The sequence below is a fragment of the Lissotriton vulgaris genome, chromosome 12 (genome assembly GCF_964263255.1).
Source record: "Lissotriton vulgaris chromosome 12, aLisVul1.2, whole genome shotgun sequence".
In the NCBI taxonomy this organism is placed as follows: Eukaryota; Metazoa; Chordata; class Amphibia; order Caudata; family Salamandridae; genus Lissotriton; species Lissotriton vulgaris.
Window position 1 is genome coordinate 42,529,533 of NC_141700.1, and position 118,011 is coordinate 42,647,543.

The window sequence follows — 118,011 nt, forward strand, 5'->3', positions numbered from 1 at the left end:
AAGGGAATTCCAGTAATCTAGTCCAGATCAAGAGGTAGCCATTCCTTTTAAGTGGAGTTATGTGGTATTCTCGATGGGTGTATTTTGATAATGGGCCTTTCTCCGAATCTCCAGAAATTATCTCGAGGTCTGATTCACAAAGACCCTCTGCATTGCAGTTTCTCATTGCGGAGCTCCCGCTATGACTGCGGAGGCTGTTTGTGAATCGGACCCTCCGTTTGCAAACACAATCTAATAAACGACCTGCCCCGATGAACAATATGAATGACAAACCATATCACCACAAACATGCAGGAATATTTCAAACTTTCTGTACACCATTTCAGCATTCCATTATTGAGATTTAGTTGAAGGTTCACAAACCTCATTCGCGACATACCACTCCCCACCAACTCATTAAGTTTGGATTACAAATATTGGGACTATTAAACTTTCAGGCAACATACTTGAATTTTTGAAAAATGTTTCATTAGTCTTAGTAAAGTGAACATCAGCAAAAGAACAGGAATAGATTGTCGAAAGGAGGTAGAATGAGTAGGCTAGGAAAGTAACCGGGGTCTTCCCATGTTGTCTTGAAATGTTAAAATAGATTTTAATTAAAAAAAATTAAATAATTTAAAACAGTAAATCAAAATAATTTAACTATTAATGCAAAAAATGTAAATGATTCATAACCAAAATTACTTTAAATGTTAGTCATTCAAACTAAATTTGAATGAAAATAATGATAAATTAGTTATGCACATTCTTGCACTGTTGTGAGGTGGCACTGGGGGCTGCCTCACAGCCACTTGCCTTTATGTGTACCTGAGTTTTACAAAAACCCTGCAAAGAACCAGCTGTTTCCCCGTTGCAACCAAGGGCGCTGTGTGTTCTGCCACTGCAGGTGGAGCAACAGTACCTTGTACTTTCACAAGTGTCAAAGATCACACATATCTTAAACAAATGGGGCATCCTGTGATCATATCTCAGATCACACATGCACCACACAGCCCTGGAAGGCAGGCAGGCAATATATCTCAATTTCCTTTCTGAAGAGATAAGATAGAGCATTATCTGTTTTGGAAGACGATGCTGAGCACAGAACCAAAAAAAAAAAACTGCACTGTAAGTTCTTCTTTTCTGCTCAGACTGGAAGTACATACTGATGCGAAGTCTGTGATGCTTGAATACACGTAGTGCAGGCTCTGACACTGCGAAGGGAGTAAAAAAAAAGAGAAAAGTTAATAAAACTTTACAGAGCTTTCATACATGGTTAGGGTGACCAAACGTCCCGGATTTTCACCAGCTGCCCCAACAGATTTCAGGAAATTAAACTCATGTCCTGGTTTTTAGAGGGTGTTGACTGAAAACAGTGGGAGGTGCCTTTTTATTTTTTCCCAAGCAGGGATAGTCGTCAGCTGTTATAAGAAAGAAATTTAATTAGCAGGCATGAGACTGGCTGAAAAAATTGCATTTTATGTTCTCCCTGCCTCTTCTATATTTGTCTGCTGAGGAGCGCTGCCTTCCAGTGCGCTCAGTTGAAGTAAAATTGTAGTCCTATTTATTTCGTGAAACGTCCCGGTTTTTGCCCTTAATGGCTCCTCGTTTGGACGGGACTCCTTTCTAGCGCGGAGGATCTTCCCGTGAAGAGGTCACAGACAGCTGATGCAGGGGCGGCTGCGTCAGCAGATTGGCTGAACTTGACCTTACGTCGTCCCCATCGAAACAAGTTTCCGCCTGACCTGAACTCGCAGAGCGTGGAGGCGGGAGGGGTGAAGTCAGCAGCTCGAGAGGAGAGCTGTACTCGGGCGGGAAGGGATCGAGGAAGGGGTTTCCACAGTGAGCCGAGTCCAGCACCATGAAGGCGGTTCTCCCACTCCTCCTCCTTGGGGTGGTAAGTGCTGCCACCCTGCCAGGGTGCCCCTACCCCCCCAGCCTGTGGTGCAGTTCTCTGGACATCGCCGTTGCTTGCAAGGTAAGGAGAAACCCAGGAGTGGAGTCGTTTCTAAGTTTCACTTGTAGTTTCGTCTGCTTTGACCTTTTCAGGGAGTGGTTGAAGAGTTTCCTAGAAGAAATCAAAACTTTGTTTCCCTGAAGAGGTTAAAATAGACACATTCGGCTCGTGCTGACTCAAGTTTAGAGCGGGGATGTTAAAATCCTGATACCAGTAGCACCCTGTAACTAAAATGTGATTTTTGTGCTGGGTTCTGGCAATATGTTTTGCATTCATAAAGCTTCATGGTGGCAACAAAGTGGTTTGTAAGTGGTTTGCATACAAAGCCGTGTTATAGTGAGGTGCAGCCTGGAAGGCTACTATGTTAGTAGTTGCAAAGGTTTAGCAACTAGTGTGTTGCAGTTTCACAAAGGACAATGGTACTAGGGGTGCAGCCGGTGGCTGTGATGTCGCGTGAGCGTTATACCTAAATTAAGCGTACAAAGAAGCACAAACATTGGAAATAGGTTTGGGTCTTGGAGGATTTCGTGTTTCAGAGTTGGGGGCGCTTGATTTTGGAATATTGGGTCTTCTCCAAAGACGGCTTTGTTGTGCTGACTCATTGCTAAATCTCTTAGTTCCAAAGAGCTTTGAAATTTCCATGTTGGGTGAGTTTCCACACCAAAGAATATTGGAATATTTCACAAAGCTTCTCTGACCAATAGCATGGAAAGCCTGTGGTATTTGTTGTCGATACATATTTAGCAAATAGTGCTGTTATTTTTTTTTTAATGAGTTCTAAAGGCCTGTTGGCGGGGGATGTGGACATTGCACAGCAACATTCAGGGAGCAGGCTAGGCTTGTTTGCTGTGCATGTCTGATATATTATGAGTCTGTCTCTATGTGGTGCTCACAAGGCACCTGGGTCTCTAGGACATAAACAACTCTCGCAGGCTATTTTGGGCGCTCTGCACTTGTTCGTGGAGCTCCTGTTTGTGCAGGGTGAGGCGGTCTGTCTAGTTCACACATCTGCAAGGCGTCTTAGTGAGGGCATGCATACTTCTGCTTTCTTCGCTGCGTGTGGGTATCGCAGAGACCGTTCCAGCATCTCTACAATTTTGTAAACGTTTGTTTTCCACATTGACCAAGAGGTTGAAACATTCTGAGAAGTGCATTAAATACCCTCGTAATTTTTTGTCCAGGGACAGTGCAGAACTGACTTAACAGAAAGCCATCAAATTGCACAGCTTTGCATTTGCTTAACCTAGGCCATTGAAGCCTAGACAGCCCATTCACGGGTGTTGCAACGGGTGCAGTCTGCAGCAGCTGAGGTGGCTCTGAATAGGTCATGGAGCTCCTCCACAACTATGGCACTGAGGGATCTCCATTGGTTGTCAATAAAAGAGCGGATAAGCTTCAAGTCATTATGCATTGTTTTCAGAGCGGTTCATGGATATGGACCATTACCCCTGCAGGATAAATTCAACTGGTATGAGCCTTCCAGACACTTACGGTCTGCTAACACAGGCTTAATATCGGTTCCCAGATTTAAACGATCCAGAATGGGGGGTAGAGCCTTCAGTGTAGCAGCGGCACAACTATGGAATGGGCTGCCCCTGAATCTTAAAATTAGCTGATTCCTTGATGGATTTTAGAAAGGGTTTGAAAACCCTATTGTTTCCTAGAAGTTAGTCAATCTGTTATCATCACTTGAGCCGCAGGTACAGTTGGTCCCGGTTTGTCTGATCGCCAGGATACCCGTAGGGTGATAGTAGCGCTATACAAAAACCTATTACATTACGTTACGGAGGAAACGTACAGTAGGAACATTATAGATTGGTAAATAACCTCCAGATTGGCCAGTTTACTGGACAGGTGGGTTAGTGGCACACAAGAGACCATAACCACATTAGAGCAGTTTCAAAGGTCTTTAATTCAGAGATTTACCCACATTATTCTTTCGAGTCATGTTTGTCATTCAGTGAGGATGGACAGAGGACGTGGAGTGTCCAGGTTGGTGGGGGTCTTGTCTCTCAGCACTGGAGCTGGGTCACTGGCTGTATCTAGAGACCTTCTCCTGCCTTATGAGAATCTCTTCACCGAAAGGACATTGGCTGGTGTGGCAGATACACTTTGGGCAAAGCTGAATTTCGAACAGGCCACCATGATGGTAGAATCAGTTTTTTGTTTTTTAAACACAAAAAATAAAGTGAGCATCTGGAGAGCAAAATAATTGTTCTGACATGCAGAAGGGACATTGTTTCTTTTCCACGCCCGTATCACACTTGGTGGAACCATGCATGAGAGATATGCATGTGGACATCTCACTTCATGGAGGTTAGTGGCGGACAGGCCTACCACCTATGATTGACTTCTGGTTGAGCCAATAGAGGCTCTCCATTTGCTCATCAGCAGACCACTTGTTGTAAAAGGGTGCGGGCATGGGTTAGGCAAGTTTATGGCTGGGCCCCGGCTACACTACACCATAAATGACTACCTTGGTAATGGCAGACTTTGTAACCTGGAGATCTATGTCCAATTTAAGCCCAGGAGGGCCGAATCCATAGTAGATTTTTGAAGTAATCCGATGACTATGAGAATTGTTCTTATTTAGATACTTTGCATGTAAATCTATCTCATAAATATACCATAAGTTAGATATCCTAAAAGGGTGTATCTAGGCCTATGGTGGACACCACTGCCCAGAGTTAGCACCCATGCGTGGAACGGACAGGTGTGCCTTTCAGAAATCTTTTTCACCTGGGATTGGGAGTTTGGAGGTGGAAATGGGCACATAGCATAGATTGGTGTCCTGCACATGTAGTATCGAACTGCGATCTGTATTTAGCCAGTGGCACACAGGCTTCAGGGCTGCAGACTCTATGGTGCTCGGGGACAGTCTTGCTCTTAAGACCATTGAGACATTTCTGTGGAACCTGAACCAGGTCATTACTACCCTGTGAATCAGAGTGACCGAGGGAGGGGAGGGAGGTCGCACCACATCAGACCAAGAGGATGGAATCCTTCTATGTTGGTCGCATTGACTTCCGTAATGCAAATGAGCTAGCACCGGAAGTGTGAACCCATGACACATACTTTCCGGGTCAGTATGGGAGAGGCAGTGTGTCCAGGAGTGCGAGCTTTCAGGCCGTTTGGATACATCAGCAAAGTTTCCGTTTGTCTACCAAATTAGCAGGAGGCTTTCATGTTGCACGTATTTTAGAGAAACCACTGCCCGTGACCTAGACATTATTCATGTTCTTGTGACCTGCCTAGAATGTGCTGTGAGGTCATATTGAAACCGAACAGGAAAGGCTGCGAAAATTGCATTAAAAAAATCAGCACAGCGGTCCTCAGTTGGCACGCCTCAAACACGCACAATTAGCACATGACCGAAAGGCGTGGTGCGTCATTCTATTTAAAAAAAAAAAAAAACAATTACTGAACAAGAAGACAAGTAAATACTCTAATTTAATGGCGTTGGTATAATACTGCAACTTGAAGAGTTAACTATTTTGATCTCTGTTTTAATTTTTTTATTCGAAATTAAATACTACCTCAACAGTAGACCTACTTGGAATAAATCTCTTACAGTCAAGTAGTGAAGAGATGATTTTCGTCAGGTAAACCCACCTCAAGCAACAGGGTTGAGTTGTAAGAAATAGCAGCATTTTGAGCTTTACAAATACTGATATCTGTCTCGAAGGCTACTAGTCCAGGTGTTCTGTAAATATTACTTCTGGTTTTTTTACTGCCTACTTCAGAGCAGTGAATTTGACAATTTAGCATAGGGGACCACTCATGTCCCCCCCCCCCCCAACTGCTCCAGCCAGGACCCCCTGCAGCCTCCTCTTATGTGGAAGGAATGTGCATTCATTCTGTGTCTCTCTCTCTGGAAATGATGTTTTAGATCAGGCTCCTCCCAGCATGCCTAGTGCTTCCGCCCGCTCGCCATTGGCTGCGCGATGGAGCTCAAGGTGCTTTATTATAGTCACACACCTGTGAAAGTGCCTGAACTGTCAGACTCTACCGAATGAAGACCGTAAGTACGCTCTGGTTTTCTTCCACATCTTGTTCAGTTATGAGCTGGGTAGTAGTACATCCGTCAACATCATTGGCCAAACCAGTGACCCTGTATGCCAGGGTCATCTCCCAGCATTCATCTGTCCCTGAATTTAGAATGAGACTCTGGTCATTGTTCCAGGAAGCAATTGCCGCAGACGTGTTTTCTGTAAAACAGGTTGTCCAGCATATATATGTCAAGTAAAGCTGGACCCATGCCAGATTTACTGGGTAGCAGGGTAAAGCTAATCTAATTTAGAACAAATCACATAGTCAGTGAAAGACTTGAAAACTGGTGTAGATCTGACAATCTGAACCTATGTTCCACATCTTCGTAGTGAACATCAGTAAAGGGCGTAAATACCCATATTTAATTTTTTTAACTACCCCTCCCCTGCTCTTCTTCTTGGCCCTTAGGATCAGTGCTTAATTTGAACCAGTAGTTTCTGGTGCTCAGCACCTGCACTTAATTGTCAACACCAGCACTTATGACAGTCTGCCACATGATGGTGCTGTTTATTTAAGTTCAAGATGAGCACAATAGTTATTTATTAATTCAATACACATTAAAAATGATTATCTGCCATCCAAGCCATTCTTAGCTTTGGGGGCCAGGAATAGTCTGAATTGTCACACTTGAATGAGTGTGATGGTTGGTTAGTTGTGTTGGTTCTGTAACTGGCAGCGCTGGAAGGGGCAATGGGTGGTGCAAGCTGCGGTGGCCTCCAGATGAGGGCCCGGCATTTATGTTTTTTAACAAATTAAGCACTGCTTAGATTAATATACGAGGGTGTTGAGTCCACTCTTTGATGTCCTATTTTACAGATTTTCTCCTTGATCGAATCAATATTTTTAGGTCTCGCGTTAGGTATTACTTTTTCTACGGTGCTTCTTTTAGGTGGAAAAGCAATGCGTGGAGTTTTACAGCCGCTCGGAGTCCTACTCGGATGACCTGGTACGGATCGAATTGTACTTTGAAAGTCTCTGCGGCGGTTGCCGAAATTTCTTCACCAGCCAACTATTCCCCACTTGGAAGATGCTGAGCGCCATCGTGAACATCACATTGGTCCCATATGGAAACGCGCAGGTAATGTCTCGACCAAATGTCACTTCCCTCTGCCAGTTAGACCACTATATACTGCCTACAATGATTGTCACAGAATGGTTGTCATGTTTCTCTGTAAATTCTTGTCACAATCTTAGCATTGGCACTGAATGTATTTATAGCCATGACAGTAAAGAGATCAGAAGGAGTCTTGTACATTACCCTTACTGGGGTCAGACTCATTTCTAAACAAGATTTGTGTTGCTTTTTTTTGGATTTTTTAAAAAATAAATGTTCCATGTTTTACATTGATGTAAAAATAAACTAGAAAATCAACACCTGTGTGTTCTTACTACAGTACATTCTTGAGATTTTTCTAGGCAAAACAACACAATGTTATTGCAAGATATGATTCTACAAATCGACACGGGCGTACAATTACAATACATTTTATGCACCAGCCAAGGAATAAAACCATAATTAATATTCCCAAATGAAAATGTTTGCAGGATTTTAGTATTTGCAGTTTGTATAATTGTTATTTTATGTTCTTCTATACATTCTACTTTCATGCTTAGCTAAGTGACGGTTTAAAGTGAAATAAGTAACTGGACTTGACAGCTTATCTTTACATGTCAAACATAAATCTTAAACTAGACAAAGAGGAAGATTTGAAAAAAAAAAACTGAAGATCTGTACATTTTCACCTGCTACGTAATATAAAAGAAATTGGCTCCAAAATCTATATTAAAGTACACAGCTCAAAAATCGAATTTTAGGTGGTTTTTAAAATGTTGTTAGTGCGGATACAGCTTCCTGGTGCGTCAGTGTGCTAAACAAGATGGTAAAGGAGTGACCTTAACACAGTCTGAAGAGAATATATCATAATCATCATAAACATCTTTAGTTAAGTTCATATTCTGAGACATTATTTTTGGGAGATGTACCATTAAGTCCCATTATCAATATGGTGTCTTCTAATGTAATGGAGCATAAAATAAGAAACATACGGGCAAGGAGGTATAGTCCCAGGACAACCAAAGAAAGGTGCAGTATTCTGCAGCATTGTTAACAAGTAGGTTCACATACTAATTACAACAGAAAGCACAGTTCACGTGCAAAAAATATGTATGTTGAGGCAGAGAAAGAATGAACACGGAAGTGCTGGCCCCAGAGCAGGGGGTTGAACGAATGCTCCCTTCAACAAGCAATGCTGCATGAGTTATGTCAAGCTGCTTGTTTTCCCTTTCAAGATATAGACCAAACCCAAAATACATTTGTGCAGCAGGGTTGTTAACTGCGAGAAGGGAGGGAGCGAGCGGCTGAGCCATAATAAATCAAGCGCCCGGTGGGAGACGCCATGCGCGTGCACATCACCTGTCCGGCGGCAAGCGCGCACATGGTTTGTCTCCCGTTGGGAACGAAAGCGAAGACAATAGAGTCTCGCCAGCGAAGCAGAGCAAGCTCTGCGTTCGCACGCGAGACCTGAAAAGGGGGCTGGAAGTAGAGAGTGAAGATGAGACAGGAAGTTAGGAGGCGGTGCAGATGCACTTGTCCAGTTGAGCCACCATAAGAGGTTGGAGGGTTCGTAAATCAAACCCATCCATGAAACAACTTGCGACTCGAGTAAGAATTTAGAGCATGCAGATACGGGGCAGGGAAGCCTGTGCATGAAGAGCTCACTAAAACAAAGTAAACAGTTGAGCCATAAGCGAGTGTGAGCATAGTGAGAGGAGATATCGAAGTCCGGACACTAACTCTTTCTGTCAATTAAGAGCTAGTTTGCAATTCCAGCAGTTGGGCATGTCTCTGAGCTAGAGAGGATTTCTTGCAATCGATGTAGGCGCTTGTAAACTCACAGGAAAACCATTGCCAGCATGGAAAGGTTAGAAGACGCTGGGGGGAGAGATAGCCAATCATATGCAAGAGTTAGTCTTCTACGTCATTGGGGTTTATATAACAAGTGAGAGTGGGGAAATAAATTCAAATTGAGGATATGGTGGCTCCAGGTCCAAGGTAATCCACAGGGCCCACCAAGAAGAAATTCAACTAGGAGGGACCTGCAGGACAATCTGGAGTAAGTCTGAGGGATCTCAGACAGAACTGAAAACTGGTGTAGAGAGAATTGTTTCTAGCTTATTATAATTTACACTCTTCCTATGTTGAGGCGCTATAAGTGGTCCTTTTCCAAGCTGCCAGCCAAAAATGAAGGCCCAGATATATTGGGGAAGCCAAAGTAAGGTCTTTCTAATATTTATTATAAAGCGCTGGCAAAGTTACTAGAGCCCCCGTAGGCCGCAGCCTGTGGCTCAGATTTGTTTCTAACATCTAATCAGAAGCCACAACTCATTGGTGTGTCTCATTCTTTGGTTTGAACGTGTTTTTCTTACAGGAAAGGAATGAAAGCGGCAAGTGGGTCTTCAACTGTCAGCACGGACCCAATGAGTGTCTTGGAAATATGATTGAGGTTAGTTTACGGGTCGGTGGAGGATGGGGGTGGGTGTCGTTGGTATTGACCGGTTCGGGTTATCCACAGGACATCTAGATGGAGATATTAATTTCCTCCTTTAAAGAATGGAATGCCTTCATTAATCTACAATTTCTATAATACACTATGGAGAACATCACCTTGTGTTTAATTGGTTTGTATAGCGCCAACATGTTGTTGTGAAAGCAGCCACATCAAAGCACTAGTATGACAAAGAGAGAGCAAAAGGCATGAGAGAGAGTTGGATCAGGGAGCAGAGGAAGATGTTCATTATAGGGCGTGCAAATCAGCAATGGTAGACACATCTAAGTCTGACATTTTGAGTCTTGTCTTCAAGCTGAGGATTTAAGAATGCACTACAGTGTTTTACATCTGAACACCACCATTCTCATGGAAAATGTCTAGAATGGGCTCATATCTTTGAAGTTGTGGGCCAGGAGCTGACACTAAAGTAAGATTTTCGAAAATACTATATTTTTAACATGCCAATTCAGCCTTTGTTTCTCCACTTAACGATTAGTAATTGTTCATAGAGCTCAAAAACTATTTGACATTTTTTTTATCCTGTTGAAAGGTTTTTTTCTGGCATTCTATATTTCAAGTTTCTATTTCAAATAGGAAGAAATACGTTTTGCTACTTTTTTCGTATTTGTTGACCGGTCATGATGTACAATTTATAGCCTTATCAGTAATAAAAACACTGGATAGTTGGCAACCTTGATCATTAATTATCCTGAAGTGATCATCTGTGCTAGACACAGTGACTCATAGCCAGATCCAAGGATCTCAACACACTGCCAATGGTCCCACCCTTCAAAGTTCAAAAGCTTCCTCTCTGGTCCTTTTCTCTCCTGCTTTCTAATATTTGTATAATCCAAAAACATGCACCCACCCAAAGTCTTTGACTAACCCGTCCGGTCATTCAACACATGGTACCCAATTGTACCCTAGTGGCAGGGGTTATCTAGACCAATGCGGTCTGCATCCAGCTGCCAGGACTCCCAAACGACTGATACGCTGAAGCGACTGCATTGAACCGGGCAAACCAAGATATCACTCTCCTGAGTCCCTCTTCCCAGACTTTCTCTTTCCACTGCTCAGCCCTGCAACTTCTATAGTCCGCTCATAACCTTCAACCAATCCGTTACAAACCTGGGCGTTCACCTTGGCTGCGCCCCAAGCATTTCCTGTTAATGCAGTCCAAGTGATGTTCACTTCATGCTCAAGAGTCTCATGGAAAGAGCTCCACTCACTTCTCTTCCTCCTTATAACTCCCAACAGTTCACACACTGATGAACCCCAAACTGGACAAGCCAACCCTCTCTGTGTAGTTGTCCCTCAAACATACCTGTGTCTCTGCTAAATATATGTGATCACTAGACCTTAGTGCCAAGAAGTCACCAGAGCTTGAAATACTCTAAACTACAAGCCTCTGCCCATCCCTTCCAGAGCATAAAATACTCTCCTTTTTGGTACAACTTGGGCAGTGTGAATACCCAAAGAGTATATTCTGAAAGTAGACCTCAGTTTATTATGTGTTAAGGCAATGACTGTGACCAGACAGATAATATCCAAGTGCTACAAAGTTAATTTAGGATGCTGTGAAGCACTTCGCCTATGACATAACATAAAAGCGCTTTGTAGCAGACATATGACTGTGTTTCGTGTCCTTTCTAGACCTGCCTGATGAATATTTTGGAAAGCGCGGACCTGTATCTCCCCGTCATCTACTGCATTGAATCAGCAGAAAGTGTGATCAAAGCTGTGCAGCCAGTAAGTGGTAATATTTAAGATGTTTTGCCTACCACCTACACAGCTCTGTACCACGAACACCTCGATTGTATAGAGTGCATGAGAACATTCTGTGTACAGAACCGTGAACTCTCTTGAATACTTGTACTACCCACAAGGTTGAGTAGCTATATGAATAGAGAACCGAGCTGAAAAAGGCTTTAGGCCCTATTCACAAAAGTAAATTTGTCCACAAATATAACTTTACAACTGAATTTTCCTTGTGTACCTCTGCCAGGAATTCGCAGTGGCTTTCCTAGCAGACGTTAGCACAGTTACGTTTTTCAGATCTCTACCAGAAGTGTGCAGTTATCTGGAGAAGTGGTGCTCAATGGTTAGAGCGGCAGACCCTGATGCAGAGGTCTAGCCCGGGACCAGGGTTCAATTCCCCGCCTTGGCGGGTCTTGGGCTCAAAAATTCCACGGACCTGATAATTCTCGCCTCGGTGCCTATTCCAATCATGGAGTCCCACTCTGCAACTCTGGGCAATAGCTTGCTTAATCTCCACAACGGCCCCCACAACGCTAAGGATGCCTGGCCCCCACCTTGGGGGTGCCTAGAAGTGGACGCCTCACAGGGAAAGCCAGGATGGGTTCCACAGCGGTATTCGTACAAGCGCCTTGAGACCCTTGCGGGTGAGTAGTGCGCTATACAAGTATCAATTTACACTCAAGGGGTTGGTAAGTGGACGTGCCAAGGCATGGTGTGCATTGGTAGTTTGGAAATGCCCACATACATGTTCATTTCTCAGCATTGACCAACTCCTCTGCTTTCCCATTCATCCTGGGAAGGGTCGGATATGTACTCCAGGCAAGGGATGGAATAAGTCCCCCTTCCAGATTCTGTACTGTGCTGGGGGTATAGGGGAAGGGTTTTCTCCAAAAGGAAAACAAATTTCTCAATAGAGAAAACCAGAAAATGTACATTTGGACAAGGGTCCCCCAGGAAATGTCACCTGACATTCCCTTTGCCCCTGGCACTGCATTGTATACATATTACTGGGAATGTTAATGATTCCAGATAGTAGAAAATCTACACTCACATTTAGGATTGAATCTACGAGTGCAAATTTACAGCTTTACTTATGAAATTGGACCGAAGAAAAATGAGCTTTCAGTAGGCATGTAATAGAAGAGACCTACCTGTGATAAGTGCTTTGTGAGTTGAACAGAAAACATGTATTGCTTATAGTGTTTCCAACCACTTTTCTTACTTGTTCTAGTGCCTCGAGGTCTATCAGCCGGAGCTGAGCCTGGATAAAGTCATGGAGTGCGCAAAAGGCGACCTTGGAAACAAGCTGATGCATGAAAATGCTCTACGGACGCAGCAGCTGGATCCGCCCCATAAGTTTGTCCCGTGGATTGTCGTAAATGGGGTACGACTTCAAGTGTGTGTGTGTGTGTGCATGCATACCTGTATGTCAGTGTGTGTGTTTGAATAGTAAAGTTTGTGTGTGCAAACATGTAAGCATGTGTTCGTGCATGACTATGTGCGAGTGTAAATTATAGTAATGGTGGGTTGACTTTGACGTTTTAGGGTATCACCTTTTGTCTGTTGCCAAACTATTGAAACTCTTGTATACCATCAGGGCTGTACCTCACGTCCAAAATAGCACTGTTATGTTAAATAGATGTGTATGGTGCAGCTTATCCCCCGTGAGGGTATTCATGGGCGGGAGCAGAAGCATAGGCCTGCTGGTGCATTTAATGCTGTTAACACAAATTGTAATGGGTTCTGAGGAAGGGGCGCCTTACTCCCAAAATCCACACTTTATTCTCAGACTCTACGTTTCTCGGCTCAGGAGTGGTGGCTTATACCAGCGTCAGCTAGGACTATGCAAGCAGCACTGCCCATGCCTTCTAATTCTAAAAGTGCCTCAAAATGCAGCCATGGATACAATATTTTGTATAGTTTGACTATATACATACTGAACTAGACTCCTCTTTATCACTGAGTTGACTTAAAAAACAAAAAACAGTCAAAATAAGGGTATAGATATTCTTCTCTTGTTTATAAGGTCTTGTAGTAATCCATTAGACCAGAAGTGTTCAAAGTAGGTCCCCAGGGGAGGGACCCATAAGAAAATTTTCAAGATACTCAAATAGGATACATTTATTTCCAGTTAATCTGACTGGAAATTACTTACATAGTCAGTGTATTAATCACTTATAGAGCGCTGCAGATCACCTGTAAGGGGCTCGAGGCTGTTGTCACGAAGTGGCATAGACCCAGCGTTCCTGTGCCAACGCTGGACACCCTACTTTAAACCATATGTCACAACTCGCAGCCTGGTGGCTCTCTTCAAAATACAAAGTATCTCACAGTGACCTCTACAATGTATAAAAAGCCTGGGACTATAACGATGCTCAGACAAATATTTAGGGGTTATTCCATCTCATGGAGTTGCGCCAAACTACAACCTACCTGGTCAATATGCCTGACCAAATATGAGAATAAGACAGCCTCCAGCTAGACACATGGATATGTTCAGAGCGCCTGCAATCGACTGCGTAAAGTTAGATTCCCCACCACCAAATTGATGATTCATCCCTGGTGACGTTGAGTCATGACCACTAGTCATAAACCGAGTCTATATTTAAAACACATCACATTCTCCTGGTGCAGCCTTTAAGTAACTCCAACATTTTGATTTATTCCACCCAGAAACACACAGATGAACTTCAGAGCAAAGCCCAGACTGCGCTGTTCAACCTTATTTGTGAAACATACACGGTAAGTAATGTTTTACGGTTCAGATGCCTTAATACGCCAAAGCCCGTATGATATGATACGGGTTGTATTAAATGATGGGGGTTTCGAGGCAATGTAATGACATTTAAAAACTTCCGGGATCTTAGACCTTGGGACACACTTTTTTAACCTTTAAACCTTAGAGATACCCCAAGTTGGTTCTAAAGCCTTTCGGTGTCTCCTTTCTTTAAAGCGATGGAGGCATGAAGTGCAGGTCCAGTTCTCTATCCTAATCCAATCTTTGCTCATCCTCCAGTTTACATAAGACAGAAGTCAAGGGATTAGCAGAAGCCTTAGAAGGTGCAATCAGTGCATAAGCATCAGCATACTATAGGAACATGTGTTGTAAGAATATCCAATGAAGACAATTCTGGATGGCCCGTTTATCAGTTTTCGCCCTCGGAAACTCTTCAGTGTTGGATTTTACTTTCATTGCTGTCGATTTATGTTCTCTCCTCGTTGTCACTGATCCTCCGTTATGTTGATGTTTCCTTTCGTCCCTAGCACTCAGAGACGACTACTTATGCCTTGTAGTCCTTAACAAAACAAAAACAAAATGAATGAAAAGAAAATCTCTTGAAATGCTCCATCGCTTTCCTTAAGTTAGGTTAACTAAAAGAAAGTGAGACCAATAGCCTACTTTCTTAGAGTAAAGTATTAATTTGGTGATGATAATAAAGGAGGTACATCTCCTGGATTCTGTTCATCAACATTTTTTTCATTACTACTCTGACATGTAACTAATAAACCTCTTTTGTCTCCATGCAGGGACCAAAACCAATCGCCTGTCAGGCTACAAAAGGCCAAATTCCAATAAAGATAGACCATTTATGTATGAATTAACACTTCTGTCTAGAAGCCTGAAGCACTTTTATCTGTATTTGCACAAAATACCAATGAAGTGGGTCCCACCAAACCTTTTTAGCGTTATGACGAAGAGAGAAAAGGCTCCGTGCTGGCACTGACCGACGCACTTCCTGTGGTGTGCTACCTGTGGTATCCTGTCCTGGTTAAAGTCTAATTGATCAGTCTTTATTGGATCTGGAATCAATTTCCCCACAAAATGTTGATGACCAGTCTGGGCAGGTGTGTTGTATCCCAGACACAATATATATTGCTGGATTAAATGGAATGTTATGGTATAGCATTGGAACTACCCAGGTGGTGGGATCCAAGAGTGAAGATTGGAGGCTCACCATGACGTGAGAAGGCTTTGTAGCCGTGGGTTCTGATAATAAAGCTTATTGTACAATTATGCCGATCTCATGTCTTCATTTGGTGAGGATCCGGTTATGGAGGGCTCAGTACGCCGAGTCATTGATTATCTTCCATATGCTGAGTCAACTTTACGGTGAACCCCGCTGTTTCCCGATCCTATCCAGTTTGTTTGTGTTTTGGTATGCCCATAGGTTACCTACAATATGTATAATTTAATATGCAGTTATGGGTTACCTAAAGAATTTCAGGCGCTGAATGTGGTATATATCTCATATGTGAACCTGCAGGGTGTGCCCCGTACTAAGAAACTATTTTGTGTTGAATCTGACCGGTCATGCACCCTCGTCAGGATGAATATGTTCTATTTCTCACCGGACTAGCAGTGGCAAACAACAATTCTTATGTCATATCTATTTAAAGAGATTCAAACCCTATTTTGTGCAATGGATCAAACATTTTCTATTGATCTTAACTTTTAAATGTTGTATTGTATCGTTTGTAGGAGAGTAGGATCTGCTTCTTATAGTTACCCTCCCTTTTTGCTGATGTTTCACTGTTTTCGACTTAGTCTGGCTGGGATCCTACTATTCAGGACCCGAGCCTAGCTTTTTTCTCCTCTAAACTGATTGCATGTACTTTAGGTACACTCCAGATTGGATTATGGGGTACCCTTATAAGTCCCTAGTATATGGTATACTATATACCCAGGGCATAGGTACCCCAGAGGCCTCCCAGGGGCTGCCGCATGTATTATGCCACCCCTGAGAGGCCACTCAAATTGACACCACAGGTCTGATACTGCAACCTGTGTAAGGTGGTGCATGCACCCCTAACTTAGATATAGGTTCACTATATCTACCTTATCACTGCACATATAAACCGATCAGTCACCCCTATGGCAGGCCTTATCAATCCTGAAGGCAGGGTGCTGGGTTTTATGTGAGAGGGTGCCCATGCATGAGCAGAGCCCCTCTGCAGCATTCGGAATCAATTTTCCGGGGTTGTTCTGTGATGCAGCCATACCATATACTCTTAAGTGCATTGTAACCTCGCTGTAAATGCTAACTTTAAAATGGATGCACAGAAACCTGACGTGTTTGGTGTCAAACACCTTTGAATCATACCTCCACACCAGTAACTGGTGTGAGAGGTATAATTCCTCCCTCCTAAAGGGAGAAATATCAATCAATCATTCCATTTGTAGCTCGCTACATACCCGTGAGGGCCTCAAGGCGCTGGGGGTGTGTTGCTACTGATCGAAAAGCCAGGTCTTGAGAAGCCTTCTGAAGGTCAGCAGGTCCTGGGTCTGTCGTATGCCAGTAGGGAGAGTGTTCCAGGTCTTGGCAGCGAGGTAGGAGAAGGATCTGCCGCAGGCGGTGGTTTTCCGGAAGCATGGAACTGGGGCGAGGTTGGTGGAGCGGAGGCTGCGGGTGGGGGGGGTAGAAGCTGAGTCGGTCGTTGAGGTATGCTGGTCTGGCGTTGTGAGTTTGAAGGTGATCCTGTTGTTGACAGGGAGCCAATGCAGGCCTCTCAGGTGGGGTGTGATGTGGCTGCGTCGGGTGACATCGAGGATCAGTCGTGCCGAGGCGTTCTGGATGCGTTGCAGCCATCTCAGGAGCTTCGTTGTTCCTGCGTAGAGGGCGTTCCCGTAGTCCAGTATGCTGGTGACGAGGGCCTGGGTGGCGGTTTCCCTTGTGTCGGAGGGGATCCATTTGATGATCCTGCGGAGCATTCGGAGGGTGTGGAAGCAGGAAGCGGAGACGGCGTTAACCTGCTTGGTCATGGAGAGGGCGGAGTCGAGGATGACCCCCAAGTTAAGTGCGTGGTCGGTGGGCTCTGGGGCTGTCCCCAGCGATGTTGGCCACCAGGAGTCGTCCCAGACTGAGGGGTGGGGTCGAGGATGAGGACCTCCGTCTTGTCTGAGTTCAGCTTCAGCCTGCTGTCTTGCATCCATTTGGCGACGGTCTTCGTTCCTCTGTGGAGGTTGGCTTTAGCGGTGTGGGGGTCTTCGATGAGGAATATGATCAGCTGGGTGTTGGCGTAGGAGATGTTATTGAGGCTGTGTTGTCGAGCGACGTGGGCGAGTGGTGCCATGTAGATATTGAACAGCGTCGGGCTGAGGGATGATCCCTGTGGAACGCTGCATATGATATCGGTTGTCTTGGAGCGGAAGGGTGGGAGGCGGACGCTCTGAGTTCTGTCGGAGAGGAAGGATGTGGTCTGGGCCAGGGCTTTCTCTTGGATTCCGGCGTCATGGAGGCGTGCTGTTAGGGTGCAGTGGCAGACCGTGTCGAAGGCTACCTATAGGTGCAGAAGGATGAGGGCGGCTGCTTCTCCTTTGTCCATAAGGATCCAGATTTTTTTTTTTTTTTGGGTTGAATATCTTTTATTTTTCAGTGCATAATCACAATACATGCCAAAGCAATAATCAGTAAATGCAACAAACCATCCCTTAATTTCACATTGATAATCATAAGCAATAATAGTATACTTTGGGATATTGGTCACACATCGCTTCCTGCAAGGCAAAAGGAGGAAAGAAAGAATAGGTAAGTCCACATTCTCAAAGGACATATTATGTCCGAGAGCGAGCCTCCTCTCCGTGAAGCAATAGGCCCGTGACGGGAAGGAACAATGCGTCAGGTAATGAGTAAACATTTTAGTCCTCGAGGCGTAGCCTGAACAAGTGTAGTAAGTGTATAAAGAGAGAGGTTTTAGAGAGTGGACAGCCACGTAGTTCAAATGTGAAAATTGCTTGGAGCGCATGGGCGTGGCACGATATGACATTGACTTGTGTACGTATACTTCCCTCGGCCCTCGCCTAACATGTACGAAGTGTGTCGTCTAAGGTGATCTCGTAAGCAGATGCTGTGAGTCAAAGAGTGGTGTAATTATCCATAAGGATCCTGATGTCGGTGGCGGCAATGAGGGTGGTCTCAGTGCTGTGATTGCTGCGAAAGCCGGACTGGGATGGGTCGAGGAGGTTGTTGTTTTCGAGGTAGTGGGTCAGCTGTCTGTTGACCATCTTCTCCGTTACTTTCGCCGGGAAAGGGAGCAGGGAGATGGGCCAGACGTTCTTGAGGTCGTTAGGGTCTGCCTTGGGTTTCTTTAGTAGGGCGTTGATCTCGGCGTGCTTCCAGCTCTCTGGGAAGGTTGCTGTCTCGATGGAGATGTTGATTGTTTTCCGGAGATGGGGTGCGATGGAGGTGCTGGCTTTGTTGAAAACGTAGTGAGGGCATGGGTCGGATGGGGATCCGGAGTGTATGGAGTTCATGGTCTTGATGGTGTCTTCGTCACTGACGTTGGACCAGGCGGTCAGGAGACTTGTGCGGGTGGTGGTCGCAGGGGTGGTGGTCTCGGCGGTGGATGTAGGGGTGGCGGTGTTGAAGCTGTAGTATTTACTTCCTGCATATTAACTCTCCCTCTCCCGCCCCGGTCCGCCGCGTCCAATCATGGACGATTGATGCGGAGGGCGAGGAGGAGCCTGTACATCCGGGCTCTGGGAGCTGAGCTCAGCGCTCTAGCGACGCTGAAACTAACAAGGGTATTTAAACAGCTGGGATACCGCGCTCGCTGTGGAGCAGTGTGTTGCCGGTGGCAGAGGCAGCCCCCTTCACTTGGCGATATTAATTGCAGTTTCTGTGGGACACTGTGCGCGCTGTTATAACGGCGAATGTTTTTAAATAGCAATTAGGCTTTAGTTTTAAAACGCTCAGTGTGGTGAATTCTTGTGTATTTACTTCCTGCATATTAACTCTCCCTCTCCCGCCCCGGTCCGCCGCATCCAATCATGGATGATTGATGCGGAGGGCGAGGAGGAGCCTGTACATCCGGGCTCTGGGAGCTGAGCTCAGCGCTCTAGCGACGCTGAAACTAACAAGGGTATTTAAACAGCTGGGATACCGCGCTCGCTGTGGAGCAGTGTGTTGCCGGTGGCAGAGGCAGCCCCCTTCACTTGGCGATATTAATTGCAGTTTCTGTGGGACACTGTGCGCGCTGTTATAACGGCGAATGTTTTTAAATAGCAATTAGGCTTTAGTTTTAAAACGCTCAGTGTGGTGAATTCTTGTGTATTTACTTCCTGCATATTAACTCTCCCTCTCCCGCCCCGGTCCGCCGCGTCCAATCATGGACGATTGATGCGGAGGGCGAGGAGGAGCCTGTACATCCGGGCTCTGGGAGCTGAGCTCAGCGCTCTAGCGACCCCTCCCCCCTTTAGGATAAATGTGCTTCGGACAGCGTCCGCGCAGCGGACGCGTGCAGCGGGCGCGCCGGAAGCGCGCCGAAGTCGAGCCAAAGTCCAGCCCGTCTGCGCCCGTCCGCGGCCGGACGGGGCGCGGGGCTACGGACCCTGGCAGTCTGACACTAACCTCCATAAGGTATGATAGACATGCTTTACTAGCACTACAACCCGATACGTATGCTACCTGCAAGCACACCATGAGGGCCCAGTCACTCACAAAATGCGGGAGGTGTAGCTTCGATCCCCGCCCCCAAGTCCCAGATACTAGCTCCGGCCCTATCATTAAAGCAGCTCTACTGAATTGTAGATCGCTGCGTAAGCATGCGCTGGAAATCTACCACTTGATTGACGACCTGAAACTTGACATCCTTTTCTTAACGGAAACCTGGCTGGATGAATATTCGGATCCGGATATCATTCAGGCGTTACCTAACGGATATTCTATAGCCAGGTTAGATAGAAAGGACGGTAGAGGTGGTGGCATCGCCATTATTACTAAAGCACCTCTCGTCTGCTCCCTTGCACACACACAGGTTGATCATAGTGAAGCTGGCATCTTCAGTATCAACACTGGTCCTAATTACTCGATATCAGGTATTCTGATATATCGCCCACTGGGCAGATTATATGATTTCACTTCCACCCTCATGGAGGTGGTCACCCATCTTGCTTTAAGGAAATCAAAACTGTTAGTTCTGGGTGACCTTAATGTTCACTTTGATGATCCTTTAGACAAAGATGCAGCTGACATATGTATGGAACTGCAATCGGTTCAAGTTGACCTCAAAAATAAAGAACCCTCACACCAACTAGGGCATCTATTAGACCCCGTCTTCGGTAACTGGCTGGGAGTGTATACTACTGATCCCATACCCATACCCTGGTCGGATCATTATATCATTCCCATTTCAATCCAACTGGAAAAAACTGAGCTCTTTCGGCAGCAGTCTCTGCGGTATAAACGCAGGAAATGGAAAAGTTTTTCCTTAGACTCCTTCACTCAAATTGTCAAGGATGAAGGTCTTCCGAAAGGAGCTAACTGTGAGGCTGCCAATGAAAGCTTAAACAATATTGTCACAAAGGCTCTGGACATTACAGCCCCTAGCCGCACTATGTCCAATGCTAGAAGGTCTCAGAAAAGTGCTCCTTGGTTCGGACAAGATCTACAGACCATGAAAACGGCCTGCAAGAAACTTGAGAGAGCCTGGCGTTACAAATTCTGTGCAGACATAAAAACACAGTACAAAACTGCACAGAAAGAATATTACAAAGCCGTCCGCCTGGCAAAAGCTGAGCACTATCACACTCGGATTACGGAAGCTGGCAACTCCTCTAGGGAATTATTCCAAATATATAAGGAGATATCCATAGTGGAGATGTCCTCCTCTATCCAAAATGACTCAGTGGAATCATGTAATAACATAGCTCAGTACTTTGCTGGTAAAATAAGTAAGATCTATACCAGTTTCTCTAAACAGGGAGCCCCGGCCGCAGATTTCGTTGAAAATGAGCAAAATGTAAACACACCGGTCTGTCTCAAATCTTTTGAAGTCCCTCCCTATGAGATGCTGTCTAAGATGTGTAACAAGATCAAGTCGGGATCGCCCAGAGATCCGGCTCCTCCTAAAATATTGGCTGAAGCTTTCTCAGTTCTGGAACCTCACTTGAGACACTTGCTACTAACATCCTTTTCAACCGCTTGTCTCCCAGAGGAATGGAAACAGGCTATAGTGCTACCTATTAAGAAAAAGCCCAACATCAGTGTGGACGTAATGGATAATCTACGACCCATATCCCTTTTACCGTATGTCGCCAAGTTGGCAGAAAAAATCGCTAACACCCAACTGATGGAACATCTGGAGACCCATAATGTCTTCCATAAATCCCAGTCGGGTTTTAGATCAGGGTTCTCAACGGAGACAGCCCTCCTAAGGGCCACCGAAACCCTACGTGAGGGAGCAGATGAGGGAAAGACAATGGCCCTCATCATGCTTGATCTCAGTGCCGCTTTTGACACTGTAGCACATTCCATCCTGTTACAGTGTCTAAATAAAGCTGGAATCACCAAAAAGGCACTGGGATGGCTGAAGGCTTTTTTGCTTGACAGAAGCTTTCAAGTCCAAAGGGGGAGCTTTCTCTCCGATAGGGTGAGGCTAGAGCAGGGGGTGCCTCAGGGCTCTGCCCTGAGCCCTACCCTGTTTAATCTATATATGGCCCCTCTGGCAGAGGTAGTGCAATCGTTCGGCGTGGAGCTTGTCTCCTACGCCGACGACACGCAGCTCCTTATTTCTCTGACCCAAGCCCCTTCCAAGGAAGCTGATAATTTCAATGTCTGCATGACTAAACTTGCCACTTGGATGAACGACCACTGTCTGAAACTGAACGGGACTAAGACGGAGGTCCTCATCATGGGAGGCAATGAGGCTAAATGGACGAAGGAGTGGTGGCCCAGCTGCCTTGGTCCTTTGCCCTCCCCATCCCGAGAGGCGAAGAACTTGGGTGTGTGGGTGGACAATAAACTGTCCTTTGACAGCCACATAAGAAAAACGGTGGGCAAATGCTTTGGGGTAATGAAAACTCTGAACCGTACCCTTGACCTGTTACCTATTAATTCCAGGCGTACCATGACGCAAGCACTGATAACGTCCCGTATTGATTACGGAAACGTGCTGCTCATGGGCACATCTGAGAAAAATATTAAAAAGCTTCAGGTGCTACAAATTTCGGCAGCTCGCCTGGTCTTAAGGCTCCCTCGGCGAGCTCCATCTCGCCCCTCTCTTGTAGCCCTCCACTGGCTGCCCATCAGGAAGAGGATTGATTTTAAAGCTATGCTGTGGTGCCATAAAATAATTCATCACAGAGCACCGGCCTACATGTCGGATTTGGCTACTGTCTATGAACCGAGCAGGTCGCTTAGGTCTAAAGGTATGGGTCTGCTCAGAACCACACGCCCCAAAAAGGCCAGAATGGGAGGCAAATCCTTCCGGACTTTGGCGGCCAGGAAATGGAACCTTCTTCCTGCGGATATCAGGATGGAGAATAATGAAATCCTGTTTAGGAAGAAACTAAAAACCTGCCTCTTCACTTGGTGATGGGTTTTCCTCTACTCCTTCTCACACCCTCTCCACAGCGCGGGGACACGCCGGGAGGCGTCACCAGGCGCTCTACAAGCTCCTTTAAATTAAAAATTAAAATTAAATGTAGTGGATGTCTGTGATCTTGCGGTGAAAGAAGGTGGCCAGTGAGTTGCACAGGTCTTGTGATGATTGAATGTCGTTGGTGTTGGAGCTGGGTTTGGAGAGTTCTTTCACGATGTTGAAGAGTTCTTTGCTGTTGTGTGCGTTGCTGTCTAGGCGGTCCTCTTGGAGGTCCTGATGAGTTGGTGGTGTCTGCGGGTGGCGGTCTTGTGGGCTGTGTAGCTGTCTAGTGTTTGGACACCCAGTACCAGCTTTCTCGACCCTGGCATCACACAATGGATGCTGCCAGCCACAGACACGCGTCTGCCCTCCTGCTGCTGGATGAAACTCTGGCAGGGAGGCTGGACAATAGGTTTCCTGTCACAGGGAGGTGTGACCACCTCCCAGACAGTATTTAGTGTATTGGGGCTGGGTGGGTGCACTCCAAGAGTGCTTTAATGTCTGCACTGGGGGCACATTTGTATGTCCCTGTGCATAATCCAGCTCAAACCGGTTGCAGGGGCTATCAGCCCCTGCTCTGGCACGAAACTGGACAAAGGATATGTGTGTAGCCACCCCGCTGTCCTGACCCTCCCATAGGTGGGTCCCCAGAGGTTGTCCCACACCTTCCTTGGGTATAAAGTAGGAACCCTTGACTACAGGACTTTAGATTTTACCTGGACGAAACTCTGCTACAGAAACCAAGTGCTTTGAAGATCTACACCACGCTAGATGACTGAAAAGTCTCCATTGGAGTAAAGGAGTTACTCCCCTGCTAAGCAGGCACCAAGACGCATCTGACCGGTTTGCAACTCGGAAGCTCCTGAGGACTCCGAAGACTTTTGCAACACAGGAGGTGGATCCTAGAGGTCGACTAGTGTGCTCAGCAAACCTGAGACCCGTATCCCTCATGGGGACCATACAACCCGAACCCCTGGGCACCGTGTCCATTTGCAGAAGCATCTGCTTTCCGGCGACTTATGAAGCTGTGCTTTGGGCTACTTGTAGTCCAGACCCTGAGCAGTGATTCTACCGAAGATTACCGGCCTACACTCCACGAGTGTTCCGTGGGCTGGTATTTTGTGATTCCTCTCGAGATCCCTTCGTGATCCCTTGTCTGTTGGCCTGTGGGTCCCTGTGATGGCAACTTTAACTTTCAGTGGGCTTACCTGGTTGCTCCATACGTGCCCTGACTCTCCATCGCTTGGGGAGTCCCCAGGACCTTGCTGGTCCTCACCAAAGCATCTTTTTTCTGACTGCTTGGGTTGCAGTTGCCAAGGCTTGTTGGTGTTCAATCAGGACACTGACCCCCAGCACTCGACATCCTTCGTGGGACAGCTCACCTGCGGACTTTGGTCGTTGTTGACGTCTCCTGGTCCCCGTGGCTGCAGTGTCAAGCTTCACCTCTTCTCACCTGAAACACCAGACATCGGTGGGCATTCGGCTACCAAGCCCCTAGTCACTGGCAAGTGACCCCGGACTCTGTCCCCCCTGCTTTCAGGTTCTTCTCAGCTTCGATCCAGGCTTGGATCACCGCGGACACTTTTCCTCTTCACTGCAGCAGCACTTTGCAGCATCACGCCATTGAAAACAATGAAGATTCCCGCCACCATTTGACACCTATGCACCCGGATTCCCTGGGTTAGGTAACACAAGTACTCCGGTGCTCACATGGGTGCTGGCCTTAGAACCTTCTAAGTCTGAAAGGGTTTGCTCAAAGTCCTCTCCTAAGTGTCCTTAAACTTTAATATTCCAACTGTGATTTTCCCATAAGAATGTATGAAGCTTGCGGCTGTGTTCTCACACTGCATGTGTTCCCCGTGGGTCCCCTGTGTCACTACCTTGGGTGGTTCCTTGGGGTCCCAGCGATTCTATGTGCTCTAGGCACTGTGCCTAGTCAAGTCGTGGTTGTTATACCACTTTCTTAGTATATGGTTCGGTCTCCCCCTGGAGCCCGCTGTGTATTGTGCTATTTACTGTAGTTGTTGTACTGTAATATTGTTTGCTTCGTTCTCCAATCTCATAAAGAGGTTAGTAGAGAGTGTTTAGTAATAAATACATATATTTTATTTATACCTTGTGTGGTTCTCATTTCATTTGGTCATTCAGGAGGTTATAGACTGGTAAAACAAGCTGCTTTACATTCCTTCGAGACTTAGCCTGAAGGCTGCTCTCCAGAGCTATTGCTAGGATAGCTTTCAATGAAGGTTGTCTTTAACCTAAGAAGGGTTGTTTGGACTGGTACAAGGTGCTCAATTTAAATAGGGGACAGCATATACCAGGCCATCTTCTCACATTGTTTACACAACCTTGCAGCATTTAGGATGCACAATAATACACGTTTCCGTAGTACACTAACCATAACTTATACATGCATTCAATTACATCTCATCAAGACTTCTCTTACAACTTTAAAAAATATCTTTTGTCACGTGACAATTAAAATCACATCAGGGTGATCCGAAGTCAATACCAAATAATTTACATATTTCAATTTTAAAGCTGAAACCATAAAGCAGACTAAGCTGATGTACACCAAAATGCTACTGTCTCGTGACCCTATATTGGAAGACCATCTTCTTGCGCTACCATTATGCAAATCCCCTTGATATGGGATGGTACCAAACTGTCCTAACCTCGAACTTAAGAATAACTTTCTTGTTCCCACATTCAGATGTACGAACAGTTAAGGCTGAGCTCCCTCCACCAAATCGATTTTCGTAAAATGGAACTTATGTGGCAATGTTGTAAACAGTTGAGTTGATAAAAAGTCTTGTTTAGAGAACCAAAAGGGGAGAGGAGTTGGCCTAACGGCTAGGGCGGTCGACCTCGAATCTGGGGAACTGGGTACAAGTCTCGGCAATGACACTGAACATCCTGTGATTCTGGGCAAATCACTTAATCTCCCCATGCCTAACAAAAATTAATGTGTCCTCGTGTAATGCAACTGGTGCTATGTAAGGCGCTCTGATACCCGATTCGGGTCAAGTTTGCGCTATATAAAAGTCTTCAAAATATATATATATATTTTTTTAATTGGTGGTTCATCGCATCTTTTACACTGAGTAAAGAATAACCTTCTCGTGAAGTTTTGGCTGCTTTAGAGAGACATTTTCAGCAAGGTCTTCAGTTAATGCTGCTGTGTAACACATCTAGATACCTACTTGCAACTTGAGCTTCTCCGACACTAAATCATTTTGTCCAGCCAAGTTAAACTATTGTGAAATATGTTGTTATATACACTTGCATGACCCCGTAGTGTGTCGGAATCTGGGTTCCCCTTTATTGTGCTGGTATGCTTATCAACTAGAGACCAAGTGCTCTTTGATACCATTTACCCGGCTGTTCAGGTATGCTGGTTGGGTGTCGTGGAGGGCCGCGTGAGTTAGCATATTGAAGGTGACTCTAGCTTCGATGGGGAGCCAGTGGAGTGTGCGCAGGTGCTGGAAGATGTGGCAGTGTCTTGGCAGGTTGAGGACTAGTCTTGCGGCGGCCTTTTGGATGTTCTGTAGCTTGCGGGTGAGGTTTTTGTTTATTCCGGCATAGAGTGCATTGCTGTAGTCGAGCTGCTAGTGACCAGGGCGTGAGCGACAGTCTTTCTGTGTTTGAGGGGGGTACATTTGAAGGTCTTACGTAGGAGGCAGAGGGTGTGGAAGCAGGAGAACGAGACAGAGTTGATCTGGTGGTCCATTTTGAGTTCTGAGTCCAGGATGATTCCCAGGTTGCGTGCGTGGTCCGTGGGGGTGGGCGGGCTTCTGAGGGCGGGAGGCCACCAGGTGTCGTTCCAGGCATCTGGGTTTGGGCCCATGATGAGAACTTCTGTTTTGTTGGTGTTTAGTTGTAGGCAGCTGTTTTTCATTCATTTGGCGACGGCTTCCATGCCTTCTCGAAAGTTGTCTGCCGTTGTTGGGTTCGTAGGATAGGGAGAGGATGAGTTGGGTGTCGTCTGCGTATGACACAATGTTGAGTACGTAGGTTCTGACAATGGGGGCGAGCGGAACCATGTAGACGTTGAAGAGCATAGGGCTGAGGGAGGACCCCTGGGGGACTCTGCAGGTGGTAGGTGTGGGGTCCGAGAGGAAAGAGGGGGGAGTCTGACCCACTGCGTTCTGCGGAGAGGAAGAAGCGAATCCAGCCGAGGGCCTTATCTTGGATCCCTGCGTCATGGAGTCTGTATATATGGGTGCGGTGAGAGACTGTGTTGAACGCCGCTGAGAGGTCGAGGAGGATGAGGGCTGCTGTTTCTCCTTTGTCCAGTAAGGTACGGATGTTGTCTGTTGCGGCGAGGAGGGCGGTTTCCGTACTGTGGTTCTTTAGTTAGTACCTCACTGGAATCTTTAGTATTCACAAACTGACCTACTAGGGTGATGCTGATGAGTCAGTGAGTTAAATCATAAGCTGCTGATATCTGTGTGTGACCTTCGGGTACCAAGATAGAATCCAGGCTGGGTCAACTCTGCCCTTCATCATTCTGAGGTCCATGCATTATGTACCATGCAATTGATTAATAGTATCTCCTCAATTGTACAGCACAACAAAACATGTACAAAGTGTAACAATTAGTGTCAGGAAAGCTGTAAAAAAAAAATCATTATTAAAAATATTTTCACAGAGGTAGTAGTGTAGTATTTATTATGGAGAACGTTAACGCTATGCCCAGGCTCAAAATGTCAGACATCAATATGAAAGGAAATTATTAATCAATTTTTTTTAATTATTAAAGAAACACTCTCAAAAAGTCAGACATAAAACTGTTTCTTTGGGGTAGTCATCTTAAACTCCTGTACCCTAGCTTGATCCTAAGGAATACAGTACTCAACTCACTAAAACGTATGTTTTGCAGCTATCATGTCTAGTGCTCTCAACATTTCCTTATTACCAGCATTAGGAGTTTTCTTTTCCGAATAGGCTTTTTATTTGCATTATAGTACTTGCAGTTTTCTATCTGCCGTAAATTCAGGGCTACAAGTAACATAATGCAATGGAAAAAATATGAGCTACTCGCGCATGAACTTGTGAAACTTGAAGGCTCCGCATTTCAGATGTTTCCAGTCGCAACAAACCATCATAAAAAAGTTTACTAGTGTCTCTAGCAGACTGGAGCATTGATTTCGCCAACAACCTCGGTTGATCTTTTTTTGCTGCATGTTGAATATTTTACAAGTTCAGTGCTGGAAACCTAAAATATGAGTTTTTGTCAAATTAATCCATTTCAGGAGGGTGACTTTCAAATAGCCATGTTTTTTCATAAAACAGCAATAAACTTTCTGGAAGCCGTAGGACAATACTTGTAATTGTAAAGAGTAAAACTACATGCATGATATGTTACATCCATTTTAATTGAAGTTTTAATAACCAACTTAAGCTACTCCGTAGTGTGTTTTAACTATGTGATGGTGGTGACTTCGCACAGTCATTCGGTTCACTTTGGCTCTGTATGTCAATTCAAGCTCCAGTAATTCTGAAATTGAAAAGAGAATGTCCCAGTGTATTTTCACAATTCATGGTGGGGGACACTTGCACCCAGATCTGGCTTTAATCACGAAAAATCACCCATTTGAGGATTCACTAATTCGGTTGGAACAGAATCGAAGGCGGTGGGAGGGGCTGGAATTATATATGATGGGACTTTCACAGTATTTGATTTTTGGTTTTACGTCTGTGTTTATGCACCCTAATGTTTGCAAGTCATAAGGAAATATACTGAGGATTATATATTTTTATAGCTATCAAACTATGTTTTGTATTGACGTGAGACAACTAAGTTCACATCAGATTCCCTAGTTCTTCAATTGACTCGCACACTAAATCATAACTCTGGCACTTATAGTTCAGGACCTCCTCTGCCTAATATACACTAGAGTTCATTTTGCAATATGAGGAAATTAAGGACCCGTCAATGAGCACACTATAAGGAATTAGTCCTCGTTCTTAAGGCTGCGTGATCTGTTTATAATGAGAATTAGCAGTTGTCTCAATTGTTACAGCTTTACAAGTTATAGCACTTTTTTAGACTTTGATTTTTGATCCATATCATGTTAAAGTGGAACTATAAGTCCTCTTAGCCAGTTTGCTGTTGTTCAAATAGCCAATATTGGATGAAGGTGTTGCCCATTACAAGGAGCCACCTGGAAGCCATTTGTTCCACTGGTCACCAGATTACTCATTTGCAGTTTAGCTATTACTACTTTATAACCATGACATTCAGACAAATTGGTGGGCTGTACAATCAAACATAGAACAAATAAACAAGTTCATTAAACCACCATTATCCATGTGTGACTTTAGAACTAGAGCTTGTCAACTCCTTCAAGGCCATTTGCTAGAGCTATGCTGTTGACACCCAGACCATCTTAAAACATGAGACACATCTTGTTGAATGCCTCTGGCAGTGGCACAGTGAATCATGAAGCATCATCTTTAAGTTAACTACTCCTTCAAAACAGAAATACTCACTTGTGCGTCATGGCAAAATTATGAGCCTTTATCAGTCAAGCCTCTGGAGATGGAGTGCCTGCCAATCATATCAATTGAGGAGAAAAATCCTAAGTGTGGCTATGGATTTCAACCACTCACTTCAAGCCCAAATTGACAACGGGACCAAAGAAACATTCCACAGAGTTAGAACAGTACAACAAATCTTCCCATAATTAGGTCTTTCTCACTGGATACAGACATTAGTAACTTAGTGTTGTAAATTCGTTAATACTTTATTGACAAGCAACAGCAAATCCAGAACCCTCAACCAGGTAGATCCTAAAATTTAGTCCAAAGGATCACATAATATCTGCATTAAAGGCGCTGTTATGATAACCAGCCGGAAGGAGATTTCCCTTCAAGGCCGTCTGCTCTGTACACTGGAATGGACAATCTAAACTCAAACATTTCATTCAAAAGAGAAACCTTAAATCAAAAATGGTTCCCTTACTAATAAGTAATCCTTTTCAAACAACTCTCACAGGCTGAATCTCTTATTCCATATATCTATGCAAGCTATATGGAGTCATCAACGCCACTAGAATTCAGGAAAGTGTTAACAATCTGGCTATTCACAAAATCATGACTGTGGTGACTCTTAGATTGTGAGTCAAACTGGTTTGTATATACAGCATGCTAAACTATCCTTCACCTGCCTTTACTTGTGTAAAGATGTCATATATGACAACACTCCCTAATTAAGGAGGAAAACACTTTTTTTATTTTTACCTAAATCTTTATTGGGACAAATGTTGCCTGATTTCTGCAAGCTGCTGTGCAGTCTGGAGCACACTCTCCAGGCTTCATGTACAACACCAATGCACACTAAGAGAAGACACCCCAAGACTTTTCTCAAAGCATGCACCAAGAATGGTGTATCTACTAAGTCCCTCATTATGAATGACCCGGTGCATGAACTGCATTTTCCCCATCCTTGGACTTACTGATCTTGGGGTTTGTCGAGTCCCTCGGCATGCTGCGCAGCGCCCCAGCCACTGCGCACAACAAAGGACTCGGGACACGCTTTTACTCTCCGCGTGGTCTGGACTAGTTCCGTGACCACGCCCTCTTTTATTTATAGCTTGCGCGTCCGTGACGTATCACGGTCGCGCTAACGCACTGCTAAGTGCGTAACAACTAGACCGCACGCATGCGGTCTCCAAACATTACACTCCTTTCAACCTTTATTAAATCAAAAAAAGAAAAAGGTGAACTACAACAATAGTCTGTCTCAAAGTCATTTGGTTAAACGGGGCATGAAATAAATCAAAATGGCCGGCAGGCCTGTTACCAGTTTGATGAGCAGGTACCACAGTCTCAGCCCACAGCAAAGTCCACCAGCTGCGAAGAGGGCGCAGGGTTTCTTCTCAACCCATAGCCTGCAGCTTCCCCTCGGAACAGGACTCTCCGAGTAGTGTCTTGTCGGGCTGGGATAGGTGATAGCCCGTCGCCGGAGGATTGGAGGCTATCTGCATCTGACCTCCCGGAATCCGGAGGGTTCGCCTCTGCTCTTTCCTCGGGGCTCCCTTGCACACTCACTGGGGAAGTGGTGCGGGATGTCGTGGGGCTTGAGATGGCTCTGTCCTCGTCTTGATCCGGGTGATCTCCTGACTGGGTGAACGCTCGCTTGAAGAAGGATACATTTCGGGTGACGCTCTCGCCGTCGCGCTGGGCAGTCACCATCGTGCCAGACTGGCGAGTGACAGTCCACGGACGGGGCTCAAACGGGAGCCTGAACTTGCTTCCAGGAAAACGGTCTCTCACGTAGACCCAGTCTCTTTCCTCTATGGGCGAGTTCCTTCTCCGGCGCCTGAAACTGGCATACTCATTCGAGTGTCTTCGGTTGCGCAGGGTTTGCTGAGGGTCTGCCTCCTTTGGGGTCCAGGTGCGATGATGAGGAATGGTGTCTCGGACAATCCTGCCCCTAGCGGAGGGTCCCGGGGCGGCAGTAGTTGTGCGATGGGGCGTTAGCCTGTATTCCCTCAGGAATGTGTACAGGGCCCTCTCGACTGGTGTCCCTTCTGCCTGAGCGATCCTGATGACTTTGTTGAGGGTCCTCATGAACCGCTCAACCTCACCGTTGGCTTGGGGCCGTCTGGGGGTGATCTTCCTGTGTTGAATCCCCCATTCCTGGAGGTAGTCGGCAAACTGTTGGCTTTGAAACGGTGGTCCGTTGTCCTTCTTTATTTGTTCAAAAATGCCATGGGTGTCGATCATCTTTTCCAGTTTGGCAGTCACTTCCTTGGCAGTCAAAGATGTTATTATTTCTACTTCGGGATATCTCGTCAAATCGTCGTTGACGACGAGCATGTAGCGGCTGTCCGGAAGGTGTCCAAAGTCGGCACTTACTCGTTCCCATGGCCTCGCTGAGTCGTCCTCAGTGATTACCGGGGCCGGAGGCTCGAGTGCACCTGCCGCTTGGCACCAGTGGCATCCTTTGACCAGCTGTTCGACCTTGTCGTCCATCTCTGGGAACCAAACCTTTGCTCTGAGCCTGCTTTTTGTTTTTACGATCCCTTGGTGGCCGCGATGAGCCAGCTCGACGGCCTGTTGTGTTAGACTCGCGGGCATTACAATTCGGGGTCCTCTGAGAAGACACCCTTGAGTGTCCACCGACAGTTCATCCTTCACTCTGAGGATCGCTTCTAGGGCCCTCTTTGCCTCGGGAGTTCTCTGACCCAGGGAATTCTGGAGTGACTTCCAGTCGCTGTTTCGTGATGCATCTATTGCAAGCTGGAGGACCTCGTCACCACGGGTCGCTTCCACGATCAGGTCGATGCCCATAGGTAGGGGTCGTGAGCGCTCCAGGATGATCCTTACATACTCCTCCGTTTCTTCCGCATCTTCCTGTTCCTGCGTGGTTGCCGCTCGGGGATGCCGGGAGAGGTAGTTGGCCGGGTTATTTGCGTCGGGCTTGAACTCCAGCTTGTAGTCTTTCTCTTGGAGCTGTAAGATGCACTTTTCGATCCTGGGGGGAGGTTTGGAGACTGATTCACGGAATAGGGGAAGTAGAGGCTTATGATCGGTGGATACAGTGAAGGGATGTCCATAGACGTACACATGGAAATGCCTGCAGGCCCAGTGGATTGTGATGGCCTCCCTTTCGATTTGAGAGTAGCGCTGTTCGGTTTCCGTTAGGGAGCGGCTCGCATAGGCTATTGGCACCCAGTCCTCTCCATTTTGGCTCTGTGTCAGTACCGCCCCTAGTCCATAAGGGCTGGCATCAACAGCGATGTTGGTTGCTTTGGTGGGGTCGAAGTACAACAGAGTGGTGTTGGCGGACAGGGCGGCTTTAGTGTTCTGGAACGCTAGCTCTTGCTTTTTTCTCCAGTGCCATGGGGTGGTGGATTTCGTAAGTTCCCTTAGTGGTCTCGTGAGGTTGGAGAGGTCAGGGATGAACCGCCCGCAGAAATTCAACATTCCGAGGAAACTCCGCACTTCTGATGTGTTGGTCGGGGCGGGGGCTCTCACTTCTCTCACTTTTTCCCAGTCAGGCACTACTCCTGTGTCGGAGAAAGTGTATCCGAAGAAGCTGATGGTGTTCTGTAGGAATTGACACTTCTCTCTGTGTAACGTAAGGCCTGAGTCTCTGATCCTTTGCAGCACGCTCCTGAGCCTCCGGTGGTGTTCTTCCACAGTGTCAGCGTATATCAGCAGGTCGTCGCTGACATTGAGGACTCCTGTTATTCCGCTCAGTACCTCTCGGATTGTATCTTGGAATACTTCTGCTGCGCTCGATATCCTAAAGTTGAGCCTTCGATAGCATCGGAGTCCGACATGAGTGGAGAAAGTGGTGATATATCTGGAGTCCGGGTGCAGGGACAGTTGGTGATATCCTGACCTCCGGTCCACTTTGGAAAACCACTTCGCTCCATTTAACTCTCCCAGGATGTCGTCTATCGTGGGCGTCCGGTGTCTTTCTCTTTTGACTGCGGCGTTGGGCAGGACATGTCGACGCAGATACGCACTTGCCCTGGCTGTTTGGGTTTTCGCGCCACCACGATTGGCGATACCCAGGGGGTGGATCCACTGACCTTCTCAATTATTCCCTGCTTTTCGAGGGTCTCCAGCTCCTGTTCCACCTTCTTTCTCAGGTGGAATGCTATCCGTCGATGACGCAGGGCCACCGGCTGAATGGACCGGTCGATGTGTAAGGATACTTCCTTTCCACGGAGACATCCGATGCCTTTGAAGACGTCTTCGAATTCTTCAATGATCGTTTCGAGTTCTTCCTCCAGTACTGCCATTGCGAAAGATATCAGATGAAGTTCTTCAGCTGTTTGGCCGCTGAGTAGCATTCCACTACCTTCTTTGGTGACGTAGATTGTAGATGGTGCTCTCTTGTCCTGGTGTTGTATTTCCGTTTGGAAGCACCCGATTAGCGGTATGGGTGTCTTTTGGCCGTAAGCAAAAACTCTGATCTTCGCTGGTTTCAGACTCTGCTTGTCTCGCAGTTGAGCATAAACGTTTGCCGCCATAAGTTCGATGGATGCACCTGTGTCGATGGTTGCTCTCACCTCTTGATTCTGTATCATTATCCTGCACTTCGGGAGTCGCCGTTTTTTCCTCAGCGGCTGGTCTATGGCAAACACATAGTGTACCGGGTAGCTGTGTGCATCGTCGTCCATGTCTTCGCTCTCGGGGTCTTCCCGTATGGCGTGAGCAGCTTTGGGTTTGGGCCTGGACGACCTGCATACATATGCGAAGTGATTCATGCGCCCGCATGACCCACACTTTCTTCCTCGGGCTGGGCAGTCTTGCGCTCTGTGTGGCGCACCGCCGCAGTGTCCACATTCTTTGCGGCGTTCTATCGGCCTCCCTCTCCCTGCCGGGCGTTGTTTGGGCCGCACCACGTTGACGTGTTCCGCTACGTGCACCTGTTCCGTTTTAAACGGTCTGTGGAGTGCTGCTTCCATATGAGACGCCCTTGCCTGGGATAATTCTTTAGAGCGGCCCAGCTTTAGGATTTCCACTAATGGTTTGCCATCCTCTTGGAGGATTTTCACCCCCAGGTCGGAGGAGTAACAGCCTTGGATGATTTGTCCGCGAATTTCTTCTTGCTCGTCACGGAATCCGCACGTGCTCGCGAGCTCCTTCAGGCGGCCGTGGAAAGCATCGAGGGATTCTTCCACTTCCTGTCGCGCTTGCCGGAATATGAACCGCTCGTAGTCCTTACTTTGCATCGGCTCAAAATGGGCGTTGAGCGCGTTAAGGAGCGTGACATATGTGTGAGGAGTAGCTTCCGTCAGGGTCTTGTAGATCCGATAAATGTCCTTCCCACCAAGATGTAGGAGGAGCGCCCTGCGTCTCTCCCTCGCCGTACCTGCACCTTCGAAGTAGAATTGTAGCCTTTCAACCCAGTCCTTCCATCTTGGGGCAAGGGCTGCTGGCGCGCCGTCGACGGAGAAGGGTTCAATGGGCGGAATGGACGCCATGGTGGGAGGAGGTGTTGCCTCTCACCGCTTCGGGCACACCGGGCGAGTAGCCGCAGGGCCGATGCTCCACACTGTCCGGGCCGCCGGGACGCTTCTGCAGGGAGCTCTGTACCAGGCCGTCTCCGGCGGGGCCTCTACGGGACACTGGACAGGATTGCACTTGCGCCGTCCCTCTGTACCACTGGGAGCGCGGGGAGCACGCAGGTCGGTAGTGCCTGGATTCTCTGCTCGGGCCGGGGCTGTGGAGAGGGCAGAGCTCACCTCTGACCTGCTGGCAGCTGGTATCGCTGTGCGCTCTGTCAGCCGTGTGACCTGGGGCACCTTACACCACGTGGAAGCGCCAGCGGGGGCCCAGCCGGGCAAGGAACATCATCAATCAGCTGAGGGGGGGCGGGGCAAGGAGTGCATCAGGGCACCTCGCGGGCTCGTCAGGCCCTCGTCGCCATTGTCGAGTCCCTCGGCATGCTGCGCAGCTCCCCAGCCCCTGCGCACAACAAAGGACTCGGGACACGCTTTTACTCTCCGCGTGGTCCGGACTAGTTCCGTGACCACGCCCTCTTTTATTTATAGCTTGCGCGGCCGTGACGTATCACGGTCGCGCTAACGGACTGCTAAGTGCGTAACAACTAGACCGCACGCATGCGGTCTCCAAACATTACAGGGTTAATAGTAACTCATATCATATGGTTGGAAAAATCTGGCCCATGGAGAGTTGGACCCTGCTTGGTCAGCCTTTGTTGTGGGAAGTTGAGAGTCTAATGCTATTTTGCCGAGCAGTGATAACCGCGTTACATGGGAAAATATACAATTCTGAAGCTGCTGTGTGCCGAAGAATTCCCCTTTCTGCATGGTAAGATAATGACTCGAGTTATTTTATAACAACATCATGTGACTGGGGCTAAGGGTCAGTTCTTTAGCTTAAAAAAACAGACACGGTTCAGGAAGTAGACTCCCTATTTTTAACCCAAAAATGCATTCATTTTAGCTGTCTCCCTTCTGAAATTGTCTAACTTCAATCATGGGGAAAATGATTTCCCCGGATTAAAACACTCCTTTTATGTTTTATAATCTTATTATGTGTTGTAGCCATTTATAGAGAGGTTCATTTCAATGTGGAAGCAGTAGAATGGGACTGGAGCGCCTAGCACACAGTCAGCCCTACTTCTAGGCGCTCTGAGATGGAGGGAATGGGTAACTTTATATTAATACCCCGGGGGTGCCGTTGGGTTGGCACTGCGTTTCCTAATGTCCCCCGGGGGCACCAGCGGCACTCATTAATAGCCACAGAGGTTATTTCCGGGATAACTCCTCCTACTGTTCCGGGGCGGGCTTTTCTCTTTCCTTACTGTACGCAGGCTGACAGTAGGGGCGGAACACATCCTGGTTTCGCCCCTCCCCTTGTCAGTCACTCATAGCAGGTTAGCTCTCCTATTGGTTCCCGCTGCTTTCAGTTGTTGCTGGTGCTTTACAGTCGGAAGCTGTCACGGGGAGCCGGCACGAGTTTTAAGAGAGTTCATCGGAGGACGGAGGTGAGTTATATGACCGGCTAAAGTCACCCACAGGTGGGGCACTGCACTGTCGACCTTGTGGTACATGACATGACACTTTATAGCATTTTTAGTGTTCGATTTCTTTTATTTTCTGTGTTTGTTTCTTATCTTTTTTACATGCTCGCCCTTCCCTCCATTATATACATGTTTTAGCTCTGGTCTTGATGTATTACATCATTTATTGCCCTGCTGCTCAAAGCGTTGCTATAGCTACCAGTGGAGCCTTGTCTTTGAAGGGTTCCACCTGGGGTGAGATGACAGTTGAGCATGAGCCTTGATGGGGGTCTCATGATTGTGGTTGGAGCTCTGTTGTATCGTAGCAATTATACACGAACAGAGGAAGTGATTTTTATATAAATATTTATTTAAAAGTATAAGTAATGAGCTTGCGGGGAAGAAAGCAGATGTCGTGAGGAAAGTCACAGCATTCTCTCGTACAGTGCCACTGACGTCATTTAAGTAGGGAACCAACATTCTAAATGACGTGTGAATATTACTACAGTACACTTCTATTGCTTTGTTTCTGGGTTTGCAGGTGGTAAAGGTAAGTTATTCGCTAGTGTATAGCGCCACCAATATTGTTGCATCGCAGCGCATTCTGCATCTGACCGTCCATGTGTGCGAATCTGGGAAGACTGAAGGAAGCCAAGCTCTCAAGTTTCTCTGGTCCATGTGTGGGTAGCTCACCCAGTAGACGCTTTTTGCTTTACATTCAGGGATCTGTAGTTCTATTTATCCTACTGAGTTGTACACGCATCAAAATGCAAATACTAAAACCTTGAATTGGATCAACCATGGACCTGGAAAACTCAAAAGCTCTGGAACCCTTGTTCGATAGTGTATTTTTGCTTGTCTTTCATTCATGGAGAGGCATAGCATAATTAACATTACCAGACAGCCTGATCCTATAGCAATCTTATGGTTAGGCTTTAAGTACTGTCCTGATGAATAAGTAATAACTAAAGAATTCACTAGTGACTTCTACTTGCGTCCGTCGTCTGTTGCTTACTAAAGGGCAGATTCATAAGGAACTGACGCATCTTCATTTATGTGTCAGTTTCCTTGCTCCAGTGGCAACTGTCCTTGCGCCACATTGGAGGCGATGTTTTTACAATACAATGCTCCATGGTGCACAAATTTCTGACGCATCGTTTGACACAAAAGTGACGCATTGCTGGAGTTGCTTAGCAAGTGACGCAACTCCAGCAATGCGCCACAACAGATAGTTGAGTCCCATACTGAAAGCCCTGCGTCATTCCTTTTTGCCTGGTCTGAGCAGGCGTAGGGATTTTGATGCAGTGACTCAGTGAATCGTAAATTTCACTGCGTCAGTTCTACATGGCTTTTTACTTGGGAACGCCTAGCTTGCAATCAGTCATTTGTTATGCGCACTACATACCCGCGAGGGTCTCAAGGCACTGGGGGTGGGGGGGCGGGGTGAGGTGGGGACTGCTACTGATCGATCTGCCAGGTCTTTAGTATCCTCCTGAAGGTCAGCCGGTCTTGGGTCTGTCGTAGGCTCAGTGGGAGGGTGTTCCTGCATACATTATACCTGATGCAGGTGTAATGTGACTCAGGGATTTACAATGTGATGCATCTCCCTAGATGTGTCACGTTGTAAATTGGCCACATTGTTTGCGCCGCTGTTGCGTCCAAAATAAATGGTGCAAAGGAGAGGCAAGGGGCTTGTAAATCTGCCCCATAATTCTCAAGTGGCCCTGTGTCATGTGGGATACCCCTGTCAGTGATGGCCTTTACGCAACAGCACGTTGCAGTCTAGAACTTGTAGTTCACCTTTAACACAACACATATGCCCCAACGAAGCAGCCAGCAACCTCACACAGTGGCTCACCAACTGCGCAGATGACCTTCCCACCGCTGAAGAACCCTCCCAGCAGACCCGGCAGCAAGAAAGCCTCTTGGTTCACCAACGAACTCAAGAACTCCAAGAAGAACTGCCGCACCCTCGAGAAAGCCTGGCGCCACGACCAGACCATGGAAAACATGACTGCCCTCAAGCACGCCACCCGCAAACACCACCAGCTGATCCGCACCACCAAAAGGATAACATTCAAAGAACGACTGGACAACAACGCCCACAACAGCAAGGAACTCTTCAGCATCGTTAAAGAGTTCTCCAACCCCAGCGCCGGAAACAACGACATCGCTCCCTCGCAAGACCTCTGCGACTCACTTGCCTCGTTCTTCCACCGCAAGATCGCCGACATACACAACAGCTTTGGTAGACCAACCACGCACCCTACCACCGAACCAACGCACCCAACCACTGAACAAATGCCCCCCACCACCACCCTCGACGCCTGGATCCCGGTCAGCACCGAAGACACCGCCCGCACGATGAACACCATCCACTCCGGATCACCAACCGACCCCTGCCCCCACCACGTCTTCAACAAGGCCGACTCCATCATCGCACCCCAACACCGGGACATCATCAACGCCTCCTTCAACACCGCCACCTTCCCGGAGAGCTGGAAGCACGCCGAGCTCAGCGCCCTCCTGAAGAAACCAACAGCGGACCCCACCGACCTCAAGAACTTCTGCACCATCTCGCTCCTCCCCTTTCCCGCTAAAGTCATTGAGAAGACCGTCAACAGACAGCTTGCCGCCTTCCTCGAGACGAACGGATCCCTCGACCCCTCACAGTCCGGTTTCCGAGCCAACCACAGCACCGAAACCGCCCTCATCGCAGCCACTGACATCAGATCCCTGCTCGACAACGGGGACACAGCGGCCCTCATCCTCCTGGACCTCTCTGCATCATTCGACACTGTCTGCCACCGCACCCTAGTGCAGCGCCTCAGCAACATCGGAATCCAAGAGAAGGCACTGGAGTGGTTCATCTCGTTCCTCGCCGGAAGAACCCAGAGAGTCCGCCTCCCCCGTTCAGATCCAAGGCCACCAAAGTCATCTGCGGCGTACCACAAGGATCATCACTCAGCCCAACCCTCTTCAACGTCTACATGAGCTCTCTCGCAGCCATCGCACGCAAACACAACCTCAACATCATCTCCTACGCAGACGACACCCAGCTGATCCTCTCCCTCACAAACGACCCCTCCACCGCCAAAACCAGCCTACACGAAGGGATGAAAGACGTCGCCGAGTGGATGAAGAACAGCCGCCTGAAACTGAACTCGGACAAGACGGAAGTCCTCATCCTGGGATCATCGCCCTCCGCCTGGGACGACTCCTGGCGGCCCCCTGCCCTGGGCACCACTCCCAAGCCAACGGACCACGCACGCAACCTAGGCTTCATCCTAGACTCCACCCTCTCGATGACCATACAAGTCAACGCCGTCTCGTCATCATGCTTGAACACCCTGCGCATGCTCCGTAAGATCTTCCGATGATCCCCCCCCGGAACCAGAAAGACAGTCACCCAGGCACTCGTCACCAGCCGACTGGACTACGGAAACACCTTCTACGTTGGAACCACAGCCAAACTACAGAAAAGACTCCAGCGCATCCAGAACACCTCCGCACAACTCGTCCTGGACATCCCCCGACACTGCCACATCTCGGCCACCTGAGAGACCTGCACTGGCTCCCCGTCAGCATGAGGATCACGTTCAGGCGCCTCACCCACGCACACAAGGCTCTCCATGACCTGGGCCCCAAGTACCTCAACAACCGACTGACTTTCTACACGCCCACCCACCAGCTACGATCGACCAGCCTTGCCCTCGCCGCTATACCACGCATCCGCAGAGCCACCGCCGGAAAAAGATCCTTCTCCTACCTGGCAGCCAAGACATGGAACTTCCTCCCCATCCACCTCCGACTGACCCAGTACCACATCTCCTTCAGGAAGCAACTCAAGACCTGGCTTTTCGAGCAGTAACGGACCCCCCCTGCCACCCTCAGCGCCTTGAGACCCACCGGGTGAGTAGCGCGCTATACAAATTATGTGATTGATTGATATGCAACTCAAAACACCAGAAAGCACTGTTGCCTACATAAACAGAAATTATAGAAGTTGTCACACGTTATATGGAACTGATCGCCAGCCGTGGTTTCACTGCTCCGATATTCTCATTTCCTTTCATGACTCACACTCTCACTTCTATTTTTTCCGTCTTACTTTATATTATTAGACTCATTATAATCTTCTGTTGCATACATTTGCTTTTATTCTGATGCTTTTTTCCATCCTGTTAACTTTTCATCCAGTCTTTCTTTTCTTCATTAACACCTTCTTTGAGTTTCTCTTTTTCAATAATTGTTCTTGGGTTATAAAATATATTCAACCATATCATCGGGGAAATCTACCAAACAAGAACAAATCTGAATTGAAAAGAGAATAATAATTTATCTTGAACATGCATGCCATAATCAGTATTCTCTTTTTTTCTCTTTATTCATTTCTGCTCTTTCCAAATGCATAGTCAGTGTCATTGTCTAATGCTGCCCAGTTCTCCTTGAATACATCAATTTGCTTTCTCTTTCAGTTGTGTTGCTTTATCTCTTGTGCCTCCTTGTGTGGCTTTCGCTCTTAACTTGCTGTTTCTCTTGTTTTGGTTTCTCTCTCGCTCATGTTGCTCTTTCTTGCAAGTTGTTTTCTCTTCTTTATATTATTCTTTCTTTCTCGTGTGTTGCTTTCCTTTTTCACTTAGGCCAGGGGTCTTGTTTGGGTGTGTTTAACCTACTCTGGAGTGTGTTTTAACTATGTGATGGTGGTGACTTCGCACAGTCATTCTGTTTACTTTGCCTCTGTATGTCAATTTAAGCTCCAGTCATTCTGAAATTGAAAAGAGGGTCCTAGTTTATTTTGACAATTCATGGCGGGGGACACTTGCACCCAGATATAGTTTTAACACAAAAAATCACCCATTTAAAGATTCACTCATTCGGTTGGAACAGAATGGAAGGTGTGGGGAGGGGCTGGAATTGTATGTGATGGGACCTTCACAGTATTTGATTTTTAGTTGTAAGTCTGTGTTTAAGCACCCTAATGTTTGCAAGTCATAATGAAATACTGAGGATGATATTGTTTTATAGCTATCAAACTTTTTGTATTGAGGGGGGCGTGGTTTGGACGCCGAGGAAGATGGCAGCCTAGCGCGTATCTCCTCCCGTGGCGAAACACCAAACAAGGGACTGGAACCCCTTAAACCGATCAGTAGCTCCTTTTGACAAAAATAAGTGGATCGGAAGGTGAGGGGCATTCATGGAGGCTACTTGAAGGCGTGAAGACGCCCTAGAAGTGCCCTAAATATGAATTCTACGCCGTGACCACAGCCGGCGCAGGATAAGGGCGGAGACTCGGTGGCTCCGACGGCTTTCGGCGGCTCTGGCGGCTCCGACGGAGAAACAGACGGAGTAGCAGACCAATTTGCCGGTACGAATCGACACCAGACAGTGCCTCGCAATCTGACCCCAGCACAGTGAGTACAGCCTGTCCCTGTTGCACATTGGCATCCCGAAATCGGGACGAGGAGCAAAAACAAAATGGCGGGCGCTACTCCTTCGAATCTGTAAACAGCGTGCGAGATACATCGTGCAAATAATGAACAGTCAGTCTCTTACAAGCAGGGCAGTGGCAATGAGTTTAAGCGGTGTACAGTCGGCCATGTTTCATTCAAGCTGACTTATGCGGGGAGCTTACAATCGAACCACTTCTCAGGGGAAAGACACACTCACCTAAAATGGCGGGCGCACCCTCCACATAGCGTAGGACTGATCTTGGAGTGCAGGGAAAACCGTTTATGCAATGGTCGCATTATGCATTTTGGCACTAAGGAGCAGTAAGAAGCACAGTAAGAAACACAGCTAATACATACAAGCTGCATGTATCAAACCGATCACAACTACATCAATACAGCCAGTGCAACCAGCAGTGTGTAGATAAAAGAGGGACTGAGCACACAGTGGAGCCTGATTCGAAGAAGGGTATCGGGTCGGAGCCAGCAGCGATCGCAACAGCCTAGTGCAGTCTAAAAGGGCGACTAAGTGAGTACACAGTCCTGCTATTGCACTACAGATCAAGCGCACACTAACTGTGGGAAGCATACTAACTGCAACCGACGGTGCTATCTTCTAATCAGACGACCCCGTCTCCAGCTGCACCATGGGGGACAAGGAGCATTCGAAGAGTCTCAAGAGACTCAAGGCTGAACAATCAAGTCCTCTTAAAGGTAGACAGGAAAAAGGTGATGCCATTGACATGATACTGAGCAGATTAGACGAAGTAAGAGACCTAGCAAAATCAACCAGAGACGAGGTCGTAGCCATCAGACAGGACATAAGGGATACGAATATACGGCTTACAGAAGCTGAGTCAAGGATAAGCCAAATAGAGGATGCACAAACCACAACATGCGGAGCTCTCAAACGATTGTCTATAGCCTCAGATCAAACCACGAGAAGACTTGTCCGAGTTGGAGGATAGGAACCGGAGGGGGAACCTTCGAATTTTTGGAATTCCGGAGGGATCTGAGGAATCTCGCAGCTCCTGCGTACAGTTTTTAGAAACGTGGTTCACACAGGCCACCAATATTACCTTTTATCAGCCGCTTGAGTTTGATAGAGCCCATCGTGCAGGATAATGAAAAACCAGAGAGGCCCCAGGCCTATTGTCTGTAAACCGCTGAGATACCAGCACATGGAACAGATCCTGGCATTCATTCGGAAGTGCAACCACATCCTATGGAGGAATATGAAAGTCTATATCTCACAGGATTTTAGCAAGGAAACAGTTGAGTTACGGAAGGCGTTCCTGGCCCTCCGTCCACAACTTCAAGCGGGAGGTTACCAATATGGATTTGTTGGCCCTTCCAAATATAAAGTGACATTGCATGGAACTATACAGGTATTCACGGACCCACTAAAACTTAAGAGGCTTCTGGGTAACCAAGATATCCAGGACATGGACACTAACGGACCAACCAATGGGGATGCCCCGACTCCCTCCTCAGCCTCCGCTTCAGCTACGGCTTCAGCGACTACTCCTGCGACGGCATCTGCCTCTGCCTCGGCTTCGGCCTCTGCTTCAGCTCCTGTCTCTCACTGAGTATCCTTTACGTTACTATGCACCATGTACACTCATTTTTTACTATATCTTTGCCTAAAGTCCTGCACGCCAGGATGTATGGATGTCAGTCAATAGAATGATTGATTGAGCCCTATGCTCCACAAACTTTTGCATTAAGGTAGCGGTTGCTATGCGATGGAGAGGATATATATTGCTGTTGTTGTTTCCACGTTTTCAAGTCCGTCTAAATAGTGCTGCGTCAATCACAACGAATCGCATACAGAAATGGTATGATGGCAACCATTGCCTACTATTAAACACAGTCTATTGCAAGATTCTGCTGTAGTATGTTACATTATGTACTCTGCTGTACTATGTTAACCTGTTACTAAATTGGCCTCCCATGATCACTGCCCAGAATACTAGTATTAGTTTGCTCAAGTTATGGTCACTCATGTTGTGATAATCTGTTGATAATCTACTATGATAATCTGTTATGTTTGGTACAGAAATCCAGTTCCAACATTTGTAAGTGCATTATTACCCATGGGAGGATAATGCTGTTGTTATTTTTCTCAAGTCAGCATGCCTACTAGATACTTTTGGGGAGGGGGGGTGGAGGGTTCAGGGGTCGGGGTTGGGGTATATGTGGGGTGGTTTATCTTTTTCTTTTAATTAATGTTCTAATTTTGTGTAGTGGTTGCATTTCCTCGTCAATTTATGCGCACTTTCCACACACTGTCAAAAGGAAGGGTTGTCTAATTGCACATGTTTCGCTGAAGATCATGCTTCCAACCAGCATAGTCACTATCTTAGTGTCCACACAAACAGGGGAAGTCCACTCCATTATGAGATACTTCAGCGAAACAGGAACACTGATCGAAAAGGGAACAAGCATTTACAATGCAATGGTCTCGGCATTATTAAAGGTAGAGCTATTGGCATTGCTCATGACTTTTTTAAAATCATAAACAAATGGCATTGTCATTTACAATGCCAATAGCTTAATCGCTCGCAAATGCATGACCTATTGCCTTTACACCCACACAGAGCCACACATATACAGAGCCACCCACACAGAGCCACCCACACAGAGCCACCCAGAGTCATTATCACAGAGCCACCCACACACAAACAGAGCCACCCACATATAGAGCCACCTACAAAAAAAGCTATCCACACATAGAGCCACCTACAAAAAATAAATGGCATTGTCATTTACATTGCCAATAGCTTAATCGTTAAATAAATGGCATTGTCATTTACAATGCCAATAGCGTAATCGCTCGCAAATGCAGGACCTATTGCATTTACACCCACACAGAGCCACACACACAAAGCCACCCACACACACATACAGAGCCGCACACACAGAGCCTCCACACACACCCAACGCCCCCCCACACACACAACCAACGCCCCACACACACAACCAACGCCCCACACACACCCAGAGCCCCACACACACACCCAGAGACCACCACACACACACCCAGAGACCACCACACACACACCCAGAGCCCCACACACACCCCCAGAGCCCCACACACACACCCAGAGCCCCACACACACACCCACACACCCAGAGCCACACACACACCCACACACCAAGAGCCACACACACACCCACACACCCAGAGTAACACACACCCACACACCCAGAGACACACACCCACACCCAGAGACACACACCCAGAGCCACACACACCCACCCAGAGCCACACACACCCAGAGACCACCACACACACCCAGAGACCCCCCACACACACACCCAGAGCCCCACACACACACCCAGAGCCCCACACACACACACCCAGAGCCCCACACACACACACCCAGAGCCCCACACACACACACCCAGAGCCCCACACACACACACCCAGAGCCCCCCGCACACACCCAGAGCCCCCCGCACACACCCAGAGCCCACACACACACACCCAGAGCCCACACACACACACACCCAGAGCCCACACACACACCCAGAGCCCACACACACACCCAGAGCCCACACAAACACCCAGAGCCACACACACAGGAGAGCAAGCAGAGCGAGGGGGCAGGGGAGCAAGCACAGCCAGTGTGCAGGGGAGCAAGCTCAGCCAGGGGGCAGGGGAGCAAGCACAGCCAGGGGGCAGGAGAGCCAGCACAGCGAACTTAAAGGAAGGCACGGATACACACACTTGATTACAGGTATTATCATTCTTTTAGCACAAAAAAGGTGGAGGTAAAGGGATCAGAAGGAAAAAGCGAAGGAAGAAGAGAAAAAATGGAGAGAGAGGAGGAGAGCGACAATGGGAGCAGGGAGAGTGGAGGAGGTAGACAAAAGGAGGTGAGAGGGAAAGAGATAATAAAAAGAATGGGTATGGTTGAGATTGGAGGAGAGAGATGGCCAAAAGCCGAAATGGAAGGGAAAATGCTACGTTCTAATCGAAAGAGGCCCACTTCACCTTTCACCCCAATTAGGCAGACAAGAACAGTTTCAAACATGGTAAATAATAAATTAGCAATAGAGCAACATGCAGGCATGCCAGGACACTACAAAACTTCTGTGAATTACAGTGATTTTTGTACCCGACCGGCACCCACTGTGACATCTGCCGATAGTGCGCTCTCTTTTGGAATTACATAATCACACACGCACAGGCTTCATTGCAGCACCCCACGACTCCCACTTACTTCTCAAAGCTGCAGGAGCTCGAGCCACCGCAGCATCACACAGCCTCCTCAGAGAGTCTTCTGGGCCAGGCCTAGACTCGGGTCACATGACTATAGTCATAGTGTCAAGAAGGGCGGTATTTCAGCGCTGGTTTTTAATTTTTAACAGGTCTGAGAATGGCGAGCCCCGCACCTCTTGAAGCCCTGTATAAACTACTACTGCAGCAGCCGTGCTTAGAAGCTTGTTTACACAGTCCCATTAGAAGACTAGCAGCCCTGCTTATGAGCTTGTTTACACAGTCCCGATAGAAGAGTAGCAGCCCTGCTTAGAATTATGTTTACACTGTCCCATTAGAAGAGAAGCAACCCTGCTTAGAATGTACTTTACATCGTCCATTAGAAGAGCAGCAGCCCTGTTTTGAGAAGTGCTTACGTGCGAAAGAGGGAAAGCAAATGCAATGAGAAGTGCGGCTGCTAGTATGCGAGGTCTGCTGAGAAGTGCTCGTGACAGTACACAGATCTGCTGAGAAATGCAGGAGCTAGCATACCAATGAAGCTGAGAAGTGCAGGTACTAGTATGCAAGACCTGCTGAGAAGTGATGGGTCTAGTGCAGCAGATCTGCTTAGAAGTGCAGGTGCGAAGCCTTTGACCGGAAGTGCCGGGCACTGAAAGCTTGGCAGTATCGGCCCTGCCACTCCCCCTCGATGGAATGAAGGGAACTGCGGGGGGTGAGCTGTAAAAGCTTCGCAACAAAAATTGTTTTTGTTCTTTTTTTCAAGACACAAGTTTGAGCGCAGAGATGGCCAGCAAGGCAACATCTAAAGTTGGAATGGAGAGCAGCTCTCCTTGCAGTTTGCCTTCCTTTGTGGGCTCAGCACAGCTTGCTTTCTGCTGTTCAGCCTGCATCAGGTTGCCCACATCTAGGGGTAAGTTTGGCACTGAGTGATGTCTTCTCCAGAGATGTCTGCGGGTGTAGCTGGGCATCAGTGTTTTAGGTGTGGGCAAGAAAACAGGGAAGACGACAAAGGTCATGTGCATTATTACTAACTGTAAAACAGCCATGGCCCGCTACCACAGAAAAGAGGTTCTAGGTGCACCCTACTAGAGCCACTGGGCACATGGAGTGGCAGCTGGATATTCTGGTTGGCACAACGACTGATGGGCACTGGGTGGGTCATTTATCACCTCTAGCACCACTTTCCGTGAATTCTTCATTGATAAACGATGCAATTTCTGCCCAGTCATGCTTCATATGGGTAGACATCAAACAGGTTGGGCAGAGGGTGATCAGTGCCAAATGCCAGGGCAGAGGAACAGGGAACCAGCATGCCCACATAACCAGGGGTCTATGAGGGGCAACCTCTCACCAGTGACTTCATGGGGCACATACGCCATTACACACACTCACTCTTCATGTTATCTATCCCCAACACGCCTATCCTATCTCACAACACTTTGTTTTTGGTTTTTGCAGTTTTATATAACGCGAACTCGACACGAAATTATTGGAGCGCTTTACACGAGCACCAGTTAAATTACAGAAGGACACATTCAGCTTTTTGGTAGGCACGAGGAGATTAAGTGATTTGCTCAGAATCACAGAATGTTGAGCCGACGCCAAGACCTGAACCTGATTCCCCTGTCACAAAGTACTACAAACACCGAGTACAGGTTCAACAAATACAAATTCAAACTGAAAGTCAGCAAACTAATGACAATGTATTCTGAAGAGACATTGTCTTATTGGTTGTTGGGGCGGGGGGAGGGGGCGGGAAAAGCTGTGCAGCAGAAAATATACAAACAGGGATAGAATCACGCCTGCTTGTGTATGCGATTCCTTATATCGGGGGCTTCAAACAAACGGGCAGAATAGGGGCGCGAGGAGTCTGCTGAGGAGTCGTCGACGCTGTACATGGTGAAAGGAAATGCATACACGTATGTCGGTGTGTGCATAGTTCAGCCCTCCAGGGGCTGGAAATGGGACCCCGGCCTGTCACTCAACATCAATCATTCACCGAGCACTGCACAGGTGTGATGGGACCGCGGCCTCTTTCATACAACATCCGTTAATTCACTGAACACGGTACACGTCTGACGGAGTACAGCCTTTTACCTCCACGCCATCCATGTAGTCACTTAACACCGCAATCCACTCAGACATATACATGTGAGCATGTTCCACCTTTGCAGCGTACTTGAAGTAAACGTTGTGTCAGTGAATACGAATATCTACACTTCCATTAGCCCACACTGCACCATATGCATAAAAACATCTACAGATTACACGCCCTGTGCTGTTTCACACACTACACCTTTATACATTTACACCTAGAATGCTGATACGCACTGCAGCACTTGCACACATAGTACACGCTTAAACACAATGCACCCCCTCTTAGAAGCGCACATACCTCTGTTACTCAACCTGCACCCCTCGCATGTGCAGACCTACAGTGCCCGTGCACACAATATACCCCAGGACAGCTCGATCCCCATTACATAATCGTACTTGCACACTCCTTCACACCTGCACAATCCCTTACACAGTCACACCTATTCCATGCCCACACACCTTCGGACACATAGCAACCCCTTCACAATCACACACACAACTCCCTTAGACCAGGCACACAAATATGACACTTTTGCACACATGCGCTTCTTAAACGTGCATAGCAGCGCCCCACACACACTGGCCTCTCATGGCGCATAGCACGACACAATACACAACACAACCCTCTTACACATTAACATAGTAAACAGTCTACACACATATTTATAAATAACTATACAATACAGTAGAGTACAGTACAACAGGACACAGCGGGAGGACAACGGTGCTGTGTATACAATAAACTGCAAATCAGCCACGACCAGAGATGATGGACATGTTTGGGTACTCTCCACACCACCCGTGCATCACGCCACATAACATGCCGTATAATCGAGACTATAAACGTGTAATGTTACTGGCCGCAAACCCCCGCTCCCCACCACTGTAATGTCCACCGTACCTGGATGTGTGAGGGGACCTGCACACCTCCAGTCCTCTCTGACATGTCTACCATTTTGTCTCAAATACCCCGACCGAGGGGTTCCTAGCTTAACTAGGTGTAGCTGATGTGTCCATAGGAATAAATGTCCCACCGGCCTCAGGTTCCCTCCAAAGCAACCTTTCCCGAGCGGCCGCGCTTCCGAGGCACTGAACTAGCTGCCGCCTGTGTGCACGGGCACTAACGTGGCACGGGGGTGTCTATGAGGGCGGGGGGATTCAGGGGAAGAGCGGGACCAGGGCTCGGGACTCTTAGGATATTAGGTGGGTAGGTGGGTAGCTGGACAAGACGGAAAAGCAGGGTTTGAGAGTGAGTTACAGAGGCAGGGCACGGCAGGTGGGGACGGTGACAGGGGGGCACCGAGGGTCACACCGTGCTTGTGCGCAGAGGAATCCCTCCCGGTGCCTGCCAGTCCCCGCGCTCTTCCTGGTTGCACCGCCAGTGCCACAGCCGCCCCAGAGACTCGTACCTGCTTACCTGGAGGTCACCGCGCAGAGCAGGGGCAGAGCCCGGGGTGGGCGGCAGGGGCGCGGGCTGTCAGCACACACTCGATGCCGTGCGAGGGGAGCTTGCACCTCGGCCTTGAGCTCCTCTGGTCCTCCTCTTTCTCCTCAGCCGTGTGCGGTGCCGGAGCTCCGGGTGCACTCGCCAGGCTGTGGGCAGAGCTCCTCGGGCCCAGCGCAGGCTCTCGGCCGCCACCCAGCAGAGCGAGGGGTGACTGCAAGCCCTCAACCCAAATGCCTCCCACAGCAACAGCGCTAGATATGGAGCGTGTAACAAACAAGGAGAAGGAGGCAACAAAGAGAAAAACCGCACGCAGCAACAAAAAAAAAAAAAGGGCCGGGAACAGCTACCGAATCCCACAGCGGCCGACCTAATCAGCGGGAGGAGGGTGGGAACAAACACGGACAGTGGGAGGGGGGCGGGAAAAAGACCACGGCAGGGAAAGAATACAACGGCCGACCGATTCAGCGGGAGGAGGGCGGAAACAGAGACGGACAGCGGGAGGGGGGGCGGGAAAAAGACAGCGGGAAACGAGGACAGCAGCCTACCTCATCACAAGAAGACTTAAAATGGCGGCCACAAGCTTTTGAAATTTTTTCGGAATTGGGGGCGTATTTTGCTGTTCTGAGTGACGGACGACGTCACTGTCTAAAGAACAGCAAAAATGACGCCCCCAAATCCGAAAAAGACGGGGCTTCTTTGGAGGGATGGCTCTCTCCTCCAATGGCTGGCCTCCATTTAGGAAGCCAGCCAATGGAGAAAGAGCAAAAAGAGGGAGGGATAAATGCAGCACTCTAAGAATCATTAAATCTCCGACTTCCGGTTTCTGCCTTACGGCAGAACCGATAGTCCTCGACCTAAAAAGCAAAACGCAGGGTTTTGACCCACATCAATGGTCTACTGACAGTCATACACTCTAAATATGTCTATACCATTGCCCATGGTTAGCACACCTATGGGGGCTACTCAGATGGGGAAGCTAAAGGTGCTTTCCCTCAATGTCAAAGGCCTTAACAATCCAGTAAAACGCCAGAAAATCTTAGATTATCTGCGCAGGCAGAAAGCCGTCATCGCACTGCTTCAAGAAACTAAACTGGAGGCTAAGCAGCTATATACACGTAGAAATAAATTCTTCAGGGATGTCAGGGGCTCAGATCCGGTAGGGAAAAAGAATGGGGTAGTCACTCTGATCTCCAAAAAATCTAACATTGACCTCCTCTCATCTACGACTGACACCAAGGGGAGATGGGTCACAACCAAACTACTAAAGGATGGGACGGAATTCTACGTTACAAACATATACGCCCCTAACACATGCGACTTGAAGTTCTGGTCGGACATTGCGAAACAAATTGGAAAGATCCCGGATTTGGCAGTCCACATTCTCGCAGAGGATTTTAATCTCCCAATTGACCCGACCCTGGACAGAGACTCTCGTTGTCCCTTTCGTAGTAATAGGTCTCATAGAGCCTTCAAAAACCTTTGTGACCAATTCCACCTGGTAGACTCTTGGCGCCTGCAAAACCCGGCTGGCAGGGACTACTCATTCTACTCCTCGCCTCACGTAATTATCAAGATTAAATCTGCCATGAACAAGAACCATAATGGGAAATTAGAGGATCTAGAGAAAGAAATAGCAATCCTGGAGGCTAAGCACTTGCAGGACAGGAAAACCGAGACACTAAATAAGTTAGCTAATAAGAAATACGAATATAATAAAATTGTAAGTGAAAGGACAGGGGTATGGCTGGATAGGAGGAAAAGGTTCAAACTGTGTGAATCAAACAAAGCAGGTAAAAGCCTAGCAGCGTACCTCAAATTTAGATTGCAAAAGAACACGATAAATTCTATAGTTGACCACTTGGGAGTTACCCATTCCGACCCTAATAAAATAACGGACCTCTTTAAAGAATTTTACGAGAAACTCTACTCCAAGAATGTAGACGTGGAAAACCAAAAGATAAATGAGTATTTGAGTAATTGCAATCTCCCTTCCTTGTCTGAGGAAGAGCAAACAGACATAAATGGCCCGATCTCGTTACTGGAAGTCCAGACTGCCATTAAATCTTTGAACTGTGGTAAAGCCCCCGGCCCGGACGGCTTCTCTTCGAAATTTTACAAATGTTTTTCCATGTCAATCACACATCCTCTGCTTAACATGTTTAAGGAAATAAGTGAAACCGGGGAAGTTAAGGGTACACTAGCAAAGGCCACTATAGCGGTTATTCCGAAAGAAGGAAAAGACCCCACCTTAACTAAGAACTATAGGCCCATTTCCCTTATAAACCTTGATTGTAAGCTCTTTGCCTCCATTTTAGCGGCATGTCTCCAGAAAATACTACCAAAACTCATACATTCTTCCCAAGCGGGATTCATGAAAAATAGGTTGTCTAGTGACAACACCAGGACTCTGGCGCATGTGTTAGAAAAAGCTAAACTCCTATCCACTCCTACAGGAGCAATAACATTAGACGCTGAAAAATCATTCGATAAAGCAGATTGGAGGTATTTGGAGGCCGTGCTCCGTAAATTTAACCTAGGCCCCTCAATCATAAAGATGATCATGTCCCTTTATTTCTGTCCTATAGCGAGGGTCAGGGCGGGTGGGTCACTCTCGTCACCTTTTCGACTACACCAAGGCACGAGACAAGGATGCCCCCTCTCCCCGTCACTATTTGTGTTGGCTATAGAACCATTCCTTTATCAAATAAGACACAACAAAAACATAGCAGGTATCCCCTTCAACGACTGTGTCATAAAATTAACAGAGTATGCTGATGATGTCTTAGTAATTTCAGAGAAAGCAGATGAAGCAATACCGGCCCTACTCACGACGATTGACGAATTTTCTAAGGTATCCGGCTATAAATTAAACAAAGACAAGACAGAAGTCAAGTCGCTCAATAATTTTGGGACTAAAGACATGATAGGAGACTCGGGGCTAACATGGCAGCCGGGCTGCTTTAGATACCTAGGATTAGACTTTGATAGCGATCTAATCTCTACAATTCGCACTAATGAGAGCATCGTTCTGAACAAAATAAACAAGCTCCTAGATGGTTGGACGCCTAAATACTTATCCTGGTGGGGCAGGGCAGAAACCCTGAAGATGATGGTAACACCTTTAGTTAATCACATAGCATGTATGCTCCCAATGACTTTCTCCGATGACTTCATTCACAGGATAGAGAAGCTGTTTGGTACGTTTCTGTGGCAAGGGAGGAAGCCAAGGATATCATTGAAAAAGCTACAACTAGCTAAAGATAAAGGCGGCCTGGGCCTTCCGAACTTCAGACACTACCAAACAGCGTTCTTATGTAAACAAGGAGCTTTATGGCTAATCAAAGATCCAGACTATACCCCGCTATGGATAGACATCGAAAAAGCGATATTGGGAGATATCCCACTCGTGGCCTTATTCACCATGGAGCTTACACATATACCCCACTCTAAATATATTTTTCAAAATACAAGAAGGGCTCTTCTGAAACTCGATCAAGTAAACCACAAAGGCCTAAAGATCAAAAAATCCACTTCAATTGCTCTTTGGTACAATCCATTACTGAAACTCAACGGAGCACCGCTCCGGTGGGTTCACTGGGCCGAGAAAGGTATTAATTTAGCAAGTGATCTTTTTAAAGGGACTGACCCCCTACCATTCTCATCCCTACAAGCCACACATGCCCTCACGTCACTAGATTTCTATGATTTCCTGAAGTTAAAAACACTCCTTTCTACACGCTCCTTGTCCGCATCTGAACCATGGCTATGGAGCACTGTTGCACGCATCTACAAGTCTGGGCATTTCGTTTCAAAGATCTATAAAATGCTCCTTCCCTTCCCTCAGAAAGTGAGCAGGAAAAATGAGACGAGATGGGAAACAGAACCTAACACGACAGGTATGATCTTTGACTGGGATATAATACATACCACTGCATTTAGAAATAAGGTTTCCCCTATTCTGTCACAGACTAAATTCATGTTAATCAACAGAACGTATTGGACACCTGAAAGACTTTATAAAACTAAGCTAAGGGACACCCCAACTTGCTGGAATTGTGAAGCAGAAGTGGGAGATTTGGCACACATGTTATTTAATTGCCCTTTACTGAAGGGCTACTGGAACAGAATATTTGACTGTATTAAGCACATCTTTGGTTTCAATCCACCTAGAGAGTTTGTGTATGTTCTACTGGGGGTACAAGAGCCACATCTGGCAAATCCGGCCGATCGACAACTTCTTGACCTCCTTCTAACCTTGGCATTCAAGGTTATTCTGTGTAAGTGGAAGAATCCTTCTGAGGTATCATTCAAAATGTGGCAAGACTGGCTGTCCTTTCTAAGGGGTGCCGACAATCCATCACTACACTCTTCACCAGGACGCATCTCTCATAAAAAACTTTGGAAGGCCCTGGACGCTTCCTCCTTCTCGTTCAATCCCCCTTAGGCCAATGACCTACTCTCAAATCAACCTGCTCTAATCAGCAACCCTTCAAGTCAAGACTTGACCATAAGCGCATCACGTGATGGCTTCACGATTACGAATGTACTCATATATATGTAACTGCATGACCACTGCTGATGTCTTTTTTTTTTTCTTTTTTGTTTACTTAGGTTTGTCCGCTACACTAATAAGTCAATGATTCACTCACCATTTTCTCCTCTTGATTGCCTGACCAGGCTTGTGCAAGACACGAATAACATCTGTGTCACTCAAACCTTAGAATCAGCCTTTTTGTTGGGATTGGAATAAATGTGGAAAATGTATGAATGTGTCAGTGTGATTGTTGGTTGATGTGTGGATGGCAGGGTTGTATTGTTTTTGCTTTATATTAAGGATTGAATTCTAATAACACTGTGAAGATCTAGGCACTTTGCATTATAATTGTAATTGAATTGAATTTAAAATGATATTTATGAACTTGATGTATATACAAAAAAATGATTCAAAAAAGTAAAAAAATATATATATCTTTTGATACACTTTTTAAAAAAAGAAAATAAACAAAATATATAAAATGAAACTCTTGTTGTTGCCTCACCTATGCTATTAAGAAGGTAAATAAACTTACTTGATGAAACTAGCTATGTAAGTAGGAACTGGCCGAGGGGGGATTTTTTTGTATGCTCATATTGCTGTTTCTCTCTCTTTCCCCTGGTCATTAATCTAAACATAGAGAGGGTCCCATTTTTCATGTTACTTCACTCACCATTTTCTCCTCTTGATTGCCTGACCAGGCTTGTGCATATGATGAATCATTTGTAATATCTTTTATGCTTCTTTGATCCTTATTGTATTGTCTTGTACTTTTTATTTCTGATTTGAAAATAAAAATGATTTGAAATTAAAAAACAAAAACTTTTTGTATTGACGTGAGACAACTAGGTTCACATCAGATTCCCTAGTTCTTCAATTGACTTGTACACTAAATCATAACTCGGGCACTTATAGATCAGGACCTCCTCTGCCTAATATATACTAGAGTTTATTTTGCAATATGAGGAAATTAAGAACCCGTCAATGAGCATACTACAAGGAATTAGTCCTCATTCTTAAGGCTGCGTGATCAGTTTATACTGAGAATCAATGTTGATATAGATAGGGCACATACCTTACTGTTACACTTTTCTTAGTGTAGTATATATGTATCACAATCCTGTAGAATAGGCAGTGGAGCACTGCGAACTGTGGTTAGCATTTACTCTGAATATAATCCAGTTGACCATTTACAGAAAAAGGCTGGAGTCTCCAAATATAGTCTTCATTTCCAGTTTATAGGACTTTGCTCTAGCATGCGCTGTCTTGAAGAGAGACATGCTGTATCTACTGTTGTGGGCTTCAGCCCGCCCATAGGCCCACCATTTGCTTGCTCTCACTTCAATCCATGATTCCTTCTCCCATTTGGTCCATGGCATGCATGCATCATGCTTCTTCCTGACTTTAGCCCTCCCCTAGCGCAGCAACTAAGTACTGCTAAAAATACGCCGCAATCAATTTATCGCATTGTTTCGGGACTACTTTTTTTTCTGTACGACTTCCCTGCTCAGCTCCAGCACGCAGCTTTACTTCTGTCATCGCTTCTTCATGTCATAACGTTTGTGGCTTGTTTCATTTAGCAAAGTCATAAGGTCCATCACCCACTGTCGCCACACCTTTCCTCTCGTCCCCCGAACTCTGCCCTCCATCTGAGCCTTAACCTGGAACACTTTGCCCAACTTTCGCCTGACCATCGCTTTTTTTGTCCCATTTACAATGTCTTGCCTTTTCTTTAATCATTCTCTTTTTTATTCTAATATCCTGTCGCTCATTAACAGCCCACTAACTGACAGCAGCCTGAATCAAAGTACACCCTCAGTGCTAAATTAGTTTCAGGAAGCTTGGAAATCATCTTCCGCAATGGACCTCTCCTTGAGCCCTTGCCAAGTGATAGAGAACTTCAGGACTCCAGTCCCTCTCCGAAGCTACTCGAACAACTGAGGACACAGGCTACACTGGGTAGAGGTGTCAGTTCTAGGTTGTTACATCGCCACCCACAGAGCGGGGGGAGAAACTGCAAGGTGGGCGGAAACAGTAGTTTACAAAAGAACTCAAAGCTCCCCCAACAAGCATTTCCATGAAGGACCTCCAACACCATGTTACTTCCCCCCAGGCATTATTCATCCACTCTAGCTGAAGAGCCAAGCCCGGTACACATTATTTAATTTTGTTACCATTATGTAGTGTAAACAGTACAGACACAGTTGCATCCTGGTTTTCCTTCATTAGCATGGCTTATTTGCAAATATGACCAACGGCTGCCGGTGCTAGTGGATGAGCCAAAGCTTCCAGATCCAGCTCCTGGATTCCTCATTTTCCTGCTTGTCAGTCGAGGTAAATGCCTTGCATCGACTGACCGCTAACCGTATGGGGGAGCAGGTGTATGACAGTAACCTGCTTAGGAGCCGCACCTAGGAACCTATCAGACAGGTCAGCCCACATAGAGTGAGCGCTGCCTACTACTCCCATCCCTGCTAGCCCCTTGCTGTAAATGTCCACCAGCTGTGAAAAGCAAGGGCCTCCCTTGTCCCACACCTCACTGCGCCATGGTATACTTCGCATACTTGCACCCTGCCAGAAGTCGCTTTCCCTTCTCCCCACGAGCTGTAGGTTTCCTGTCTCTTCTGTAGTTGTATGTCATGTACCACCTGTGTCGAGGATCGCCCTTCTACTATCGGGGGTGGCACTGTGCTATCCGATTCCTGCCTCTTGCTAGCGGTGGCATTTTTGCCCCACCCTCTCACCTCCTTAATGGTTTCTCTTCCCTCTTCCCTGGCCGATGTGACCTTTCCGCCTCTACGTTGGGTTGCTTTGATGTCCCAGGTTTGTCAGGGGTCTCGCCCACATCACATGCTGGTTTTTTCTTTACTTTCTACTCCATGGCAGATGTGGGCATATTGCCTTTTGATTATTTAGAATTTTTCACTGCATGACGGAAATAGGTACACCACTTTCCCTCATACTCTTTACCAGGTGTGACCCTCCGATCCAAACCATGGTTTCTGTCTTTTTAATCCCCTGCCATGGGCTTCTTTCCTGCACTTTGCCACTCCCACTTGCCACCCTCGGGTAGTCTAGCCCATCCACTTACCGTTATTAACTTGTCTGCACCCTCTCACTACCTGTGACCCACTAGAGTGGTAGTCCAGCCGAAACTGCCAGGATGGTGCTCCATACAGTGCCTTATACTTCATTCAGGGGTGCCTTCCATAGAATCCGGTCTTCTGATCCCCCTTATTTACCTGAAGTGGTAAGGAACTGACGCATCTGCATTGATGTGTCAGTTTCCTTGCTCCAGTGCCAACTCTCCTTGCGCCAACATGGATGCACTGCTTTTACAATACATTGCTCCACGGCGCAAAGATTTCTGACGCATCTTTTGGCACAAAAGTGACGCAATGCTGGAGTTGCTCATGCAAGTGATGCAACTCCAGCAATGGGCCACAACAGATAGGTGAGTCCCATACTGAAAGCCCTGCGTCATTCCTTACGCTTGGTCTGAGCAGGCATAGGGATTTTGAGGCAATGACTGCGTAGAGTGACGCAGTGAGTCGTAAATTTCACGGCGTCAGTTCTACATGGCTTTTTATGTGGGAACGCCTAGCCTGCATACATTATACCTGGCGCAGGTGTAATGTGACGCAGGGATTTACCACGTGAATCATCTCCCTAGATGTGTTGCGTTGTAAATTGGCCACATTGTTTGTGCCGCTGTTGCGTCAAAAAAAGTGGCGCAAAGGAGGTGCAAGGTGCTTGTAAATCTGCCCCATAGTTCTCAAGTGGCCCTGTGTCATGTGGGATACCCCTCTCAGTGATGGCCTTTACGCAACAGCATGTTGCAGTCTAGAACTTGTAGTTCACCTCTAACACAACAAACATGCAACTCAAAACACCAGAATCAATCATTCAATCAATCAGGGGATTTGTAAAGTGCGCAACTTACCCGTGAGGGTCTCATGGCGCTGAGGGGAGGGAGGGGGGGGGGGGGGCGACGCTACTGTTCGAAGAGCCAGGTCTTGAGGAGTTTTCTGAAGGCGAGTAGGTCTTCGGTCTGACGTAGGTGGGTAGGAAGGGTGTTCCAGGTCTTGGCGGCGAGGTAGGAGAAGGATCTGCCGCCGGAGGTAGTTCGTTGGATGCGGGGGACGGTGGCGAGGCTGGCAGAGTGGAGCTGGCGGGTGGGGGTGTGGAAGTTGAGTCTACTATTCAGGTAGGCTGGTCTGGCGTTGTGGAGTGCTTTGTGTGTGTGGGTAAGAAGTTTGAAGGAGATCCTCTTGTCGATGGGGAGCCAGTGTAGGTTCCTCAGGTGGGGGGTGATGTGGCAGTGGTGGGGTGCGTTGACGATCAGTCGGGCGGAGGCATTTTGGATGCGCTAGAGTTGCCGTAGGTGTTTGAAAGCACTGTTGCCTTCAGAAACAGAAATTATAGAAGTTGTCACACGTGATATGGAACTGCTTGCCAGCCATGGTTTCACTGCTCAGATATTGCAGACTCCAAAAAGTTCGAATGAGAAATGTCTTTTTGATTTCAAATATTCAATCTTTGATTCATTTCTTTTCAATTCAACTCTTAAATTAAAGTTCATCATATATCGTTGATTTCATTAACTTTTTAACATTATTAAACAAGGCGTTAACCAAGAAATGCTCCAATGCATTTCCGACCTAAGAGGTCCTTTTTCAAGGAGCGCTGCAGAAAGAAACAGAATAATGCTCTAATCAATGTGTATCTAATGCTCATAACACACAATAAACTTAACATACATGCAATAATATGTGCACTGTGTATAGGTTACACCCAAGCAGTGTGACAAGTCTTGTATTCGGGATGTGAACGTAGTGGGTGATCAAAATGGGGGTGACGGGATAGTGAGGGGTCAATGTACCAGGGTGGTGCTCAACGCGGCGAGGTGGTGAAAGGTAGTGCGGAGAATGAATAAACGCCGGTACGCGTTTACATGAAACTAAACGAACGTGGAGAGGTGCCGAAAACAGGTAAACGGGCAGCTCGTCGGAGACGAGACTTACGTGAAAGGCTTTGATCACGCTTCTCAAAACCTGGGGACAATAGAGCGGAGAATGGAGTCAGTACGGGAACGCTATCAATCATGCGTTCTCGGAGTTGTCTGTAGCGGATTTAACACTTACTTGAAAATATGGCACGCAGCGAGCATGTCTGAGGCAATGTGGTCTGGAGTTTCAAGGGCGAAGTTCGCGGACTCCGCGGAGTGAAAGCGGAGTTCTGAAGGGGTCCTAAAGTGGTACATGGGTTTACCGAAAATGAAAGAGGGACTAATGACAGCGAAAGTGAAAGCGTCGGCCATCTTGGAAGGGAGAAGTACGAGGAAATCTCCAAGTCAACTGAAGCCCGAGCTAGACCTTACACAGACCACCTCAAGCAGGACAAAGGAACAATGTGTAAAACAACTCCTTTATCTTTCCAAACGCAGGATAAACCAAAGCTACACGCAAATACACTAGTCAAGTGCCATAAAGCGCTGCGCATACCCCGAGGCCTACGAATTGCCTGAAACCCTCATTGTGTAAAAACTCAAAGGCATTCCAAGAGAGGTGGAATGCCATTCTAAACAAATGTAGCCTGGACCTTATTCTCTTGATCGTTGAAGAGCTGTTAGAGATATTATCTGAACTCTCAAAAGAAATCACGGCCATTGAACTTGAATTGAAAGAAACGGTCACCCCCGAAGAACTTACATCTACCTTGGATGACATTAACAAACAGCTCGACAAACACGCAAAAGAAATCAATGAGCGAAAGATCCGAAAATTTCGCCGAGATACTTTGGACTACAAATTAGGGGAGGTTTACACCTGGGCGGATGTTTACGCTCTGCGTCGACGAAACAAACCGTACAACCAAAATACCGATACTTCCTCTTCAGGGAGTGATAGTACAAGCCGCCCACCTAGGAGAACTACAACGGAACCTTCCACGTCCGGAGATCCACGTGGCCAAAAATCCGCACAAGCACCAATTAATACAAATCTCACTACAACTGAGCCTTTTTTAGAGGTAAGCCCAGACAGAACCGACGACCCAGGCGGGGAAAAAGGGCAGGAAAAAGAAACAGAAGGCACTCAGCAACCTTCGAAGGCCAAAACGAAAACGAGGAAGAATCGTTAGTGATCAATATTTCGGATACACAACTCACCGAGCACGAAGTAAAAACACTTCAAAAGGGAATGTCATTCATCCCCACAAGCAACACCAATCTATTGGAGCTGGAAGTGAGCACTTTTAAACTCACTCGCAAACTACGTTTAAGACACTTTTTTGAAAAAGTACTAGAACCTCCCACTGAAACCCAACCGGACTTGCTACTAGGCTTAAGACCATCTAGCACCTACATGCCTCCTTGTAGCCACAAGAGTATAGACACTTTTGAGACTTTGGTAAGATTAGACATCTCCAAAATCAACTTTAGGAAGAAAACTAGCCATAACGTCATTAACAAGGATAAGGACGCCTTAATAAAAATTGCTAAAAACACATCCATCAAATGCCTGAAAGCCGATGAGGGAGGCGCCTTAGTAATCCTCAATACCAGCTTATATAATGAAAGGATCATGGAACACGTCTTGGATCCAAACACCTATATGCCACTAAGTGGGAACCCCACTAGTCAATACAAAGCGGAATTAACTGAACTAATCACCAAAGCCTTTGAGGACGAAATCATCGATGAAAGAACCAAAAGGTACCTCATAGTGGAACACCCTAGGAGTCCCACTATCACCATGTTACCCAAGATACACAAAGACGTAACAAATCCACCTTTCCGCTCAATTGTCTCCACCAGAGGGTCATTACATGAACCCATCGGGAAATTCATCGATCGATACTTACAACCCATTGTCACCAACCTCAAAAGTCACATCAAAGACACTACAGAATTTCTTAATAAATTTTCCCAAATGACCATCAATGAAGGTGAACAGTTGATACTATGCACCGCAGACATCAAGAGTTTGTACACCTCCATCCCTCATGACGGTGTAATCGAGGCAGTAGAAAAAGCACTGCTCCATAGCAATATTGCGGATTCTCTCCAAACATTCATCTTGGAACTTATGATATTTACCCTGTACCATAGTTACTTTTCCTTTGATCACAAATGGTACCTACAGATGTCCGGCATGGCCATTTGCAATTGCGCAGCGCCGGCCTACGCAAATATCTACATGGGTGAATTTGAATCGAACCACATCTATACGAACAATAATTGGACTGACAACCATAAACTATACGTACGTTACATAGACAACTTGTTTTTCGTCTGGAAAGACTCCCGAGAAAAGTTGGAAATTGCTCTTACAGACCTGAATTCTAGAGACAACCGGATTGAATTCACTTGGAACATCAACAATCAGGAAATAACCTTTTTAGACGTCCTCATAAAATTGACTGCAAACGGATTACAGACAGACCTCTACCGGAAACCTACAGACCGTAACAATACTTTGCACCACACCAGTTTTCACCAAATCTCTTTAAAAAAACATCTACCATTTAGCCAGATGTTAAGGATCAAACGAATCGTCTCCGACCCAGAAACTAGGACCTCTCAAACGCAAACCATGGCATTAAGATTCTTGAATAGAGGATACCCCAAAGAAACCGTCAATGAAGCCATCAAAAGAGCATCTGCCATCCCTCGCTCAGAAGCCCTCAAAGGCTCAATCAAGAAAGACAGTAAAAGAATGGTACTAGTCTCCAGATATTCCACATCCAGTAGAACTTTCAAAAACATAATTATGAAACACTGGCGGATTCTATCTTCTGAACCAGATTTTGGCGACCTATTCCAGGAACCGCCCATCTTTGCTTACACTCGCTCTGAGAACCTAAAAGAGATCCTATCAAAAACTACCACTGAACCTCAAATACATACTGGCACACGTCCGTGCCATCACTGTAACAACTGCAATAACATAATCAAAGGGAACATCATCAATCATCCCATGAGAGGATTTAAGATTAAACTGAACGTTGATGCAACGTGCGATTCGTCGAATCTTATCTACTTATTAAAATGCCCGTGTGGCATGATATATATTGGAAAAACCACCAGGAAGATTAAAACTCGTCTGAACGAGCATAAATCCAATATCCGTACTAAAAACACAAAGTCCAATGTGGCCATCCACTTCAACGAAGCCAACCACAGCGTAGCTCAACTCAAATTTCTTGTACTTGAAACTGTGCCCAAAGTGGAAGGAAGAGACATCAACAAAACTCTATTACAGAGAGAAACTTCATGGATATATAGACTGCAAGCTATGAAGCCACACGGCCTCAATGACCGTCTTGAACTCAGTTGCTTTCTGTAGTACCCCACGGGTACACCTTGTACACATTGCAACCTGTTTTTTGTCCAATATGCTTGTTGTGTAAGATTGCTTTCTCCTCCCATTACACTCACTACACTTTCCATTGAACCCCCTTCCAAGATGGCCGACCCTTTCACTATCGCTGTCACTAGTCCCTCTTTCATTTTCGGTAAACCCATGTACCACTTTAGGATCCCTTCAGAACTCCGCGGAGTCCGCAAACTCCGCCCTTGAAACTCCAGACCACATTGCCTCAGACATGCTCGCTGCATGTCATATTTTCAAGTAAGTGTTAAATCCGCTACAGACAATTCCGAGAACGCATGATTGATAGCGTTCCCGTACTGACTCCATTCTCCGCTCTATTGTCCCCAGGTTTTGAGAAGCGTGATCAAAGCCTTTCACGTAAGTCTCGTCTCTGACGAGCTGCCCGTTTACTGGTTAACTTTTTTTCTGCACCTCTCCACCTTCGTTTAGTTTCATGTAAACGCGTACCGGCGTTTATTCATTCTCCGCACTACCTTTCACCACCTGCCGCGTTGAGCACCACCCTGGTACATTGACCCCTCATTATCCCGTCACCCCCATTTTGATCACCCACTACGTTCACATCCCGAATACAAGACTTGTCACACTGCTTGGGTGTAACCTATACACAGTGCACATATTATTGCATGTATGTTAAGTTTATTGTGTGTTATGAGCATTTGATACACATTGAACCTGCTGAGGCGGAAGCCGGGAGAGTCGCCCTAGCGAATTTTTAAAATACTTGTGTAATTGATGTGATTTTAAAACTGATTTTACCATTTGTTGAGTGTACTGTTGTGAAATAATACAATCCTACCTCGATCCCCTGGGCTGTCCCGTGCAGCTGCAGGAACGCTGCCACGGGATACTTCCTGGTGTAGACGCCCTCCCCTGGGACACGCAGGCCACGCCCACCACCTGTCAGGCCACGCCCCTTTTTCGGCGAGCACTTAAATAGCGCGCCAAACCGAGCGCGAGGCAGAACCTACTGACCTCCTGAGGCGGAAGCCGGGAGAGTCGCCCTAGCGAATTTTTTAAATACTTGTGTAATTGATGTGATTTTAAAACTGATTTTAGCATTTGTTGAGTGTACTGTTGTGAAATAATACAATCCTACCTCGATCCCCTGGGCTCTCCCGTGCAGCTGCAGGAACGCTGCACGGGATACTTCCTGGTGTGGACGCCCTCCCCTGGGCTACGCAGGCCACGCCCACCACCTGTCAGGCCACGCCCCTTCCTCCACCCCTACTTAACATGTGCTTTCACCGGAAGCGCAGCGGACGAGCGCAGCGGGAGCGCCTAAGGCAAGCCCGTCTGCGCCCGTCCGCGACCAGACCGCGGCCGGGGCCAGTTATGCTGCCGGTAATGGAACACAAGGTGGAAGGATAGTGTGGTCAGGTGAGGACTTAAGGGCTCTTGATCCCCCATCTGAATGTTGCTCTCATACTATAGATCCTCTGACTTTCAACCCCCCTCAGATCTGTGGCAATTGTGAGATAGTTTTTGGCAGTGAAGACTCTGTGAGGCTCCCCAATCCCAAACCTCCAACTCAGATAGGCCTTAGAGCTGGCCTACTGAATTGCAGATCCCTAGCCAAACATGCAGACGATGTTTGGTTATTACTAGAAGAGCAGGAGTGGGATGTCCTGTTTTTAACAGAAACTTGGATCAAGGAGGACAACTTGACCTCGATTGCACTAGCAGTCCCTCTGGGATTTAAAATATGTCTCGCCAACCGCCCTGGCACAAAAAGAGGCGGAGGTGTAGCTATTATCTTTAAAGAGCAGTTAATATTAACATCCTCGGCCCCCACGACTATTCAGGGAATCGAAGGCCTTCACTTCTGCTTTCAGGTTAGCCCTCAGCTATCGTTAGCAGGATTGGTGATATATCGCCCTCCGGGCAGCGTAGACCCCAACCTACTCACCCTACTAGACACGATTGTTCAGAGCTCTCTCCTCCACCCCCAATTCATTGTGGTAGGAGACTTCAACATCCACATGGATAAACCCGACTGTGCCATGGCTGAGCTGCTTAGAGCAACGTTAAATACGGTTATTCAAAGGGGAATCCCTGGAGTCCGCTCAGTAAGCGTTGACTCCTAACTTATCTTATTAGGAAAGAAAGTCGCACAGTGCAATATGTATTAAAGAATATAAAAAAAGGGTTTCCACAGAGAAATAGAATCGTTAACAATCTATTATTTATTAAAAGCCAAAATCAAGCAAAATAGGAAAACAATAAAAAGGCAAAGCAATTACATACAATTTTAACAATACAGTTTAAAAACCAAGGAAAAAATACCTTGAAAAGATAAAAGTTAAATAAGGACAGTGTTATACAAGCATAATCATATTATACAGACACAATAATAAAATACACGACCAATAGAGACATACCTAAAACATATTGACAATGGATAGACAGAAAACGGAACTACATATAATCACAAAAACCCCTTGTATCGATGTGGCTCCCAGATATCTCTGCCACTGAATATAACCAGATCCAATGGCCTGAACCACTTTAACTAATGTAATGCTTTAGTGAAGAGGTTGAATGTCCATCTAAAGTTTTACCCGGCCCTGACTGGATTCTTTTAAACAAAGAAACAATGCGTCGACGCGTTTCGGTGCAGTACAATTGATTCTGTGGCACCTTCCTCAGGACTTCTCTTGCTGGGGTTTCAAGAAGTGGATAGTTACACCGTATCCCCAAATGATGTTGGAGACGTTCCAAAATAGGGTCTGCTTTGCGTCACACTTTGGTTCTGCAAGCTCTACTGTGGATATTTTCTCTCTCCTGATCTAGGAGCTCCTTCTCTTGGGGTGTCTTCTTTAAGTATTGTCAGGCTATTTCACTGTTTTTCCATATATCTCTTGGTATATTAAAACATTCCTTGAACGGGCATAAAATGTCGCCGGTACTTCCAAGAACTGGATGTGTTCCGGAATATGCCGTAACCGCGCTTCTGCCTCGTTCCTTCACTCGTTCAGTCTTAGATTGATCAATGAGGGCCCTACACATACAGGGGGCCACACGATCGATCTCATTTTCTCTAATATCAAGAATGTGCTGCCTGAGGCACCACTCCCTCTGACATGGTCAGACCACTCATTGGTCCCATTTAAACTGAACATGGTTTATGACATTCCAGCTTCAAGTAAATGTTATTTCCTGAAGAGACAATGGAAAAGGCTGACCCCCGATACTATGGGCCCTGTCTTGGCACAAACTACCCCATCTTTGACCGACAATGCCAATATAGATGCACAGTTGCTCAATGAGTGGGTCGGAAAGATGGTCTCTTCCATTGCTCCGGCCTCACGAGCATTATCAAAGAGAGACTCCCCCTCAGCTCCCTGGTTTTCCCAGGACCTGAGGAAAGAGAAAGCAGCCTGCAAAAAGCTGGAAAGACTATGGAGAGTAAACTACGGACTGGAAGAAAGAACTATATTTAAGGAAGCTTCCAAAAAACTACGGAAAGCAATTAGAAAAAGTAAAAAACAATTTTATGCAGACTCTATTCTACAGGCTGAACAGTCAAGCAAACAGATTTTCAAGGTGGTACAGTCGTTTTTTAAACCCAAGTGCATTGAGAGGGAGGTGTATGAATCTTTTGGGTCAGAAATAAAAACGTTGAAACAGGACTTCGCGATTAAAGACGAGCCAGGTGAGACCTTCACCCGGTTCATGAATATTTCCCTGAGTGAGGTAAGACAAGAACTTATCCGATGCAAATCCGGATCCCCAGACGACCCGTGCCCAGCTAAATTATGGAGCTCTCTAGCTGAGTTTGTAGCCCCCACACTACAACACATTTGGAACTCATCCATCGCTTCGGGTATATTCCCGGACGTCTGGAAACATGCTACTCTCCTCCCACTAAAGAAAAAACCTAATGGCGATCCAGAAGACCTTAGTAATCTCCGCCCAATATCACTGTTAGCCGCCCCGGGGAAAATGCTGGAGAAAGTCATACAGCGCCAACTGAGCAAATTTGTAGAAGTAAATAAGGTACTACATGAGACACAGTCAGGCTTCCGACCCGGCTTTAGTACGGAAACAGCGCTTATTGAGGTGCCGAGTCAGTAAGGTGGTCGATGGATGCAGGTAACTCAGCAATGCTGGTACTCCTGGATCTGTCGGCCGCCTTCGACACGGTGGACCATGCCAGACTACTCAGCCCCCTGGCCGAGATAGGTATCCAGGATAAGGCACTGGGATGGATACACTCCTATCTGTCCCAGAGAACTCAAAAGGTGGCACTAGGGACGGTCTCTTCAGCACCCAAGGTCCTCAGCTGCGGAGTTCCGCAAGGGTCGGCTCTCAGCCCCCTTTTGTTCAACATCTACCTCGCTCCTCTCTTTACGTTGATTGCCAACTGGGGTGTCAAGGCAACTTCCTATGCCGACGACACCCAGTTGGTATTTCCGTACTCAGAGATGACGCAGGAGTCCTTTTCGAACTTCAAAGGCTGTCTCCAAGACATAGCCCATTGGATGAACACGAATAAATTAAAATTAAACGCCAATAAGACCGAGGTAATCTTTGGCAGAGGCCCCACCCCTGCCTCAGAACTTTGGTGGCCGACGGAGATGGGCCTAGCCCCCTCACCCAGCCGCACGGCAAAAAATCTTGGAGTGAGGTGGGACGATAGCATGTCCTTCACCTCCCACATCCAACAAGTCGCCGGCTGCTGCTTGAGCAAACTGAGAAATCTCCGTAAAATCCTGAGACTCCTCCCGGAGAGCTGCCGGAAAACGGTTATCCATGCCACTGTCACATCACGGCTGGATTACGCCAACGGACTCTACCTAGGCCTACCAAAGTACCTGACGCAAAAACTCCAGGTAGTTCAAAATGCGGCTGCGAGACTGCTACTGCGAATCCCTCTCAAGCAGTCAGTCTCTCCGCATCTTCGATCACTGCACTGGCTGCCAGTTGCCAGCAGAATAAAATTTAAAGCACTTACGCTGGCGTTCAGATCTCTGCATGGCTCCTGCCCAGAGTACTTGAAAAACCGCCTCCCGAGATACTCCCAAACCCGCGCACTGCGGTCCAATTGCCGCGTTCAAGTGGCCGTCCCGCGTACGAAAAAGGCTCGACTAGGCGGTCGGACTTTTTCGGCAAACGTTACCTCTCTATGGAACACTTTACCACAAGAAATCCAGCAGGCCCCTTCTGAACCTTGCTTTAAGAAGCTGCTGAAAACGTGGCTCTTCACCCAACCCCGCTAGCTCTCCTATTCTAGCCTCCAGGTCAACTGTGTTCTCCTAGCGCCGGGACACCTCCTAGCGAGGTAGCTGTTCGCGCTTTATAAAATGCAGTATTATTATTATTATTATTGATTAGTGCATTATTCTGTTTCTTTCTGCAGCGCTCCTTGAAAAAGGACCTCTTAGGTCCGAAATGCATTGGAGCATTTCTTGGTTAACGCCTTGTTTAATAATGTTGAAAAGTTAATGAAATCAACGATATATGATGAACTTTAATTTACGAGTTGAATTGAAAAGAAATGAATCAAAGATTGAATATTTGAAATAAAAAAGACATTTCTCATTCGAACTTTTTGGAGTCTGTTGTATCCATACAACGAACCACGCAAGTGTGCCCAACCGCAGGGATGCGTCTACGCCTCCAGTAGCACACTCAACCTATCAACAGTTTTCCGACGTACCAGGACAGTTACGTCACCTGCCGGTGCACCTTTACACTTTATGAACTTCTCATAGCCATTAAACTAAACCTCTTTACGAAACTACGCAGTGCGCCGTGCCAACGCCTTTTTGACTGCTCAGATATTCTCATTTCCTTCCATGACTCCCACTCTCACTTCTATTTTTTCCGTCTTACTTGATAATATTAGACTCATTATAATCTTCTGTTGTGTATATTTGCTTTTATTCTAATGCTTTTTTCCATGCTGTTCACTTTTCATCCAGTCTTTCCTTTCTTCATTAACACCTTCTTTGAGTTTTTCTTTTTCAATAATTGTTATTGGGTTATAAAATATAGTCAAATATATAATCGGGGAAATCTACCAAATAGGAACAAATCTGAATTGAAAAGAGAATAATAATTTATCTTGAACATGCATGCCATAATCAGTATTCTCTTATTTTCTCCTTATTCATTTCTGCTCTTTCCAAATGCATAGTCGGTGTCATTGTCTAATGTTGCCCAGTTCTCCTAGAATACATCAATTTGCTTTCGCTTTCAGTTGTGTTGCTTTATCTCTTGTGCTTCCTTGTGTGACTTTCGCTCTTAACTTACTGTTTCTCTTGTTTTGGTTTCTCTCTCGCTCATGTTGCTCTTTCTTGCAATTTGTTTACTCTTCTTTATATTACTCTTTCTTTCTCGTGTGTTGCTTTCTTTTTCAGTTAGGCCAGGGGTCTTGTTTGGGTGTGTTTAACCTACTCCGGAGTGTGTTTTAACTATGTGATGGTGGTGACTTCGCACAGTCATTCTGTTTACTTTGGCTCTGTATGTCAATTCAAGCTCCAGTCATTCTGAAATTGAAAAGAGGGTCCTAGTTTATTTTCACAATTCATGGCGGGGGACACTTGCACCCAGATCTGGTTTTAACACAAAAAATCACCCATTTAACGATTCACACATTTGGTTGGAACAGAGTGGAAGGTGTGGGGATGGGCTGGAATTGTATATGACGGGACTTCACAGTATTTGATTTTTGGTTTTACGTCTGTGTTTAAGCACCTTAATGTTTGCAAGTCATAATGAAATACTGAGGATGATATATTTTTATAGCTATCGAACTATGTTTTTTTATTGATCTGAGACAACTAGGTTCACATTAGATTCCCTAGTTTTTCAATTGACTCGCACACTAAATCATAATTCGGGTACTTACAGATCAGGACCTCCTCTGCCTAATATATACTAGAGTGTATTTTGCAATATGAGGAGATTAAGAACCCGTCAATGAGCATACTACAAGGAATTCGTCCTCATTCTTAAGGCTGCGTGATCAGTTTATAGTGAGAATCAATGTTGATATAGATTGAGCATATACCTTACCATTACACTTTTCTTAGTGTAGTATATATGTATCACAATCCTGTAGAATAGGCAGCGGAGCACTGCAAACTGTGGTTAGCATTTACTCTGAATATAATCCAGTTGACCATTTACAGAAGAAGGCTGGAGTCTCTAAATATAGTCTTCATTTCCAGTTTTTAGGACTTCGCTCTAGCCTGCGCGCATGCGCTGTCTTGAAGAGAGACATGCTGTATCTACTGTTGTGGGCTTCAGCCCACCATTTGCTTACTCCCACGTCGATCCGTGATTCCTTCTCCCGTTTGGTCCATGACATGCATGCGTCATGCTTCTTCTTGACTTTAGCCCCCCCCCTAGCGCAGCAACTAAATACTGCTAAACATATGCCGCAATCATTTTATCGCATTGTTTCGGGACTACTTTTTTTCTGTACGACGTCCCAGCTCAGCCCCAGCACGCTGCTTTATTTCTTTCACTGCTTCTTCCTGTCATTTCGTTTGTGGCTTGTTTCATTTAGCAAAGTCATAAGGCCCATCACCCACAGTCGCAACACCTCTCCTCTCGTCCCCCGAACTCTGCCCTCCACCTGTGCCTTAACCTGGAACACTTTGCCTGACTTTCGCCTGCCCATCGCTTTTTCTGTCCCATTTCCAATGTCTTGCCTTTTCTTTAATCTTTCCCTTTTTTATTCCAACATCCTGTCGCTCATTAACAGCACACTAACAACTGACAGCAGCCTGAATCAAAGTACACCCTAGTGCTAAATTAGTTTCAGGAAGCTTAGAAATCGTCTTCCACATGGATCCCACCTTGAGCCCTTGCAAGCCCCGTGGGAGAGATCCCTCTGTGTACGCCACTCTGCAACCTCTGTATCAATTTCTTACTCTGTTACAGAGCTCTCACTTGCCAAGTGAAAGATAACTTCAGGACTCTGGTCCCTCTCCGAATCTACTCGAACAGCTGAGGACACAGGCTTCTCGGGGTAGAGGTGTCAGCTCTAGGTTGTTACATCGCCACCCACAGAGCGAGAGAAGAAACTGCAAGATGGGGGGAAACAGTACTTTACAAAAGAACTCTCAAAGCTCCCCAAACAAGCATTTCCATGAAGGACCTCAGACACCACGTGACTTCCCGCCAGGCATTATTCATCCACTCTAGCTGAAGCGAAAATGCAGGATACACATTATTTAATTTTGTTAGCATTATGTAGTGTAAACAGTACAGACACAGTTGCATCCTGGTTTTACTTCAATATCATCGCTTATTTGCAAATATGACCAACGGCTGCTGCCGCCAGTGGATGAGCCAAACCAGCTCCAGGATTCCTCACTTTCCTGCTTGTCAGTCGAGGTAAATTCCATGCATCGACTGAGCGCAAACTGTGTGGGGAGCAGGTGTATGACAGTAACCTGCTTAGGAGCCGCCGCTAGAAACCTATCAGACAGGTCAGCCCGCAAGGAGTGAGCGCTGCCTACTACTCATATCCCTACTAGCCCCTTGCTTTCAATGTCCCTGTTAGAACTGGGGGTCTCAAGTTGGCAGAGGTAGGTACCACTGTCCAAATAGGGACCCTTGCTTCTAGTCAGAGTAAGGAGGAAACTCTCTTTAGATAACCTCTGCTCACCCCCTTGGTAGCTTGGCACAAGCAGTCCGGCTTATCCAAAAGCAATGTATAAAATATTTGTACCAACACTCACAGTAACACAGTGAAAACACCACAAACTTACTCAAAAACAGTTTAGAAAAATAAAGGTATTTAATCTAAAGTACACAAGACCAAAACAACAACAAATCCAACATACACAGTTCAAGAATATGGTTGCAAAAGAATTCTTAAGGTTGCAATAAAAATAGTCCACAGTTGCGTGAAAAGTTCACAGTTGCGTCACGTTTAGCCAACAGTACCTTTTAAATGCGACAAAGTTCCAAAGCAGAAACTGGTGCAGTGGAAAACAAGCGATGCGTTGCTCCTGAGACCCTGGGGAGGCGATGCGATAACCCCGCTGCAGCAGCGGGCGTGTTGCGACGAATCCGGTCTGTGTGGGGAGGAAGGCGGACTTGTATGGATTCCGGTGCGTATGTTCCGTAGGAAGTTTTTCTCTTCCAAAGGCACGATGCGATGATCTTTGGAGTTTGGACGATCTCCGGGGCGACGATGCGCGGACCAGCGGTGAGCTCTCTCGCTGCTCCTCGATGCGATGGCTTCTGCGATGACACTCGCAGCGACGTGATGTGGTCTGCAAGCAAGGGGTGCGGCGATCTCACCCAGTGACGACAGGCTCTGCGACGACACTCGCAGTGATGGTAATCTTCCCGCACCAGTCTGGTGCGTCCCGTAAACGAAGCATGCGACGGCTCTGGCAGCGGCAACAGGCGCTGCAACGATCTCGGCCTTTGTAGCGGCAGGAATTTCCTCGCACTGTCAGGGATGCGCTCCGCAAGCGAGCGATGAGACAAAACTTGCAGAAAGTCTTTAAAAGCTTGGTTTCCAGCTCCCTAACACAGGTACAACTTCCAGAGGCACCACACATGGGCCACACACTCCAAGAAGGACAGAACTCTCTCAGTAGAGTTCAGGGAAGCTGGGGGTGAAGTCCTTTTGTTCCTGGGACTTCAAAAACTGGGATCCAGCTCTTCTCAGGCCCTTGGAGATTCCTTCAAGCAAGGGGACACAGCACAAAGCAAAGTCCTTCCCCTCTCCTTGGCAGCAAAGCAACAGCAGGTCAGTCCAGCAGAGCAACAGCAGGACAGTCTTCCTTCTTCAGTTTCAGCTTTCTCCTTGGCAGAGGTTCCTTCTTGATTCCAGGATGATCTAATTTTCTGGTGTCAGGGGTCCTGTACTTATACCCCTTAAAGTCTTTGTTCTCTTTGTGCAAGTGGGCCCTGAGCCCGGTCTGAACCAGTTCTGGGTGTTCCTTCAGCACTTTGTTTTCCTGGCTTCTCCTTTCCTTTCAGAGTGAGGGGCTGCCCAACAGGAGGTGGAGCAGCATTGTGGAAGGCAGGCACAGCCCTATTCAGGCCCAGGTGCTATCTCCTCCCACCACTCAAGTTGCAAATGCAGTCTTTCAGCCTAGGGCTGACTCAGCCAGCCTCCTGGGGAATCCCCAGCCCCTGTCACTCTCAAACCAGACAGTCAATTCACAAACAGGCCAAGGCACACAGAAAGGTCAAACAAGAATCAATCAATCAATCAATCAATCAAAGCATTTATATAGCGCACTACTCACCCGTAGGGTCTCAAGGCGCTTGGGGAAGGGTGGTCCGCTACTGCTCGAACAGCCAGGTCTTGAGCTGCTTCCTGAAGGCGAGGTGGTCTTGGGTCTGGCGGAGTTGGGTCGGGAGGGAGTTCCAAGTCTTGGCGGCCAGGTAGGAGAAGGACCTTCCTCCTGTGGTGGCTCTTCGGATGCGTGGGACGGCGGCAAGGGCGTGGCTGGTCGATCGAAGCTGGCGGGTGGGAGTGTAGAAGTTGAGGCGGTCGTTGAGGTATCTTGGGCCTTGGTTGTGTAGGGCTTTGTGTGCGTGGGTGAGGAGACGGAAGGTGATTCTCTTGTTGACCGGGAGCCAGTGCAGGTCTCTCAGGTGTCCGGAGATGACGCTGTGTCGAGGATGTCTTGCTGAGGCGTTCTGGATCCGCTGGAGTGTCTTCTGGAGTTTGGCAGTGGTTCCGGCGTAGAGGGAGTTGCCGTAGTCCAGTCGGCTGGTGACGAGGGCCTGGGTGACCGTCTTCCTGGTCTCGGTGGGGATCCACCGGAAGATCTTGCGTAGCATGCGCAGGATGTTGAAGCACGATGAGGAGACGGCGTTGACTTATTTTATTTATTTAAAATTTTATATAGCGCGCAGTTACCCTCGGGCATCCCAGCGCTTATCCGGACACCAACAGATATTAAAACGGCCAGTTAGGTGCAATCAGGCAGGAAACAGATGTGTTTTAAGACATTTACGAAAACGCAGAGTGCAAGTCTCAGCACGCAATTTTAAAGGTAGAGAGTTCCACAGCATCGCTGTGTTGACCGAAAATCTTCTCCCCCAGTACATGCCCTCTTTACTCTGGGGACTAGGAGAAGGTGTTTCTGATCGGAACGCAGTGCTCTATTCGCTTTATATGGCACCGCTAGATTCCTCAGTATTGGGGGTCATGTCCCCTGAAGAATTTTATGGGCTGTACAGAGTGCCTTAAATTTGACCCTTTCCCGCACTGGGAGCCAGTGCAGTGCCTTTAAGGCAGGTCTGGCTGACTGAGTTCTGGGGATGCCCATGAGCAGCCTTGCCGCCGCATTTTGAACCTGCTGAAGTTTGTTGAAGGTGGATTCAGGAGCGCCCAAAAAGATGGCGTTACTATAGTCAAGTCTCGATGTAATCAGCCCCTGAATCAACAACTTCCTAGATGTTAAAGGTAGAAGAGGGAAAATTTTGCGGGCTGACCGGAACAGGGCAAAGCAAACTCCTGCAGTTTTTTTAGCTTGGGTCCTGAACGACAGGTCTTGTTCTAGCCAGACCCCCAAGCTCTTGATCTCCTCTATCGAGCTTGGGAGATCACCCATACAGCTAGGCCAGCTGGTCGGTGGGGATAACAGCATTATCTCTGTCTTCGAACCATTCAGCTTGAGAGCTGATTCATCCATCCAGGTGTGGACATCCGACAGGCAGGAGTGCAGCAAATCTGAATTCTCTACCAGTTGTGATAAGGCGACCACCAACTGCGTATCATCCGCATAACTGACGATCTTGATGTCATAAGGGGCTACCATATCCTCCAGGGGGGCCATATATACATTGAACAATGTAGGGCTAAGAGAGGAGCCCTGTGGCACCCCACACTGGAGGGGGATATATGTAGTCCGATTGCTGCCTTCCCAGACCTGGTATGAGCGGCCGTTGAGAAATGACCTAAGCCACTTCAGAGCGGCCCCTGACACACCCACCTCTGACAGTCGCTGAATCAACACCTGATGATTAACGGTGTCAAACGCCGCACTAAGGTCCAGGAGGATCACTGCCACTGATCCTCCTGAATCCAGAATGTGTCTGGTTTCTTCCACGACTGCCAGGAGAAGGCCTGGACAGAATCCGGTTTGCGAGTCTCGGAGCAATCCATTAGACTCCAAGAAGCCTGACAGTTGATAATTCGCTAGCCTTTCAGCAATTTTGCCGAGTCCCGGCAACAGGGATATAGGCCTAAAATTTGCCAAGTCCGAAGGATCCAGGTTTGGCTTTTTTAAGAGTGCCTTAACCACTGCTGTTTTCCAGCTTGGTGGCACCAAGCCCTGGGAAAAAGAAGCATTCATCAAATCGGTGATAGGAGCCACAATGGAATCTGCTACCTGCTTTAGAAACTTCATAGGGACCGGATCCATGGGGGAGCCACTTTTCATAGATCCTAAGGCCTTCAATACTTCGGCCACTGAGACTGGGCCAAAAGTGTCTAGATAAGTAGATACATCTCTAGGCTGTGTTATAGACTTCTTATCCTGATTAGACTGAGATCGTATAGACTGAGGCAGGGTATTAAGTATCGTCTCGATTTTCGTGTGGAAGAAGTCTGCGAGCTCCTTACACTTCTGTTTATCATGTGTGGCCACAGGCTCGGGAACTTTAAGGAGTTCTTGCACCACTTTGAAAGTTTCCCTAGAAGAGCTTGAGACAGATCTTATGCGCTCCTCAAAAAATTGGGCTTTTGCCTGCCGAAGAGCAGATTTATAACCCCTCATAGCTACGCGGTATTCCTCTCGCCTAGTTATCTCCAATTTCTTTCTCCATAACCTCTCCAACTTTTTACATCCTTTCCTAAGTATGCGGAGCTCGGCAGTGTACCAAGGAGCGGATCCAATTCTTTTCTCCCTCTTTTGCACTCTCTTTTTCGGGATAAGGGTGTCAAGAGAGGCGGTCAGCCATTGGTTGAGATTAGCATCTCCCTTTATCGGGTCTGATTCGGGAGGAGGGAGCGAGTCTTCCAGTTTAGAGGTCCAGTCATTGATCGATAATCTGGACCAGGCTCTGTCCACCAAAAAAGCCTGATGGGCAGATGTAGGGGGTAAGTCGACTTGCCAGTCTGCCGAAACCAAAAAATGGTCAGACCACGGGAGAGGATATGCTGGCCTGGCCATAAGGCGGGGAATATTAGAAAACATTGAGTCAAGTAAGTGACCCTTATCGTGCGTAGCTCCTGCATTAATTAAGGACAGCTCACATGCTTTAAGATCGCCCTGAAGGTCTCGGGCTATTAAGTCTGCAGTTGTCATGGTTTGCCTATTTGCGCCTGCCGAACTACAAATCCCATAATGCTAAGGTGGGGGCAGAACTGAATCTATATATTCCTGGTGTCCACTAGGGGGCTTTGTAAGTGATTACTCTTTGGAACCTGTGAGTGTTGGTGTCGAGTTCTATGTTTGGGAACTACTATCCAGGATCAAAGACTTTGGAACATTGAGATTGTTGTTATCTTTCCGCGTGCGGCTGCCGCGGAAGGAGAAACGCGAGTATCGGCGGAGAATCTGGGTTTTAGGAGCACGGACTACAGAGGGCGTTTCCGTGTCCTAAAGACTTACCCGTTCGCGTGCGGCTGCCGCGAGGGAAGGTCTACAGTGATTGGCGTCCTGTTTCCAGGAACAGTTTGGATTTAATTCTCTTGGGGTTCGAGCAAAGGAAACCTGCTTCGTGTTTGGTTCTTTCCGCGAGCGGACGCCGCGAGGAAGAAAGGCCGCTGGAGTAGTACCAGGAAGGCGAGAAAACGCTCGCAACCCAAAACACTCTGACTGGTGTAAATATAGTCTATTAAACTGGTAAGCCTCGAAGGAGGTTGCATTCCGTTCGTTTCTATTTTTGTTAGTGTTCCCTAATTAGTTGGGCCCAGCTAGGAATACTATTTTGTGTGCTATTTTTTGTCCTTGGTGAACTTGGCATTGTTTGCAAGACTATCCTGAATCCATTATACTTCAGTGTTTGGAACTGAGGTTGCATTATCAAAACATTATTCCGCTGGGTTACTGGAGAGAACTTTTATCGTTTCAAGGGAAGCATAATCTGGGTATGTGTCTGGTATGATTATTCATTGATGTATTTTGAGGTGTTGTTGAACAATCAGTAATCAGTGGTTTTCTTACAGGCGGCACTTGTGTATAGAGAAGTATCTATGGTATAGAGAGGCCGAGGTCCCCTCCTGATTTATGTGGTATGTATCGTTTCATTAGCGAGAATTGAAAGAGAGTAGTTAGAACTGATGTGATAATTCTTTCTTCTTGTCGTTTCAGCTGTCCCTTCCGTTCCTGTCCCTTCCCTTACCTTCCCTGATTTATCCCTCGCTTGATTACCTCTACGCTCTGTGTTTTCTGTACAGTCAGAGTGTGGGGAAATCAGGAGGTGGACCCCTTTCAGCATCACCCTGATCCTGAGGAGACGAGAATCGTGACAGCAGTATCATTAAAATGGAGAGTAAGGTCTCCCATCACTATAAAATTAGTCGTAGACGAGGCCAACGTCGTCACAGTTTGCATTAAGGAGCTGACGAAATTGCCCAGGCAGCCCGGAGGCCGGTAAATCAGTATACCTGACAGTGATACTGTAGGGGATATCCGCAAGGAGAAATGGCAGCTCTCACAGTCAGCAACTAAGCCATTCTGGGCCCTACATACGTATGTGTCCCTATATAAAATGGCGATGCCACCCCCTCGCCCCTCAGGTCTGTCAAGATGAAACAGAAGAAAGCCTGGCGGGAGGGCTTGCACGATGTCAGCATCGGAACTGGCAGTTATCCATGTTTCCGTCAAGAACAAGATGTCTAAGTCCTGATCTTGTATGAGGAGGTTAACTTCAACTGAGTGCCTTGGGAGAGATCTGCAATTCAGCAGACCTAGCAGCAAGGTATTCTTACCTTTATCCGGAAGAATCATCTGGCTCGTCCTGCCGACTGATGGCAGACACAGTCCTTTATCGACCGGGTTGCGTTCCGCAATATGTAGGTAACGCAATGCAGTAAGCTCGGCCCTGGAATATGTCAGTCTGGGTGCCGAACTTTTGAGCAGAGTACCAGGCCCGTCTGGGCCCGGACGGGCACAGAAGGGCTGGACTCTGGCGTGACTCCGGCGCTGAGACGGCGCTTCCGCTGCGCGTTACCGCTGCGCGTCTCCATTGTAGCTTTAAATAGGGGCCGCGCCTCCTGAGAAGAAGACTGAAGCACTAACCAATATGGCGCCTGCAGAACTTCCCTAAACTCCCCCCAAGATGGCGGCGATCGTGAAAATCTACCTGAAGACCAGCGAAAACCAGGGTGAGGGTCACGATTTATGTGCAAGTGAGTGCTACTCTGGGGTTATGCTTATTAAAAACAGGGTACAATATCAGAAGAAAAACTAAAGATTTTGACAGAAAAAGGGTACTAGATCAAAAAAACGCGCGACTAAGTAGCCGTTTAAATGCTAACTTAGTAGGTAGCTCTTTCGCCAAATATCGCAACACAAAAGCGCTGTCTGCCTAATGCGCACAAACCTTTGTCTGGTCATGGAGAGGGAGGAGTCCAGGTTGCGTGCGTGGTCTGTTGGTTTGGTGCGCTGCCCAGGGCGGGGGGCCACCAGGAGTCGTCCCAAGCGGAGGGCGAGGAGCCCAGGATGAGTACTTCCGTCTTGTCTGAGTTCAGTTTCAGGCGGCTGTTCTTCATCCACTCGGCTACTTCTTTTATCCCTTCGTGTAGGTTGGCTCTGGCGGTGGCGGGGTCGTTGGTGAGGGAGAGGATCAGCTGGGTGTCGTCGGCGTAGGAGATGATATTGAGGTTGTGCTGGCGTGCGATGGCCGCAAGGGCGCTTGTGTAGACATTGAAGAGGGTGGGGCTGAGCGAGGAGCCTTGAGGAACGCCGCAGATGACTTCAGTGGCTTCTGATCTGAACGGGGGGAGGCGGACTCTCTGTGTCCTCCCGGCGAGGAAGGAGATGGTCCATTCCAGTGCCTTCTCCTGGATTCCGACGTTGCTGAGGCGCTGCACTAGGGTGCGGTGGCAGACAGTGTCGAATGCAGCGGAGAGGTCCAGGAGGATGAGGGCCGCTGTTTCCCCGTTGTCGAGCAGGGCTCGGATGTCGTCAGTGGCTGCGATGAGCGCGGTCTCGGTGCTGTGGTTGGCCCGGAAGCCAGACTGCGAGAGGTCGAGGGATCCGTTCGTCTCGAGGAAGGCGGCCAGCTGCTTGTTGACGGTCTTCTTGATGACTTTGGCCGGAAACGGGAGGAGCGAGATGTGTATGTATGTAATGTAAATGTAAATGTATTTGAGCTTATATAGCGCACAGCTACCCACAAAGGGTTTCCCGGCGCTTGCTTAGGGAACCCGTCCTGGTATTCCCCTGTGAGATAACCCCGGCAGGGTATCCACAAGGTGAAAGCCAGGCATCCTGCCGCGAGGGGCCGTTGTGGAGATTAAGCAAGCTATTGCCCAGAGTCGCAGAGTGTGAACCCGTGAGTCGAGAAGGCACCGGAGCGAGAATTATCGAGTCCGTGGAATTTTTGAGCCCAAGACCCGCCGAGGCGGGGAATTGAACCCTGGTCCAGGGCCGATCTCAGCTTCCGGGTCTGCCGCCTCTAACCCCTGAGCCACACTTCTCCAGATGGGGCGATAGTTTTTGAGATCGGTGGGGTCCCCTGATGGTTTTTTCAGTAGAGCGCTGAGTTTGTTATGTTATGTTATGTTATGTTATGTTATGCAGGGGTTTTGTATAGCGTACGGCTACTCAGAAGAGTGTCCCGACGCTTTGGATTGCACACTAATCTCATAACACAACAGGGAAAATAAGAAACAGAAATAGAAGGAAGCTAAAAGGGACCTAAACTAAGAGGAAAAGAGCCAGGTTTTAAGCCCTTTCCGGAAGGCCAACAGATTAGGCCTTCCGGAAAGGGCTTGGCTTGGCGTGCTTCCAGCTCTCCGGGAAGGTAGCGGTGTCCAAGGAGGTGTTGATGATGTCCCGCAGGTGGGGTGCGATGACAGCGTCGGCCTTGTTGAAGACGTGGTGAGGGCAGGGGTCGGTTGGAGATCCGGAGTGGATGGAGTTCATCGTGCGGATGGTGTCTTCGGTTCTGATCGTGGTCCAGGCGCGGAGGGTGGTGGTGGGGGGCGTTGGTGCGGTCCTGGGGTGCGTCGGTTGTGGGCTGAAGCTGTTGTGTATGTCCGCGATCTTGTTGTGGAAGTAGGAGGCGAGGGAGTTGCAGAGGTCAACAAGAGAACAACAACTTTCTAAAAGTGCTGTTCTCAAACACAGGACTTAAAAACAACCTTTCCTAAAAGATGTGTTATTAAATTCTGAGTTCAGGGATACCAGACGTTTATGTCCTATCTTGTTCCTTGGGAAGATATGCTGGTAGCCACTGTAGCCAGCATCCCCCATGATAGCCTATGGAGCAAGATAGCCTTGCAGCAGTGAAAAACGAAAATGGCTGTAATTCACTACCAGAGCATGTCACCTGCACAAGTACATGCTCTACCTTTCACATACACTGCACCCTGCCCAAGGGGGTACCTTGGGCCTTCCATAGGGGTGACCAATGTGCACAGAAAGGGAAGGGTTAGGCCTGCTCAGTGGGGACACTCACCAGGAGGACATGGCAGTTCACAGACTGCACACAGGCACTACGGTGGCAGGCCTAAGACACCATTTTAGGGCTACTCATGTGGGTGGCACAATCAGTGCTGCAGGCCCACTAGAAGCATTTGTCATCACCAGCCCTGGCACACCCAGTGCACTTTACTAGGGACTTCTTGGTGATACAAATATGCCAATCATGTATATTCAATCGTAATTATAATTTACACAGGGAGCACTTACACTCTGACACTGATCAGCAGTGGCAGAGTGTCTAAAGCATCTAAACCAGCATAAAAAATATAGGGGGGGAGGAGCTACGGGGGCATCCAAGATGGTCGCGTAAGCAGAGGGCTCCCGGGACCCGCGCCGCCCTCCTGCAACTATCCTTGAAATATCCTGGTTTTTATTATGGGCTTTTGAAGATCTACTCTTGCTGACTTCAATATTCTTTCAAGAATTGAAATCAGAGGTCGGGAACCAATTTTGCATCAACTCCAACTTTCTGGCCTGCCCCCGATCGGGACCGGGGACTCTGCTGCTCTGGTGGGCCGAGGAGTACGTCAACAACAACGGCTTTACGGACATCCTCCCGGCTGGCCGCATTGTCGCTTTCAGTTTCGATTTCTCCTCAACCCCTCGATTGACTTTTCTAAGAGCGATTCGGCTCTCAAGTTGGTGTGGCTTCGACCCGCTGTGTTGTCCTGCCATATCCCTCGTCTCGCATTCTACAGTATTGGCCTGAAATTCTGCTTTGGTATCTCAATAACATCGGCCATTTTCACCAGGTCCAGAGGGCCCCTTCGGGGCGCGGCTTCCAATATGGCTTCCAAACCTGAGTTCGAGAGGCGCAAGATGAAGACGCCAAATCGTGGGGGACCTATCCAGACTAATGTTATGGATCGTTACACGCAACCGAAGGGTTCCCCCGGCGGTGCCGGCCGTACTCTTGCGGACCCCAGGACGGACTCTACAGCGCCATCGGAGGTTTCGCTCCAGGACCTAAAGAGTGCCATCACTGGGATGAAGGCTGATATGGGGCTACAGTATGAGGCTATTGTCTCCAAGATTGATACTGTGGCTGTTGATGTCACACTTATTAGAGCGGACCTGGCCAAGACTAATGAGAGGGTCAAGGCTCTGGATTTGAAGGCCTCCAGTCTCGTCACTGATATGGCGGACGCACAGTCGGAGATCGGTAACCTGCGATCATCACACAACATGATGGCCAGTGTAGGAAGGTACATCCTGACTATGGTTGCCCCCAACTTTTTGCCCTGTGTTTTAGCTGGTTTTGGACATAGTCGACCTGGGATCCTGCCAATCAGGACCCCAGGCCTACTGCTCTCTCTTTAAAATGGATTCCATGTACCCTAGGTACATTTCCAATTGGTACTGGGCCACCCTATCAGACCCTGTAACTCAGGGCATGGGTGTACCCAGGGCTACCAGGGGCTGCAGCATGTATTATGCCACCCCTGGCTGGCCTCCTAAATTCGACACAACTGGCTGCATGACAGCTGGGGCAAAGTCGTGTAATCACCCTTTGCTGTAGGTGTAGTATACCTAACCCTAAAATGGACACACAGATTCCTATCAGTCACTCCTATGGCAGGCCTTGACAATCCTGAAGGCAGAGTGCTTGGAATCGGGTGAGATGGTGCTCTGGCATGAGCTGAGCCTGTCTGCAGCTTGCGGAACCAAGTCCTAATAGCTGTTCCATGATATCGCATACCATATACTCTTAAGTGCATTATAATCCTCGCGGTTAAATGCTATCTTTGGTATTGCTTTATCAAAACATGTCGAGTAAGGTGTCATACGAATTGGAATACTAACCCCTCGCCAATTCTGGCGACGGGGTTAGCATTCCACCCTTCTAGAGGGACACGACATGTATGTAACTGTGAACCCCGGTTAAAGTTAACTGAAGCCTCAGCTCCACAAAATGGATGCTGCCACCACAGACACGAGTCTGACCTCCTGCTGCTGGGAGTCCTTCCAGCAAGGGAGGCCTGGACAAAGGGTTTCCTGTCCGGGGCGGTGCTAGCACCGTCCCAGACATGGTTTTGTGTATCCTGGGTAGGCAGGGCTTTTCAGGAAGGTGACTGCTGAGTGGCACCCCGGTGCTCACTACGCATAGGCCAGTCAGAACCAGTTCCAGGGGCACACCAGCCCCTGGCCTGGGGAAGTCCGGCAGGGGAGAGGGGTGTAACCACCCCCCTCCTGGTCCCACCCATAGGCAGGACCTAGTCACCGGGTCAGCCCCCTTTTTTAGTATAAAGATAGGAGCGGGCCCCCTGTTCAAATTAGATCATCTTTGGAATCAAGATACCACTTTCTTCGAAAGGACTTCACGATTTCTTCTTCAAGATTCTCCCTTGTGGCTAAGGAGTAGTCACCCTGCATCAAGCGGGCACCATCCTAAAGAACACTGCGGTCTGCTGCAAGTCCTTCATCACGAATCCGACGACCCAGCTCGACGAGACCCGGCTTCCCTGGCACCTCTGACCTCTACTCACCTCTACAGCCAAGCTGAGAACCGTGAGTGCGACGAGACCTCGAGGGACCGACGATCGCCAAGACTGCACGACATCTTTACTGCAAGCCCACCGTGTCCTCCACTGGTGAGTGCTTTGGGGTCCGAGAAGCCCCGACCCTGCGCAGCTCCAGCACCCAAGGTCAGCCTCCCTGCATCTCCACGATCTGCGGGGGGCCCTTCTGCTGTTTGCTGTGCACCGCGTTGTTTGGCTACTAGCCGGCTGGCTTGTGGCCTTCTGAACGACGCCCAACGACTTCACGACTGCTGGTCTGGTTGCTCCAGACTGGCCCTTGCTTCCTTCTTCAAGAGAGGCACCCCGGACCCTCCTGGTCCACTCCAGACGCCATTTTAGGTCCACCGCGTGGGCTTGAATTTGCCAAGGCTTTGTTGCCCAATCCTGGGTCCAGCGACGCCGACAGCTTCTATCTTCGTGGGACAGCTCGATCCTCCATCCTGGTCGCCGACAACGCCTCCTGGTCCGTGAGATCTTCGAGCTCAAGCGTCACCCACTCACCTTGTCGAGGTGGCTACCATCCGGTGCCCTCCTGGTGCCCACTGACTACTGGCTAGTAGTCTCGAACTTGGTCCCCTCTGCTTTCAGGTGTCATCCATCTTCGAGATCCAGGCTTGGATCCAACTGAACTTTCTTCACTGGTCACCGGCCAGCATCTTTTCTTCCGGCTCCTGGTCCGTCTACGAGGATTCCCGACGTCTTTTCAGACCTATGCAGCTGCAGCCCCTGGGCTAGGTAACTTCGGCATTTCGGTGCCCCAGCATAGCCTCACTATCCAAGGGTCAGAATCTACTTTCGTTTTCTCCCTACCAGGTCGGGTTCGCCCGAGAACACTAACTTTTCATTTCCTAGCTACCATAGACTTTTGTCCGCATCTCGCGTGAGAGTGCACACACTGCACCCGAGTCCCCTAGGCCTCCTAGAAGTAATCTAACGATTCCCTAGTCAAGTCCTAGCGATTCCAAAAGCTATTAGTACTGTACTTACCTGCTAGGAATTTCACATTCCACTTTCAGAGTATATGGTTTTCCGTGCCCCTCGGGCATTTGTATATACTGTGCTAACAAGTATTTTTGTAAGAGTTTTGGTTTGTGCTTAGTACCCTGTCCTCATAAAGAGTACAGGGCTGTTGTGATCTTTAATAAATAACTGTTTATTTTCATAACACTTGTGTGGTGTCCTTTCACTGGGTGTTCAAGGGGTATATGTGTGGTAAACAGCTGGCTTAACACGCCCTCTCGAGTCTTTAGCCTTAGACTGCTCGTATCCATGCTACTAGGATAGCTGGTCTATAAGGTTGACTTACAACCAATCATCAATAAGGGTTGCTGGACTGATACATAGTGTTCACTAGAATAGTGAGCACTGCATATCAGGCCACCTTCCCACAGCCAGACGACTGGACGACTATGAAAATAGGGCCCGGCGGAACAACATTCGCTTGGTGGGAGTTCCCGAAAACCAAGATGCCACCACTGTCGACCTTCTTGTGGAGGATCTGATCCTCAACCATCTTTTTCCCGCCGGACTCAGCAAATTCTTTGCGGTTGAGCGTGCGTATCGTTTCCCAGGTGGGAAGACTAAACCGGACTGCCGCCGCCCCGAGAGGTCTATTATTGCAAGGTTTTTCTATTTTCGGGACCGGGACGCTATCCTCCAGGCCTCTCGTGGTCATGGCCCATTGAAGTTCAAAAACAGTACTGCTACCATCTACCCGGATTTTACTCCTCAAGTCCAGCGACAAAGGATGGGGTTCCAGGGAGTGAAAAGGCGCTTGCGGGACTTGGGACTCAAGTATGCGATGTTGTTCCCAGCTCGACTGCGCATCGAATATCAGGAACGAACATTTTTCTTTGACCGACCAGACTGTGCCAGTGACTGGCTTGATTTGTTGCCGAAAAGAGACGATCTGAGCAGAAGCCCCGGTAGAGCGGAGGGGGGTGCATCGGCACAGGAGTGACATTGTGGTTCTCGACGCCTGGTTTCTTGTTATTATTTGTCAGCTGAGTTATGCCACTTGCTTCCTTTATTGGTGGGGTTGGGCCCGAGGGTGGTTCGGGTGTCGGTAGACTCTTTTCCTCCTCCGGGGTTCTTTGTGTAGTGTAGGTATGAGAGGGCGACAGGCACACTGCAGATTGGGGTGGCTTTTTAGTCGTACGCAGGGGTGGGGGGTGTTGTAACGGGAGGTTGTTGGGGGTGGGGGGAGGGTTTGTTTGTGTTATTGCATTTGTTTTTTCTACATGGCACTGTATGCTTTGCTTTTATCCTACTGTGGTTGGGCTCCGGGGAGAGAGGGTTGCGGTCCTTTACCTGGATGGGGGGTGGTGAGTTGAAGTTGCTGTCCTGGAACGTTAATGGTCTGGGGGATAAGATAAAACGTGGCGTTGTTTTCCAGTTTCTCCGAGGCCAGTCCCCTGATATTGTTTTGTTACAAGAGACCCATCTGATAGGGAATGCGTGCAGGGCCCTGGATAGACGTGGTTACAGATTGGTCGCTCATTCTGGATTTACATCCGGTTCCAGAGGAGTGGGCATACTGCTTAGATCCTCTCTGCCCCTTGAAATAGATGATGTTATACTTGATGATAGGGGTCGAAATGCTGCTATTTCGGGGAGGTGGGAGGGAAAGGTGCTCTCAATAGTTAATGTGTACGTCCCCCCGGGTCTCCAGGCCACTACCTATGCTGACCTCGGACGGATTTTGCTGGGGCTCCCCGATGGTCTCCTTATTCTTGGAGGGGATTTTAACTCTGTGGTCTCTGGTGACTCTGATCGATTACCCCCCCCCAGAGTCTTACCGAATTCCCAGATGTGGCTTTCTGAATTGTTGGAGACCTTTGGATTGGTGGATGTTTGGAGGCTGCTGCACCCCTCGCACTTGCAATATACGTTCCATTCTGGAACCCACAGCAGCCTTTCTAGAATCGATTATTTCCTAATGCTGTCTGCCCACTCTCCTTCTGTGCGGGAGGTCCGTCACCTCCCTAGGGGCATTTCTGATCACTCTCCCTTGTTGCTCAGGGTCACGGTGGGTATAGGTAGTGAGGGCAGAATCGCCCCTATTAATCCTTGGCACTTGTGAAATCCCAAGACGCGCTCTGAGCTTATCAAGGCCATTGATTGCTATTTTGATGAAAATGGGGGGTCTGTTTCCTCTTCTGTTTCCTTATGGGAGGCTTTTAAAACTGTTATACGTTGTTATGCATTGTCGTTGATTGCTGCTACTAAGAAGACTAAGCAGGAGGAATTATTGCGCCTCGAGGATGAAATAACTGTACTTGAAAGTGAATGGGGTGGTAATGATACTCCTGCTATTTTACATTCCCTGACTTTGAAGCAGGCAGACTATAGAGCCCTGGTGACCGACGCGGCCAAAGTTATGAATCGAAACCATCTGGGCCGACTCTATGATGTGGGTGATAAGGCGAGTAAGCTCATTGCGTGGCTGGACAAGTCTGAGAGAGCGAATCGAGTTGTACCAGTGATTGAAACGTTGAATGGGGATTATGTGTCTGACCCGATTGGGATCGTAGATTGCTTTGTGGACCACTTTCAGACGGTCTATCGATCGGTGAGTGATAGAGATGAGTGCTTAACGCTGAACCCAAGATACTGGCCAAATTGCTTGCTACTCGTCTGCTTGCGGTTATCGGCGACCTGATCCATCCGGATCAATCCGGTTTTATCCCGCATCGGAACACCGCCCTTAACCGTCAGAGACTTCATGGAGTTCTCGCGAGAGCTGGAACTCAGACTGAACCGGCCATTTTGGCTTCCCTTGACGCCACTATGGCTTTTGATACCATCGAATGGCCTTATCTCTGGGCAGCTCTCTCGAAGTTCGGTTTCGGCTCTAATTTTATTGCCTGGGTCAAACTCCTTTACGAACAATCACTGGCCCTGATGGTGGTGAATGGCAGGGTGTCTGGTTCGTTTGCACTTGGGCGTGGCACCCGACAGGGTTGTCCGCTGTCTCCATTGCTTTTTGCCCTCGCACTGGAGCCGTTAGCCGAGTGGCTTCGCTGGGAGCCCTCGATCAGGGGCATCCAGTGGGCCCCAGATTTTGAAGATCGTGTCTCGCTGTTTGCAGATGACATTCTTCTTTATCTCACCTCACCCCGGAAGTCTCTTAATGTGCTTTTTGATGTCCTCACCTCCTTCGGAAAGAACTCGGGTCTCGTTATTAACTGGACCAAATCCTGTGTTTATGTTCTGGCTGGGGATCTCCCTCTTTTGCCTCGTAGATTCCCGATTCAGGTGGTCGAAACTGGTTTTAAGTACCTGAGGATTCATGTCTCCTTGGATTCCACCGTCCGTTATGACCGTAATCTGCATGCTCCTCTCCGGCGACTTAAACTTGATGTCTTGCGATGGCGTCGCTTGCCCCTATCCCCATTGGGGCGTGCGACTCTTCTTAAGATTATGTCGCTCCCTAGGTTCCTGTATGCACTTCAAAATTTTTTTGATCCCATACCCTCCGGGTATTTTCGTGAGGTAGAGAGCCTTCAGAGACAATTGATTTGGGACCGGCGGGCTCGTATCTCCTTACCCAAACTCACTTTGCCGTGGTACGACGGTGGCATTGCCCTCCCCGATATCAGGCACTACTACTGAGCCTCGCAGTTGTGCGCGGTTAATCATGTAACCTACACCCATGGTCCTGCTCCCGCTTTTGCGATGGACAAACTTCTCCTGCCGGGTGGGAACTTTAACAGGGCACTGTATTCTAAGGAGCCATTTTGCGCCCTGACTGGTCCTACGAAAAGTGCTGTACGAGTGTGGCGTGACGCGAGTGCTGCTATGGGATGGAGCGACAGGTTGACACGAATGACGCCGTTATATGATTCTGATAGATTGGGCAATTTGTGGAGAACGAAAGGATTCGATAAATGGGATACGATTGGTATTAGCAAGGTGGAGGATCTCTGGTCCAAAGGTAATGTTAAGACTATTGAGGCTCTTAAAGTAGAATATGAGCTTGGTGACAGGGAGCACTTTAGGTACCTTCAAGTGCGGCATGCCTTGACCTCCGTTTTCCCCCCGGGGACGGAGAATCCCCAGTCCTCGCCACTAGAGGATCGTATTCTCGATGGCCATGTGCCGGACAGTACTATATCCCTGATTTACAAAAAACTGATCAATAACAGGGCTGATCTTCTTGTGCGACTCAAGGCTTCGTGGACCGCTGACGGCTTGGAACTCTATGACGAGGATTGGCAAATGGCCGTTTCCTCCCCTAACTCCCGGTTGTGGTATGAGTGGTACCTTCTTGCATATCATTTGGGAGTGTCCTGAGGTGTCTGCCTTCTGGTCTAGAGTGCATGCGACTATGGAAAGGGTCACCAGGGTCTCTCTATTGTCTGAGGCCCGACGATGCCTTCTTAATGTTTGGGAACCGACGGATTATACTTCGGCTCAGACTTTTTGGACGACTCTTGGTAACATGGTTGCCAAGAGGGATATTGCACAACTCTGGGGTTCCCATAGGCCACCCACGATAACTGCTTGCAAGGAGAACATGGACTGGTGTCTGTTCAGGGAAAAGACGGTCTATGTGGCTCGGGCCGATCTAAGAAATGAGGCAGGATTTGGTCCCAATGGAATGCCCCCCACTGGACTACACCCTAGACGTGTGCCCTTGTGGTTTCCACGCGCCTATACTTTCACTTTCACCGTCTTGCATCAAAACCCCCTCTTCAACCCTTAGACTAGGTCTTTTGAATGTCAGGTCCCTTCCAAAACACCATCTAGAAATCTTCGAGTTGCTATCCAACCAAACCTGTGACGTTCTATTTGTTACAGAAACTTGGTTGAAGGATGATATGGACTCCATCATAAACTTAGCAACCCCTAAGGGATACACCGCGTACACCTTAAATAGACATTCCAGAGGAGGTGGGATAGCGATGATTGCTAAAAGCCATCTTACCTGCACCTTCACTAACTTAGTGATAGAGGACTGCGAAAGTGCTCGGTTTCACATTAAAGTTGACCCCCAACTCACTCTTACGGGTCTTCTGATCTACAGACCCCCGGGCGCGGACGCTAACTTTATAAAGTCTCTCCTGGAGAATGTCTGTTCCTTAGTCATTAAAACCGCCAATTTCTCCATCATTGGAGACCTAAACATCCATTTTGACTCTACTACAGACAATAAGATCAACTCCCTGATTGCTTACCTCGCTGCCTTACAGCTCTACCAACTCGTGAGGGGCCCCACACACAGCGGTCTGCACCTTCTCGACCCAGTTTTCTCTAACTTGGATAACTTGAAAGTCCACTCTCCCATCCCCATGACCTGGACAGATCACTACCTAGTAACCATGGACTTACCCGCTAATAGTGACCTTTTCATCAACCCCACCCACCAGGTCTTGAAAAGACCATGGAAAAAACTTCGCATGGAAGATCTTCACACCCTCCTTACTGCAGACCCCTCCATCTCCAGCGACGATCCACACCTAGACTATGATTGTCTCTGTAACCGGATAACAAAAGCTCTAGACTCATTAATTCCAGCTAAACTAACTAAACCACGAACTCATGAATCTAGCCCCTGGTTTAATAATGAGCTCACTTTGCTTAGAAAAGAGCTAAAAAAAGCAGAACGCAAATGGAGAAAGGACTATGACCCCACGTTAAAAAGCATATATTCTCAGCTTCAAAAAAGCTATCATCGTAATATATGTAGGACTAGGGCGGCATACTATGCATCGGAAATTCAGAACAGCCACAACTCCTCTAAAACTATCTTTCGCATTCTGAAAGAACTCAGTGCTAAAAAAACTGTAAAAGACCCCAATACCTCCCCTGACCTCTGCGAAAACCTGGCCACCTTCTTTATGGACAAAATTTAAAAAAATCTACAATACGTTCACAACAGTGCCCCATCATTTACCCATAGCCGACTCTCATGGACCTAAACTTTCCGTTATTCCACTCATTGGCCATGACAACTATCTGAAAATCTGTGCCAAAATTAAATCCGGCTCTCCCGCCGATCCTTTAAAACCTGAACTCTTCAGAGAAGCCGGTGAGCTCGTTCTGGGCCCACTCAGAGACATTACCAACTCGTCCTTCCTTACGGCCAACATCCCCACCACCTGGAAACAAGCATGGGTCTCACCTATTATAAAAAAACCCTCACTTGACCCCAGCCTCCCGGAGAATTTCAGGCCCATTTCCCTGCTCCCCTGGCCTGCCAAGGTGGCAGAAGCCCATGTCAATTCCATCCTGACCAACTTCCTAGTGTCTAATTCCATTCTAGACAGGTCTCAACATGGATTCCGAGCTGGGCACAGTACCGAGACTGCACTCCTAAGCGTCATTGAACATCTTCGGACCATACTGGACGCAGGAGGAAAGGCAGCACTGATTCTTTTAGATCTCAGTGCTGCCTTCGATACAGTTTCACACAAGGTACTGCTGTCCAGACTTGAGGAAGTAGGAGTTGTTGACCAGGCCCTTAACTGGTTTAAGGCTTTCCTTGCCGACAGATCCTTCAGGGTCTCCACCCCACCCTTCATTTCGAAGGAATGTCCCGTTGAACAAGGAGTTCCTCAAGGGTCGGCTCTTAGCCCGACCCTGTTCAATGTTTATGTCCTCCCACTGGCAGAGGTAGCTAGGAAACATGGACTCACATTGGTGTCCTACGCTGACGACACCCAGCTGGTGGTGTCTCTAAAAGACGATAATGCCCTGAGTGCCATGAACTTCAGACAAACCCTCAGTGACATCACCAGCTGGATATCAGTAAACTACCTCCAATTAAACACCGGCAAAACGGAGGTTCTGCTTCTAAGCAAAGACACAACAGCCTGGGGCAATAATTGGTGGCCTGAAACCCTAGACCAACCGCCTGTCCCCAAGAATGTGGTAAAAAACCTAGGAGTCTGGGTGGACTCTGCTTTGAACTTTACCCACCACACAAAAAAAGTTGCTGCCACATGTTTCGGGATCCTTCGAAACCTTCGGCCCATTCTAAAATTCTTCGACCACCAAACCTGCCAAGTGATAATACAGTCGGCTATTTTATCACGGCTGGACTACGCTAGCTCACTACTGCTGGGAACTAACGTAGCCGAGAAAGTGAGACTACAAAGATTCCAAAACGCCGCTGCAAGAGCTCTTACAGGCCTACCCCGGCACAAAGCGGTTTCCTCTACCCTCAGGAACCTACACTGGCTACCTGTTGAAAAGAGGATTCATTTTAAAGCTCTTTGTCTTGCTTTTAAAATTCTGAAACTCTCTTCCCCACCAATGTTATGTCCACTGCTCTCACCCTACGTCCCTCGGCGCTCCCTTCGGTCAGAAGGTCAGAACTTGGTCATTATCCCCCGCATCAAGTTAAGCAGAATGGGCGGCCGCTCATTTGGATACTTAGCTGCCAAACTTTGGAATGGACTTCCAGCTCAAATCCGCGCAATGAACGACCTTTTATCATTTCGTAAAGCCATAAAAACCCACCTTTTAAACTAGTTATGTTATGTACACTTCTGGACCTCCCATAATTCCAGCTCGCTGTCCCCTGGACATGGGCAGCTAGCGCCGGGACGCCCCTTGGCTGGGGCAGCCGTGCGCTATAAAAACACCTCTAACATAACATAACATAACATAACATGTTTCACTGTCCCCTTAGTTGACATTCTGGACGTTTGTCTGTCATAATCTGCATTTATCGAGCTGCTCGCCACCCTTCAACCCTAGCCATATGTCTCATTATTGTATGAAAATTGGATCCTTGCCCTCTCCTCTAGAGTCCCTGCAATTGCCTTTTGCCATGTGTTTGTGTGGTTTGTTTGTTGTACGTTCATTCATCAAAATTTTAAAATGAAACCTATTCCATCCTTTTTTTGATTCTGCGTTGTGCGCACAGATACACTGAGAATTGGTTAACCTGCATACAAGTTGGAAGCTCCGATGTGCACCGTTATATTGCTGACTGTCATAGCAGCCGGCCCGATGGTTTGTAGGCAGACGCTGTGTATCGCGCATAAAAGAAATAAAGGTTTAAAAAAAAATACTGGAGGTAGAGGCAAAAAGATAGGGGGAAAGCATGCCAAAAATGCCAGGTCTAACATCCACCTACTGTAAAAAGCATGTGCCTCCCGTGTTCCACACCTTACTGCGCCATGGTACACTTTGCATACTTCCACCCTGCCAGAAGTCGCTTTCCCTTCTCCTCCCCACGAGCTGTAGGTTTTCTGTTTCTTCTGTGGATGTCTGTCATATCCCACCTGTGTCAAGAATCGCCCTTCTACTCTCAGGGGTGGTTCTGTGCTATCAGATTCTTGCCTCTTGCTAGCGGTGGCATTTTCGCTCCACCATCTCGCTTCCTTAAAGGTTTCTCTTCCCTGTGCCCTGGCAGATGTGACCTTCCCGCCTCTACAATGGGTAGCTTTAATGTCCCAGGTTTGTCGGGGGTCTCACCCGCGCCACATGCTGATTTTTGCTTTACTTTTTGCTCCATGGCAGGTGTGGGCATATTGACTTTTTATTATTTAGAATTTTTCACTGCATGATGGAAATAAACACCACTTTGCCTCATACTCTCTACCAGGTGTGACCCTCCGATCCAAACCATATTTTCTGTGTTTTTAATCTCCTTCCATGGGTTTCTTCCCTGTATTTCGTCACTCCCACTGGCCACCCTTTGGTAGTGCAGCCCATCCACTTACCGTTACTAACTTGTCTGCACCCTGTTACTAATTTTGACCCACTAGAGTGGTGGTCCAGCCGACAGTGCCCTCTACTTAATTTAGGGATGCTCTCCATAGAATCCGGTCTTCTGAGCTCCCTTGTTTACCTGAAGTGGTAGACCTCCATGCAGTGATGACTGCTCATCACAGCCACCTCTTCAAGGGATGCCCACCCAGTCACATGCTGCTGGGTGGCTCTTGTTTACCACCCACGCCCCCAACCCCGTCATCGTTGGCGCCCTGCACTGCCTCGCCCATCAGATTTGCGTTTTCTGTCCACCTGCACCTCCAGTTGTTTGTGGAGGCTATGTGTTGGGTGCACTACCACACCCCTTTGCTGTTGTGTGCATGTGTGTGTTTTTATAAAGCTATAATGGCTGGACATGGTTCATTGTTCTTTCCTGCCTATCTTTTCATTCCTACTGTTGACAACACCGTTTCATGAGACATACAGACTTCCGCTTACCAGCACTGTAAATTCACAGTCTCCTGCGCATTGTCTGTCCAGTGAAACACATGCATTTTATGTATGCCCTTTGTGTGGCTATGTGGCATGACAGTCATGGTTAATAGCTTGAACTTCTTCATGAACCTTGCACCCAACAAAATATTTGAAAGAAGTTGTGGTCAGTTCCTTCAGAATGCCATACAGTGCAATTCTCATAGCTTCGTTGGTACTGTCACTGGCGGGGTTGGCAGGGGCTATGGGTGATGCAAGCTGCAGTGGCCTCCGGATGAAGGCCCTGGCACTTCTTTTTGTTTGCAAATCACCTCAAACGCTGCAGTATTTAACACAGGCAAAACTGGTATTTCCTAAAAAGTAGTTTAAGATTTGATTTAAGAAAAATTGTATACAGGATATTGCTAATTTAAAATTTAAATTAATGTCATTTTTGAACACCTTGTGCGCCCTGTTAAGTAAGTTAATGTCTTGATTGTTAACTTTGTTCTTTCTCTTTTTTTTTCTTCATTGCAGGGTACAAGGAACATTGGCTTCTTTTCCTGGTCAATGTGGTTTCGTCATTTGACGACATTAAATTCTGGGAGCAATGCTTCCCCAGGGTAAGCTCTTCTTTGCACGTTTGTCAGTACTCTGGAAGCCTTTCTTTAAAGGAAGATTACTCATAGTAACCAACACAGTAAGCTGTGGGGCGTTCTTGGCCACTGGAGATATCATTCAGCAAACTCGTGAACTTCGGAAGAACTCTGAACAGAAGCGAAACTGGACACGAACAGGTAACGGGAATATTTCTCTTTTACTTGGCCAAAGTTCATTTAATTCCATAAAATTATTCATAATGGAGCCTGTGTTTTTGCTTTAACATTGTACTTTCAAGCTGATGGCGTTCTTAAGCTTCCCCCATGCCTTCTTAAGAACACCGTGCTGGAATCTTCTCTGTCGTACTTCCATGTGGGTCTGCAAAATACTTAACATACCCATCTTTAAATGGAAGTGAAAAGCTAGTTACAAAACAAAACCAACAGTGGCTAATGCAAAGTTATGTTGTAACTGTATTAGCCCAAACTAAAACAAAAAAAATCCCAATTTCATGTTTACTCAATATTTGTGTTTTCAAAAATAGGTATACTGGCGGATATCAACCGAAAACTTGTGTGTACCAAAAAAATACATAAATAAGCATCTCCAACCCTCTATTTTCTAACAAATTATATTAAAGCCAGAATACATTTTTAATGACCATTGCTCACATATGAGGGGAAGGCACTGAAGGATAGCATGCAGGCAGGCAAATTCACTTCTCTTACATTATAGAAGAACATTTGGTTTCTTATTGCAATTTCCATTCTGTATGTATTTAGCATTTTAAGGTCTAAATTTGTGATTCCTTAGAAGAACGGCTACATGCCATAACGCATGGAATTTTTTTTTTCCACTCCTGCAGGAAGAATGTTTGCAATCGGTTGCAGTATGGGGCCGTTAATGCATTTTTGGTACCTGTGGTTGGATCGATCCTTTCCAGGGAAAGGAATTAAACTAGTTGCAAAGAAGGTGCTGGTTGATCAGCTCATATGTTCACCCTTTTTGGGAGCATGGTATTTCTTAGGTAAGATTTAATAACATTTCATTTATACACATAATAGGCCCCTCATTCACAGTGGCCTTCATGTGAATAGCATCCCTCCCTGCTTTATTACCCTCCTTTGTAAGAAGCCTATTAATGAATAAAAGTAATAATGTTATCAATTATTTTAATATTAGGGATTGGATCAATGGAGGGCCAAACCTTGCAAGAAAGCACCCAGGAATTCAAGGAAAAATTCTGGGAATTTTACAAGGTAAAGACAAATATTCTATGTTTACTTGATTACTTTGTAGGAAGTTGTGGTGTGGGGGCAGGGAGATTAGCCGGTAGTTCTTGTGTTCACTGGGGTAGGCAGAGGTTTTTTTGAGTAGTGGTCTGACTTCAGCATATTTCCAGGTGTCAGGAAATGTTGCTGTGGTAAGTTCCTGGCCGATCCTTTGGCTTCCGAGGTTGAAGATGTGGTGTGGGAATGGGTCTGTGGGAGCTACAGAGTGGATGGATTTCATGGTGCTGGTGGTGTCCTGGGTGAAAAAGATGTTCCAGGTGGTCAGTGTGTGGTTCGTGTCGGTTACGAACGCGGCGTATCTGTTGAGGAAGTCCGTAGGTGTGGGTTGGAGTTCGAAGTTTCTGTATATGGTGGCGACGACGTCGCACAGTTCTGTGAGGGGTTGATGTTTTCAGAGGCAGCTGGGTTGGAGGATTCCTTAATGATGTCGAAAAGTTCCTTGGTGGTGTTGGTGCTGGTTTCGATGCATGCGACTAGGGCTGTATTCTTTGTTGTCCTTGCAGGTGCGTCATCTCCTCTCTAACTGTTTGCTAACTCATTTCACTGCTCTGAGTTCTTGGGTGTACCAGCTAACCTTTTTGGAGGCTTTTTTTTCTAAATGTTGCTCTTGATGGGAACAATGTTGTCTGCGCAATTGGTGATCCAGGTGTTGAAGTTTTTCACTCCCTGTTCGAGATTGGTGGCAGTCGCAGTGTTGGAGGTGTTGAGGGCATTCACCCAGCTGGTCTCTGAGATTTTGTTTCACCTCTAGTGGGGGACATTGGTCATCTTGGGGGTGGTGGAGCGAGGCTAGAGATGCTGAAGTTGACGATGGAGTGATAGGTCCATGTGAGTTCTGTGACATTGCTATATTTGACACAGTTTCTGGAGGTGAAAATGTGGTCCGGTGTGTGTAGGATTGTGGACAATCTGGGTCAATCCAAGACTGCTCATACTGTTGTGGAGGTGTGTGGTGTTTTTGTTGTTTGGGTCATCTGTGGAAATCTAGGTCGCAGAGGAAGATGTTGTCTTTGTAGTCTAAGGCTGAGGGCGCTATAAAGTCTGCGATGGTGATGGTGTTGCTGGAGTGTGGGGCTGGGGGTCAGTATGCAAGGGTGCCTCTGATGGTTGTCTCGTGGAGCTTGAAGTTGAGATGTTCTGGGGGAAGGGGGTTGGAATTGTCTGTGGTGGTGGTGATGGTACACTGTATGGTCTGTTTGTGGATGATGGCTATTCCTCCTCCCGGCTTGTTGGTGTGGTCATGGTGAGTGGTTTTATATCTCTCTGGGATCACTGTGGCAATGTCTGGGGCGGATGTGGGTTTGAGCCAAGTCTCAGTGAGGAAGTCTATGTCGGTTGTGAGGGTGGCGATGAGGTCCCATTATTCAGTGGAATGCCTGCATAGTGAGCGTGTGTAGCGAAGGGCACATGCAAGTGGGTGTCTTGGTTCAGGTAATGTCTGTGGTGGGTTCGGGGTAGGGCTGGTCTGTGGGCTGTTGTGTGTGAGTGGCAGTGGGTGCAGGTGAAAGGTCCTACTGTGAAGTATGGGTTGGCGCAATGGCAGTGTTTGTTGCGGCTTTCGCTGTAGAGGGTGTAGAGCTCCGTGATGGTGTATCTTTGGGGGGCTGGAGAGCCAGGGTTCATGGCACTGGGTGTGGATGGACGGGCTTGCTTTTGGCGTACCTAAGGCATGCCAATGGTGCACCCGCTGTGCGGTTGCACCTCAGCCTGCCTTATGTAGGTCCTGAGGTGGCCAGGGTTTTTGTTGGTGGGAAGAAAGGTATGTCAGAAAAACCTGGTTGGAAAGACCCCAGCGTGAAAACCCGGGCAGCTGCAGTGTCACTGGATTAGTCTGGAACAAGCAGGAACTGGAGACCACAGGCAAGTGGCAAGCTAGGTGTCCAGCGCCCTACTGATGTGGGCGCGCTGCTACCTGCATAGTAGATCCTGGTGTGTCACTGGATCAGTCTGGAACAAGCAGGCTAAGATGGCTGACTCAGCAGGAGGTGGAGGTGTTAATTCAAATAAAAAGTGCAAAAAAGAAACATGGAGAATTACAGACAGAAATGCTTAAAAAATTAGTATCCTAAAAGTGGGAGCCCTTGTTGTTATTGAGCAGAATTTCTAAAATGGGTTATTTTGCAGTACCTCAAGATATTCAAGGTCTAGTTGTCTTGGTCTGGGACTGCATGATTGAGGACAGACCTAAAGGGTCTATGTTTTTGGGGTTTTGTAGATCATTTAATTTACTGTGGCCAAACCTCTCTGCACAATCACTGTAGAATGGTATTCATTTGTTTTCTGTGATCTTTGAGTTATCAGAATTAATAGTGTCTATTTTGCGTTGTGAAATGGATTGTTATGTTTAGCATCTTATTCTTCTCTGTAGGCGGACTGGTGTGTTTGGCCACCTGCTCAGATGATTAATTTCTACTTCCTGGCTCCGAAGTATCGTGTCATCTACGTGAATGTGATCACTCTGGGATGGGACACGTACCTGTCTTACATAAAACACAGGGTAAGTGAAGAAGCTTCTCTGTGATGCAAGGTGCTCTTATTCCAGTTATTGTTGTTGTAGACCCTGCCAGGAACAGGTTGCCATTGACTCCCATCCTGGAACTCTTCCCTGCCATTGCTGGCGCTCCACAACCATGCAATGCTTGAGCTGGAAGTGTGGAACATTTTCAAAACGATAGCATACTTAGATTTTTTATTGATTTATATTGGCCATTTATGTGACTTGAGCTACAGCCCAAATTGGCTCTTAATGCTGAAGTGTCCGGTGTTTTCATTGCCCAACTCGTTTATTCTCAAGCTCAAATGGTAAGAGACTGAGTGGACGCATCGGCGATTGTGCAAATGTCAGATATTCCATTTTTCTCAATCTGGAAATATTGGATAACATTCCTAGCACAATGCATCTTGGTGATATCATGATGGCTAACCATTGCATAGGAGGATACTAAAAGAAGCGCCTGCTAATTTCCATACCTTCTCTGCCGGGCACAGCCTTTATCCCATTTACGTAATATGTCTTTCTTTGTGGTAAGCATTCATATTTGGTGGAGCAGTGCATGCATTGTCCTTGAACGAGTAGTGTAGATATAACTAGGAATATGCATGTTGTAACCTTGTAATGCACCTCTGATATTGAGCACACTTCTCTGACATCTCTTAAGGGTTCACCCTGTAATTAATATGTAGTGGGTCTGCCCGTTAAGCACCTAGGACTGTATTATATAATGTTCTAGAAACCAGTTTGCAATAGGCACGTGCACCCACTTTTTGTTTCCGAAGGGGATGCAAATGCTTCAGGGGCCCTTCTGTAAGTGAATCACGTAGGTGCTAAATCAGCACCGGTGCAATCACATGAAGGTCTGCCCTCGCTTGCACGGAGAAGTGGCTTCATGCTAACGAGGGATTATTTTGCCTTTGCGTCCATGCCGTATTACAGTCAAGGTGCACAGCCAAAGAGGCTGGCAGGAGGAGCACTGACTGTAAGACACATATAGGTGGAGCGCGGTCAGTGCAGGACTATCTTTTGGGACCTTCAGGGTTAGAGATGTTTCAGTGCCATCACATGATGAGTAAAGGTAGTGGTGGAGTTTTAATACACAAAAGTTTCTTTATGGTGCTAATATACATGCTCTGGATGCACTTCCAAACAGCAATGCCTCTTTTTGTCCTCCAGTGAACAAAACATTTTTGTGCTCCTAACAATACATTTCAGATGAGACGTATGTCATGTGATGTTTTGAAGTTTCAATAATATTAATCTGGCCTAAATAATAATAATTAAAAAAAGATGAGCAAGCAAACTCTGTTCTCTCAGAGCAGGTCTTTTTGTAGCTGGGCGTAAAGCAAAGTTTTTACTGAAAGCGATTTCTTTCTCTTTTCTCCTTTGGTTTCAGACCAAGACTAAGCCAGAGGACTTGGGTACAGACCTCCAAAATCAAATTGCTCCTGAAGAAAACACAGTCCCTTCCCCACCCTCCGTACCACAAGCACTTGATGAAAAAGTGTGATCCATTAAAAGGGAACCAAATCATACGCTGTACTACATGAGAAACAGACACTGCTGAAGAGACCTCGACCAATCAGACTTCTCATATACTGTTGCTTACAAAACTCTTTTGTGTTTTGAGAAGAACGTACTGAAATAACAGCGCCCGGTAAATAAAAACCCAAGGAGAAATAAAGGTATGCTGAAAGCTAAATCCTGCCTTTGTTTCTGGGTCATCAGGGCCCCTGACTCTGATGCTTATAAGAAAGTCGTGAAGAGATTTCAAGCAGCCAGAATCCTTCATAAAGTATTCCCCGCAATCGCAGAGCTCCATTGGATGAGGCTTTTTGGAACCTGCCTCTAGATTGGACATTTGTCCAAAACCAAAAAGCACATCCGAGAGCTTTAGAGATCCTGAAATGATTGTCAGCAGTGATCTACTCAGCCATTGCATGTGTCAACATTCTTATTGCCTTCCTTTTTTAATGTCATTTTATTCAAGCTCAGTAATGCTGGGTCATTGTGTTTCACTTAGAAACTATTATTTGCACTCAAAAAAGTGATTTATCCCCTCGATAGGTGTGAAGGGTATAGCTGGTCCCACACCGCAGGGCATATCACTGCCAAATGCTCAGTGTTTTTGTTAAAGTTCCTTATTGTTCATTGGCAGAACTGTTTAAGTCCATTTGTCCTTGTGGGCTTTAGAAGGTGTTACACAGATACCGCTGAAACATGATGCACTACCTTATCCGCTTCGTCTTCGGACTTAGTTAACGTGTTCACTGTTGATGTGTGAGTGACTTAGGCATGGTTGATTCTATCCCTTGTTTCACCAGGAATTTTGTATCTTAAAAGGGAGGCACTGGAAACTGGTGAAATTTCAGAGATTGAATTTCTTTTCATGCTGTAAGTGGAAGGCAGAAGAAACACTGGATGGAATATAGCCTCTTTTCACTGGTACCGTCTTTCCTCTCACATTCCGACAAATACAGTCACACTGAGCTCCTTGTTGTTTTTTCTTTAGATGAGCAATAACAAAATTGCAAGCAAATTATTGAGACCAAAGTGCTGTATGCTCCCATATTAATGCTTTGCAGCTAGACCTTGAACCGTCCAGTTACATAAAATGGAAAAATGCTTCTGGTATTGACTTGAACCGTACCAGAAAGGCATAGAATGAACAAGAGTTACATCTTCAGTGTTTCTTCTGGTCCGGCCTTGTACTGCGCCATCTTATCAAAGTTATACTGTCCACATGTAGTCCGCAAAGATGGAATAGCGGCTGCAAGCTGCAGTACCCGCTATCTCAAAAGATTTCACCCACTGAATAGCCCTGTTGGCAAGGAGCACTTTACCAGCTATTGTACAAAGCATTTTTAATCGTCTTTTGATATTGATGGAATTAAATTATCCTAGCGCAGTTATGGGAACACTAACTAGTAATGGGGATGCGCCCAAGTATTGTGCACGGTTAAAACTAAAAGGGCAAAAATTACATATCCTTAAAAATTGCTGGACCAATCCAATTTTGACTGCAGCTCATTCTTCGGCTTAGCAGATTTTTCTCAATTTCTTGATGTAAATTTGAATCCAGCGTGCAGGGATTTATTAATGTGCCTTGCTGTAATGTGCACACTATCTTAGATTTTGTCTTTCTCACTTGATGTGTTACTGTGTTGTGTAAAATAAAACTGAAAATCCCTGTGGGAGTTATGCAGCAGAGAAAAATATTTCTAATAAAAGTTAATTTATCATCCATTACGCATTTTCACTGTGCATGGGGTTGTCCATTTTGTTTCGTCTTATTTGAAACTGCTGTTTTGCAACTTAACAAAAACAGACTGATAATTATTGAGTTCTGAGTTGTATTGTTTGTCTGTGAAGTATGCAAATTCAACACCAACCTCTTGCACTTGACTGCAGCAGTGGCTTATGTTGGTCGACTTCAGGCCCAGAAGCTCCGGTCAACGCCTTTGGAATATGCGCTCCCTTGGTGGATTGCCTAAAGTTGTTTTTGTGATCACTGCAAAATAACTGCTTGGAGGAATATGAAGTGGTTCATCTACTAGAGTTGATTTGTGTGGGCTTTGGGGTGTTTGTGGAGCTGACTGAAAACAAGTTCACAGAAAAACTACTGTACAGATTGCCTTATGCGTGTATCTTTAGTTTCTTCAAGTTGGGAACAAAGTGAAGATGCTGAAGGATGGGAAAGTGAGCACTGTGGTATGTTGGGGGGCGGGTGTTATGAAGTTCTTTTTCTCGTCTGGTTTCCTGAATTTGATTAGGGAAAAAAGCATTCCTGTTTAACTGTGGTCTTCCCTTTCTGCATCCTCTTACATTACTGCACTTAAAATGCTTTCTCTGATGCCAGAAAGTCAAGTCAAGTCAAGTCATAAAATTTGTATAGCGCACTACATACCCAGAGGGTTTCAAGGCGCTTAGGAAGGGGGGGAGGATTATTTGTCAAATATCCACGTTTTAAGCTGCTTTCTGAACGCTACGTGATTCTGGGTGAGGCGAAGGTAAGCGGGGAGTGAGTTCCATGTTTTGGCAGCCAGGTATGAAAAGGATCTGCCTCCCATGGTGGTCTTGTTGATGCGAGGTACATTGGCGAAGGCTTGGCTGGAAGAGCGAAGTTGGCGGGAGGGGGTGTAGAAGGACAGTCGAGAGTTGAGGCAATCTGGTCCGATGTCGTAGAGTGATTTGTGTGCGTGGGTAAGCAGTCGGAAAGTGATCCTCTTATTGACGGGTAGCCAGTGGAGGTCTTTCAGGTGGCCAGAGATGTGTTCGTTGCGCGGGATGTCTAATATGATCCTGGCTGAGGCGTTTTGGATTCGTTGTAGTTTCTTCTGGAGTTTAGCGGTGGTACCTGCGTAGAGGGTGTTTCCGTAGTCCAGTCGGCTCGTGACTAGAGCGTGGGTGACTGTTTTCCTTGTTTCGGAGGGGATCCAGCGAAATGTTTTTCCGAGCATGCGAAGAATGTTAAAGCAGGAAGAGGATACGGCGCTGACTTGTCTGTTCATTGAGAGCGAAGAATCCAGGATGATGCCAAGGTTCCGTGCGTGGTCTGTCGGGATGGGTGCTTTTCCGAGGGCTTCCGGCCACCAGGAGTCGTCCCATGCAGAGGGGGATGTACCTAAGATGAGGACTTCTGTTTTGTCTGAGTTCAATTTCAGACGGCTGTGTTTCATCCATTCGGCGACTTCTTTCATTCCTTCGTGTAGGTTATTTTTGGCGGTGCTGGGGTCCTTGGTGAGAGAAAGGATCAGTTGAGTGTCATCCGCGTAAGAGATGATGTTGAGGTTGTGTTGGCGGGCGATGGCCGCGAGGGGGCTCATGTATACGTTGAAGAGGGTGGGGCTGAGTGAGGATCCTTGAGGTACGCCGCAGATGATTTCAGAGGCCTCGGATTTGAATGGTGGGAGGCGGACTCTCTGGGTTCTTCCGGTGAGGAATGAGGTGATCCATTCAAGTGCTTTTCCTTGGATTCCTATGTTATTGAGGCGATGTAGAAGGGTGCTGTGGCAGACTGTGTCGAAGGCTGCAGAGAGGTCGAGGAGGATGAGGGCGACTGTGTCTCCATTGTCCAGTAGAGTTCGAATGTCGTCTGTTGCTGCGATGAGGGCGGTCTCAGTGCTGTGTTTGGCTCGGAAGCCAGATTGTGAGGGGTGGAGTGATTTGTTGGCTTCGAGGAAGGCGGCGAGCTGGTTGTTGACGGCTTTCTCGATGACTTTGGCCGGGAATGGAAGAAGCGAGATGGGGCGGTAGTTTTTGAGTTCGGTGGGGTCCGCTGTGGGTTTTTTCAGAAGGGCGGTGAGTTCAGCGTGTTTCCAGTCTTCCGGGAAGGTAGCGGAGTTGAAGGAGCAGTTGATGACGTCTCGGAGGTGCGGAGCTATGACGGAGTCTGCTTTGTTGAAGATGTGGTGAGGGCATGGGTCTGTGGGGGATCCAGAGTGGATGGAATTCATCAGGCGGATGGTGTCCTCAGTGGAGATTGGGTTCCAGGCGTTAAGGGTGTTTACGGGGGGAAGATGGTCAGCAGATGGTAGGGTGGGTTGGCTTCCGGGTTGGTTGTCAAAGCTGTTGTGGATGTCAGCAATCTTGTTGTGGAAAAAAGAGGCTAGGGAGTCGCAGAGGGTTTGAGAGGGGGTGATGTCGTTGGAGTTGGCCGAGGGGTTGGAAAATTCCTTGACGATGTTGAAAAGTTCCTTGCTGTTGTGGGCGTTGTTGTCAAGTCGATCCTTGAATGCTGTTTTCTTGGCTTTTCGGATCAGTTGGTGGTGAGTGCGGGTGGCGCTTTTGAAGGCGTCCTTGTTGCTAGTGGATGGGTCTTTTTTCCAGGCCTTTTCAAGGGAGCGGCACAGTTTCTTGGACTTCTTGAGATCATCGTTGAACCATGAGGCTTTTTTGCTGCCAGGTTTGCTTTGACGTTTTTTCAGTGGTGCTAAGGTGTCGGCGGTGTTGGATAACCAAAGGGTGAGGTTGGAGGCGGCTTCGTTGGCGTTAGAAGAGAGGGCAGGGGAGGTTCGAAGGAGCGATGTGGAGATCTGATCCGTGGTGATTTTGTTCCAGTTTCTTTGTAGAGTTGGTTGTAGGTGGATGATGGGTTTCGGCTTATTGTAGGTGAAGTGAACGCAGCTGTGGTCAGTCCAGAGGAGATCCGTAGTGTGGCTGAAGGAGACATGGTTGCTGGAGGTGAAGATGGGGTCGAGTGTGTGACCTGCGATGTGGGTGGGGGAAGTGACCAGTTGTTTAAGTCCGAGGTTGGCGAGGTTGTCCAGGAGGGTGGCGGTGTTGCGGTCGTTGATCTTTTCAAGGTGGAAGTTGAGGTCTCCCAGAAGGATGTAGTCTTTGGAGGGGAGCGCGTGTGGGGTGATGAAGTCCGTGATGTCTTCGCTGAATTTTGCGCGGGGTCCTGGAGGTCTGTAGAGGAGGGTGCCTCTAAGAGTTGTCTTGGGGTCGATGTGGATCTGGAAGTGAAGGTGTTCGGAGTTAGCGAGGTTAGCGTCGGAGCTGGTAGAGATGCGGATGGATTTCTTATGGACGATAGCGATTCCTCCTCCTGTATGGTTGGTGCGGTCCTTGCGTGTGATCTTATAGTCGTCAGGGATAGCGATGGCGATGTCAGGGGCGGAGGAAGCGTTCATCCATGTTTCCGTTAGGAAGGCGACGTCAGGAGAGATGGTGTCTAGTAGGTTCCAAAGGTCAATGGCGTGCCTGTGGACCGAGCGGGTGTTGAGAAGGATGCATTGTAGGTGGTTAGGGTCGGGATTCTGTGGAGTGGTCGTAGCGGAGATGTTGTCGGTGCCGTAGAATTTGCAGGAGTAGCAGGAGAAAGGTCCATGGGTGCGTCCAGGAGCGGCTTGGACACAGTTGGGGGCGCGACCTGGGTTGAGGGCTAGGAGGGTGGTGGCATCGTAGGTAATGCGGGGGGGCTGGGCAGCGCGAGAGGCAGGGGGTCTGGCGCTGGGCGCGGTCCAGGCGCGGACGGGCGTAGACGGGCTTACCTTTGGCGCACCTTCGGCGCGGGTTGGGCGCGGACGCTGCGCGTGAACGCTGCGCGCGGGAACTCCTGTCATATATGGAGAGTGGAGGGGGAGGGGCGAGGGCGGCTCAGCTGGGAGGCGGGTCGTGCACACGAGGACGACAACAAACCACCAAAATGGAGGCGGGGGGAGGAGCAGAGCGAGCGGAGCGCTGTAGGTGAATGCGCAGACGAAATAGGAAAGTACTACAATGAGGGCTAGAGCGCTAATACCACAAAGCGCTAGACAGAGCACACAGCAGGCTATACACGCAAGTAGCTTACAAAGCGGATGTTCAGCAGAGCAGCGCTAAGAAAATGGTGAGATAGAGCGCTATATCCACACAGCAGTATGCAAAGCACAGAATATGCAGGCTATAAGCAAAAGTAGCTTTCCAGGCGAAATATCAGCACAGCAGCGCTACGATACCGGGCTTCAGCCAGGGACCCAGGGAGCGACCACTCAGTCCGTGAAGGATGAGCGAGTCACAGCTTCTGCAGGACGAGGAGCGCTGATAAAGTTTGTGGGAGGGCGGCTCAGCTGGGAGGCGGGTCGTGCACACGAGGACGACAACAAACCACCAAAATGGAGGCGGGGGGAGGAGCAGAGCGAGCGGAGCGCTGTAGGTGAATGCGCAGACGAAATAGGAAAGTACTACAATGAGGGCTAGAGCGCTAATACCACAAAGCGCTAGACAGAGCACACAGCAGGCTATACACGCAAGTAGCTTACAAAGCGGATGTTCAGCAGAGCAGCGCTAAGAAAATGGTGAGATAGAGCGCTATATCCACACAGCAGTATGCAAAGCACAGAATATGCAGGCTATAAGCAAAAGTAGCTTTCCAGGCGAAATATCAGCACAGCAGCGCTACGATACCGGGCTTCAGCCAGGGACCCAGGGAGCGACCACTCAGTCCGTGAAGGATGAGCGAGTCTATACAGGTTTTTCATCAAAAGTATAAAACCTTTTACAATATTCATTTAACTGGAATCCCTTTTTAGGTCTCGGCTGTCGAAAGCAGCGCATGCGCTACTCTCTGCATTCGAGAGCTTCTTGGAATAAATACAGATTCCGAAGCTCTCGGAGGCAGAGTTGAAGCCCCGCCCATCTTTTTAATTGATACAAGGAAACCGTGGTCTCAGTGGAATAGTAATGTGGTTTACAATTATATATCAAATGCGCAATTGCGATACAAGAGTTATATCGATGTCAAACAGAGAGGACAAGACACACCAAGGGTTTCTTAACATATAGATCTGTATTAATCACACAGTATAAAACAATAAATACAAAGAGGTTTGCAGTGCAAAGTGTCCCAAGTGTCATATGAACCTAACAGTTGAGTGACATGACATGTAGTGACAGTATTTACAAGGTTTCACAAATTTCATCTCATTGAAAGTGACCATTACTAAATGCAGCAACTATATATAATAATAAGTGTTGTGTGACTGGTTCACTTTCATCGATCGTGTCGACAGCGTTTCGACCCGCTCAGAATATGGGGTCTCATCAGGACCTATGATAGTAGGGACATGTCTTTGTCAATCGCTAAGATCTGGTGTATATTGTGCCAACCGTGAGTAAAAAAGTAAAGGAAATTTACTCACAGGTAAACCCAGCCGGGTTCCCTAGTGAGGGAGGGAGTCAACGATCACGATGCGTCTTCTGAAGTAAATTGTAGGTCTGCATAATTGTTTAGAAATCACTCGATCGTGATTTGTGAGCGGATGCTGGCCAGAATATGGCAACACGTCTGTTATACAAGGTAAATTCCTTAGATGGACGGTTCGTGGGGCACAAAAGATGCGTGCTGCCAACAGTCTGCGTGTGTCTGTCTTCCGGTGGTCGGTAACGAGTTGGACAACTCGTTACCGACCGCGCGTGAAGCAAGAAAAGGGTAAACCATGAGCAGATTTGCACACCGGTGCAAAACGTGCAGAAACAGTGATTAATGCACTTTGTTTTAGGATCATATTGAATACAGACTGCTGCATGACATGAGTAGAGGTAGCTTTAGTTGCCCATCTGAATTACAGCACTGCGGTGTGGGCCCAGCTTACCTAAGCTTTGTCCTAGACACCATGTTCTGCTCACCTCTACCAAATGCATCACCTCCAGGACTACAAATATACGTCAGTCCACCTTCCACCTCTTCTGTCGCCCTGTATGTACATCCTAGGCCAAGCTCTGTGCCTCACACGCGATGTCTCCGCAGTCTTTTTGGTCCGATGCAAGGGTCTGGCACCTCACTCACTTCTGCCATCCATTGTCGATGTACCTGTAATGAAGGTAGGGTTTCTATCCCCTGACACCGCTCTCTCTTCAGTGTCCTGATGTCAGTACCTCTGTGCCACGACATCTCTGCTCCTCTTTATGTCCTGATGCCTTGCACAAATCTCTGCTCTGCCATCCAGATGCCAGGGTCTTTGACCCCCTAACACATCTCTACTAAATCTTCATATACACTTGCACCAGGGCCTCTGCACCCTCACACATCTCCTCAGCCTTCTTCTGCCTTGATGACAGTGATCAGCTCCTTCTGACACATCTCTCCACACCATCAGGATGCAAGGGTTACTGAAATGCTCAAAATAGGAAATATGAAATTTCCCCTTAATCGTTTTAAAGTTTTACACTGCACCCTCCCTACCCTGTATTTCTCAGTAGGCAATGCTCATACAAAACAGGAAATCTGCTTAATATGATATGCAAATTATTCCCAACTATATACTAAGGTGGACTGCTCAAACTGCCTCATGGCCTTCACCTCCTCCCTTAAAGAATTCTGAACAGAATGACCAATAGGAAACCAAACAACACAATGCTACAAGCAGGGATACTTAAAAAATATATCTAATAATCAATTGACACAGTTGGTTTGTTGTAAAGCTCTTGTATCTATGAAACTAAAGCTGAAAGCTCAGAAGGTATACTTCTGTTCTCCCTTTAACCCCTTCCATGCGGCCGCGATTCTGCGTCTGTGCGGCAAAATCGCGAGTGGGCGGGTTTATGACGGCCCCCAGCCGTCATCGGCACACGAGCGCCGTAGTGCATGACGGCTGGGGGCCGTCATCAGCATGCAAGGGGTTAACAAATGTCAGGATCTAGCCACTGTCCTGTCACCTAAGATGCTCATTGCTGTAAAACCCCTTGATTTTAAACTTCGCAAACTGTCAAACATTGATTTTTAAGCCCAAAAGCACCAGAATCCAACTAAAACATCTCTACATCCCCCACTCCTTCCAGCTGAACAAGACCATAAGTACCGCAAATGTTGACCGACAATGTTTTATTTCCAACTGTATTTTCTATCAATGTTACCATGGTTTTAAATCCCTTCTAGTCGCCACCAGCAGTGTTTCTTTGGCTGGACTTTAAGCAGTGAAACAGTAGAGAATGAACTTTTTAGTCTGTGTTATCCAAGACCTTTAGACTTTATTAAAAGTATATGTATTACATACATACTTATAGAGTTTCACCCAGCCCTCTTCATCCAAAGGTCTGTTATTGTATCTTCACATTTTCATTCACCCACTACAGCAGCAGTTCTTAACCTTTCGACTTCTGTGGACCCCCACTTAATTATTACTGAAACATGGGGATCCCCATTGAATCCTTCCTGGAATCCGGAAAAATGCCCACTGAGTCATTTTTGGAAGACGGGAGCTACAGCTAAGCATTCTTGATGATTTGAACCACAAAAAAAATACACACAAATTACAGAAACAAGCATTCATCAAACAAAATACACAATTGATTAAATCCTTTATTTAATTCACAAACAAAAAAGAATCAACATTTTAATGGGAAGTTTGAGAGTCTCTATATTCAATTGAGACCACTCATCGCCCATACTATATTCTGTTTGACGCATCTACGCTGCTCCCACAAATCACTTTGAAATTGGAGGCTACAAATGGAGTTAGTAGTATCCACAAATTCCTTCAAATTTTCAAAACGTGTAAAAAATGTTAATTTTACATTGTACTTATTTATTTATATACTCTTTTTTTTAAATATAATTACATTTTCTAAGCAGTCACTGACCCTCTGACAAAGCTTCGCGGCCTCCAGGTTAAGAACCACTGCACTACAGCGTACTACACGGGGTAATGGGTCAGCCCACTTTAACCATTGGCTAACATCACAGTGAATTACAGCTTTCTGTCCTTTCAAAGGGAGCACACCCACACACAAAGTAGTTCCCTTATGTTCCAGGGATTACAATGGCAATGTGTGCTTTATAATACCCCCAAAAATATTTTTGCTTAAAGCAGTGTTTTGTGGGAGTGACGATGGCTTGGTAGCTCCCCTGACAATCGAATCTTGCAAAAAACAAGTATTGACAATACAAATGGCTAGTGATCTATGCAAGACCGAACAGCTTTGCCAGTGTTTCTTAAACATGTACCTAGAAGTTGGGAAATTTCACTTCCATACTAATAATAATGTTATTTCTCTAGGTGGTGGCCCATTGCAATGCATGAATACACCTCTACTGTTGTTCAAGATAGGAATTTTACTAACTCGTATTCGTATGGCTCCAAACGTCTCGGTCCGACCTTCTGTTGGATTACAGACTCGCCAATGCTTCTGCCCGCTCCAATACCACGCACGCATAATGCACTATATTAGTGCAGATACAGTCGCTTAATTGATTCCACCTAATTAGGAATTAGCGGAAAAGCCTTTTCGCTTATCTAATTAGGCGATGGAGTGTATAGTTATGTGTGTGTGGGGATGCATTGCAGCTGAGGTCAGCATCTGGAGGCAGCCATTGATTTCATGGTGCTTTGGGCCCTGGTGATTTATAGACCTGGCTGCAGAGCTTTACTTGTAAACTCAGGGCTTCACTTGCCTCTGGTGCTGACGCGTGAAGGGCGGCGGGGGTTCTGCAGTAGGCTATATTTCTTTGATAATTTATTTTAATATTTTAAATCTAAATTTTTGAAAAAAATGTTGTTTCACTGTACCATTGTGTTTTTGAGGGTTGATGAAAGGGTTCTTCCAATTTTCATTAACTTTTTTTGCACAACAGTACCTTTTTATGTTTCCAAAGAGGGTATGAACCCTTACAACAGCAGTTCTTAACCTTTTGATTTCTGGGGAACCCCAGCTTAAGCAAGTTCTAAGATTTGAACTTCGAAACGAAACACTAAAATACATAAAAATCGAACAAATTCGTAAATATTTTATATCCAAACTATTTTTTTATACAAAAATCGAAATTGAATTATTAATAGAAAGATTTTTTTTTACTCCTAATACATGCTCTCTTTTTGTCTGCACATAGCAGTGCTTCAATTGATGTCACTAATTGTCAATACTAGATTCTGTTTACTGTACTTTTGCCGCTCCCACAAATTAAGGATACTAAATGTTTTAGCTTCCAGTTTCAAATGTTTTTACATTTACAGAGCTTTTAAAATGTTTACATTTTATATTTTACTTTGAAAACACAGAGTATGGGAAACACAGAAACAGAGGGTCTCTCACAGCTGAGCAATTTTTGATCTGAAAGAATCAAATGCAAAAACACAGGCATGTTGCACCAAAGATTACAGAAGCAGTGTAATAACACAGACATGGCGGGGTGCTGCCATTAGAACCAAGATCAGGGGCAATACACAGCACCAGAAACAGAAGACCATTACCCGTATAATGAAGGCTCTGATTCTAGGGCCATTGGTGAGATTAAACTTGGAGGACCCATTCTTGGAGATGATGCTGAGTGGAAACCTTCCTACCCCCTGACCCTGCTGACTCTTCTTAGGACTTTCCACCATTTTTGAGCTGCTAAACCTGTGTCCTCTCCAGGGATTACTGTGGCACCTGAAATGGTCATCTGGAGGCCAAGCAGGGGTCCATAGTACAATGTGTCCCGGAAGGCGCAACTGGATAAGATGCTTCGTGAGGGTCGAGGAATCCTTCCCGGGGTTGGAAGGGAACTTACACCGTGGATCGGAACTGCGGCTGAGACACGGCAGTACATAGGGCGTGAAGAGGAGGTTTACTCATTCATTGTCAGAGCTCGAGTCGGGGTACCATGCGTGTGGACGGCGTCCCCCCACTTATTTTACCGGGAGCTCGATTACTGGAGCAAATGGAGCAACACATTCCCTCTTTGGCCTCTCTGGGGCGAGATCGGAGCTCATTCAGAACGCTGCTCACGTGCTGGCTTTTCTGATGCAATCGCATTTAAGGGGTGAGCGAGGGGAGGCAATGAGTCTGATGGTGCAAGCCACCTTTTGTGACGTCACTTCCTGTCGTGACGTCAGCGTTCCCCCACTTCTTTTTTTTTAGGACTTGTGCCCTGCGTCTTTGTACAGGATTAAAGACTATAATGGAACAGACATCAGGAGATACCTGGGTTTTAACAGGGCATTTTTGCTGATAGAGCAGACAACACAGGTGTCCAGACTTTGTGGGCACAAGCAGCTTATCCCGGATTAGGGGGCCTTGTAACGGGGGAGCATAAATAATGTTAGAGAGGGCCCTAGAAGAATTATCAAGGATAATAGTGGCGGCAAGCGCCTGATTGATTGAGAAACTTCAATTTTACAAGGGGTATTCGCACTAAATAAAGGTGATGTATCCTGGCATGCGGGTAGCTGCCATCTTGCATCGCTACTGCTACTCCAGAAGCAATTTGCGGGAAACACAGATGCTCAGAGCAACATGGGACTAGTGGGAAAATAGAAGTATGTCCACACGTGGAGATCGCCCTGATACGGAACTGGCCCAACTTACAACCCCTGCACGGAAAGTGAGTTCCCAGAGCAATCATGAATTATGGGTACCATCCCAAGCCTTGGTTACCCAGCATGCTGCTGCAAGAGGAGCCCCAGCTGTCGTTTGGATGCTGGGCTACTGATATCCCATAACTGGTGAGCCAAGGACGAGCTGGCGGGATTTATGAGGTGAAGGTACGAGAGGGTTGAGGGTTACTCCTCTGGGTCCCGACTGATTGAGTCGCCGGCTCCCCTAAAGAAATGTGGCATGGATAAGTGATCGGGTTTGAGTGTTAGCTGAAGAGTGTTGAAGAACTCACACAAGACCGGGAGAAAGAACAGTAACGAAGGTGGTGTAATGTTTCTGGGAGTACTGCTTACCATCCAGGTATATTCTGGCCACCCCCTCCTGCTCCCCACACTCAAAAAATACAATGTATCATGTTTCCACCATCACATTAATAGAGGCTGTGGGCCTGATGCAGATAAGAGGTTATGCCCCTATGAGAGACAAACACAAGAAGGACAAGCCATAGAGTATAAAGCAAGTGAGAGTGGCAATAAAGCCAACCAATAGAAAGCAGTGGGCGGGCTTAAAGCCCCCTTTGTAAACTGACTTAATGATGAAAAGCTTGATCAGACACTGATGAGCTACATCTCTGGTGTAACCTGCTTTATGAGTGATAGGCAGGGCCACTGGAATCATGCAGAAGGAGAGGACCAAAGTATGCAGCAGGGTTGAGTAAAATATGCAGCAAGAAAAGACAAATTATGTGGCATAATGCGGCATGCTTTGTTTTAGTATTACTTCATTATTACAGCATTTTGAAAATTGGTAGCAAGCTCTAAACATTGGCTGCACCTCATTGTAGTTCCTGTTTAACATCCAACTATAGCAAAAAGCAACAGAAAGGTAACCAGTCCTGCTTTGCAAAGGGCCTCCCACTCCGCAACAACACGTCTTGTCGCATTTTTAGTAACCTTTGAACCGTTTGAGCTAGAAACAAGTTTTTGGGGTTAAAATCTGCAGGTTATGCAGCAGAGGATGGATTATGTGGGAAATGCGGCAAATCTATAACTATGCGAAAGTCGCCGCGGTCGCGCAATCACATATTTCCAACGGCCCTGGTGGTAGGTGTCTGAACTGCTTGGGCCACAACAGGCTGGCAGCATCAACGCAGCTATAGCCAAGAAAATCATAACATTCATTTGTTTGGTTGATGCTGGGTGCACCAGAAGAATGGTGGGGATGTGGGAATTCATGTAGTGTCATTTCATGTTTGGTAATGATATCTGTTCTCCCAAAAGAGAAAAATACGTACTCAATACGCTCAAATAAATATTGAAAGAGGCAATGCCTTGCTGCATTTGAAAGCTTCTCTGTGCTTTGTTCAGATTTGAACCCTGGAGACTGATCAGGAAAAGTTGTGATGGATTTCAGTGACTGAGTGATGCAGAGGCACTTGTTAAGAGTGTGGGATTAGGACGCAAGGCGTTAGGCTTCCGCTATGAGCGTGACATTTATTTATTGACGTTTAGGGGAGTTCTCGTCTTATCGGAGAGATATGGTGTTCTTGTTGTGAGTGACTGGTAAGTGGCCGGGAACAGCTCTACCACTATAGCTAGATTGCAATATCAAACTGTAGATGACCACTTGCATAACCGAGTCTCTTATGCATAAGCATCCTGTCCTTCACTACTTTTTTTGCTTCAAAGGTTTGCATAGACTTCAGGATAAAACAAGATAAGTGCACAGTTCTGTTCCGCGTGCATGACATCTGTGCTACCCACCGAGGTGATATGACCTAGGTAGGTCATTCATCCATTGCACTCCCATAGAGTAGCATGCTATCTGTCCACAAACATTCTTCAGTGCTTCATCAATGATAAAAGTGCTACATAAATGCAGAGACAATGAGACCTCAGCAGCAGGTCTGTGGTTGGTATTGCTGGTGTCCTGCTGATGAGGGGTGATACCCTGAAACCAGTCCCAGGATGCTTGTTTCAGGTCCAGATAGGGCCTTGCAGTTCATGCTGGACTGTTGTCATGGCGAACAGGGTCAAGACTGATTTGCATATGGCTGCGTCCAAAATGAGGTGGCATGGTGAGCAATATAACAATGGATTTAACCCAGATCTGTGACTGGGGATGAATGTTTGACGATGTTCAGCATTACACCCATCATCGTTTTGTATTGCTATAGTCGCCCTAAGTGGGAAGGGTATGCCAAGGAGTGGGTCCCATGCTCGCCATACCACTGGATTCAACCTAGCCTGGCTGACGAGGGGCGATACCCTGAAACCAGTCCCAGGATGCTTGTTTCCCGTCCAGGGGAGGACCTAGCCATCTTTTTGTGTTGCAATGGTGTCCTGCTAGCGCCACACCAAGCAGCATGGATGGCACTCTGGTAGCGCCCTGTGGATTTTGCCGTATCCTTTATAGGTCAGGTTGTCCTCTGCGGCCACTGAACAACAAAGCTCTTCTATGCAGTCAAGGACAGTGCCAAAGCCTGCTTGGAGTGAGGGTGGGACAAGAGGAGAAACACTGGACTAATCCAGCCCCAAGGTTTGCAAGACTGTCAGCTAAAAACACTCTGGCCTGGTGTACAAGCGGAAGTCAAACTTCTCAAACACAGAGACATCAAAATACTGACGGTGCGACCTTACTTCAAGGCAGTGATGCACTGGTCTCCCAGAGGAAGTGGTCTGTGGCCCCTCCCGCCAAAAAGTGATCCATGACTTTTACCCTGTGTGAGGACATGAGTCGTTTTCAAAACTGTTACCAATAGTCTACCTATTGCTCCCCACAGCCAGACCTAGTAAACTGCCTTGATGACACGCCTTCTCGCCTTTCACCAGCTTCTATCCCTGCAGGTTATACTTTACATCACAGGCCAGAAATAAGTGAACACAAACTCATGGACTTTTTTTTATAAATATTGCTTTATTTTCAAACTTCTGGACTTGATTAAGAATAAAACCGAACTTTTCCAGACATTCCTTCTGAAAGCCAGACCCCCAGCTGTGATGTTCATTCTGTCCACGCGGGCGGAGAGTGCAGTTCGGCTCCCCATCACTGCATCTTCTTAATTAAACATTCAGATGGCACCGAATTCCCAGCTGCGCCATCTTGAGAGATCTCCCGGAAGTGGACCCATCTGAATAACGCAGTTGCTGCTCACTGCGCTGTGATGACGTCCACAAGCCACGCCCCATCCATCATTCTCACTGCACTATGATGACAGCCACGCGCCATCCATCAGTGGGGCTGTGACTCTGCAATGGTACCCACACTGCTGGTTAAAGGGCTCATCTTGCTGTGAGGGGTTTACAAATAATGAATCCATTTCCTCCTAGGATCAGGGCTCCTCATCAGCTTCTTCCACCGCTCTCCTTGTCCTCTGAGGCTGGACATGGATTGGTGCTGGCCCTGTTTAACATATAAAGCTACCTCGGGAGTATATGGCTGGGTGCGCCCGAACAGCCATTCCTTGCTTCTGGAAACAGTCTGCACACCATGGTGGTGATTTGTGAGACACATATTCCATTGTTGTAATTGTACACACGGGTGCATTTTATTTAGTATTAAGCTGTTGGCATTTAAAATGCTGCATGAGGCGCGCCTTCTGACATACCTCTGTGACATCAGTGATGACAACCTCACCACAACACGACTGGACCACATATGCGGCACTATATCACACCGGGGCCTGACATCCACCAATGAATACACGACTCTGAAGAAAGCTTTCGACTGATGTAGTTGTCCTGTTGCTGTTCTTGTGTCACCCCTGCAAGCGCTTTGAGGCAGCCTTTTGTCACAAATGAAGCCAGTGACACAAAATAACCTGTTTGGAAATATTTCTTCGATTCATTCCTCCAACCTGTATATCATATAAGTGGTATTCATCCGTTCATACATCCATGAGCTTTGCAGCTCCATGTAGAAACGCAATCGAAGATGGCCGTACACACATGGACCTCACGCAGTCCCAGATTTGTGTCTTGTGAGTCTGCCCCAAGGAGTTCACGATATGTGGGTACTGGTCACTCCAGAGGTCGGACTGAACGGGCATTACAGATGGGACTGTGCGGTGCCGAGAGCAAAGACAAATTATCGGGGGAAGTGGCAATTTCGAGTTTCATTCCCTGGTAATTCCTCATTTGACCCGTTTGCCTGTTCCCCACGTATATATGAGGCCATTAACTGCTGTTAAGCGCCCCTTGGACACTAAAAGTGACCTCCTATTTTGGCCCAATAGGCATGTTTTGTTTAAAGGCTGTTTCTTAATAAACCACACTGCATCCGAGTAAGTGCTAAATGAAGTGGCGCGTGTCACCGGCAGTCATGTGGGGTCAGCTTTAAGCAGGCCCCCACATCTGACAGCTCAAGAAATCTTCATTTTTGTAAAGTTTCCAAGTTTGCCAATAAAAACAAACGACTGATGTAACAAAACTGTTGCCCTCCATGGGTTCAATTTTATTAAACAGGACCGCCCTGTAGCAAAACCAAATGTATCTTAATTGTCCAGGTCTAACTTTAAATCTTCAAGACTCCTGTCACCTACACAACAGAGCAACCTGGTGAACAGCCTGACGCTTCGCCGCGAGCCACTTCAAGGGTGGGTTGGGAGGGGTGTTGTTTTTTAAAGACCATCGAGTCTGAGCACTATCTTCCATAAACAAACTGCAGTATGATTAATGCATTAATATGTGCTGCCCGCATGTGATGTACTGTCTTACAAGTTTGTGCAGACAGTCCCTCGCCTTGCCATGCGCGCAGAACAATATATCTCGTCATCAAATGGAGGAGAAAGTCTTAACATTGCGCTATGTGTAACGCCCATTTTGTTTTGGAGGAGGATTTGGGGAACGCCTGAGTGGAGTCCCTACCAGCTACATCGGATGTATGACATTACAACGCATGCTTTTACCACGCATGCTTTTACATCGCAACTTTTACAACGCATGCCTTTACAACGCATAGTGTTGAGGGGTGCTGGATAGTGAATAGTTCAATTTACTATTCCAACTCCAGTCCCCATGGATAGTAGGGAAGGTGTTGGATAGTAAATTAAATCTATTCCCTATCCTAGAGCGCCCCCCAGCGCAATGCGTTGTAATGGTTTGCGTTGTAAAAGTTGCGATGTAAAAGCACTGCGTGGTAAAAGTTGAGTTGTAAAGGATGTTTAGAGATAGAGGGGTTTCTGGATGAAATAGAGCCTACGACTGGCAGGAGCTCTACCTGCTATTCAGACATGAGACCCTGCCCCTCTCTTCATTCACAGCTCGCGAGGGCAAGAAACCAAGTCAAGAAATGGGCAGTGCTCAATTTGTACTGATCAAAATGAAGCAATTGACCATGCTTAATTTTTTGGCCCCGCTTATCGGAGCTTGAGAAACAAATGGATTTTACCGCTCTGTCGTAGCACTGGGGCTAGAGAATTTAGAGTAGCACTGAGAATCATAAAGACAGACACCAGCCAATGTGTGGTTTTTGCGATCTTGCGGATGCTGCTGGCTATGTGGAGGATCAGGCGAAAAGTACTTCAAGCGGTGTTGTAAAGCACTAATGAATTATCATCTGTCAGCTTTCTGGATTTTGTCTTTACTAAGTGTCTCAATAGTTAAAGTTTTATTCAATTATTTGCACTATGTATGGTTTTTATATACTTTTATGTAGATTTTGTCTATTTCTATTTATATGCTGGGTCTGATGGCTTAGTGGACTAATGCGTCCATTGTGGGGGCCTGTGTTCGACCTCATGGTCACAGGTTCAAATCCGGTGGGGCCACTCAGTCTTTCATCCTTCAGAGGTCGATAAAATGAGTACCATTGAGTTGGGTAATAATAAACATCTTATTCAGCAGTAAAATATCCTTGGGTGAACGTGACCTTTACAAATACACAAATATTCTTGATTTTAAATAATTGTACTGTGATGTTTTATGAACTTTGATGGCAAATTGCCTAAATAAAGTTGGTTTGAATCGAAATCGAATCGATAATATGCTATTTGGCAGTCCCTTTTCATAGCCATGTGTGGCATTTAAGTAATGGTTGCCATTGGCCCTTACAGCAGCTAATTAGCACCTTGTTTATGGCTTATGATTCACCAGCTGGTACAGAAGGCTGAATTCTGTGCTTAATCACACACTGTCTTCATCTCTTCAAGCTGGGATGCTTAGCCAAGCACTGATGAAGAAGGCAACATTTTCTACAGATATTTCAGTGCTATTTTAATGAACAATTATCACTGTAGATTTCCAGTTTCAGTCTACGTTTTTTTTAAGGTTATTGTACCTAAAACAGATTTTTTTAACCATGTTTCTTCAGGGCAGGTACACTGGGAGTGTAAGCTGCAGTGGATAATTTCTGAGATGTAGGGTTTTAGTTTTAGTTTTGTTTCAATTAGGTGGAGTATGTGAGAGGATGTGGCCTAGAGTGGTTGGCCTCGAAGCTGGAGAGCCGGGTTGAGGTTCGCGGGGAGGCTCAACATCCTGTGATTTGGGGCAAAAATCACTTAATGACCCCATGCCTAATAACATTTATGTGTCCCTCTGTAACGCAACTGGTGCTCATGTAAAGCGCTCCGATACCTTTGGGTCGAGTATGCGCTATATAAAACAAACACAAAAATATACATATATATATTATATTTGTTTTCATTAATATGATCACATAGTGAAAGAACTGGTATTTTCCACTATTTGAGGATTGGCCACCAAAAATGTGTCATCAGATTAACTGTTAGTCGTGAACATCACTTGGCTGTCCTCCGAAGAAGAGAACCGCCACAGGCCACTGCCAACTAAAATGCCCATTTATTTTCACTTTTGCCTGCATAGCGCTGTTGTTGGCGCTACACCCGGATTCCTTGCTGCTGTTTGTGGGACAGAGGCTACCACTCGCCGCACCCGCTCCGCGGGTGCCGCTTCGCCCTGTTGGCTGTGACCTGGACACTTCTCCGTGGGACAGAGGCTGGTGGTGGGAGCGAGGCGCTGCGGGGCTGCGAGCGTTGCAGGGACTCCATTGCCCAGGAGTCCCTGCGTGACCTCCAAGACCTTCCGGTCCGCTCTCCCCGTGGCCCGCCCACCGCCCACAGGAGGGTACTTTACCTCCTCTCTTTGAACTGCTCCTCGGGACACTTTTGCCTGCATAGCGCTGTTGTTGGCGCTACACCCGGATTCCTTGCTGCTGTTTGTGGGACAGAGGCTACCACTCGCCGCACCCGCTCCGCGGGTGCCGCTTCGCCCTGTTGGCTGTGACCTGGACACTTCTCCGTGGGACAGAGGCTGGTGGTGGGAGCGAGGCGCTGCGGGGCTGCGAGCG

General features: G+C 47.2%; 2 protein-coding genes across 3 annotated transcripts; both read left to right on the plus strand.

Moving 5' to 3' along the window:
* The first annotated feature begins 1,512 nt into the window (after positions 1 to 1,512).
* Positions 1,513 to 15,307, plus strand: IFI30 (IFI30 lysosomal thiol reductase). Its single transcript, XM_086946993.1, has 7 exons — positions 1,513 to 1,957; positions 6,876 to 7,064; positions 9,415 to 9,489; positions 11,188 to 11,283; positions 12,524 to 12,676; positions 13,966 to 14,034; positions 14,821 to 15,307. Exons 1-7 carry the CDS (start codon positions 1,841 to 1,843, stop codon positions 14,893 to 14,895), a joined length of 774 nt encoding a protein of 257 aa, XP_086803119.1. The 5' UTR covers positions 1,513 to 1,840; the 3' UTR covers positions 14,896 to 15,307.
* A 20,682-nt stretch (positions 15,308 to 35,989) lies between these two features.
* On the plus strand, positions 35,990 to 100,174 carry MPV17L2 (MPV17 mitochondrial inner membrane protein like 2). Of its 2 annotated transcripts, none has more exons than XM_086946994.1 (6): positions 35,990 to 36,130; positions 93,082 to 93,341; positions 94,010 to 94,171; positions 94,327 to 94,403; positions 96,805 to 96,933; positions 98,327 to 100,174. In XM_086946994.1, exons 2-6 carry the CDS (start codon positions 93,155 to 93,157, stop codon positions 98,438 to 98,440), a joined length of 669 nt encoding a protein of 222 aa, XP_086803120.1. In that variant the 5' UTR covers positions 35,990 to 36,130; positions 93,082 to 93,154; the 3' UTR covers positions 98,441 to 100,174. The 2 variants fall into 2 exon arrangements, with proteins under 2 accessions (XP_086803120.1, XP_086803121.1); XM_086946995.1 differs by having other exon boundaries at positions 36,103 to 36,190.
* Positions 100,175 to 118,011: the final 17,837 nt, after the last annotated feature.

Coding starts and splice junctions, on each gene's coding strand:
- IFI30 (XM_086946993.1), top strand. CDS start 1,841: ATGAAGGCGGTTCTCCCACTCCTCCTCCTTGGGGTGGTAAGTGCTGCC. Junction 7,065..9,414: donor TCCCATATGGAAACGCGCAG/GTAATGTCTCGA, acceptor TTTTTCTTACAG/GAAAGGAATGAAAGCGGCAA. Junction 9,490..11,187: donor GTCTTGGAAATATGATTGAG/GTTAGTTTACGG, acceptor TGTCCTTTCTAG/ACCTGCCTGATGAATATTTT.
- MPV17L2 (XM_086946994.1), top strand. CDS start 93,155: ATGCTTCCCCAGGGTAAGCTCTTCTTTGCACGTTTGTCAGTACTCTGG. Junction 93,342..94,009: donor GCGAAACTGGACACGAACAG/GTAACGGGAATA, acceptor CCACTCCTGCAG/GAAGAATGTTTGCAATCGGT. Junction 96,934..98,326: donor TGTCTTACATAAAACACAGG/GTAAGTGAAGAA, acceptor CTTTGGTTTCAG/ACCAAGACTAAGCCAGAGGA.